At 40.6% G+C, this 138811-nt stretch overlaps 1 protein-coding gene across 1 annotated transcript; it reads right to left on the bottom strand.

Moving 5' to 3' along the window:
- Window positions 1-7906: 7906 nt before the first annotated feature.
- Window positions 7907-74830, bottom strand: LOC124277049 (thyrotropin-releasing hormone receptor-like). The gene is given in 3 exon segments (XM_046712704.1): window positions 7907-9961; window positions 9963-10359; window positions 74743-74830. Coding segments are annotated over 3 exon segments (1260 nt in total). The 5' UTR covers window positions 74772-74830; the 3' UTR covers window positions 7907-9127.
- Window positions 74831-138811: the final 63981 nt, after the last annotated feature.

Genomic DNA, 138811 nt, shown 5'->3' on the forward strand with positions numbered 1-138811 from the left:
GTTGTTTGATGATGGTGCACATTTTGTAAGATGTTCATTGTAATATGACAGTGTTATCCATTGTCTAATATCACAGTTTATGACTGTAACAAAATTATCACGACTATACGGTTAGCGCTCTGAAATAAAAGAGATACAGGTTAGTCCTCGCTCATTTCAATAGTTTTGTCATTTTCAATAATCATGTGTTACATTTAAAACAGGTTTCCATTCATAATGTTCTAAAAAGTAGAGGGGAGGTAATCAGACTCAGCTAGAGATTACCGGCCATGTGACACCAGAGATGCTCACGGTGATGGTGATCCTCAGATGCTCACGGTGCCCCTGCCTTCTCTCTGCCTTCATTGTGCGGTCGTCGAGCATCACGTTCTTTGAGCATTCACTCTGCCTTCGTTCAGCGACTAGCACATCCCTTTGAACAACCACGGCGTTCGCTCTGCCTTTACTCTGCCTCCCCTCTGCCTTTCCAGATTACATATAAATAGGTCTTAAACTGCCTATTTCCACGGTTTTGAGAACTGCCGAACTTGCGATCAGACGTCTCACCAAGCCTCAGAGAAGGTATGCCACTAGACGAAAGGCCAAAACCCCAAAGAGTGCCTAAATTAATTACCGAAAACATTGGTCAACAGGAAAATGTTACTGCTGACAAAGTTGTTTAAGATATGAACAAAATTGAAGACAAACAATATGCACACATTGATACTTTATTTTGAAATCCAGATCTCCATAATGAACTCATGAGACTAACGTAGAGTAATGATAGCAATATGAACATCATCACAAACAATTCCATCCGCATAGCAATTCAGTTCCATACAATACACTTCAAATCATACGGTCGTGCCATGGAACTGATCAAGCTGTATTTTTTAAGTACAACTTCAGATACTCTCGCAATTGTTTTCCTGCTCGTATGTCTCGGTTGGGTCCAACGACTTGTGCAATACCATGCATATTTGCTTGTTGTCTCCATTCTCCAGGTATGAGGTCGTGGTTATCGTCTTCAGTGTCAAGTGCAGCATTCTGTAGCGTTGGATATCGGTCTCGCATTGTATTGTGAAGTCAAATGCATGCTTCAGTCACATCCGGGACTGAATAAAGCATCAGCTGCATCGTTGAAAGTAGAACTTGAAATCGCTGAGCCAAAATGCCAAACGCAACTTCAACTAGTCTTCTGCCACGAGAGATACGATAGTTGAAGATCCGTTGCTTCATCATGTGGGTTCTGAGGGCAAACTCATCATCCCCGAGTAGGAAGAATGGTATGTCATGGTCATCATTTGACAATGACTCAGGAGTTGGAAAGTTTATTGTGCTATCTTCGAGGCAGGTCTTCAGTTCAGATTCATTGAAAATCTGGCTGTCTGACATCGTTCCAACACCACCAACATCGCACCATAAAAATCTATATTTTGCATCCACTAAAGCAAGGACAAGAGAGAAAAATCCCTTATAGTTGTGGTAGAGACTACCTGTGTTTGGTGGACGACGCACGGCTATATGTTTGCCATCAATGGCTCCACATGCATGGGGTAAGTTCCAACGTCTCCGAAAGTCATCTGCAACAGCTTTCCACTCTTGGGAGTTCCTTGGGCATTTGACAACTTCATTCTTATATTCATCTCTGATCGCTCTGCAAACTTCAGGCACAAAAATGGAGATCGTGCTGCGTTACACACGATACTGGTACTGGCGGCTTGGGTATTTGTCCCCAGTTGCAAGGAACCTGAGGGTTACGGCAAGTTTAAAACTAGGCTCTAAACTCGCTCGCCAATTCGTGTTCTGTTTGGCGATTCTTGGGCCAACCCGTTGGAGGAGTTCGTCAAAAAGGGCTGGCTCCATTCTCAGATACTTGTAGAATGACCCTTCATCTTCAAGACGCAGTTCTTCCATAAGTTGGTTGTAGTCCCGGAATTGCAACCGTCTGTGTTGCATCAACCATGGGCGGACCAACGGGGTTCTCAATCTTCTTCTTCTACGTCTATTCATCCTTCTATTTAAGATGGCAATGGCTATCTGGTTGAAAAACAATGCTTGTTGACCTTGCAAAAAAAGCTATTTTGCAAACGCAGTTCATTGTTCATGCTTAATGAAGTCATTATTCGATGATTTCACTTAGCCTGCTTGTGTGAAACTAATGATAAAATGTCGTAGCCAGGTACCTATATACCTACAGCATGCAGGTTGCCCAACAGTCGCCACAGAACGCAGAGAGAACGCAGAATGAACGCCAATGAATGCACAAGGAAGGCTCAACGGTCGGCGAGAACGCAGAAGCAATGATGAACGGACGCCGATATTTGCATATGATGGTACGGATAAGGTAGATGGAAGGCAGAGAGGACGCCTAGGACGCTCAAAGAACGCCACTGAAATGTCAAACATTAGCAGCTTAGGTCGTACAAGAAAGGCACAAGGGACGCCGGAGCAGTTACACTGAAACACAGGCTTGGCGACCGTTGTGCGTCCTGGCAATTTTTAGAACGCAGAGAGAAGGCAGAGCGTTTTCCGTCCTGTGTAAAGGGGGCCTAATAAAAAAATGTCAAGTAATGTAGCTATAAAGCCAAATATTTCTCCAAATGTATTGTTCAGATTGTTTACCTTCAGATTCAACCTGTTATTTAAGAAGGTCCAGAAACTGGGGGTTTAATGATTGGTTATTGTCTGGAAAGTTCAACAAAAGATGAAGTGTTCCTGAAATGTGGTCGTGTTAGTATTCATGTTGATACCTCCACTACATATATGAAATACCTATTTGAACCCCTTGGTATGTCCCAAGACATGTATCCCAGACGATACATGCAGTGATGCAGTGATGAATATGTATTGGCGTTTAATATTTAATTGAATTAAATGAATTTCTATATGTGAACCAAATACACAACACGGCAGCATATGTCTTGGCAACCATCCGGTTATCAAGTACTCTGGAACTGTAAGGGCGTCCATGAAAACATTGCGTCAACTTCAGAGGATGATGCCCCTTCATCGGCTTCTGTGCAAGGTCAGCTAGTTGAGTTCTGGAGAAGAGGGCCTTAGACATGCTAACACTGAGGTAAACATACATGATACAGTCGATCACTGTAAGGATCAGGACTTTTTTCAATCATTCTCGCATGGAATACAAACAATCAAGGTGTCATCGTAACGCAGCCTTGAAAAACACGTTATGCAAGCATTCAACGAATTTACGTATTGAATTAAATTACGGAAAACATACGCGTATTCTGACGAAATGTTCTGACAAGTTGTCCTGACAAAATATTTCAATGGGGGATGTTTTACATTACCATAATGGAACCGAACTGACTCCTTGAGTTACATTTCTATTATTACTGGCGGTGGGGTAGCCTAGTGGTTTAAGCGTTCTCTCGTCACGCCGTAGAGCCGGGTTCGATTCCCCACATTGGTACAATATGTGAAGCCCATTTCTGGTGTCCCCCGTCGTGATATTGCTGGAATATTGCTAAAAGCGGCGTAAAACTAAATTCACTCACTCACTCCTATTACAAAGGCAGGGCTTCAACTTCAAGACACCACCTATTATCTTTGGGTAACCACCCGTGAAGGTCCGGTTTAGAATATTGATCTTCAGTAACCCATGCTTGTCGCAAGGGGCGACTAACGGGATCGGGTGGTCAGGCTCGCTGACTTGGTTGACACATGTCATCGGTTCCCAATTGCGCAGATCGGTGCTCATGCTGTTGATCACTGGATTGTCTAGTCGAGATTCGATTATTTACAGACCGCCGCCATATAGCTTGAACATTGCTGAGTGCGGCGTAAAACTAAACTCACTCTTTATGTAACCATCGTCCACACCTTGGACGGAACATTGGTCCCTTTTGGACATTAATGTCATTATAGTACATCGAATACATGTATCAAACATGCACAGGCGACACAGATACAGCATGATCTGATATCGTTTAATAACCATCAAATAACCAATTCCCTTCCACAAATTTACCCATCGGAGCTTGAAATTAAGGAGACAAGTGAGACCACCTCAACTGCTTCATATTTAGATCTATACATAGTTATTCAGAGTAACAAAAAAACTCTCCACAGGGTTGTATGACGAAAGAGGTCATTTCAACTTTTTGATACATCAGTGACAAAACTGATGTCGGATACAATTTCCTATTTTTGACTTGTACCATACGTTCCCGAATGTTTTAGGTTTTCAGATTTGACAAGGATTTGCGTGTGTTTACGACGGGTGCCACGTGATGCAGGATGCGCTCACCTTTTCGCGAACACCTGGGAGTTTGACTATTTCATGATGATTCATAAACACATGCTCAGTCATCATATCTAATAGTATCAATCACTGGATTGTCTGGTACAGCCTCGATTATTTGGAGACGCGTCGTACGGCTGTAATACTGCTGAAAGCGTCACCATTGTACAATCGGCTCTGCTTTTAGCCGAGATTTCATGCGAAAGTGGGAAAGGTTTTGTCGTTTCTATTTACACAAGAAAGTGACTGAGTTGGTTTGAGCAACCGCCCTGCTGCATATTACAGTTACCTCACGACATGTCAGCTTAAAACACGAAGTGAGGCAGGTCACAGACGGGTACTACTGGTTGAAACCCACAAGACTGGTTATGTTGCTGACAAACCTGAACCCACAATCATGGGTTTCTCCCGTGCCACAGGATTTGCTGCACTGCAGCGCCTTAAATGACAGTCCCGACAGTGAGGAATGTCCTGGCGTTTCAGTAGCTAGTGTTGCTTGCCGATGATGCAGATTGTGCAAGACGTTGGCTGTTGTTTATCACATATTGCCTCAAACTCTGAATACACTCGAGATAAGTATTTTGTCCAACTCTATATAATATTATTATTTTTACGCTTACTGACTGACAGAAAGCATCCACACAAGTCGGAATGATCCGGAGAATGACTTCAACTTTTCAACAGTGAAATTTCGGTTCGTGTCAAGCAATATATCTTGACGCATGTGATACCGCTTGGTTCGAGACAACAGAAACCGACAAGACAATTCCCTTATTTGGTCTGTACCATGTATTCCTGTGTTTATCCAACTGGACATTGGACGTAATCAGGAGCGTTTACAGGGACACATCAGATGATTACTAGTATGTCCAGATAATTATTTCCGGCAACGCTCCAGCATATCGACTGCTGGGTGCTCCTCGATACCTCCTCTTCAACATGTCGATGTTCAAATGATCACTTTCGGAGAGAAATCAGGCGAAGCATGTGTCTTTTCATCGAACTAGACCACAAATTGGAAACACTACCACTAACAATTACATATGTCACAACAGGATATCATGGTTCTCGGCACCTTTGGCAAACCTTTGATTTCAGTCCGTCATTTGGTATTTAAGGAACCTGGCGGGACAAATGATCTCTGGGGCCTGTGATGTCTGTGGTCATATGATCGCTCATCAAGACCGACCTGTCTGCCTTGCGATAACGTACATACATGACAGTCGGTTAACAGCGAGGATTATAGTGGGGAGCGGAAATCATTACCCAGAAGGCAGAGACTGATATGGCTGGGCGACTGATATTGTTTAACGTCGCCTTTGACAATAAGTGTATTAGCTTCATCTTGGATAATGCCCCAATGTGACTGTAGGATTGGTTTAGAATCATATGATTTGTCAGTCCGTTCTTCTTGATAAGACCAGATAGGCAGCCAAGAGTTTTATCTAGAGGTGGACGACATCAAATTATATCATACCAGGTACTGATCCGTTTAAAAAGTTGGAAAGTTAAAGATGATAGATGAACAACTTCATTAATTAAAATGGTATCGGCGTAGGTTTTAACATAGCAATGACCCTGACGTACATTTAATTCCACTTACAATCGTTTCGTTTTCGCAATTCGTTTGAAATGTATATCATTTGAACTGTATTTGCAGTATTTTTATATATTTTATTTTTTCTTACATGTGAACAGGAACTTTTATCTTAATGTAAAATACTTTAATTTCATTTGTCAATGACGCTTAACCATATTTAACCTTTTTTATTGCAGTTTTAAGCTTGTCAGTATATATTTCACTGATTTAAAAATGCAGTTGAGAGGCAGAAGCCATTTCCCTACATGTCATATAGTCGGTAACGAGCTTATCGATCTCCAAAATGAAATAAAATAAAATGATATTTTGTACATTCAACATGGCGGTAAGATAAATACGTTCTAAACTTCTCCCTCGGGTAATGCGGTCTGATGTCGCTTTTCGTAGCAGTGTCATCCCTTGCCTACCGGCTCCGGTGACACTCTACAAAAAGGCGTACGTCAGACCGTATTATATTCGAGAGAAGCATACAACTTATAGTATGTAACTGGATTACAGAAATTTTTTTCACTGAAATGTCATAAGAGGAGAAATATTATCAATGCCGTTCTGTGTACCATCGATGCCAGTTGTCTTGTAGCATTCATTGGTTGATGTAATGACTGAAACGTCTTTGCCCCAACACATACAGCGTATTAACAAAGTACGTATAATACAGTTACCACATCTTAGCAAGTACTCAGGTCGTCAACATTGTTAACAGTTCCAATGAAATCCATCACCACTGTCGGAAAAGAAGGAAGTTGTTGTTCGTCGTTGCAGGTATGGCCTTTTGAAGGACACACCGTAATCAACACAGACAAGAACCAGCTTCCACCATTGCGACTAGGAGCCAGAATGCCAGATCACAGGTTTACATGTCATAGCACAAGGGACCATCAATCGTTTCAATTTGAACAGTCTCCTAGGTCTCTCAAAGGATGGTATATAGCTGGGATATTGCTGAGTGCGGCGTAAAACTTAACTCACTCACTCACTCAAAGGATGGTTCTCTTCAAAAGACAGCAATATCTCAACACGTTTGCGAATGTTACCACAGTGACCAATTCAGAAACGTCATTGTCCGAATCACAAAATCATGTTTTAGTAAATTCACGTTAAACTTAACAATAAATAAATATCAATCTAGTTTGAAAAGACAAAAGATCGATGCACGAAGCAAAGTGTATTGAAGAGACCACAATTCAAAATCGTAACGATATTAGCATTTAACACGACAGTCATACAGAAAACGATATTTGTGTGACGGTTGTCCGAATTGCAAAAATAAACTGCATGTATACTTGAACATCGGCATTTGCCTTTATACGTCCATACACGCAACGGCGGGTTAGCCTAGTGGTTAAAGCGTTCGCTCGTCACGCTGAAGACCCGTGTTCGATCATTCCCAATGGGTACAAAGTTTGAGGCCCATGTCTGGTGTCCCTCGCCGTGATAGTGCTGGATCATTGCTGAAAGCGCCGTAAAACTAAATTCACTCACTCGTACACGCAACGCACATTGAAACCAAATTCAAAACTTGGAAATATATTCAGTCTTTGTGGCATGATTTTCGTAATGAATTTTTTATGCTGACAACAACTGAAACCTTAACAGTGAGACATTTTAATCAAAGGTTCATCTTATGTTAATTGTTTTTATAAAAAAGAAATCTTAAAGAAAGTCTCATATCAAATGTTAAATTTTAATCACAATTTGACCTAATTTTCTTCTTTTATTTCCGTTGGCTAATGTACACATCTATCATGAGAGAAACATCACCGTGTGAGTGACACACCTGTTATAAAATGGTACTATAATTATGACATATTCGTGGCCGCATATATCATTTGTCGGCAGAGAAATAGATACAGTGTTTGTGGACACATCTGTCACGAGCTGGAGTTAGTTATATGAGATGTTCTTGGTAGCACATATCATTTGTTAACAGAGAAATATGTAAGGAGTTAATTGACACCTCTGTCAACAGATCGTTATAAATATGCCAGATGTTGGAGGAGACATATATCACTTAAAGATAGCGATATGATTTGAATGTAAATGAGACATCCACGAACAAAGAAGCAAGAATGTTTTATTGCAATGAGTAGAACAAACACAGTTTTAACAAGTAACAAATAACGTTTCTAATTTGATAGGAGTGTAATACATAGTGCTTGATAGAGGTTACCTGTTTCTTGTTAGTTATGATAAAATATTTTTCGAATCGGGACATATTTGTACACATGATACATCGAAATTCGAAAAAGAACGGTTTATAATCACTACATCGTCGTAACGTAGCAACGCAGGGGTATGTTTGTAGATGCTCGGGCAGGAGAAAGGCTTTATGAAGGTCCACAAAGTCACGTGATCCGTGTAGGGGTCAATTAAAGCTTCCGGTCACGTGAGCTTTCTGGGCCTCCTCGTCAAATCCTTCTCTAAAACTGAATGTGACACAGTGATGAATCTCCAAGTTTATTCCATGCATGCTAATGTGAGGACGTTGTTTGGGCATCAAAGGCATACACAGGGAAGTGACAACGAACTGGGAGAACATTGGGCAGGTAATACACACTGAGCAAATATGACATGGACGTAGTATATAGGTACACGGGTACAAACCTACCTGTTACAGGTGATCGAAGTAATTAAATTCAATGGACTTTGGACATACGTAATCCCTCTACATTCCCACCATTCTCATACTGAAATGGCTCGAGGTCCTAATCGCATGTTGATGAACGATGTAAGAAACAGTTAACACCGGTATTTTGTTATATTTTCCAGATATACAAACATATGAAATATGTATGTTGGTTCCGATAATAGTGTTTATATTAAACAAAATCAAAACAAACAAACGTTCTGTCGGTTTACAAATGTACTCGTACAACAGTGAGCATTCCCGTTCTTAATGTCTCGAAGTGCAATATTATACATTTTAGAAATGTCTTTATATATTAAGGGGTATCATGTATAGATATATAATATATAAATATGAGATTCTGAACCATATATTAGGAACACAGCCCTATAAAAGTATTTTGTATATTTAGAAAAGGAATACAAAATCACATCACATAGGCCATGTATAGTATATAATTTACGAAAAGTATTTAATACCTAATGATGTCATGTTCAGTAGGTTTTCAAACATTCAAATACATGCACAACAATCAATAATTTGCCTACATCTGGTAGGTCGTCCAAGAAAATAATCCAATGTCACTAAATGCACCCTAGAATTCAGCTGATTAGCAATGGACGCCATCTTATGTCCAGTTTTAGATGCACCCTAGTCACGTGATTAATGACGTCTCCTCTTCTTTCATTGGCTCGGCTGCCTCCAATCGAATGTTCGTGAAGGAGGTATGCGACACCTCACTCTTCCTTCTCATGTATTTGGAACGAAGCACACAAGACACATACTTGTCCAGAAATACCTTCCTGAAATTGTCCCCGCAAGCTAAGTATACTCCCAGGTTGACAGCAAAACTGAGATAGTAAAGGATTTGAAAAATAACTTGAAGCATCTGATCAATGTTGGGTTTCTGTGGTTCCCCCTCATAAGTCAAGATCAAAACCCGGAGTCTCACGGCATGGCTGGGAAGATTCAAAACTAGGAATATAAAAGAAACTGCGAACAACATCTTGGTCACTTTAGCTTGAGGAGATGAGCCCCCGGCCTTCTTGCCATTTGACCGCTGGCTTTTGACTCTTTCGCTGTTTTGTTTTAGTCGTTTTTGTCGTTTTAATGACGTGATTAAGCTGTAGGTGATGCCGACCATCAGCAGAATAATAGCAATAGACGGAATCACCAGAGTCAAGATCATGTCCCCGAAGGTAAACACTCTAGTGATGGTGATGTATTTCTGTAGATAGTTACAGTACCTCTTTCCGCCAGGAAATTCCAACACGGCACTGAGCCATAGAGGGAAGTGATACAAGATTACACCAATGATACACAGACCTGATATGAAACATTTTGCTTTCTGGACAGTGCAGAACCTTGCCACAGTAAAAGGATGACATATACGAATGTAGTTCTCCACTGTAATAAGGACAACCAACCACACAGATAGAAATCCACAGAAATAGGTTAGAAAAAAGAACGATTTGACACATTCCATCTCGATGATACAGCTGGAAGGTCGTGGCATCTCCGATCCAGGTTGCGAGGAGAGACAGAAGGAAGCCTGTGTCAGACAGCGATCTTGCAGCGAGGTAAAGGCTGCAAGAAGTACGGCGGAGAGGTTTACTGATAAAGGTGAAGAACGCCAGAAGGTTGGCTATGGTACCAACGATCGCAGTAGCTGGAATAGCAACCAGGTGTATACGGTATAGTATCTGGATAGCTATACTTGGGCTGTGCGTGCTGTTCATGCCGACAGCAGTGGACGCGTTGCCGGAGTCGTTCCCGTTGCTCCAGAAGGACGTTGTTTGCCATGGTGGGCTCCCGAGGGTTGTGTTAACGGTGTCGTTCCCTATGATGTAATACTTGTCGGTTGCGTTCTCCATCATAAGGCTGTCCCTGAAAGTATACGAAAGAAAATTACAAAATAGTTTGACATAAGGCCAGCAAATCGTTAATCACTTGCATTCACAGCTTTTCAGTTATAAAAAATGATCAGTTGGTTGCTTAACTCGGCAATATTCCAGCTGTATGACAGCGGTTTGTAAATAATCGAGTCTTGACCAGACAATCCTGTAATCCACATCACGAGAATCGATCTAACCAATTGGGATACGATGCCACGTGTCAACCAAGCCTGTCCCCCTGAAGGTCCCGGTTAGAATGAACCTTCAGTAACCCATGCTTGTCGTAAGAGGCGACTAACGGGATCGGGTGGTCAGGCTCGCTGGCTGGGTTGACACACGTCATCGGTTCCCAATTGCACAGATCGATGCTCATGCGGTTGATCACTGGATTGTCTGGTCGAGACTCGATTATTTACAGACCGCCGCCATATAGTTGGAATATTGCTGAGTGCGGCGTAAAACTAAACTCACTCACTCACTCACTCACTCACTCAACCAAGCCTGACCACCCGATCCCAATTCTAACCTGGATCTTCACGGGTTGTTCATCTGAACACATATATAAGAAATATTAGTTTAGACTCACTCACAACACTCACTATATATATATAGATATAGATATACAGATAGATAGATAGCTAAGGTTACTTCGAAGATTGATTTCTCCACTAACTTGGTGGAACCAACTGCAAACTTTATGCAGCTGAATTGCACGAAGATCATGCATCAAATTGCTGAAAAGAATGTGCAAATATCGTGCATGTGAACAGCTGGGTGGTGGTGTAAAGTTTAGTTAAGCATTCGCCAATTTTCACTGATTTTCATCATCTACTGAACTCATGACAATTATCATTTCAACGTTACAAATTTATTTAACAATACATCAGTTCATGTGTAAACAATACCTTTAAACAGTATGCCGTATATTCCAAAATATAGTTTAGACCAGTTGCCTGAACTAAGAGGCTATATTTACACTAGTGAGTCTAAACTTTTGATGACAAGTATATATACATCTATACGCGAATGTTAATACTGAACAGATATTTGATATAGTCGATGAAAAGTGAACTGAAATTGGGTTCACTGTGCGTGTGCGTGGTTCTCATATTTACTCACATGTCACCAGGTCACCAGGAACTGTGTCAATTGCAATCATGACCGTTTGCTGATGGTCTGTCGAATGACGTTCGTAAGGTAGCTTATCATTTGCCTGTTTTCATTTGATAGTTCGAAAGAGGACCAAAGTACTAATCGGGGAATAATGTTGAAGGTCAGCTCTCTATAATCCACGGTTTAAGGACAACCTGAAAGGGACCCACATTCACGAGTACTCTCTCAGCCTGGTAGATTTACTATATTGGAATCCAATAAGACTGGTAATTGGTCGTGAAGCGTTAACTGTAATGGGCATCAGCCAATGCATTAATGTCTGGGTCAGCAGGATAAGTACACTCTGGCTACAAACCATTCAACACAGTACTCTAAGGGCTAATGGTCAAATTGGTGAAATTAATGAAATTATGGCAAATATTGCAGGATGACTAGATTGAGGAAGATAGACTGTCTTAGCATTTAATTATGATGCGAATAGCGCGGATTTAGTTTCAGTGTCCCATTTGTGACACTTATTATAATTACTATGTCCAGAAATAGGAAATGAGAACAACGTTATGCCACTGATAGATCTGTTAAAGTGTATTGGTAAAATGGACTTTTATATTGTAAAAACAAACTGGATTGAAATGATGGTTGAAGTTCTATAATTACCCATGTCGGGGCCGAGGGAATATGGTGAACATCATAAACCATAAAAAACGCAAGATCTATGGATGTCAACTTCTTTACCTTATCATTAAAAGTCTGTGGACATCATAGTTTCACACTAAAACATGGTTTATGATAAAATCTTTGAAGGGCATTTAGAAGTGGAATGCATAAGAAAAGCAAAATTTATAGATGTCAACTTCTTTATTATGCATAACACGACGTTTCGGAGTGTATGCTTACTCCTTCATCAGGTGAATCATTCACCTGATGAAGGAGTAAGCAATGATTCACCTGATGCAAGGGCTAGTCAATAATAGCCATATGTACTAATGCGTTTCTTGTTGTATGACTTTATTTCACATGACAAATAATAAGGATTTCTTATTTAAGGTGTGGGTTTGTCGACATTATTCCTGTGGGAAAACAATGTAAAGACTGATTATAAAAGAGAGTGGAGGACTCCAGTACAGTTACATTTACAGTGAATGACATATGTTCACAGATTGCGTAAATCATAACAGTTTCAAATTTAACGTCGATAGCTGTCATCATTTTGTCATCTAGGTAATGAAAACAAGAGCGACAGAAAATACTTCATAATCATAAGATATTTTCACTATGATATTTTCAACTATAGAACATCAAAGTTTTGTTTGTTGCTTAAAGCCACACTCAGCAAAATTCCAGCCATATGGCGGAGGTCACAGCAAAATTCCAGCTATATGGGCGGTCTGTGAAACATCGAATCTGGACCAGACAAACCAGTTATCAACATCATGAGCACCGATCTACGCAATTGGGATACGGGGTCATGTGTCAACCAAGTCAGCGAACGTGACCACTTGATCTCGTTAGTCGATCTTGCGACAAACATACGTTGGTGAATGTCAAATATAACCCGGAGTTCAACGTCAAAGAATGAAAGAAGTTTCCATCCAAACGGAACCCATTTGGCATAAAACATGGAGGTGAAAGTCAGAACTCACACCAGGTGCTCGCGACAATGGTTAGGAATGAGTGAGTGAATTTAGTTTCACGCCGCTTTTAGCACTGTTCAAGCAATATCACGGCGGGAGACACCAGAAATGGGTTTCACACATTGTAGTGAATCGAACCCGGGTATTCGGTGTCACGAGCGATCGCTCTAACCACTAGGCTACCCCACCGCCCCTGATGGTAAGGATAAAATAATATCGCACCGGTAGCACACCCCCCCCCCCCTCCTCATTCTATTTGCCTCATATCATATTACTCCTTACAGTTGTCTTTAAACAGACAAATAAACAATTAAGTGATGGACTAGCTCATTTGACACTTTACTGTAAAAAACAAAACCGACAGCAAAGCATAAATACTGCGATTGTTTTAATTAGTATGTGTAAGTATTTGTCTTCACGAAGGGATTGGCTTCATGTCCGATTGGCATTATTTCGGAAACATACAAGTTATAACAGCTACAAGCATGTCATATTAATGTAACTATTTAACTCTTTAAGCCACCAGCAACCAAGCTGGGCTACTTGCTGTGGATCATGGGGATTCTTGACTCATCAGCTTCCTGTATGATAATCCTGGATTATATTAACGTTATCGCCTTCAGCTACAGATGGGGCTGCGTAAGATTAAAAATGGATTGGAACCCACTGGTGCCGATAGTCATATTGACTATTATAGAATCTGTACATACATACAGGACAGGAAAGGTCATATATTCGGTTCTTTCGCGTCCTTAGTAGATACTTCAATGTGCTCCGTTGTTGAAACCATCACAATGAATTAAAATAAATTAGTGTAAAAGATAAACAAAACAACTTAATAAACAGCCACAAATTTCTTTCAAGTAATAGATGTCAGCAAACACGGGAAACTGATGCCATAGATTTACTGTTATATAATCTGAATCCTACGCAATTTTAAAGTCCACACAGTCAAGTGTTAATATATAACTGATTTTACAAACAGGTAAGTAATGTTGCTTATATCAAAGTAGAAGGACGAATATTTGTTCGAATTATTTCAGGATACGTCATGAAATAAAGGAACGAACGAATATTTATGTTTTGCACAATCATTGTTTGCAAACGTCTAGGCAAGAAATGTCCGCTGACAATGTCCAAAGCAGGCACAGACCACGTTTACGACATCAGCCTTGACCTTCTGGACAGAACTAATGTCTTTCGCTCCTCTATAATCTTCGCTGTTAACACACAGTCACGTTAATGCAATCTCCCGTGCCGCAGACTAACCTTTAGTCTGGATGAGGGATCCTGTGACGGAAATATGACCACAGACATCACAGGCCCCAAAGATCATTGTCCCGGCAGGTTCCATAAACATCAAATGATGTACTTTAATCAAAGGTTTCCCAAAGGTGCCCAGAACAATGGTATCCTGTTATGATATTAGTAATTGGCTGTAACAAAGACGGCTTCCAGGCAGTCCCTCTGATAAAGAACAGCATCACATGATTGGGATGACGCTTTGAACACAAACCGATCATTTCAGAAATTGGATGCACGAGTTATTGAGGAGACAGTGATTGATGCTTTAAGCTTACAGCAGTTGATATGATGGGGTTGTCGGACATAATTGTTTGCACTTACCAATGTGTAGACGTACATGGCAGTAGGTCTTTGAGCAATGTTGATTAGACGCTACGGTCTCACGTATTGGGCATAGGCTAATCTTAAGGTTCAACCGTTCGCTCCACTCTTAAACCATTGATATAATGTATGAAACCATTTCTTAATGTTCACCGCAGTCATATTGCTGTTTGATGGCGAAACTGGGTTTCTCGGAAGCGTTCGTTATACTCCCAAATAACTAACCGATATTGCAGATGTTAGTTTTGTGAGTGAATCTGATTATACGCCGCTTATAGCACTATTCCACAATGTCATTACTGAACACACAAGGAATGGCCTCCCACATATTATCCATCAGGGGAATCAAACCCAGTCGGCGGCGGGACAAACAAACGCTTTATCCACTTAGCTACTGCATCGCCCAAGACGTAATGTTATAGGCAGCGAATAACCTCACAAATATCCGCGCAAGACAACTTGGGATGCAAATAACCCAAGTGATGGTGGGTTAATGCTGGGATCTCCAAACAAATGGAGCTCGGGGAAATAGAATTATTTGGGGTTTCAAATGTTTCAGCGAAGAGACTTAATCCTTAGAATTTTGACTAACAAATTCATCTACAGTAAAGATCATAGTGACAATCGGCTTCATGAAATATTAGAAAAATATATTTTGTAAAACATTTTTTGCAATATTTTTAATTATGCTCCCGGATAAGTCAACAGTTTTCTTTAAGCGTCAGTTTCTACGTTCAAACAATAAGTTAACCATGAATCTCCACGTAAAACAACTGGGTGAGCATTAGTATTGGGAATTGGTTAAAATCTCATAATTGTTGATTGGTCCATTACAACCGATCAATCATCGAAAATAATTGGTTAGCGTCATTTATCAAATGTTCCTGTTGTCTTTGTAAAAAATAAAGAAAAAACATGTAGTAATTTGGGTTTTTTCGCAAATTAAACAAAATCCATTTGCAAATTAAATTTGCATATTTAAAGGATTATTAGTATGTTAGGAACACAGATTTCCTGGATTCTTTAAGATAAATTCAATCATGACTTGGAACGAGCTTGTTGTGCTTATGAAATGTAAGTTTAATGACACAGACAAAAGCAACCTTGTGAAAAATATTGTTGATGCAAACAAGTGTTCCAAGATTGGTTGCGTTCGATTATGAGAAAACATGTTCGATTGTTTGATCGTTTAGTCACTGCGACCAATCTTCGATTATTTCAATTAATCGGACCACCACTAGTGAGCATACAAAAAACTCCTATAAAGTAATTACAATGGCAGTACACAATAAAACAGCAGTTGTGAAAGTAATAATAAAAGTGATCATAATATTCACCTGGCAGCAACAGTGTTCATTCACCAGTATAGCAACATCATCAACAACGACAAGGTGGACCCGTGGCAAGCTGGGCAGGTATTTTAGCACCAGGAGCGACAACCATGATGATGGTACCTGCCACATGATTGGCTCCACGATCTCATCGTCCTCATTACCAGCCTACAAGAACGCTAGGTATCCCCCACTTGACCTGGAATGTTGCTGATGGGGACTGCGTCTACATCCAGCCAATCAGGGAGGTACTGTACGAGATAATTCTCATAGATGTACATAGATGAAGAATGACAGCAATACTTTTGCTGAATCCGAATGGTAATTTACATGCAAGTGTTCACTATTGTTTAGTCGTTGTGTTGATGCGTGTGGACCTTTTTCACAAGAAGCATTCCATTGAGCAAATTGAAAAAGATAAAGGGGCGGTTGGTAGGGCTGTGCAATATTACCGGTAAACCGGTATATACCGGTACAGTGTCTCGCGATACGATTATCGCGATATGGTTCAGATTCTGCAATATATTGGGTCATCCAGAGTTAGCTCCCTTTGCATTATCTGCCCTTGATTTCCAAAGCAAATAATGTGCTCTAAAAGTGCCAAATATACTTTTATTTCTGTTGGTTTCATGTAACATTTTACAAGTGGGAGTATCTTTATAAGTGGTTCCACAAGTGCCAAATATTCTACCAATATCATAAGGGCAGTGTATAAAATAGTTTTGAAATATGGCCTGTCCAAGGACTTCCTGTCCAAAAAAGTGACAAGACCTTAACAAACACAGCCAGTCCCAAAAACTAAAACAATGAAAAAATAATAGATAAGACGAAGTTCAAACCAAGTTAAGTTTATTCTTTTAAATATGTCCCCGGACCAAAGGGTGGCCTTACTTATTTAATAGACCGTCATTCACAAAAATAGACCGTCAAGGACGGTGGGACGGGCTATGTTTTATACACTGATAAAGGTTTACGTCTTTCTAAAGGTTTAAGTTTTGCTAATTGTATAATGACATCCTAGTCAAGGATCTTAGTTATTGGAGGTTACATGAGATATTTAAGCTCAAGTAGTTCACCTAAACCTTGTTTTTGTTTCATTTTGCAATAGTATATGTTAACACATATTTATATTGGAGTTGAATCTGAATAAATCACTGCTGACATACAGCAACAATTATTGCAAGCAGCATTGAAGTGCATTCTGTTGAAACACTGACCATGAAACTTATGTTATACTATTACTATACTTTATCATTATGTTCTCAAACCTTTGTTGCAATACCTCAATTAAACATTCCACATTAAGGTTCTATATTATTATATTTATCTGCAAATCACTGATATACAGCCATGCACAATGAGGACTGGGAGCCTGAAAGTATGGTGTAACAGCAACTAAGAAGATAATGTCGCACACACACAGAGCTATTATGAATTTATGACGTATGCACTCGGGCAGAAACCTTCCATTCAATATAACACAATATATATTGCAATATCTCTTAAATTATTGCAATATATCGCAATATGAGAATCAGGGCAATATCCAGCCCTATCAGTGGGGTAGCCTAGTGGTTAGTGCGTTTGCTCATCATGCCGAAGACCCGGGTTCGATTCCCCACATGGGTACAATGTGTAGAGCCCGTTTCTCGTGTCCGCCGCCGTTATATTGCTGGAACATTGCTAAAAGCGGCGTAATACCCAACCCACTCATTGGAAACATCATATATTGTGCAAACACATTTAAAAGGGTGCGAAAGTTTGCGATTTTAAGTTGCTGGTGATATTATTTTCGAAAAACAACCCCTGAATACGTGCTTGTTTTCAATTTGGGGTGATATTTTTTGCAATAGAGATATCGAAGAGTCTGCCCTGCACGTCAAAGTATTGATTGCCCCTGTGTGTGACATGCTGTTCCTACCATAATCAAAGAAGCAATCATCGACCTGTGTTTTAATACTCGGGGCTAAGCTTGTTTATATTGGCTCGTATTGTGTACAACAATCGGCAGCTTAACTGATGACTTACATCCTGCTGGGTATCCTGCAGGAACATGCAAAATCCCTAAGTACCACCATCCTCCACGATTTGGCCTAGCTTTGGTTGCAGGTGCTTACGAGGAAAGCCGTGAATTTAGCAGTTGAGAATACTATTGTTTTGCTAAAGCGTATAATTGTTGAATATATTTCTCTAAAATATCACTTTTATGTACTAATGGGACACTCTTGCACATATTTCCACTTCTTCAGCTTTTGGCTGAAAGTATGCTGATGCGATGCTTATATTTCAAATCACCCAATCACCTTTTTATAAAATGTTTGTCATTGTCCATTGTTGGAAGAAAAACATGAAAAAGGCGACTTACAGTGTGAGTGAGAGAGTGATTTCAGTTTTACGCCGCTTTTAACAATATTCCAGCTATATCACGGCGGGGGACACCAGAAATGGGCTTCACACATTGTACCAATGTGGGGAATCGAACCCGGGTCTTCGGCGTGACGAGCGAACGCTTTAACCACTAGGCTAGCCCACCGCCCCTCTTACAGTGTGAAGATTAAACCAGTGCCTGATACTCAGGAGCATTTGAGCCTCAAACACCGCGGGTCCTGTTGAAAAACTATATGCCCAAACATTTTTGCTGGAGAGAAATACACTTGCAATATAAATTTCCAAATAAATTCATCACGGAATGGCCAGGCGAAACCTGGGGACGATCAGACAAGGCGGAAATAATATTTACCGGAAATAATATTTACGAGCTCTGTTGCACAAATTGTATCAACAGCAAGTAAAGCGATACCTACTGCAGTGTAAAGAGTGCATATAAATTGATCTCATAACACTTCCGCTTTGCGTCTGCAAGTTCCCGTTTTGTAGGACTCATTAACCAGCAAGGCACTGATTAACGACTTGAGTGCTTTGAAGCTGGACCCTGTTCCACCCACATAATCACAGCGTTATTATTTATTACCATGTTTACAGCTTTAAGTAAACTTTGAAGTTTAAACCCATCAGCCAATAACGAATCTGTCTGCTACGGGCCTATTTCTAAAACTGGGAATTATTGTCCTCCTGAGATGGCACGTAAGTCCCAAAACTTTCAAAGTAAATTTAAACTGACCAGATTTTTTAAACGTAGTATTTTTTATTATAATAAATTATGGCTTAATTTTCATGCAATCGCCAGTGGCTGAAGGGATGGTCTAAATCCAGCTAGGGTCCATGCAGATAGCAAAGGCACTGTAAGTCCCCGTGGACCCTAGTATGATCATCTACCTTCAGTTGTTGGCGACCTATAGCCTGTTTTTATATTGTATTGTCTTCGTAACTAAACAGTTTTAGACTTACATGCTAGTTTTAAACACCACCTGTGATACTTTAGTCATTTTCCATGGTTTTTCACTGGATATTTAACAACTTGAATTGATTGTTTATGCAAAACTTTTAATCTTTCTCGTGACGATATGGCCGAAATATTGCCGAGGGGACGTTAAATTGTAAATCAGTCACTCACTCTAACACTTAGGTTAACATTTACAAATATAACGAGAGGCGCGAACCAATAACATCGACAACACGTCCAGACATGTTAAACACAATAACAGTCAACGTGAAGAACTAATTAATTAATGTAACCACAAATCCCTCCTTAATGTGACTGAAAACCTTAATTGGGACCAAAATTAGCCATGTCGACAAACCCGCTTGTTCTTGTACGGTCTCATTACTGAACTATCGTTGACTACGCAGCTGACGGCAACAGAAACGTATCGGGGAAGCCATCTGGCGGGTTGTACCCAGTTTACTCGGTTTAAGGAGATTATTGGAAACGGATAGCGCGCCTAAGGCTATTTAACCACACTTGTGGGTGATCGTACACGATTCTGTAAGGGCTCTGGCATTTCCATGAAATGGGTAATATTAACATTGGCACCAGCGAGTGGCGCTGAAAGGCTTCTTGCAGGGACCTGTAAAGCAATTACTCGTATTTTTCATGATGGTCTTAAAGGTGATGTTTACCTACCGAGGGCTGTTGACCAATGCTGATCGTTGTTGCCAAATATGAAAGACACTGTGGTATGTGTTGACACAGCGTTAAATAACTCACTCAATTTACATGTTTATATAATTATGTTACTTGGTTTAGTTAGCTCAAAATTTGACAAACGTGAAATAAGAGTGAAAAGTGGGCCTCTTCAAATAGAGCCTGTTCCAAATGTAGTTGATGTACAACCTTCACCTGTTGAATATTTACACTGGAAAACCAACAGGCAGGTTATCGAGGCAAAGATTTTAAGGCAAACTAGCAACATGTAGCCAGTACAAGTTGGGCGTATTGGTTTAGGCTACCCCTTGTGTTTCAGTTTGAATCTGTTAGTGTCGAACAGATGTATACACGAGGAAGAAAGTATCGCAACACCTATGCTCATTAACCCCCAAGTAGCCTTTTATGAAATATGAATGTGCATTTGATCACTTAACATAAAACGTGGCCACATAAATGATGACAAGGAGCAGGATTATATAAGGTGACTGTGAGTCACAATCATTATGTATTATTAGCTTCTAGGAATCCAATCCAATCCAAAAATAGAACAAATCAATTTCTTTCGAGAAATCGTGAAACATGCCCCGTGAGGATACAGGTTGAAACTGGACTTCACCAGCCCATGCTTGTGGTAAGACGAGTTTTATGGATGGAGTGGTCAGGCTCGTATACCTGGTTGAGCCATGGCATCGTATTCCATTGCCTTGATCGATGCTCATGATGTCAATCACCCGATCAAACTTGCTTAGCTACTCCCGTCCTAAACTGGAATAATGCCGAGCGTAGCGAAAGGCAACACGCAAACAACAATGTTGAATCACGGACCAAACTTGGGAGTTCATTAAGAGTAAACTTATTACACTTTAGCCAAGAAACTAAACGGCTAGTGAGGTAGCCCAGTGGTCAAGGCGTTCGCTCGCCACGCAAGTGACTGGATTCGAATCCCGTAATGGGGACTATGTGTGGAACTAGGTGTCGTAAACCAACCTAACTCTGTACACGGCTATGAATACAAATTAACATTCAATACCTACAATTTTAAAACAACTGTTCATCATTCAAGTATAAAAACGTTTTCCTATTTTCATAACGTAACCCTTAACACGGAAAGGCGTACCGTTGGAAGAAGTGAGTGGGTATTACAAAAATAAATACTGTTACTTTTTTCCGAGTACAAAATATGGAATAGGCTCTTCACTGCTTATGGATAACAGTGTCGAGCCAATACAAATCGAGCGTGCTGACTCGAAAATACACCCCATTGTGTCTTAGGCATCTGGAGCTTCTTTTTCCAGTATGGTCTTGGTATTGTGGTAACAGGCACGTTGTCTTTCGAACACAACTTTCGGTCCCCCATCACTGTGGGTCATATCTTCTTAATATGCATGCAGTTCTGGGATTAAATAAACTAAAACTGGCAAAATCATATTGGGATCATATAGGGAAGTTTATGCTCAGTAATGACACTTTAAAAAAACTTTCTAAAATACAAAAATGTACTTTCTACCTAATAAGCAAGAAGTACCATAGAGGTTTCACAAAAACGAAAGCCATACATCTAGAAGTTGCATTTAAATAACCATAAACAAGATGATGAAGCGATCCTATTTGTTATGGGCAAAAACATGGTCATTCTTCTTTCCTAAAATGACACACAGCATCAAAAACTATCTAAAAAATGTTAACAAAAACGAACATGTGGAAACGTTCTTATCCATCAGTGGACCAATAAATGTCACTTTCGGAAGTTAAGAGGCGTATATATGTCAGCGCCGTTGAAGCCACCTGCGACGTTTTTGTCGGAATTCCACAAATGGCCGGAGGACCATGCCAGATAGCTATGCAACGTGGAATTTTCTTTTTTATTCCTGCATTTCGTGTGTCATTCCTTGCGAAAAGCAACTTGACATTCCAAACTAATAATGTTAGTAGTGAGAGGGTTCTGCGACGGTTTAAGCAAATACTTCAGTCTAATTCCTGGAACACGATTTACGTACTGAATGAGTGCCTGTAGCAATATTCCAGCAAAACACGGCGGGGAATATCGGACATGAGCTTCATGCATTGTGCCAGTGTGGGCAATGAACCCGGGCATTCAGCGTAACGAGAACCACTAACCTAACCTACCGCCTTTTATAAATTGAAACTGTGGGGAATCGAACCCCGGTTTCCGGCGAGACGTGCCAACCACTACGCTACCCATCCGCCTCCGTGGTATTATCTTATATAGGAACTGACTTGCTGCTGGATGAATAACTCGTTTACCTTCGTTGACGGATTGCACACTTGTTCTTACTGGACTGACTGACTGAGGTTTGGCTTTACGCCGCTTTTAGCAATATTCCAGCAACATCATATCACGGCGGGGGACACCAGAAATGGGCTTCACACGTTGTACCCATGTGGGGATTCGAACCCGGGTCTTCGGCGTGACGAGCCAACGCTTTAACCACGAGACAACCCCACCGCCCCCATTCTTACTGGAACATGAGTTGAGTATGAAATTGTTTGGAATTTGAGGGTTGTAGACTGAAACACAAATAGCATGTTGGTGAAAACCCGAATATCTGTTAGCATGTTCCAGTAATATCATAGAAGGAAACACCAGAAATGGGTTTCACACATAGTAACTATACGACGAATCGAACCCGATCCATCAGCGTGACATCTTTAACCATAAGCTAACCGCCCTGTAAAATGTTTGGAATGATCTATACAAGATGGTACTTTCGGTAACAAACCTTACCATTTTGACTTAATAGAGCATTTGCCGTGTACGTTAAAGATACACATGTGAACAGCAGCAACATACACTTTCTAATCTCACTGTGACGTATGTTTATCAGTTTGAAAATAGCTATAATAGATATTCTAGGACTGTCTTCCGTATTCAGTTTTATCTTATATATATTTCAGAATGACTTTACTTTCATTCTCACTTATTTTCTTTTTTAAGTGAATATTCCATTGTCATCACAGGGGTGTTTTAATAATCGATTCTGGTCCAGACAGTCCAGTGATTCCTACTCGGACTACCGTCAAGTCACCAAGTCTGACCGCCTGACCCATATGGTCGACTCTTGAAACTCGTGTACTATACTTGCACAAGTCTCTAAGGTAAACATAAATGGTTTAAATGATAATTTCTAAAAAAATAATGAATAAGAGACCGGGGTCCTTACTGTCCTCTTATCTAGACTTGCCTCTTCGAAGGATAGAATTACTATAGATCCTCGGGCTCAGCATTCAGTACAGTCTTGGGGCAAGGCTACACGTGTACCTAAGTTGTACTATATTCAAACCCGGGTCAACGAAGGGTACCGCGAGTGACTCCTTTCATAGGGGCCTGCATAAGTTGAGGCCTCGAGCAGTTTAAGGCAGCTTTGGTTGCAACTTACGCCTGTTACCTTCACACCAGGATTAATGACATAACAGACTGATGGTCTGAAGACGATTTCACACACCGTCAGTTTCATTCACGGTTACATGTTGCTGTAGTTGATGCTACGGTCGCAAACGGCGAGATCGATACAGTTCAACGTCGTCTTCACCGCCCACAGCTTACACATTGAACTCTTGGCGACACCGCGGCTAGCGGTCTACCAACGGTGGCAAGCAGCAGAGCATGTTCGTCTCTTATGAATAGTTGAAACAGCGTTGCTGCATTTGTGTTGACAATGATCTGACCCTTCTGATTGAAAGGCGACCGCTGCATCACTGAATGGAAAGAATCCTGATACTGGAATTATTTCGTCTCGGGTTTAACAAGGATTTGTAAGGAGTCTCAAAACTCATCACATATCGTCCTGGATTAGACTGTTTGCCACACCAGCACTTTGAAGGATTGAAACACAGAAGCAATCATATGATCCTTGTTTTCCACAGGGAACAATGTTCTTTGTTCCGTCGTCCGTTTCCAAAATATTTGCGACATAACTTTATATTTTTATTTTTATACTTAGTGATGTGCAACCGCGTATGGCGCCGGATGAAAATTGAATAGTCTCAGAAATTATAAGGGGTTGTTAATGTTATTGGTGATATTAATATTTTGGAGTTTTATGTGAATTTTTTGTCATCAAACCACTGTCAGTCATTTTCCAGTCAGATTAGTTCCAACTGGAATTTGGATTTTAGACAATTGCATACGTCAGTGATTCTCTTCACGCAATCCGTCAGTCTGTCTGCTGGATGGATTGCGCTTTATCAAGGGGACGCTACTCTTCGTTCGTTCGGCGTGTGTTCTGCCTGTCACAACGTTTCACAGCGGAAGGACGAAAGGGAGTCAGACACAGCCTCCAACTGAACTGAGGTCATACTTTGGAAACATTTCGTCCACAGTAAACTGATATAATTTATTCCTGAAATGATCGCGAGCCGCAGATGTATATAACCAATGGCGCAGGAAGTGATATTCCGCGCTCGCTACATGTGTTTCCAGTTCATATCTCCAATGCTGCCGACACATATCAAATGCCTCGGTTACGAAACTTGTTTGCTAGTTTGGATGCTTGTTCTTAAACGCCACACTCATCAGTTTTACAGTTATATAATCTCTCTTTGTAAATAGTCATCTCTGGACCAGACAATCCAGTGACTGACATCCATACAATTCGGAATCGATGTCATGTATCACCCACGTCAGCGAGTCTGGCCATCTGATACGACAAGAATAGGTTTGAGAAGGTCAATTCTAACCCGGGCATACACCTGTTCTAGTCGAATAGTCATTTGTCCTGGTTCCCGATCTTCAGTTTTGACGCCACCCGTGAAGATCCGGGTTAGAATTGGACTCCAGCAACCCGGGCTTGTCGAAAGAGGCGACTGACGGGATCGGGTAATCAGGCTCACTGACTTGGTTGACTCATGTCATCGTCTCCCAATGGCCCAGATCGATGCTCATGGTGTTGATGCCTTCTTTGTGCTGACAAATATTTTCTCCCCAAGAACAGTTATCAAAACAAAACGGTTAAGGAGATTAGAAAATCGTGTTTGTATTGTGTATTAAGATTATCGATCAGTCGACATCTGCGTGACAGTGGGCAATAATAGTATTCGATTATTCCAGATCAATTGTGCCCGTAAATTGCATGTATTTTCCTAGCAATATCATGGAGCAATATGCCGGTTTCTTTAACTCGATGGGATGCGGTTACGACAAGGTCACCCCTATGCTCTTGGGATAAAAGGTTTAATGTTGGCCTCTGTGTCATTCGTTAAAACCAGTATTAAAAAACGTCACAACAAATGTGAGATTTGTAAATAATTTCAGATGCATGACTTACGACATTATGTCTTATATTATAAACCTCCCGCCTGTATACACTTTGAAGCCAGATTTCCTTAATATTTAGCTGAATAGAGAACTTATATTGCCGAGATGTCGATAGCTTTCCCTGTATCTCCCGTGCCTCTGATTCAAGTGAATTACAGGCACCCAGTACATCCCGACGAACTCCAAGTAAGGGAGAGCAACACACAATCGTTTTACCGAATTCATTCATGACTTGACTACGCTTGTTTATTTCATTATGTTGGGGCATTGTAATCTGATTGTATGTAGACTCCTGATCAAATAGAATCACATTATTTCATTGTAAACCGACCTACGATCACCGGGATTAATTCGGTTGAAGAGATAGTAATTGATTAAATCAATTAATTGAATAGCCAGCGGATGTTGAATCTGTTCTATCAATCAGGTGCTCAGTGCAACTTGATCTTTCATTAACAGGCGATGTAAGAAGGTGCGGGTCATGTAAAATGCATGATGAGCATTAGTTAGCTCTGAGTGAGTGAGTTCGTGAGTGCGTGCGTGAGTGAGTGAGCGGTTTGAGTGAATGAGGGACGTTTTCCGCCGCTTTTAGTAACATTCCAGCAATATCACGACAAGAAGAGAAACCAGAAATAGGCTTCACACATTGTACCCATGTGAGGAATCGACCTGGGCCCTCGGCGGGACAATCAAACGCTTGTCCCACTAGGCTACCATACCATCCCCCACCTGAAGAAACCGACATCACTCATCGTGAAGAAATATTCCAATGTTTTCAGTTGAGATTCCGATTATCCTAATTTTCGTGAATAGAAACATCAGAATGAGTGAGTGAGTGAGTTATTATTTAACGTCACATCGGCAATATTTCAGCCATATCGTGACGATCAGAATGAGTGAGTATGGTTTTACGAGGACTTTGATAATGTTCACGGTTCGAGACACCAAAAATGAGTCATACACATTGCACCATGTGCGGAATCGAACCAGGGACTCTCAGGTGTGACGACTGTAGGCTTCCCCTTCCCCCCTAAAACACCGGCGTCAAAGAAAGACGAATATCTAGAATCATACATGTAAGAAAAGAACCGAATCAGTTTCATAGTCAGTTATTTCAGTTAGCTGACGAGCGGTCTTAAGTGCCAGACAGGCAGCTTCTTCGATCGTAACCCCCTGTGACCAACCAGGCTAATATGAGGACGAGGGAACGATGTTTAGTCGTTGTACCCCGAGCGTAGAATACATTCAGCCCATACACTTATAAGAAACCACTCATCCGATGGCAGATTCTTTGTGGATTATCACACATTATATTTTCAATATTGCCCTTGTTGATTCCCATTATGTCATGCATCCAGTCACTATCTGTGTAATTTCTTCTTCTTTTTTTCCATTTTTGTTCCAACTCTACAACGTATATAATACATAGATGTATATGTTTTGCCTTTCAATTGGAAAGTATGGATTACAGATAGGTATTCTAAGTTCCGCCAATCGTGCACATAGACAATGCAGTCATATGTATAAAGGTGTACATATTTTTACTTTCAATTGTAAGGTACAGTTTTCATCTAGTCGTGTTCATAGATAATACAGTCATGTGTATAAAAATGTATATATTTTTCCTTTCAGTTGGAAAGTATAGTTTACAGATAGGTATTCTAAGTTCATCCAGTCGTACACATAGATAATACAGTCATATGTATAAATGTGTCCATATTTTTCTTTCAGTTGGAAGATATAGTTTACAGATAGGTATTCAAGTTCATCTAATCGTGCACATAGATAATACAGTCATACGTATAAAGATGTACATGTTTTTTTCCTTTCCTATATGTGTAATTGTATCACCGTTAGGGAGCGGCTTTGATATAAGCATGTTTATGCTTGTTTGCCAATCCCGTCATGATCACATGAATATATACGTTTACACCTGATAACCAGATGGTGGAAACACTTATATACGCACTCCCGAAAAATAAACGCCAAAACTACTGGTGTTAATCAGGGCAAGAAACCTGGTTCAAATGTGCCTCCGTTCACCCAGCCGTGAATGGATACAAAATATAAAAGTTATATATGTTGAAAGAAATTCAGCCAAATGTTTACGTTTATTCCCTGGAACATTTCCAGCTCTCAAACTGTTCGAATTCTTTCATATCCGAAATCTTCAAATAACAGGTTTTAGCAAAAGAAGGAGCCACGATTTTGACACGTTATTCCTTTCTGATCGGCCTCACGAAACAGCCCTGCAAACGGATTCGCAAAAGTTTTAAGGAAAGATCTTCCGGCTTTTTAACATACCTCAGGGTATAATTACCAGTCTGTCAGTTGTGCCAAGTGATCATAGGTTCATCGCAGAAGTATCCACGATAGCACGTATCTTCCCTTTCACGTCATTTGGCGTAAAACCAGCATAAACTGTTCACCTTTTCATCAAAGAGACGTCATTTGGGGTTCAGGTAATTTGTGTACTTAGCATAATGACACAATACAAAAGTATGATAATACTTTGATCGATGAGATAATTACTTTCCGTGACACACTCGTCAACTAATGTTCTGAACCTGCCGATATTTATATAGACTAAATCGATAAAACTTTCCTTCGGGGTTATTAACTCAAAAACATTTCCATTTGAAAATGGCAGATTTGAGAATGGAACATGTGCCTTGGGCATCTTTGAATAAATACCCTTTTACCGTTATACATTGTAACGGAATATGGACGACGGCCCTGCGTAAATGAACATAGGGGTCCGAAACTTTGACGGCGTTCAAAGGGTTACATCTACGTCGGCCGAGTTTTTAAGACGCCGCAACTGAGTTTACTCCCCCTTTGATGCACCAGGAACATTTGATCGTTAGTTGGGATTTTGGTTCGACCAGATTCGGTTTCAAAGTGTATCAACATAATGCGCATGGTAAACATCTGACCCCTGTCTAACTTCCAGCTTTTCCTTCATCAAACTGACTGGCATATTACTGGAATACGTTTCAGCGTTAAACCTAGCTCACTTACACACTCATCACTCACTCACTACAAAACCAGGTCGAAAATCAATAACCTACTCTTACACAAGAGAGAGATTTGTTTACGCACTATTAATAAGTAGACGACAACAACTTATTGCAGAGTATTACGTTGTACCACACACAAAGCAGAAGGTTCTGTGAAATATTGATGTCAGGTACATACGTCTGCATTATTCCTTAATTCCCCGATGCCCCTTTATTACTTACATACTGAAGAAGGCTTGCCCAAATTAAACCTAACATACAAAACAAGGCCCACCACTTTAATCCTAACATACGCAAGAAGACCAGACACTTTAATCCTGACATTTACAAGAAGGCAAGTTGGCGTCGCGGTAGGATCCACGGCTGCTGCTCACGATGAGGCTGTTCAATATGAGGGAGGTACGTCTTTACGTTCCAGTTCTTCGCAGAGATCTAATTAGAAACAGTGCATTGAGATTGCACTATAAACGCTGAACATAAAGCATCTCTGTGTCACTGTCGGATATTGGGAAACCATTTATGTGTCGACTTTATGATCGACCTTTCTTGATTATATACATCGAGATATTATGTGCAGCTTTGTAACGCAAGATAACGCCATCTTGCTCGCGTTTTCGATTACATTGTGTGATACGATAACTACATATGATACGTATTGCGATGACTATGGTATTTAGTACGATGGAGTAACATCACCAGACATATGGGGGTGGGGGGTGGGGTGTACACACAGTTCAGTAATGACAATTACTGGAATGACGTTTTGACGAAATAACTGCGTCAGTCATTCAGAGGAGATAATTCGGGAATTAAACTATTTAAATACTTTAGGTAATGTATCTTTTTGAAAATCCATGCTCGCCCAAGGTTTCTGAACTTTAGCTTAAATTCTCGTGGAGTGCGTTATAAGCATCATAGAAAGTTATAGACCAGAGCTATATCTTTATTATTTCGTGAAAGCGACCATCTCATCGTGGTTGTTCAGTTTCCCTCAGCGACATGTTTCGTACGAGTGACTGGCAGGGGATTTATGCCACCTTTAACAATATTGCATTCATATGGCGTCACGGAGACACCGGAAATGGGTTTCTTAAAGCTTAACTGTGTAGAGATTCAAACCCGGGCCTAAGGTGCCATTGGTCTCTGTTGATTCTAATGACGTAACTATAAATCGCCTCCACAAAAGGCTGGCTCAATACAGGTTTTGCGCAGCGTAACTATTATGAGTCCGATGTATACAGATTGATTTATGAAGAGAGAGAGAGAGAGAGAGAATTGTGTGCGTGTGAGAGAGAGAGAGAGAGAGAGATAGAGAGAATTTGGGTGTGTGCTCGAATAACATCGCCGCTGATGAGGCGTTAAGCAATATTCACTCACTCACTCACTCGAACAACATGTTTTCCCAATTCAGAAGATTCGTATTTTCGTGATACCTCAACCCTAATACCAATGAAGTATTATCAACAGCACTGTAAGCTCTATATTCAGGTAATACATAGCTATCACGTTACCGTTAATCTGCAGGTCCATCACGGGAAACACCTGCCCTTCACTGTAACCCATCTCACGGCCAGGATTAATTACCGGAAACTTAAACCTGTTTATAAAATAACACTGCCATTTACTCGGTACTCACCGAATTACTAACGCTAACCCCCTACCCCGACTTTAAGTTTAAACTCGTCATATTCCGTGACTAGTTAAGCCCGGCAATATACGTGATACAGATAGATCATGCATCACACCTTGTACCAAGACAGCAACACAACCTCACGACTTGTATGACTAATACACAAGGCTTTATTGATGACAATGACGGGCTTGAGACGGAGACAACTGATTGTCAGTTTGATGTTTTCAAGCTAATTATATATCATTTGCAGTGTTGTGTCCGGAAAGTTGGGACACAAAAAACACTGCGAGAACAAAAACATGTTGATGTGACTCATTATTACACTAACAAATACCAAGCAAAATTTTGGTGACAAAATATAGGACATTTCTTTGTTGTTTGGTAAACCATTAGTCTGAAACCATTATCTGGGGTGACGAATGAAAAAGCAATGGCCGTGTGACATAAAATGCAAATATAGTTGTGGACATCCGCAATCTTTGTAGTTAATCTGTCACGATTTAAAAGATCGACAAACATACTTTGAAAGATTGAAATAGTCCTTAACCGATTTTCAGTGAGTGAGTTTAGTTTTACGCCGCTTTTAGTAATATTCCAGCATTATCAATGCGGAGGACATCAGAAATGGGCTTCACACATTGTACTCACTCCTTTTACAATTTACTAGTGTATATACGTTCACTGACACTTGAGTCGTAGTAGGTTCGACTAGGCAACAACGCGTTCGGTTTATCGCGTCTAACTGTCAGTACTGTAATAGACTGTTTATATTGCTATACCAGTAGTTGAAGAGGAATACCATTTAATAGTCAATGTTTAAAAGATGCATAAGATAGAATGTTTTCCACCATACCTATATCTTGGTAACCCGTGTAAGGATAGTTTTGTTAGACTTGTGTCATCTAAGGATGATGTTTTGATAAGTATTGCTACTTTTTCTTTAGAAGGGTATATTATGCCTGTACATTGTGAAAAAATGGTTCCATAGATTTCAAAGGCAATAATGTATGATTATTACTGGTTTTACCAGCATCAAACAAAATGTAAAATTATTCTGTAATGTGGGCCATGGCCTTATATACTGAAATAAAACTGTCTGTCTGTCTGTCTGTCGTCTAACTGTCGAACCGCGAGATGTTATGACGTTAAATGTCTCTGACAAACGGCTGACGTCATCACGTGTCGTATACCAAGCCCTTTTGCGGTGTCTTTATTTCTGCCACTGATTTTATGTCTGTCGACGGACAAAAAGAGAGGGTGTCATAAAAGAAACAGCGAGCAGTGTGCGTGGTGTTATTCATCGCTATATTCATAGCGGAAAATTGGAAATCGGACACGAACTTGTTGACGGAGATTTCTGGTCAAATTTAACAGACTATCATCGCTTGCAGAAATTTCATGAAATTTGTTCAGCGTGAATTATATCGGTAGGGAAACGCATCAGAATTCGAGAGGTCAACAGAAAAAAAGGAAATCGTCAATAATTGGATTCTTGGACAAAGTGGTGAATCTAAGACAGGCAATGGAACTGACAACCTCAGAAGAATGAGTAAGTGAGTGAGTCTAGTTTTACGCCGCATTCAGCAATATTTCAAATATATGGCGGCGGTCTGTAAATAATCAAGTCTGGACCAAACAATCCAGGGATCAACAGCATGAGCATCGATCAACGCAATTGGGAACCGATAACATATGTCAACCAAGTCAGCGAGTCTGACCACCCCATCCCGTTAGTCGCCTTTTACGACAAGCATGGGTTACTGAAGATCAATTCTTCACGGGTCTGCAAAGCGTCGAACCAGGTTGTTGGTCGCATATATTCCAAAGTAGAATTAAATGGGGCTGAACATTAGATCGTCAAGGTAGTACACGTATGTTACCATTCCAATCCAATGTTCTCATGATCCCAAGTGAGTCGACCGTCCAGATGCGTGAGTCGTTGTCCATCAGCGTTAAGTGATGCCACCATCATATCGACCGTGCACTGCTAGGGCGGTCTTCTCCCATTTGTGAGAACTCCCAGTTGTGTGACTCCCAGTTGTGAGACAGTGGAGTAGGTAAGTAGCGAAGAAAACACACCTAACTCCCCTATCTGATAAAATGGATTAACCCCAGCTAATTAGGGATTAGCTATTTAACTGAATCTTGTGGAGGTAGCTTAAAAGATAAAGTAATTAACCTACTCAGGTAAATGGCTTTAAAAAATAAACACTTTGTGTAGGTAACGTCGTGATCAATATGAAAAGTGTCAAAATCTCCAAATATAGACCCATGTAAAAATAATAACGCAAATCATCAAAATGTGTGAATCAAAAATCATAATGAAATATTTAATGAACTATTTCTTCTGTGTAAATATAATGGTAATCTTTTTCAGTATTTCAGTATTTAACTTGTTCTTTATTGAAAACAATAAATGCTCTTTAATGCTCATTAATGAACTATGCCTCCTGCGGGTACTCTTCAGCAACAGGGATGTTCCCACTTTCATCGGAGGGATGGGGAAGCTCCACCTGTGTGCACTGAACCATTAATTAATGTGTCTCACAACTGGGAGTTCTCACAAATGGGAGGACACCGCTAGGGCTTACTGATGATAGCGCCAATAAGCATCTCTCTCCACAACTCCGGTTATCAAGAAAGCCATGAAGGAAACTCGACTCGTTACTGAACATGGTGTGACATTAGCAACACAGTTGATATTACCCCGCACCTTCTAAACGTTTGTGACTGGGACGTATCGATTCCTGGAAGATGACTTGTAATCCTAAAGCTTTCCACCAACGGCACATCTCGACCATATAATCTCCATCGGCTGATTGTAAAATCACCGGCTTGGTTATGCATAGTCAATTACCTTGAAATCACAATTATTTGATGTGTTGAAATCACTACCATCAGTGAGGCAGCTCCCGGCCAAATGCTGCTTATTATTAGTGCGTCTGCCATGTTTTATCACGTTGGAGTCACTTCTGTCACTTTGTTGTTATCCTTTCCGCAAGCAATATCCGTGAATGGGTTGCGTTCTGGACAATCATATGGGAATATCTTCTTTCACCATCACGTGAGCTATAATCATTCTTCCTGCAGTTCTTAATCTTCATGTGACCACTCAACAGTACATTTTTTTTTTTATATGAACATCAGAGACAACCAGTGTTGAAACACGGTATTAAACACGTGCTTGGCTTGATAGGGGATATGGGTGGGAGGTTATTGAGGACATTAGAATCACTCTGTCTGTGAATTTGACCAAGCAATGATATGACTGCATGCAGATCTATTCAAATCTTTACTTCCCCCCTAGATATAGGTACATAATTTCTATTGAGTTTATATGTCGATTTCTTGGATCAATAACAAAGTCCTGACTTGATATGTATTCGAAGAGGCCGTGGTGTAGCTCAATGGTTAAAGCGTTCGCTCGTCACGCTCAAGATCTGGGTTAGATTCACCACATGGGTCGTGTGCCTATTTCTGGTGTCCCCCGCCATTATATTGCTGGTAATCTGACAACCATTATTAATTGTTTGGAGTGTCGAGTTCTGAATGTTTGCGACCCATCTCGTCAAACAGCAAAAACACCGGAAATGCGGGAGCAGACGACAATTTGAGCTTATCACGTGATAGATGCAAATTTAATATGGCAGATGTTTATGTCGCGTGGACTGACTGACTGAGTTTGGTTTTACGCCACTTTTTAGCAATATTCCAGCAACATCACGACGGGGGACACCAGAAATGGGCTTCACACATTGTACCCATGTGGGGATTCGAACGCGGGTCTTCGGCGTGACGAGCCAACGCTTTAACCATTAAACTACCCCACTGCCCCTTATGTCGCGTGGAAAGCACAGAGGGATGACAACGCTAAATTTACTTAATTTTCAAAGACGGCGATGCAGAATGCAAATTGACGAATACTTTTGGCACGAGTCAGAATATCGCTAAACGCAGCGTACTCACTGGTATCAGGAAAGTATGCCACCGCATCCCCAGGGGTACCCGTGAAGGTCCGGGTTAGAATGAACCTTCAGTAACCAATGCTTGTCGTAAGAGGAGACTAACGGGACCGGGTGGTCAGGCTCGATGACTGGGTTGACACATGTCATCGCATCCCAATTGAGTTGATCGATGTTCATGCTGTTGATCCCTGCATTGTCTGGTCCAGATCTGATTATTTACAGACCGCCGCCATATAGCTGGAATATTGCTGAGTGAGGCGTAAAAATCAACTCACTCACTCACTCACTCCCCAGGGGTACTGCTACGCCCAATCATTCACCGAGTATTGGTCCGTTTGTTACGGTAGGAAGAGGCCAAAACCCCAGTCATTCCCAGCCTGCTGCCAGACAATGTATACCGAACCCATTGTACTTACAAAGAATAAACACCCATGTTTAATGATGGCTAAAATGAAGCAAGCAATCGTTATAAGTGAGTGAGTGAGTTTAGCTGTACCACGCTTTTAGCAATATTCCATCAATATCAGGGCGGGGAAAAGCAGAAATGGGTTTCACACATTGTACCCATGTGGGGAATCGAACCCGGGTCATCGGCGTGACGAGCGAACGCTTAACCACTAGGGTACCCCACCGCCCCCAATCGTTATTAATGCTGGTAAGATTGATGATATAAGTGGGGTCGCCCATTTTGTTCTTGGGAGTTAGGGGGCTCATCAATTTGGTACACATGCACCATAAACATCATTATCACAATACCGCCACCCAGCCACCCATCCCCAGCCATAAATTATGAACGGACCGTTAGTTTGCGAAGTTTAGGCTATAGGTTTTGACCTATTAACGATTGCAATGAGTTGACCAAATTTTCATTTCAAGCGTTACTTTCTTTAGCCCGGAACCTTAAATGACAACGCGTAGTTTTACGAAAGCCGATGCGTCACAGTACAATAAGCACTCTCTCGCGTGAAAGATTTTGAATGAACTACAAAAGAGGAATGTTATTTATAACATCATAAAAGTGTGGACAACAATTTTTCTCAAATCATCCGTGAACCGACAAAATGACTTGGTTGTTTGGACTGGTTCGTAACCGTAGTTTCGTCATACTATCGATCACTGGTTTGTGGGTTCTAAACACGGTTTGTTGCATGTAACAGTTGGATAGATGGAATAGCTGGCAACAAATCATTTTGTGCATTAATATCCACATGTACATGCTTCAGGCAGCTTTCGTCGCGTCATACTTTGTATATTGTTTTGACAAAAAGTCGATATTGCAAATGGGCACAGCAGACTGTACATTTGCTTGATTTCATTTACGTCATGTTTGATATTGCGGTGACTTGAAACAAATATCATAACGTTCGATCGCATGCAGCTCAGAGACGATGTAAGTATCTGGCAAGGCTGTGTAGGAGGTTAGCTTGACGTTTTAAGCGCATTACCTGACTAGTAACGAAGTAAAACCATCGGGCAACACCAAACTAATAGCGTTACGGATCACCAGCGAAGCGGAAGACAACGTAATAGCGCATCAACGTCAGGCGGATTCGGCCAATCCACCACTGAAACCATATTATTTACAGCTGAAATCCCTGAAATCATACCTGATTACAAAGACGTTGAAGTGACGTGACCGTCGACGACTTCTCCGTGTGGCAAAGTGACCAGCATGAAGTTCATTCCACGACTCCAGCGACCCACGTTAGCTGAGTGTTACGTCGACTTGTTCTACAGCAATGGTGCAGACAAAATATTCTTTTCGTAGCAGCTATTATCTCAATCCCATGTCTGTCGACTGTTGGAAACGGTACGTTTGGAATGATAGCGTGTTTAGATTGTTCGGATACCATGAAGACCACCCGTTGCTTGAGCGACAAGGACGTATCAACTGAATAGCGAATGGCCGACCCATAACACACTGGGTATGTGTGGAATCCAGCCCTGCAGAACGTTGCCAAGTCTCGGAAAGATTCCATTTGTCATCTTGTGGCCACCTGGATCTAATAAAAATGATGCCGGCGTGATGCTGTGGTGGTTATACTGACCTTGGTAGCTTTCGACACACTTTATAATTATATCAATATATTAATATGAAGACGTCACACCATCACAGAGAAGCGTACGTGAAAATTGCTTCCTCGGTTTAACAAAATCAGCGCGACACAAACATTGATGTAACAACCTCTATTCTAAACAGGTCATGGACAAAACTAAAAGATTCTTTATTTGGCTTCCGAATGGAGTTTCGAGATACTCGAGACTGTTTCATAACCGTGGCATGTTTTGTAAATCCTCGAAAATATTAAATATTCTAGAAACAAATTAAACCAGACGTCCCTGTATTATGCATGCGTGCATGCATCCAGTACCCTCCAGAATTGGTGATATGTTATTATATGCCACTGAGTTCCACTGAAATTGTAACCCGGTAACCTGCAGATTTATCACTTTCACATATCGATCTTCTGGTCTATCTTAGTATTTAAATCTCATTGCTTTGTACTCTGCTGTTTGAAGAATGTCCACAACTGGACAGTAGTTTGTTAATTATTACTGAGTGAGTGAGTGAGTGAGTGAGTGAGTGAGTGAGAGTGAGTGAGTGAGTGAGTGAGTGAGTGAGTGAGTGAGTGAGTGAGTGAGTGAGTGAGTGAGTGAGTGAGTGAGTGAGTGAGTGAGTGAGTCTGTACGCCGCTAAACTATATAACACAACGAAGGACAAAAGACACACTTTGTTCTCATGTAGGAAATCGAACCCCGACTTTGGCGTTAGACGTGAATGTTATGACCACAAGACTACCCCCTCCTCGTATTTCAAGTAATGCACACTTGCAACTAATTGAGCGTTAATTATTAACTATTAAAAAGTTTGAAGGCTTAGAAAATAATTCGTAAATAATATAATGTTGTGCTAACTCTTACCTATAACGATATGTGTCATAACGAGAGACGGAGAAAAGCTAAAATGTTCTCAGAGCGCACGAGCGATTGATCAATTATTCGTTTAGAGCCACACGAAGAGACTTTCACTGAGCCTTGTGAAAGACGACAAGGCCATTTGTCCGCATCACCAAATTGCATCCTGCACATACAAGCAAGTTCGATTCGAACAGTATACTTGCTTTCTGAGAATACGTCTTGAACAACTTCCGCAAACGTTTGTTCTGATTATGATCAAAAGTAACCTATTTAAGTTTTTGAAATTTGGTATTGTAAATTTCGAGGATATATACTTTCATCTGTCGGAGCATGGTAACTTTAAGGGAGGTGCATTTGGTTTGGTTTGTCGCTTTCAGCAATATTCCAGCTATATGGCGGCGGTCTGAAAATAATCGAGTCTGGATCAGACAATCCAGTGATCAACATCATGAGCATCGATCTACGGAACTGGGATACGATGACAAGCGTCCTCCAACTCAGCGAGCCTGACCACCCGATCCCGTTAGTCTCTTCTTACGACATGCACTGGTTGCTGTAGATCAATTCTAACCCGGATCTTCACGGGTCAGGTGCATTTGGAGTTTGAGTGGACATTAGATATTTTTTCAGCAACAGCAGAGAAAAAAACAGATATTTGTTTCATCATATCTCTGTCTAAATAATGATAAAATACTCCCTCACCAAGGTATTTGCCTATTTACTCATCTTTTCGCGCAAACATACGTTTAAAGCATATTCAGTCCCAACGAAGGCTACCCGAGGTTATGAAGTGTAGGATAAAACACGACTCCGAGGCGCTAACGCGCTAACGCGCCCTCGGGATTTCATGACACTGAGGTTTTACAATCTCAACCAAAACGTCGGAGTCGTGTTTTATCTAACTTATAAACCGTCTAAGACAACACTTAATTTCAATTTGTGCATGTACTGAGTAGAACAACATTGATGGAACAGCCCGCAAATGTTGGAACAGCCGGTGTCAACTGGGATGCGACTGGCAGCCAACACCTTGCCCCGCACGCGCAATGCTCGTGCTCTGCACGCGCTATCCGTGTCCTGCACGTGCGCTGCCCGCAGTACCTGTCGTGTGAGAAACACATGGTTCATACTGACAAACAATCTCATTCCTCACGGCGATCCTTCGTATCGTAGTGGATAAAAGCGCCAAGCTAGAGAGAGATGGGGTGCGGGTTCGAAATCAGTTATCGCCAAAGAATATTGGAAGTTTTCAATAATTAGATATTTTACGATCAGTCATCAGGGTATGAGGTTTTACAACGACCATTGTAAAACTTCGTACCTCGTATGAGGTATTACAACGGTCATTGTAAAACCTCCTGCGAGGTATTACAATCATCATTGGTAAAACCTCTACCGAGGTTATTCCATAATGCGATGCAACTGCAAGAACAATAGACAACATTGGCCATAGGTTTATAATCTTGTCAATAGGTCAGCTTTCATTCTCAACTCAGTGAGGAGGGGCGGTTTACGGCCCCATCCCCGTCGCAAACCCTGTGCCCACACACAGCGGTTGAGTCACTATATGGCTGAACTTTTAACTCACTCATTGCTGGAAAATTCGCCAGAATCTGATTTCGAACAACGTCACAGGACTAGTGGCACACCACATCTAGCAACCCCGTGAAGATCCGGGTTAGAATAGGCCTTCAACCACCCATACTTGTTGTAGGAGGCAAATAAGGGGATCGTGTGGTCAGGCTCGCTGACTTTATTGTCTGGTCCAGGCTCGAGTATTTATTATAATAATAATATTGTCTGTTTGTATTGCGCGTCAACTCCATCCACTGCATGCTCAAAGCCCCAACAGGGTTTTGAGTTTACGTTTGAAGAGCTCGCATAAAAAAATGGTTCTGATGTCTGTGGGAAGGGAGTTCCAAAGATGTGCTGCTGCAAAGTGAATTGATCTGTAGCCAAAATATTTCAGTTTATATGAGGGCACATGACGTTGAAGCTGGGTGCTGGGCCACAACGATCTTTACAAACGACCGCCATGTAGCTGGAATATTGCGGCGTTATACCACAAACAAACAAATATACTATCAAATAAAACATTTAGGATGTTATAATGTAGGGCAAAGCTGAAGTAGTAACTTCTCCCATTTAATCAAATTGATCACCTTTTCATTTTGTTATGACTTCTACTTAAATGATATTTTATATATATATATATGTATATATATATATATATATCTGGCCCAACATCAACAAAACAACTACATGTTTCTACAATACATGTGAAGAGACAAATAAGATGATAAATAAAACAAAACAGACCTGATAAACAAGATGTAAGTGCTCATCACAGCGGCGTTTACCGGACACAATTGTAGGCAATCTACAATGAGGACCTACATTATAAAGTCTGCAATTACGTCTTCAGACTGTTGACGTTGACGCTGCCCTTTCGTGAACGTCTGGCGCTAATGGGTGATAATAACTTGGCCCTGCACGGCAATGTACAACTGTGTAATACCAACCGTCATATGCCAGATTCATGTCTCACTCGATGTACATACGCCGACAACCTGAACACTTTGGCCTCAGGCAGCTTGTTCTTTATACTCCCCGGGGAGCTGAGAATGAAAATAGCTTGCACACTGATCCATTGACCATGGTTAACAATGATATAACGCCACGAGCAAGGGAAGTATCATGTGAAGCATAAGATAAAGAAGTACCAGATCTAGGCTCCAAGAACAATGGGGCAGTAGGGCTACTTGGTAATTCTGATGCAAATATTCTGTTTATTATTACTATTGTTAGGGGCGGGTTGTTTTTTTATATTCATTTAAGTTTTTATTTTTTAATATATATTTTTGTATGTATGTATGTATGTGTGTGTGTGTGTGTGTGTGTGTGTGTGTGTGTGTGTGTGTGTGTGTGTGTGTGTGTGTGTGTGTGTGTGTGTGTGTGTGTGTGTGTGTGTGTGTGTGTGTGTGTGTGTGTGTGTGTGTGTGTGTGTGTGTGTGTGTCTTTCTTTTTTTATGGGGGGTTGTTTTCTGTTTTATTATTGCACGAGGAAAAACATACATTCTAATAACGCTAGAAGAGAGATTTGTAACATCTTTATGATGCAAACTACCAAAGGATCTTGATGGTAGAAAAGCCGGTAAATTCCAATAAGGAATATGGGTCCCTAGCAACTTGTGCTGGTCTAAGAGGCGAGTAGATGGATCGGCTGTCAAGCCCGATAAAATGATTAAAACTAAATTAAACCCCATTTCGATATTCAGATCACTTCTTTGAGAGACATTTTTAGAAGTTGTATAGATGAAAGAAAACCAAATTCTATGGATAGTCAACTTCTTTATTGCAATGAGTGCGACGTTTCGGTGTAGGTATTAACATCGTGATCAAGCAAGTGATACAAAGAGTTGTAACATGGAGAATATATACATAGCTGCACAGTGAGTACATACAATTGACAAGGTTGAAAAGCCTCCAAATCCGCCATAGCCGACCACACCCAAGCCAACCCTGACCATGCCATCCTTTGGGACAACATCCACATCCTGGAAACCAACCGATCAGACTACAAGATGAGGAAACTTCTTGAAGCCAAAAAATTTCAACGCTTCAACCCCACCATGAACCGGGATCAAGGTTATTTTATCTCCTCAGCCTATCACCACCTAATTACAGATCACCAGTAAACCATACCTCTTCCACTTGGCTTCTATGCTCCCTTTGAGTATTGTAATCACAACCAACCAATGTGTACATCAGCCTACTCTCTTTGGCTCATGATTACCATCTCAGTGTACATCAACTCCTCTATTGTATAAATTCATTCTACATATTGTTTTAATCACTATCACTCTGTACATCAACCTACTCTGCTCAAATCACTAATTAGCAATACAATGTATATCAACCTTGTCAATTGTATACACACACTATGCAGCTATGTATATATTCTCCATGCTACAACTCTTTGTATCACTTGCTTGATAACGGTGTTAGTACCTACACCGAAACGTCGCACTCATTGCAATAAAGAAGTTGACTATCCATAGAACTTGGTTTTCCTTCGATATTCAGATCGATTTATGTTCGGGTGACAAAACTTCATGAATGCTGATTACTAAAGACCATAACAATATTTTGATTTAAGATTAACAGCAATCGATTTCGATCGAGTCAACAAGCGGAGAATAACTGTCACTGACTCGTTTCATGGAATTCTATCCCTGCTCGACTCTGCTATGTCGAACCTCAGTGTATAACATTAGGTTAATGAATGTCGCGTTTAAAATTAGTGTAAACGAGGTTACCAGGTGAGATTATAAATGAGTGAGTGAGTTAGGGTCGACGTGCTTTGAACAATATTTGATTTAAATAGCGGCGTGTCAGGTTAGTATCCGGTAAATGTGATACAGGCTTCAGACGTTTACAACTTTTGTGAATGGAACGAGCATGACTATCGTACTTACAAATCTAGAAACCTAATCGGGGTGAACCCAAATCAAAGGTTCATGGCGTGCTCAAGGGAACGGGCATGCACATCAAATTGCAGCGCCTTTGACGAATGGGCCACCTATGCCCCCGGGAGATTCAGAAGGTGCCAAAAGGAAACATCTGTGCAGTATTATCGTTCGCTGAAGTGGTATGCGTAATTCTGGACGTGCATCCGTGAGTTAAACCATGATAAACCCTTGTTGCTAAATAAATCTTATCAACGATAAAGGTTTAATGACTTCGTTCGGACAGATCTATAAATTACTGAATTCAAAGCCCACGATAGTGTAAGAGAGAAAATGCAGCTGTATGTGTGAATTGCGATTTGCGGCGTGTTATTAAAGGGATCGGGTCCGATTGCACATACATTGAAGTTTTCAGTTGCAAGAACCAACTTTGGCAGTTCGAGAGAAAAGGGTTAATTTGTACTTATTGGGTTTGGGGGGACCCTAAAATGAGTTCAACACAGCCGGGAACTCGACACATCTAGTTCGACTGAGTGAGTGAGTATGGTTTTACGCCACTTTTAGCAATATTCCAGCAATATCACGGCGGTGGACACCAGAAATGGGCTTCACACATTGTTCTAGTTCGAGATACCAGGGTAAAAATAATGATAAATATAAGGAAATCGGCAGGGACCGAGAGAAGAGTTCGACACAACCGAGAATCCGCCTCAACCGAGTTCGAGACATTGGGGTTCGACTGTATTTGTACGGTAAGCGAAGCTGTGATGCTGAGAGTGAGAGAGAGTCCCGGACACGCAAGAGATCGACAAGATGAGCGTCGACAACGTCAGTGGGATAAGACAACATCCATACACAGAGTCTCCGAGGCTGACAAACCGATCCACCTGAAGTCTTCAAACGGCATTTAGTAGTGATACACATAAAATGTGAATACTTATGGATGTCAACATCTTAATTATGAGGAACACGACGTTTCGGAATATATTCTTTCTCCTTCAACACGACGTTTCGGAGTATATTCTTACTACTTCATCTCGATGTTTTGGAGTATATTCTTACTACTTCAGCACGACGTTTAGGAGTATATTCTTTCTCCTTCAACACGACGTTTGGGAGTATATTCTTTCTCCTTCAACACGACGTTTCGGCGTATATTCTTAATACTTCATCTCGATGTTTTAGACTATATTCTTACTACATCAACACAACGTTTGGGAGTATATTCTTTCTCCTTCAACACGACGTTTCGGAGTATATTCTTACTACTTCATCTCGATGTTTTAGACTATATTCTTACTACTTCAACACGACGTTTGGGAGTATATTCTTTCTCCTTCAACACGACGTTTCGGAGTATATTCTTTCTCCTTCAACACGACGTTTCGGAGTATATTCTTTCTCCTTCAACACGACGTTTCGGAGTTTATTATTACTACTTCAACACGACGTTTGGGAGTATATTCTTACTACTTCATCACAACGTTTCGGGGTATATTCTTTCTCCTTCAACACGACGTTTCGGAGTATATTCTTACTACTTCATTACAACGTTTGGGAGTATATTCTTACTACTTCAACACGACGTTTCGGACTATATTCTTACTACTGCATCACAACGTTTGGGAGTATATTCTTACTCCTTCAACACGACGTTTCGCAGTATATTCTTTCTCCTTCAACACGACGTTTGGGATTATATTCTTACTACTTCATCACAACGTTTGGGAGTATATTCTTACTCCTTCAACACGACGTTTCGGAGTATATTCTTACTACTTCATCACAACGTTTCGGAGTATATTCTTACTACTTCATCACGACGTTTCGGAGTATATTCTTTCTCCTTCAACACGACGTTTCGGAGTATATTCTTACTACTTCATCACAACGTTTGGGAGTATATTCTTACTCCTTCAACACGACGTTTCGGAGAATATTCTTTCTCCTTCAACACGACGTTTCGGAGTATTTTCTTACTCCTTCATCACAACGTTTGGGAGTATATTCTTACTACTTCAACACGACGCTTCGGAGTATATTCTTACAACTTCATGACCACGTTTGGGAGTATATTCTTACTCCTTCAACACGACGTTTCGGAGTATATTCTTACAACTTCATGACAACGTTTCGGAGTATATTCTTACTCCTTCAACACGACGTTTCGGAGTATATTCTTTCTCCTTCAACACGATGTTTGGGAGTATATTCTTTCTCCTTCATCATAACGTTTCGGAGTATATTCTTTCTCCTTCATCACGACGTTTCGGAGTATATTCTTACTACTTCATCACAACGTTGGGAGTTTATTCTTACTACTTCATCTCGATGTTTTGGAGTATATTCTTTCTCCTTCAACACGACGTTTCGGAGTATATTCTTTCTCCTTCAACACGACGTTTCGGAGTATATTCTTACTACTTCATCACAACGTTTGGGAGTATATTCTGACTACTTCAACACGACGTTTGGGAGTATATACTTTCTCCTTCAACACGACGTTTCGGAGTATATTCTTACTACTTCATCACAACGTTTTGGAGTATATTCTTTCTCCTTCAACACGACGTTTGGGAGTATATTCTTTCTCCTTCAACACGACGTTTGGGAGTATATTCTTTCTCCTTCATCACGACGTTTCGGAGTATATTCTTACTACTTCATCACAACGTTGGGAGTTTATTCTTACTACTTCATCTCGATGTTTTGGAGTATATTCTTTCTCCTTCAATACGACGTTTCGGAGTATATTCTTTCTCCTTCAACACGACGTTTCGGAGTATATTCTTACTACTTCATCACAACGTTTGGGAGTATATTCTGACTACTTCAACACGACGTTTGGGAGTATATTCTTTCTCCTTCAACACGACGTTTGGGAGTATATTCTTACTACTTCATCACAACGTTTGGGAGTATATTCTGACTACTTCAACACGACGTTTGGGAGTATATTCTTTCTCCTTCAAAACGACGTTTCGGAGTATATTCTTACTACTTCATCACAACGTTTGGGAGTATATTCTTACTCCTTCAACACGACGTTTCGGAGTATATTCTTTCTCCTTCATCACAACGTTTGGGAGTATATTCTTTCTCCTTCATCACGACGTTTCGGAGTATATTCTTTCTCCTTCAACACGACGTTTCGGAGTATATTCTTTCTCCTTCATCATAACGTTTCGGAGTATATTCTTACTCCTTCATCACGACGTTTCGGAGTATATTCTTACTACTTCATCACAACGTTGGGAGTTTATTCTTACTACTTCATCTCGATGTTTTGAAGTATATTCTTTCTCCTTCAACACGACGTTTCGGAGTATATTCTTTCTCCTTCAACACGGCGTTTGGAGTATATTCTTACTACTTCATCACAGCGTTTGGGGAGTATATTCTGACTACTTCAACCACGACGTTTGGGAGTATATACTTTCTCCTTCAACACGACGTTTGGAGTATATTCTTACTACTTCATCACAACGTTTTGGAGTATATTCTTTCTCCTTCAACACGACGTTTGGGAGTATATTCTTTCTCCTTCAACACGACGTTTGGGAGTATATTCTTTCTCCTTCATCGGCGACGTTTGGAGTATATTCTTACTACTTCATCACAACGTTGGGAGTTTATTCTTACTACTTCATCTCGATGTTTTGGAGTATATTCTTTCTCCTTCAACACGGCGTTTGAAGTATATTCTTTCTCCTTCAACACGGCGTTTGAAGTATATTCTTACTACTTCATCACAACGTTTGGAGTATATTCTGACTACTTCAACCACGGCGTTTGGGAGTATATTCTTTCTCCTTCAACACGACGTTTGGGAGTATATTCTTACTACTTCATCACAACGTTTGGGAGTATATTCTGACTACTTCAACACGACGTTTGGGAGTATATTCTTTCTCCTTCAACACGACGTTTCGGAGTATATTCTTACTACTTCATCACAACGTTTGGGAGTATATTCTTACTCCTTCAACACGACGTTTCGGAGTATATTCTTTCTCCTTCATCACAACGTTTGGGAGTATATTCTTTCTCCTTCATCACGACGTTTCGGAGTATATTCTTACTACTTCATCACAACGTTTCGGAGTATATTCTTACTACTTCATCACAACGTTTTGGAGTATATTCTTTCTCCTTCAACACGACGTTTCGGAGTATATTCTTTCTCCTTCATCACGACGTTTCGGAGTATATTCTTACTCCTTCATCTCCATGTTTTGGAGTATATTCTTACTACTTCAACACGACATTTCGGAGTATATTCTTTCTCCTTCAACACGACGTTTGGGAGTATATTGTTACTACTTCAACACGACGTTTTGGAGTATATTCTTTCTCCTTCAAGACGACATTTCTGAGTATATTCTTTCTCCTTCATCACGACGTTTCGGAGTATATTCTTACTCCTTCATCTCGATGTTTTGGAGTATATTCTTACTACTTCAACACGACATTTCGGAGTATATTCTTTCTCCTTCATCTCGACGTTTGGGAGTATATTCTTACTACTTTAACACGACGTTTCGAAGTATATTCTTTCTCCTTCAACACGACGTTTCGGAGTATATTCTTACTACTTCAACACGACGTTTCGGAGTATATTCTTTCTCCTTCATCGCGACGTTTCGGAGTATATTTTTACTACTTCAACACGACGTTTCGGAGTATATTCTTACTACTTCAACACGACGTTTTGGAGTTTATTCTTACTACTTCAACACAACGTTTCGGAATATATTCTTTCTCCTTCAACACGACGTTTCGGAGTATATTCTTACTCCTTCATCTCGATGTTTTGGAGTATATTCTTACTACTTCAACACGACGTTTCGGAGTATATTCTGACTACTTCATCTCGATGTTTTGGACTATATTCTTTCTCCTTCATCTCGACGTTTGGGAGTATATTCTTACTACTTCAACACAACGTTTCGAAGTATATTCTTTCTCCTTCATCACGACGTTTCGGAGTATATTCTTACTACTTCAACACGACGTTTCGGAGTATATTCTTTCTCCTTCATCGCGACGTTTCGGAGTATATTTTTACTACTTCAACACGACGTTTCGGAGTATATTCTTACTACTTCAACACGATGTTTCGGGGTATATTCTTACTACTTCAACACGACGTTTCGGAATATATTCTTTCTCCTTCAACACGACGTTTGGGAGTATATTCTTACTACTTCATCACAACGTTTGGGAGTATATTCTTACTACTTCAACACGACGTTTGGGAGTATATTCTTTCTCCTTCAACACGACGTTTGGGAGTACTTTCTTACTACTTCATTTCGATGTTTTAGACTATATTCTTACTACTTCATCACAACGTTTCGGAGTATATACTTTCTCCTTCAACACAACGTTTCGGAGTATATTCTTACTACTTCATCACAACCTTTCGGAGTATATTCTGACTACTTCAACACGACGTTTGGGAGTATATTCTTTCTCCTTCAACACGACGTTTGGGAGTATATTCTGACTACTTCATCACAACGTTTGGGAGTATATTCTGACTACTTCAACACGACGTTTGGGAGTATATTCTTTCATCTTCAACACGACGTTTGGGAGTATATTCTTACTACTTCATCACAACGTTTGGGAGTATATTCTTACTACTTCAACCAGACGTTTCGGAGTATATTCTTTCTCCTTCATCACGGCGTTTGGGAGTATATTGTTACTACTTCAACACGACGTTTCAGAGTATATTCTTACTCCTTCATCACGACGTTTCCGGATACATTCTATCTCCTTTATCGGGTGAGGGGTTCGTTATCCTAGTGGTAATCGCGTTTGCTCGTCACCTTGAAGACCCCGGTTCGATTCTCCACATGGGTACAACTTTTGAAGTCCAATTTTGGTTTCCCTCGCCTTGATATAGCTGGAACATCGCTTCAAATCGGCGTAGAAGTAGAATCACTCACTCACACACTCACTCATCGGTCGATGATGAAGGAGTAAGAATATACTCCGAAACGTCGTGTTCCTCATGATGAAGAAGTTGGCATCTACAAAGTTTCACCTTTTACGATCCATTTCAGTTGCTCTTAATGAGGTTGTTTCCCCGAGTGGTTAACACTTCAGACGGGAAATTACTTGAGTTTTTTCCTCCCACGTGAAACTGGCACGCTTTGATATAACTGGAACGGTGTTCAAAGGTGTGTTAAAACCAACTCACTCACTCTCCGAATGAGACAAGACTGATTTAGTACTCTCAAACCATAAGAACGTTGACGTGAAACTCGGCATCACATCATTTCCGTCTAATGACTGGAGAGCTGATTACGCAAGAAAGGTTATTAGTTAACTAACATGCATGCTGGGTAATCCTCGAGTGTCGACGTGTCTCTTTCGTCTCCCGAAATGGGAATCTCAATTGAACAATATAGAGCCAAAATAGGTTCTATTCATCAACGGCATAAAGCATCAAGACACCTAGTAGGTATAAAAACCAGTAGAAAGTGTGTAAAGTTGACTTTGACGTTGATTTGGTTCCTATCTGTGTTACTAGTTGTGAACGGGTCGGTGGAGTCTAACCCGGCAAGTAAGTACGACATTATTGGTCTTTGTGAGACCTTTGTTAAACATGCACGAGACTTTGATTCCTTTCTGTCCGGTTTCCGATCATTCAATTCCGTTCGACCTAAGTTAAAAACACATGGGCGTCATAGCGGTGGGGTAACAGTATTCATCAGACATTGGCTTACTGAAAACGATCTAATACATCGCTTGTACGATCATTTCTCGGATTGTGTAGTACTATACTTCAAGACAACTCAGCTTGGTTTACCCAAAGATGTCATACTTATGTTTGTTTATCTTTCACCAGAACAATCTCCTGTATACAATTCAACCAATACGGATAGCATGTCAGTGTTTGAAACGCAACTTGAACAAATTATGCTTGATTTCCCTGATACTTTATTCTTGGCTGCTTGGGACTTCAATGCGAGAATGAAAGGATTTCTCGATTATATTCCAGAAGATTCACTTGAGTACATTATGCCTGAGTCGGAAGGGTATCAGTCTGACTATTTTGATATGCCAAGGTCCACGATGGATTCAGAAGTTTATAACAATTACGGAAAGAAGCTTGCAGATATTTGTTGTATTTATGGTATTCATGCATTGAACGGTAGACTATTCAATGACAGCAAGGGGGATTTTACATGTGTCACACATAATGGGGCTAGCGTCGTTGATTATATGCTTGCTAGGTAGTGAGCTTTTCCCCTATTTTTGTGATTTTGGAATACATCACAGAGATGAGTCTGTTCACTTCCCCTTGTACTGTAGTGTTGATATACAGGTCGGTGATGACACACCCCACACTGAGGAGCAGTCCGTAAAATATACCAAGTACTTATGGGATGATTCCAAACTAACACAGTTTCTGATTCGTTTTCAAGAAGGGTTTTTGAATAATTACGAAGAAATCATCAGAACATTTTCAAATGATATACAATATTCCTTTGAACTATTTGTGAATCTATACCATTTAGCTGCGGATTGTCACAAGTGTGTGTTACGAGGAAAAGTGAAAGCATTGGTATATCGACTCAGGCACCATGGTGGGACTCGGATCTCGAGAAGATTAAGAAAGACGAATACAGAGCTCTTAGACAACATAGGCTCTCTATTTAAAAAGTCATTTAATGAAAAGAAACATCAGTATTTCAAATATAAACAACGTCAACTCATAGAATGTAGAACCAGCCCGAAACTCTTCTGGAAAACTATAAAAGGATCGAGGAAAACATCTTCTAACAGTAACCATATTTCAGCAAACCAATGGATCGTTCATCTCAGTGCTCTTTTAAACTTTGACTACTCGCCTGATTATGAAAGTATATCTATCGCTACTGTCAACGAGTCTGTAAGCACCGATGATCCCCCTTTATTAGAAAATGTAAACAAACCATTTTCAGAACAAGAAGCTTTTGATAGTTTAAGTAAGCTGAAGAGAAACAAATCTCCTGGCGAAGATGGGATAGTCTGTGAATTTCTATAATCAACTATACATTATGTAACCCCTCTATTAACAATATTGTTTAATAAACTCTTTGATACAGGAATATTCCCTTCTCAGTTGGGAAAAAGCATTATATGTCCGCTTCATAAGCACGTGAAAGACACAACCCGGGAAATTACCGAGGCATCTCACTTATCAACTCCGTGTGTAAGGTGTTCACCTCCATACTGAACTCACGACCCCAGATCTGGTGTGACGACAGTAAAGCGATCCACGAAACTCAGGCTGGTTTTCGACCAAGATATTCCACAGTGGACCAGATGTTTGTTTTACAGTCAATCACTCAAAAGTATATATCAAAAAGGAATGGAATGTTTTATTGTTTATTTGTCGATTTTTCGAAGGCCTTTGATTGCGTTCATCACGACGTCTTACTAAATCAACTGAAATCTATGGGTATAGACGGTAAGATCCTCAAGATACTTTGTGACATGTATGGTAAATTATCAGCTTCTGTGAAAACTGGAACAGGTCTCTCAGAATATTTCACATGTAACATGGGAACTCATCAAGGATGTATACCAAGTCCAAAATTGTTTACTATGTTTATCAATCAACTAGTCACCATGCTGGAAGGACATGGTGGTCATGGTACTTTCATATCAACTGAAATTCCAAATGTATATGCACTACTTTTCACCGACGACGTATCAATGATAGCAGATACTACTCTGCAACTACAAAGGAAATTCAATGTTCTTGAAGAATTATGTGATAAAACCGGAATAAAACTTAACTTAGACAAAACAAAAATAGTAGTGTTTCGAAACGGCGGCCCACTGAGGAACTATGTAAAGTGGCATTTTAAAGGGAAAGAAATAATAGTTGTGAACCATTACAGATATCTGGGAATTGTATTCATGCCTAAACTTTCGTGGACTAAAGCACTAAATTGTTCTGCATCTCAAGCGAGGAAATCAATCATCAGTCTCTATCGATGCCAGTATAATTTTGGTAAGTTCAACTACTGTGACCTTTTTAAATTGTATGAAAGCATAGTAGTTCCTATACTATGCTATGGAGCTGATATATGGGGGACATGACATCGGAAAATCATAGAGACTGTTCACATTCAATTCTGCAAAAGATTTCTTGGACTGAGCAAAGCTACACCGAACAATATGGCTCTTGGAGAATGTGGCAAAACTTACCTACAGCTAACTTATATGACAAAAGCTATTAAATTCTGGTGCAGACTTATCCATCTGAAACCTTCAAGACTCCCCTACCAGGCCTACTACATGATTAAATCCATCTCTGATACAGGTCGTTATACTTGGGCTTCTGAGATTAGAAATATACCCTTTAAACTGGGATTTGGACAAGTGTGGATACAACAAGACATGGGAAACATTGATCTGTTCTTATTGGAATTTAAGCAGCGACTGAAATATATTCTATTTCAAGACTGGCATTCATCCCTACATGACAACTCTAAATGTTGCAACTACAAGCTGTTTAAATCTCCTTGATGTTGAAAAGTAGCTTACATGTGATATCCAACCTTATCTTGTCAAGTATATCATCTTTCAATCAACAATGTCATTAGAAAATCAAATCATATCACTCAGCAAAGGAAGCTTCTACCATATCTTCAATATTAGCAAGATCCGACCCTCTTAGACTTCAACACCGCCCAGCTTCTAACGACCAGCCTTGTTCTCTCTAAACTTGATTACTGCAACTCCCTCTATTACAACATTCCTCAACAGCTCCTTTCACAACTCCAACGGATTCAGAATTCAGCCGCCCGTGTTGTTGCCCGTACACCACGCTACCAAACTGTGACACCTATCCTCCAAACTCTTCAATGGCTTCCTTTATCAAGCAGAATTCAATACAAACTTCTTCTTCTTCTTACACACAGCTGCATCTATGAAAACATGTTTTCTCAATATCTTAAAAGCCTCATTCATCTCCGTGTTCCAAGCCGATTGCTCCGCTCGTCAACCTCCCTACTGCATACACACACAGCCTCACGTCAAAACAGCCATGGGATCAAGAACGTTCTCTGCTGCAGCCCCCTATCTCTGGAACATTCTACCACTCGCCCTAAAAGAAATAGAATCTGCTGACGCTTTCAAAACTGCCCTCAAAACTCATCTTTTCAAACTCTCTTTTCCATAGACATTGTCTACAATCATTTCTCTTTATAGCGCCATTTAGCAATATCTTTTGGAAACAGGCGCTCTATAAATCAATTATTATTATTATATAAATATTCGGTTGCAACAACTTCAACTTATTAATAGAATCTGGTCGTCATAAAAATATACCTCGCAGTCAAAGATTATGTGAAATGTGCACAACTAATAATGCAAAGTTCACCGAAGATGAATACCATGTTCTCCTGTGTTGTTCCAAGTATCACCATCTACGGAAAACATATATCAACCAATATTTCTTTGAAAATCCAACTTTGCATAAATTCGCTCAGCTCATGCAATCCACTGATATAAAAATAATCCAAGCTCCAGCTATGTTCCTGTACAAAGTGTTCAACGCACGTCGTGTAACCTCATGAACTTTAAAACTAAATTTATGCTTGCAATGTACATTATCAATCGATTGCAACACTGTATTTTGGGCCCGAGGCCTTATACTGTAATAAATCTGCCTGTCTGTCTGTCTGTCTAATGGCGATAGATAACTGGCATATCTCGGGAACATACAAAAATATAAGTTAACTCACACTGGTGAAAGTTGTGTTAAAATGGTTGTGATCATAGACCTACGCCTAGTTTGTCTCACAGTATCTCAACCGCTATATTTTCACTACCGCCTAGCCCTCCCAGTACTGCTAAAGCTCTAAATGAAGCAAGTCTAGATTCCCTCAGGTTCTGAATCTCCCATCTCACTGGGGCTCCTTTTCAATTTATATAGGCTTATTTGTTACCATCAAAATTTTCAGAGGCTAAGTGTTAGTCAAACCTACACTGTATTGTAACTGAAGTTACAAGTAGTATGCAGTATTTCAAGTGTGTAATTTAGACGTGCAGATATGACGAGAGGCATTTGAAAACTGCGGTCTATCCAACTATATAGTATACATATTATATATATTATGGGAATGTCATTTCTCAATCTTCTTTTCTGATATTATTGAGGAAGTATTTGAACAGAATCCTTTATTTTATCATTTCGGTTGTGCATATAAGCTCGTATTACGTATTAAATATTGATGTAACATTTCAATTTCGTTTAGCGTCGTTACTTTTAAAGATGTTTAAAAGCTCTACCCGTGAAGATCCGGGTTAGAATTGGTTTTCAGTAATCCGTGCGTGTCGTAAGAGGCGACTAGCGGGGTCGGGTGGTCAGATATGGCTGACACATGTCATCGTATCCCAATTGCGTAGATTGATGCCCATGCTGTAGATCACAGGATTGTATCTTCCAGACTCGATTATTTACAGACCGCCGCCATATAGCTGGAATATTGCTGAATACGGCGTAAAACAATCAAACCAATTTATTGCTGTTTCTATTTACTGCATTCTAGCCGTGTACAAGTGTACTATAATACACGACTTTATACTGTACATTAGAATGTATTACAAAGGCAGTGATTATAAAAAACAATGTACTGCCACTACTTAACCAGTATTGTATAACAGTTGAGAGGGAGATTTGGTAGCATTGTGGTTAAAGTGTTCGCTTGTTAACTCGAAGACTCAGGTTCTATTCCTCGCATAGGTGCCAAGTGTGAAGCCTATTTCTGGTGTCCCCCGCAAGAATATTGCTGGAACATTTTACGCTATATACAACCCTGTGCACTCATTCTCTGTGTAAAAAACTAAGTATAAGTAATTACGTTTGTGAGATTGTCTATGAGAGGATGCTCAATTGCATACTGTATACACGATCCAACATCAGGTATATCAAGATGCTGGTAACAAAATAACACTTATGAAAAACACGTGTACGAGTAAACAAAATTATGAGACATGTGTTCACAGGAAACAAGAAACATCGGAAAAAACATTAATTCACCATAACTGCCGACAGGGAAGAACTGTCGGTCGCCATATAATCAACATTCTTGCTCAGATTTCAGAGAAGCTTTTTCATGCCTTTCAGATCAATTAGCTTCGCTTGTCAGAAAGCTGCAACGATTGAAGACTTTTTCAGAGGTGAGGAGATGTTTTGGAGTACTTCACAACGGAAAGTGTTCTCATACAGTAGGAACTCTCGGCATACATGTTCAACAGATCCATTTAGTGTTTCAAGTAATCAGTGAATCCATTTAAACTCTGCAGTCGGATGATTGAGCGTCTTGACTGATGTAAAAGCGGCTCGACATGTACATCCATAACTTTATCAAGAGCATATTTGCTGTACAATAAAACTATGGACAAATGTATAGTGTATTTCAAACTACGAGCTTTTAATGTCCCTTCAGAAGTTACTGCACGGCATGGATTTAGATATATATTTCCAAAGGAAATATGAAATGGTGTCAATTAAGCTACGAAGTCCTTGATGTCCATTTAGAAGTTACTGTACGGTATGGAGAGGGGGAGATTTATATTTTCCAACGAAATATGAAAAATGGTGTGGTTTACTTGTATTTTGTAATTTATTGGCAGACACACACACATACGTACAGACAGACAGACAGTTATATTGTATTTTCTGTGTCACAAGTCAGTTACATAGGACATATTCGGAAAGACTTCCGCCCGTATTACCCCTAAATTTTAACGATGGGGAAGAAATCCCTTGAGTGGCATTTTAGAAGTCTTTCAGTATGTTCAGACACAATTAAAGGAACTCATCCTTATCAGATGAGTAATATAATTTCAGGTGATATGATTTTACTGGAATGAACTTTAGGGGGGGATACGGGCGGAAGTCTTTCCAAATATTCATAGCGGTACATAATAAACATTCACGGATAAAGAAAAAGTGCCATCTAGAGATGAATTGGCTTACGAGCCAACTGGATTTATCGTAGGAAAATTCTTAAATAGATAATTATTGCTGTTGTGAAATATATGTGAGTGAGTGATATATATGTATATAAAACAAAGATGTAAAATTGTATGAAATTATATTTAAATATAATCGTAAAATAAACTACGTTAGATATATATATACATATGCTAGAATATAATTTAATAGGATCTGCAGATGGTACATTTAAAACATATTAAATTAAAATGAAAAATAATAATTTTTTTGAGCTTCATGTGACCATCATATTCTCTTTGGATGGAGATACGCCATCTTATGTCTTGAAACAGTGATTGACTGGGGATATATTTCAAAGTAAATATAAACTTTACTTGGCACTGTGTCAAATATTTAGCAACTATTTTTCGCGTGACATCTGAGTGTTATGTTCACGAACTCAAACTTCACTCGGCGAACTTTATCTTTTGTGAGACAGAGCATGGGGATACGTGAAAAAGCGAATTGGTTTTGAGGTCAACGCGGCTTCGAACAGTATTTCAGATATATCGCAGCTTGTCCGCTTTCTGTGAGGCAAAACGTGATGTGATGCAGGTTTTGGGAGTTCATTAATTCAGTGAAACCTGCGAGCATGTGTGTGCTACTGATAAACTGAGAAACTGGCGCGAACATGTATCCGGACCGATCACAGATTACTGGCATAACCAAGGGCGACAACACAGCGAATTTCGGCGCTGTAAAAGACTGTGTTCCAATTGTACAATTACTTTTTGGGTAATATGGCTAATGTATTTGAAATTCAAAGCCTACACACCACTAGTCATCGACGAGCCCCGTTTTACTTATTAGTTTCGAAGAACTACGCTAAACTCAAGCTGTAGCAGTTTGATAAAGGTATAGATTCAGGAACTGAACAAAATGTCTCACTCACTCATCCAAGATATAATCAACAGCAAATACTGTAGTGCTAACGAAGATACAGAGAGAGGTGGCGTTGATTTAGTTCAGTATTTCATGAGTAGACGGAGCCGATACTAGATTCTAAAAGTGTATAGAGCCGTTCAAGTTTTTCGTGTAAGCCCAATTGGTTTAGATTGGATATGACGTCACAGCAGAGTACAAAAAGGCGCCAAACTCAATGTTGTCCCAAAACATTATACATTTGATTTATCGGTCGATTTCTATTGTATTTGTTTTCTTCCATACAAAAACCATTAGTTACACTGTGTTTTTAAACGGTGTACGGGACTGTGACACCCTTGTAATTTCCGTATTCCCTTCGGTCTTTACAAGGGTCTTACAGTCCCGTACACACTTCAAAACACTGTGTGACGAATTTATTACCCTTAAGATCCTTTAATTAGGGGATAACTGTACTGTGTTTGACGAATTGGGGACGCATACCGGTGGTATATAGCCGCAAATTTAGTTATATCGGCGACGCGTATAATGGCCCAGTGATTCCTCAACTACGAGCCACTATCTGGTCTGTTGTCAAATGACGTCAAAGCAGGTGACGTCACGTTCCATAATGACATCATAAATCTTGTTTCATGACCTAACAGCGAGTACTGTTTTGTCTTTTTTAACACAAATTCCATCATTTTAGTGGGATTGGGGAGTTAAACTGACCTAGGGCTTCTGCAAATGGCAATGCCCCGAAAAACAGCGTTACCCAAATAGTGTAGGGATACATTCAAAGGTTTTGGTGAATAGGCTTTAAAATTGCGACTGTATTATGCTCATTATACGGTCGGAAATGTATAGCATTGACCAATCAGAACTCGTGTTACATACTAAGTTGAATTAGAATTTAGCTTATCTTTAAACAACAACATTCAACTTTCGGCAGAATAAAACGCAAAACGTTTCGCCGTGATTTTTCTTGAACGGTCACTAATTGAGATAATTCGAGATGGCTTAGTTTATGATAAAAATGATCGAATTTGAGGTTTTGTTAAACGACAAGTAAAGTACAGAAAACTTATATTTTTTTTGATCTATTGTTGGATATATTTATTGACACAAACAAATAAGAAATTATGGCAACACTTTTATTGTTCTGTTTATGCTCACAGTTGTACACATCACGCTAAAATTTCGAAACGATCGGCCGTTTGGCAGCCACATTCCATCTAAGGTCAAGGTCATTCGTACAGCCCGTGTAGTTTGCCACGTGACAGATTTGACGGGGTGTACGCGTACGGTTCGTACACCGTGGCAAATTCGCCTACATCGTTTCGTATGCTTTGGCTACTGACCAATATATCTTAAGGGTAATAAAATAATGAAACATTTGATTTCGGCGAAACGCTTTCATTTAAAAAAATTTTTTGTATGCATAGTGATATTATTATCTAAATATGCCTATCGAAAGCGACGAAACATTAATTTCCTTTAAATATTAGCTCCCGAAGTGAAGTAAATGTTTCAGCTGTTGGAGGTCACTATCTGAAACCTCTGTTTGACCAAACATAATCGAGTATTTTCCTAAATCATGGTAGATTCAATCCCTAAACAGATCCACACACATGTCCTATACCGTACACAAAATAGGGATCGTGAATATTTAGGGATATTTAGGGACATATTTATGAGTGAGTATACTTTTACGCCACTTTTAGCAATATTCCAGCAATATCACGGCGGGGGACACCAGAAATGAGCTTCACACATTGTGCCCATGTGGGGATTCGAACCCGGGTCTTTGGCGTGACGAGCAGACGCTTCAACCACAAGGCTACCCCACCGCCCCACATTTTTATGAACTGCCAACAAGCAGCGGCCATATTAGACATTCTTGGGGGAGGTCACATAACCTGGCCCCTTATTTCATATGTTGCTGCTTTTATGCCAGAATGTTCACGAATATAACAAAATAGCCATCTGGCAAGTTGCTGTTTTTAAAAGAACATATATATAACATTACTGAAGAGCTCCATGGAAATATATTTGGTCTGGAGTATCTGAGACAGTTTGGCAGCCTGCCCACAAAACCTGATTTGGGACTGTCTCAGTTCCCCACATTTATCATTGAACTGACACGTTTCAGACACATGGTTCTTTTCAGTCTGTTTGTACACTGCTTTTGTTTCTCTTCATCAAACTGTAAAAAGACATACAGGACGTTTGGGTAAACACACGCTCCATTTTGTCACCCAGTATTCAAATAGTTTACATTCATATATATACAGACGAACCTCGCATATCCGGACAATAAAATGTTTGTTCTCACACATTGTAAGCATAAAAGAAATTCCAGAGGATCAAATCCCTTGTCAGGTACCTCCCCTATAGTGAAAAACAACAGAACTATCAGATACATGCATCGAGTATCATACGCCGCGAAGAACTTCCATCACCAAATTCAGGTAAACTGACTGACTGCATTTGGTTTTACGCCGCTTTAAGCAATATTCCAGCAACATCACGGCGGGGGACACCAGAAATGGGCTTCTCACGTTGTACCCATGTGGGGATTCGAACCCGGGTCTTCGGCGTGACGAGCCAACGCTTTAACCACGAGACTACCCCACCGCCCCCGTTCTTACTGGAACATGAGTTGGGTATGAAATTGTTTGGAATTTGAGGGTTGTAGACTGAAACACGAAATAGCATGTTGGTGAAAACCCGGATATCTGTTAGCATGTTCCAGTAATATCATAGAAGGAAACACCAGAAATGGGTTTCACACATAGTAACTATACGACGAATCGAACCCGATCCATCAGCGTGACATCTTTAACCATAAGCTAACCCCCCTGTTGTACCCATGTGGGGATTCGAACCCGGGTCTTCGGCGTGACGAGCCAACGCTTTAACCACTAGGCTACCCCACCGCCCCTCAGGTAAACGAATAGGTGATTACAAACTATAAATAAACTGTAAAATTTGCTTTAGAACATCACATGTCATTATGATTTACAAGTTAAACTGTATTTTCTGTTCTGCTGCTCTACTGGAAATACCCATTACGAACCATTATGAACAGCGGGTATTTATGACGCCTTTGCTCGTCTGTGTCCTAATCTGATTATTACTCTTATAAGTGGGCTGAGATATAACGTGACGTGATATATTCAAAGCGACGTGAACACTCAGCCCACTTTCTCACTCCTATACGTCATAAAACCCCGTCAGATTTTTCACATTCGCGTGGCTACCGTGAGCGGACGTCACATAGATATAACACGTCATGTGTCAATATGACGTCATCTATTATTCTACCATATCGAAACCATGATGCTCTTAGAACATTAAGAGGCAGGAGAAAATCAGGACTGCTGTCATCGCTGCCGGGAGAAGGATAAAATTATCAACGCCTGTAGCATCGGAGATTAGTTGAAGAGTGTATCACTACGCGACAGGAAGGACGACGGTCCCGTGTTGTCCCTGAAGACACTCGGAAATGTCAGACGACTGTCACAGAACAATTATGCCTCCGCGTTCTACGTTTGAAGTCGAAAGAAACCACCACGCACACATCATATTTTTCAGTACTGTGAGAAATTCCCTGTTCTGTGAATTCTTGCCTTGTCATTTTAAGGTAAGAAAATTGCTGAAAAAGGTGTTTCAAAATTACGATCATTGTAACTCTCACGCCCTTTTTGATACATTACGAAACCAATATTCAACTGATCTTCAGTTTCCAATGGTAAAACCGATACCTTCATCCTGACAATTACATACAAAAATACCTCTTCCCCGTCATTTGCCTTATAGCTTTGACCCGGGATGAGGACAGAGTTACGAACAACCGCTACACTTTGAGCAAATCTGTGAAAATATCTGTTTTGGTTTGGAAACATTCTTTTTGGTGTTTGCTCCACATGTCAAGCAGATGTGTGCCGTGTCCATGTAATTGATTATTTATTCCATGGAAAAATAGTCATTTTATGTAGTGTCGAAAAGTGTCAAATTCGGTACAAATTAAGCCGTTTCGCTATTGCTTTCATTTAGGTAGTTTTCATCATTTCCATGTGTGGGATGACAAACGCTCACAGTTTCAATACAGTTACCGTTACAGTTACAATTCTGTGGGAATGGTTTAATTCCACGCGAACAAAGCACCACAAATTTTTATTGCTCTCATCCGCAATTTCTCACCAACTGACCTGAGTGACAATGAACTAGGGCTAAGCGTAGCGGAGTTATGCAACCCCTTCTGTGGGAGTGTCTATGTCGTCTTTACAAGTTATTTGACCCGTGAAGATCCGGATTAGAACTGGTCTTCAGTAACCCATGCTTGTCGTAAGAGGCGACTAACGAGATCGGGTGGTCAGGCTCGCTGACTTGGTTGACACATGTTATCGTATCCCAATTGCGTAGATCGATGCTCATGCTGTTGATCACTGGATTGTCTGGTCCAGACAGTGTATGAAATAAGCCCAAAACCCAGCCAGACATCTGGGCTGGTAACTTCAAAAACTTACCAGCCCAGAAGAGATTTAACCAGTCCTTGTTAAATGCTATAAATAGACAGTACCAGTGGACACGTTATCTGAATATTTTTTCGACCCGTCCATCGGGCTGTCTAGCTGTAAAATTATACCGTCCGGCAGAAATCTAGCCCGTCTCGGGCTGTCGGACGGGCCTTATTTCATACACTGGGTCCAGACTCGATTATGTACAGACCGCCATCATATAGCTGGAATATTGCTGAGTGCGGCGTTAAAAACATACAAAAAACTGCAAACATTTTTTTTCCACATTTATCCTTAACAAGAGATACGGTCACATTAATGAACATGCCATAGCGGTCAATATTGCTCACATCACTGAACATGCCCGTGGTGATGGCGATTTCTCGATGTGTCGGTTGTTATGTAACGGAACATGCGTGCAAATCGATTTACACAACACAACTAATGGCCGGTATGCTGTAGCGTGCCGGGAAAATGCAGTCACAGAAGGTCATGTACAACAACTGTAATTGGCTTTAGACAAGAATTGAACTGTGTGTTGGTAAATTTGTATGTTTGTAGTTTAACGGGGCTTTATGGATAACAACTTCTTGGTTATTGCGACATTTCGGTGCAGATTCTTACACCGTTATCCTTTATAAAGTCATATGGTTTATTATTGACTCTTCAGCTTCTAGTGCCCGTGAAGGTCCGGGTTAGAATATTGATCTTCAGTAACCCATGCTTGTCGTAGGAGACAACTAACGGGATCGGGTGGTCAGGCTCGCTGACTTTGTTCACACGTCATCGGTTCCCAATTGCGCAGATCGATGCTCATGCTGTTGATCACAGGATTGTCATTTACAGACCGCCGCCATATAGCTTGAATATTGCTGAGTGCGGCGTAAAACTAAACTCACTCACTCACCCCAGACGGAAAGGCATGCGTTCATGTCACTATATATCCCATTTGCGTTGAACGATGCTCATACTATTGATCACCGGATTGTCCAGACTCGATTATTTACAGACCGCCGCCATATAGCTGGAATATTGCTGAGTTAAATCCCTTATTCGTAGCAGGATGCGTCAGCAATAAGCCCATGCTGGTGGGTCTTACCATAGAGGTGAAAGTGTACGGAATGTTTATCCGTTGCGCAGTATGATTCGTTGACAAATGAAACCGACAATTTGATGCAGCTCAAAGTTAATTTCCCTCCTACAGATTACAAGGAACCCGTGAAGATCCGTGTTAGAATTGGTCTTCAGTAAACCATGCTTGTCGTAGCGGGATCGTGTGGTCAGGCAAGCTGACTTGGTTGACATGGTATCGCATCGGCGAAGATTGATGCTCATGCTATTGATCACTGGATTGTCTGGTCCAGACTCGATTAATTACAGACTGCCTGAAGATCTCAAAACAGCCCCAAGCCTGCACTCCTTCAAAACTCTCCTCAAAACGCTTTTGTTTAAGAAGTACTTTGTCTAGACTCTCTCCCAAATAACTTTACTTGTAGCGCCATGAGCATACCAGCTGGCGTGGAGACTGGCGCGTTACAAATTCACTCGTTATTATTATTATTATATATGACATACTTATAAGCGATCAGCGTCTGTTTCCACACGCATTGCCAATATCAATGCATCCTTATCGATCGCGTCTGTCAACAGCTGCCTTTCTCAAAACAATAATTGAAAAAAATGCTATGGTAATGAAGTATTGTTGAATGTGAAAAACTTAGTCGACCAATTCATGCAAACATCGATATCTAATAAACTCACTGGGATTCACTGAGCTAAACATATTAAACTATTGCATAATGTACTCAGTACAAAGCCAGGCTCATACTCACACTCAAGACATTGTACACGCGTTGTGCCTGGCTTGATCCGTTACGTAAGTTTTGAATTGTTAAATTTTGTGAATACATACTTACACTGTATTCTTAAAAGTGTTCATATTGCGCTGACAGTTTAACAACTGAACCATCATTTAATTGCAGACAATGGCACCAAGGCCGTTCGACAACGCGATCGTAGATATTGGACTCACCGAAATCTGTGATAAAAGTAATATAAAACGTAGATCGCCTCAGTAACGTTGTATTAGGGTTTCGGTCTTGGGTAAACTGACACTTTCAAATCAATATGTTTTCTTACCTCCAATTCCACTAAAACAGACATGCTTACATCCCCTGTCCACCTTAACCCCGTCTTCCACCCACCTTCTCCCCACCCCACCTCCTACTCACACGTCCCCCAAGGACAGACGCGTGGTCCCCAGCCTATGCTGGTGGTATCAGTAGGTTTATACATATGTTTACAACAGTAAGGCTCGACAACTTCATTGATTGCATGCCATCGTAGCTGTTGCTCATAACGTCAATCATTGGATTATCCGGTCCAGACTCGAGTATTGACCGGCTGCTAATACTAAGTGCAACATGAAAACACACAAAGGAAACTAAAAATGGAAATATATAATAATAGCATAAAACCTACATTCATTCAGGACAAACGAAAATACTTCTCAACAGACCACCTGTCTTAAGGCGAAACTCCCTCGTCGAACAAACCTGTGCACGACAATTACAAATAAACCTGACGCAAATACTAGAGAACAAGAAAAAAAGTTTTTAAACGGTGTATACATACAAGAATACAAGCCCATAAATGCAATTTCTTAAAGCTCACAGACCCTTACATACCACTCCACAGTTCCAGCCAGGTTCCTCTACCTTAGATTAGAAGGATGCCAATACCGCATGTGTAGCCTGCCTGTTAGGAGGAAACTTCCGTCCAGACATTACCACAAAGACACCCGCTTCTATTTCTGGTTTGTGGAACACATGGTCGATAATGCCGTTTTATACCATTAAGTCCAATGCCTCCACTTACACGAATGTTTAAACTGTATCGGTACTTTACTTCCGGTTCAGAAAAGAACATGTCCAATAAGTGAAATCTTAAAATCTGAAAGGTACCAGACTGGGAACTTCCGGTTCATCTTGACCCTCAATTTCAACCAATCACAGTGATTCAAAGAACCAGCAAAATCTTAGCACTTCGCTGCACCGCAATTAGGATGAAATGCACCACTCCACATGTACATCCCAATACAGTGAATAACCTAGGTAACAACGAATAATGCATTCTCTGACATTCATATACGAGAGAGTTAAGTGGTTTAACTTGCATGGCTTGTTTGTCCAGGGTGGGAGGAACACCTAAATATGGCACTTGTCACCATGCATGGCGCTTGGCTGAGGAGAATAAAACAAGGCCAGGCCAGTGGCCATAGCCTGAGAGGGGTTTGTTAAACTGCGGCACCTATCGTAGGCATGTCCCTTTTAACAGGGAGTATAGACATGTTTGTATATTCCATGAGTTAAATTAATGTTGTGTGTCCAAATCTTCACAGTGCTAAATTACCGTTCTATATCACGAACTAACTGTGTTTGCAAAACCATAAAGCGCATGGTCAACAATCGATTGATCTAGTACTTGCAGACCAATAACCTCCTTAGTTACCTCCAATGTGGTTTCCGAAACAACCGAAGTACCATTGACCATTTAGTCAGTTCATATCTCCGTTTTTAAACAACAGGCAATTTCATGTACGGGTGGGCTCCACATTGTCTGATTATTTACACCAAGAGCATGGCGTCCTTCAAGGCACTCTCCTGTCTGTAACACCTTTTTGCATCAATTTTTACTGCCTCACTTACGTCTTGAACAGTTTTGTTGATGGGTTTCCTTTCGTGGATGATTTCAATATTTCATGCCGTGGTAAGAAAGGCAGCTACAGCTCTGCCTTAACAAAAAAAATTAAAAATGGGCCAATGAAAATGGCTTTATGTTTTCAAAATCCAAAACAAATTGCATTTATTTTTGCCGTAAATACAAACAACACAAGGATCCAGACCTACTTTTTTTATGGTACTCCCATTAAGGTAGTAGAAGAGGCCAAATTTTGCAGGTGGATTTTACCCACACCAAACTCAAATTCCGAAACAAACCCTTTGGCGGAATAGGAATACAACCAGTTATGTCCCAAGTATACCACCCATAGATCCATTTTTACAGACGGGTCCAAGAATGATGGCCAAGTTGCCAGTGCCACAGTCATTGGATCCAAGACTGTTTCCGTAAGAATTCCTGACAACAGTTGCTGAGGTTAAGGCTATCTTCACGGCTTTGACCTATATTAAACATCAGAACCACTCTACAAACTTCATCGTTTCCACGGATTTATTATCTTGCCGTCAAGCACTTCAAAATGTTACTCCAGGTCACCCCATCATCCTCGGACAGCGGCTGGACAGGCTGGCTGACGATCGCCTCTGTGATGCTGCATGGCCGTTGCTGCATTATCATGTAATTGCATAATTAGACGTCGAATAGAGTGTTGTGGACCCACTGATGGCATATCCCAACCTTAACCTACCCAGTATACATTATATCTCTGTGGAAAAGTATTACGAAAACTGTAATACTCGTACTGGTATAAACAGTCATATACGTTTGTGACGTAATATTGATCGCAACGTTAAACCCCATGTCACCAAACACAACGTGTCACACTGCACATTAGTTGCATAAACCCCGAGTTGATTTAAATGAAACAACGAAGTCACAGCTGCTGTATATTGTTTGTTTATTTGTTGTTTAAAGCCGCATTCATATTCCAGCTATTTCGCGTCGGTCTGTAAATAATCGAATCTGGACCAGACAATCCAGTGATCAACTGCATGAGCACCGATCTACGTAATTTAGGTGAGGTGAAATTGGGTTTAACGTCGTGCTTGAGAATATTTCGCTCATATGACGATCTACGTAATTGGGATACGATGACATGAGTGAACCAGGTCAGAGAGCCAGACCATCCAATCCCCTTAGTCACCTCTTACGACAAACATGGGTTGCTGAAGACCAATTCGAGACCATCTTCACGGCTCGCTGCTCGTTGTAAGCACCAAAGTGACCTCCAACTTTTGTAAGATCGTTATATCCATACACTTCACGAATTGCGAAACTTACTGTCACCTTAAACTTATACAGAGGTCTCTTTCGGCCTCGCCAAAAATAATTTATTTTGACTTACTCCATACGATTTTCACATCTAGTTCGCCCTGAACTTACACCAAAATACACTATTTCTGAGGATAGTCAAAAGTGGATATTCTTTTGCATTGATGTTTTTTTTTATATACTATAAACATTTCGGTAACATTTCAGTCAAAGTATGACCTTCACGATGACCTTTCACCCTTAACCTGACACCACCTTAAAATACATCAGTGATTTTGAAGCGTTCTCCAGGGTGATATTGGGTTTATATATGATTCAATATAAATGAAAAGTCAAAAAGTACAAAGTGCGGTGGGGGCGGTCTCGTATGACCTTCTGAAATGGAAAACACGATCCGGCGCTTATTGATTGTACCCCGGAGTATCGGTTCCGGATTGTGTCGACTCTTACGAGAAGCTATGTGTTATGGATGCGAACAAGAGAAACGTCTCATTGACAAAACGTCTCATGTACGGGGAAACGGAAGGAAGCAGCGAGAACATTTGACAACAAACACAGTGTATTGGTGCTCTGTAACACAGGTTATATTTGGGATTACACTTTCTCAGATTCTAGTACTTTTGTTGGGTTGAGTCCCATCTGAACCCGCACTCTCACTATCAGGGTGGGACTCATCCCAACAAATGTACTTGAATCTGTACTTCACTGAGAAAATGTAACAACAAATATAACATATGCTTCATTTCACCACTTTCTTAATGGGACCGCCTCCGTGGTGTAGTGGTTAGAGCGTCCGCCCGGAGAGCGGAAGGTAGCGGGTTCGATCCCCAACTGCGTCATACCAAAAGACGTTAAAATATGGTACTTGTTGGTCCCTGCCTGGCGCTCGGCATAAATGGGTACAACAAGGACTGGTCGGCTCGGTGTCAGTATAATGTGTCTGAGTGGGGTATTCATGCTTAACTGTGGCATGGTATCTCAGTGGGCTAGCACTATAAAACCAGCTTCAGTCCGGGCTAGTACAAGCAGCCGCACATACACATACACACGCATGCACGTCGTCATATGAGCGAAATATTCTCAAGCACGACGTTAAACCCAATTTCACCTCACCTCACTTTCTAAATGGTACTGTGTATTCATGCTGATGGTCTGTTGTAGCGTAGAACTTCCCATTAGGTATGTGTGCAAAGTGCAAAGTCGAGATCAAACTACCACTCACTCACCCGCAAACCATCCAACCGATCAGTCAACTAACCTGTCAGCCAGCCAAGTAACCATCCATTGATCCATCCATCCATGCATCCATCCATCCAGGGAACCAGATAACCAGCTAACCTATTGACCATGAAGGGTCGTATGGTCTCCTATTAATTAATAATATAACAGTACAGTAACACAGGAGGAACGGTTTCTTATCTATGCTGCGATCCGGGACGAACTCGTGATACTCAAACATGTTTTGCATGTCAGTAAACAGTTACCGAACGCGTCATTAAATCGAATTTGGAAAGCAACCCTTTCCCATCAACATCCTTCCAAGGTCTCATTTATCTTGCTCACATAATAATCCATGCCTTAATGGGGTAATAATCAAGTGAATCTCCCCATTAATTATGACTGTGTCCTTGACTACACGCTGAACCTTCAGCAAAAACAAAAATCTGAAGATTGTGGATCAACAAGTACGTGTACGTAGGTACAGTAAACGCTGCGCAGGGGAAGTAACTGTATTGTACTTACGTTCGGTAATATTTACCTGAAGACATAACATACGGCTCGCAGTACATAAACACATTGAAACCATTTACGCATCTATGATGGAATCGGTGACATTTCCAACGATATCATCAACTTGAGTTGAAACCGTATGATAACATTATCGCAAACGAACATTCTCCACTGTTTTGTTGACATTTATTTACAAACTTTAGCAGGAATGGGCAAGTAATAGAGAGAAACCACATAAATACTGAATATAGCTCTCCTCCTTCACAGAGCTGCTACAATGTGAATAAATGTTTCAGCAGAACGGACCAGCAGAATAAATTCCTCTTTGGCATTCTAAAAAGCCTCTCTGAATTTGTCAAGTCTGTGGACATAATGGCCGGGTGACAGTGACAATGGCCGCTACAGCAAGCTTCGTGGTGACGAAAGTTTGAAACTGGTTCACAGATACCAACCATTCAGCCTAGAGAAGTTTTGGTAAAGTTTGTAATTGCTGCACGAATTCGACGTTTATGCTTACTCTCGCACGACAAGATAATAGTAGTTTAACTTGTTGCTCTTGCGCCATTTAGGTAAACAGCCCCCAGTCCTCATCCACCCATAACGCCCAGACACCACACCCACTATCTCACAGACACTTTTGTGCCCCAACCCTACACTCATTGGCTCACTCACCAACTCATTCACTTACCCACCGACCCAGTGGTTTCAGCCCCGGGTTGTTAGTACAACATACCCAACACCAGGACTGAGTGTGAAGCCGGTCTTAAAGGGGCGGTGTGGTAGTCTAGTGGTTAAAGCATTGGCTCGTCACGAGGTTCGAATCCCCACATGGGTAAAACGTATGAAGCCCATTTCTGGTGTCCCCTGCCGTGATGTTGCTGGAATATTGCTAAAAGCGGCGTAAAACTAAACTCAGTCAGTCAGTGAAGCCGGTCTTAACATGTAGCTCATTATTAGACTATGCCCGCCAGTATCAGTCTTTTATATAACCGAGTTTCCTGACACAAGAATGAATTTTTCATTGTAATTTTGAACTGTTTGAGAGGCATTCTAGAAGTTGTGAGCACTAGGAATGACACGTCTCTATGGATGATCAACTTCTTTAATGTACACGTTTCGGTATAGATGCTTATACCGTTTTCAAGCATGAAGCGGTGAATGAGTACAGCATGGTATATACAGGGTACATGAGGGCTAACAAAGGCAATGGACAATAAAACAAGATGATTAACAATGAAAACAGGCATACATATACACGAGATAAGCCGAGGCCTCGTGTATATTTATATCTCATGTATATATAAGCTTCTTTTATTGTAAATCATCTTGTTTCTTCATCCATTATATATCGTGCTGTACTTATTCACCACATTCACGTCGCTATTGTACATTAAAGAAGCGATCCGTGAAGATCCGGGGTAGAATAGGTCTTCAGCAACCCATGGACCCGTGAAGATCCGGGGTAGAATAGGTCTTCAGCAACCCATGCTTGCCACAAAAGGCGACTATGCTTGTCGTAAGAGGCGACTAACGGGATCGGGTGGTCAGGCTCGCTGACTTGGTTGACATATGTCATCGGTTCCCAATGGCGCAGTTCAATGATCATGCCATTGATCACTGGATTGTCTGGTCCAGACTCGATTATTTACAGACCGACGCCATATAGCTGGAATATTGCTGAGTGCGGCATAAAACTAAACTCACTCACTCACTCATTAAAGAAGTTGATCATCCATAAAGACTTGACATTCCCACTAGTAATTTTAACGAACATGTTCTTGCATCAGAGGAATGACGTGGCAGTCATGGCAAGCTTGATTCCAATCAATCGGCCACAATTCAAGTAGTTAACTTAATAAAACCCTGGTATTACTTCATCCACCAGGCTTATGATTACTTAGTTTCAGTCCGATACCGATTGTATTTCACATACGACAGAACTAAAATATCCAGACCCAAGTTGCAAATGATGTCAAACAAACCTGTGCCATACTTAGAAGGTTATAACTGAATATGGAAGCTTAACGCCAGATATCAATTGTATATCACCCGAGGAAACAGTTTCTACTGTTCGTGAAACAACTAACCTTGAGTATTACTGACAATCTGAAATCAGTGATGACACAAGTTATGATTACACAATGCCGGACCGCCTCCGTGGTGTAGTGGTTAGAGCGTCCGTCCGGAGAGCGGAAGGTTGCGGGTTCGATCCCCGGCCGCGTCATACCAAAAGACGTTAAAATATGGTACTTGTTAATGGGTACATCAAGGACTGGTCGGCTCGGTGTCAGTATAATGTGTCTGAGTGGGGTATTCATGCTTCACTGCGGCATGGTATCTCAGTTGGCTAGCACTATAAAACCAGTTTGGGCTAGTACAAGCAGCCACACACACACATACACACGCATGCACGTCGTCATATGAGCGAAATATTCTCAAGCACGACGTTAAACCCAATTTCACCTCACCTCGACTCACCTCACCTCACCTCACACAATGCCATTTAGAAAGTGGTCAAATGTAACACGTTATATTTGGGATTACACTTTCTTAGTAAAGTACAGATTCTAGTACTTTTTGTTGGGTTGAGTCTCCCCCCCACCCCCCAAAAAAAAAGAAGAAGAAAAAAAAAGACTAGAATCTGTACTTTACTAAGAAAGTGTAATCCCAAATATAGCATGTGTCACATGACACAAGTTGTTCACGAAACAAGCCCTGCCCTATGGGAAGCGTTTACTGCCTTAGACTATTTGATAATGATTTACATCATGCGTATTATATAGTCAGAATCTGTTAACCGACACTACTTTTAGCAGAGATATCGTATGGATGTGGAAAGGATTTTGTCGCATTTATTCACAAAACATTTATTGCCAGACACCCCACTTTAGTTCTCTTGCTTTGCGATTGCTTCATACGTTTTTAATGCAATTTATTAACGCTATATGTATATTGTCACGAGGCCAGCTCTGTTATTCATGTCAGTTGGCTGTGTTTACGAGCAATCCCGTCCAATGGGTCAGCCATGCGTTTTCAGGAGAATAGATGTACAAAATATAATTTCATTTAAAGAATAACTAATGATGTCACAGGGTGTTACTGAAAGGATGAGCGTATCCGGCCCCACCAGGGGCACCTGTCACACATATTCCATGACAAATGACTTGTAAACCTAAAAGAACACGGAACATATGGCAAATCTCTAAAGAGGGAATGCCATCGGGCATCATTCATGTCACTGAGACGGAGTGCGTAAACTCTGATGCTTTACACCAGACACATTCGTCGTCCGTTGACGTTGATGAGTGTGTGGCTTTATCGGATAATGGGCAGTGTTATCGAAGCTATAAACCAATCCAATAAACTTGGTATAACGATCCTATTCAAATGCAAATAAGAAAACCAAACAGGAATGTTTGGGAGCTCTTACATTGATGTAATACCTACTTTCTCAACATTGCATTGCTAAGCCTTGGTAAAAAACGTTTCTTGAGTGAAAGTTTCTAGTGAAAAGAATCAAGTCAGCAGAACGTTTGGTACTTTAGTGATTGAAATAGACTATAAGCTTCGATTATTTTAAGAATCCCACTACACAGTATATCCCTAGAAAACTTTCGTAAGCATCATCATTAATCATTGCTAAAAACAAGCGCTTAAAATCACGCCAATGCGACACTAATTACAGCGGAAACCGCCACAGGGTCTATTTGTCAAGCCTAATTGGCTCACAGATTTGTGTATTTTTGGCCTTTCAAAATAGCTTTAATTGAGGAGTATTGTTTATTACACAAGGTGGCAGAGCAGTAAGCTCTATATCAGCTCCATTCCGAAATAAACAGTTCGTGCCTATTGATAATCAAAGCCCTGACTTGTCTCTGACACACTTTGTGAGGACTAGACATCGTAAAATAGAATAAGAAAAGAACGAATGTAGCTGTTAAACCGCTACCGAGGTTATTACACGCTAAACTAATTTCCTGTTACCGCAGGAATATGTCAGTCTTCAGTTTGAAGCTTGCAGACTTTGTGGGACATGGCCAAGACAGTTATTAATCGTTCAATAGGTTTCTTGGGTTGTTCCGTGGCATTTAGCCTGGGCATAGTGAAATGTATCCATATACTATTAATATACACACTTGCAAGCTGGATATATTGTCTCATATCACATGCCAGAATAAAGGGTCGGAATCATTACTGGTATATATAGTCTGATATCACATGCCAGAATAAAGGGTCTGAATCATTACTGGTATATATAGTCTGATATCACATGGCAGAGTAAAGGTTCTGAATCATTACTGACGTGTACAGCCTCATATCACATGATAGAGTTAAAGGTTCTGAAACATTACTGACGCATACAGCTTCATGTCACATGATAGAGTAAAAGGGATGAATCATTACTGACGTATACAGCTTCATGTCACATGATAGAGTAAAAGGGAGGAATCATTATTGACGCATACAGCCTTAAATCACACGATAGAGTAAAAGGGATGAATCATTACTGACGTGTACAGCATTAAATCACATAATAGAGTAAAAGGGAAAAATCATTATTGACGCATACAGCCTTAAATCACATGATAGAGTAAAGGGAGGAATCATTACTGACGTGTACAGCCTTAAATCACATGATAGAGTAAAAGGGATGAATCATTACCGACGTATACAGCTTCAAATCACATGATAGAGTCAAAGAGAGGAATCGTTATTGACGTATACAGCTTCATGTCACATGATAGAGTAAAAGGGAGACATCATTACGGACGCATACAGCTTCATATCAATTGACAGAGTAAAAGGGAGAAATCATTACTGACGTGTACAGCTTCATATGACGATAGAGTAAGAGGGAGGAATCATTACCGACGTATACAGCTTCACATCACATGATAGAGTAAAAGGGAGGAATCGTTATTGACGTATACAGCTTCACATCACATGATAGAGTAAAAGGTTCTGAAACATTACTGACGCATACAGCCTCGTATCACGATAGAGTAAAGGGAGGAATCATTACTGACGTGTACAGCATTAAATCACATGATAGAGTAAAAGGGATGAATCATTACCGACGTATACAGCTTCACATCACATGATAGAGTCAAAGAGAGGAATCGTTACTGACGTGTACAGCTTCATATCATATGACAGCGTTAAAGGTTCTGAAGCATTACTGACGTGTGCAGCTTCATACCACATGATAGAGTAAAAGGGACGAATCATTACCGACGTATACAGCTTCACATCACATGATAGAATAAAAAAGGGAGAAATTATTACGGACGCATACAGCTTCATATCAATTGACAGAGTAAAAGGGAGAAATCATTACTGACGTATACAGCTTCATATCACGATAGAGTAAGAGGGAGGAATCATTACCGACGTATACAGATTCTTATCAAATTAGTAAAGGTCTGAATCACTACTGGCGTATGCAACCTCATATCACATGGCGGAGTAAAGGGTCTAAATTATTACTAATGTATACAGTTTTATATTACATGATAGAGTAACGGATTAGAGTCTCTACTGGTGTATACTGCCTCATAGTGAAGGGTATGACTCATCACTGACAGATACAGCATCATATAACACGAAAGAGTGAACGGGAAGGAACACAGCACTTATGTCAAATGACAGAGTAATGTGTCTGAATCATTATTGGTGTATACAGCTTCATATGAGTTAGTACAATGAATAATTACTGACGTATATGCAGGATCATATCAGATGACCGAGTAAAGTGTCTGAATCATTCTGAGTGAATCATTTTCATCACAACAGATGCCCGAGTTAGAGTGAGAGTGATTTTCGCCACTTGTAACAATATTCGAGCAGCTGAAGGCGGCGGAAACAAGACATAGGCAAATTAAAAAGAGAAGCACTAACTGAAAATTATAGTGAGTGCGTTTAGTTTCACGCCGCACTCAGCAATATTCCAGCTGTATATATGGCGGCGGTCTGTAAATAATCGAGTCTGGGCCAAACAATCCAGTGATCAACAGCATGTGCATCGATCTGCGCAATTGGGAACCGATGACATGTGTCAACTAAGTCAGCGAACCTGACCACCCGATCCCGTTAGTCGCCTCCTACGACAAGCATAGTCGCCTTTTGTAGACCTATTCTACCCCGGATATTCACGGGTCCTGAATCATTTCTGACGTATACTGCATCATATAATATAATGGTGTAAAGGGTCTGAAGTATTACTGGTGAGTGAGAAAACGCGTACGGTTCTATTCGGTACGGGTGTATACAGCTTTATACCACATAAAGGAGCATATGTTCTGAATCATTATTGGTGTGTACGTCTTTAGATTACATGAACCAGGGGCTTAATCGTTACTGCCCCATATTATATATTGGCGGAAATGTTCGAATTATTACTGCCGTATGCATCCTAATACCACATGAAAGAGTAAACGGTCTAAATCATTACTGATTTACACAGCTTCATATCACATGATAGAGTACCGGGTCTGAATCATTACTGGTGTATAAGGTCGCCGTAAGGGTGTGTATGATTGCTGGAGTATATAGTCTCGTATCACATCACAGCGTAAAGGGTGTGGATCATTATTTGTGCGTACAGCCTCTAATGGCTCAGTAGAGGGAAGGCTCTGGATAAGTACTTACGTATACAACCTTATATCACATGGCAGAAAGAAGGGTACGAACCAATAGTTCACATAACCTTATATCACATGAACGAATGAAGGGCCTCAGTATGTCTACAGCCTCATATCACATAATGAAGTACGTCATGACGTATAGTCGATAACCTCATTCCGGCTCAATTACACAGCTAGCCGAGTTGACACCCAGTTGGCTGTTAGGTGTATTGTAGATCGAATCTTAATGATTGAACCTCATGACAATGTGTAAAATAGTTTGAGACGTGTTTAAGTATTGAATCAAATTAACCGCCGACTGTTTAGTGCCCTAGCGTCCTGTGCACAAGTAATACGATTCTTTGAAGACAAGCATGAAAAGATTTCAAATTTGATTTTAGACATTAGTTTTGCCTAAACAATTGCGAGAACAAATTGCACAGACTTCTTCCTGATCATGAATTCTGTTTCTTGAATTATTTATACCATAAAATATAAATATTATACCATGAATACATGCAGTTGAATCACAGCCCCTGCTTCAACCTTCCATTGTCATTAATGAGTGAGTGAGTTCAGTTTTACGCCGCACTCAGCAATATTCCAGCTATATGGCGGCGGTCTGTAAACAATCGAGTCTGGACCAGACAATCCAGTGATCAACAACATAAGTATCGATCTGCGCAATTGGGAACCGATGACATGTTTCAACCAAGTCAACCCGATCCCGTTAGTCGCCTCTTACGACAAGCATGGGTTACTGAAGGGACATTCTAACCCGGACCTTCTCGGGTTCCATTGTCATGATACACAATCGGTACCTGGTACAGTCCAAGGCCACTTAAATACCTTGACAGTTGTTAGAGGAATTTGATAATTTTCATTTTGGTACAACGTAAACGTGATAGTAATTATTTCGGAAATAGCATTCATCACAATATAAATGAATCCGTTCAGAATTGATCATTTACATTCAGGGTGTCATCTTCATGAATATTTGATATTACATTATTCCTTTCGATTCGTTCTTCACGTGACAAGAGGCGATGGGTTAGACGAATGGTGTGAAAGTTAGAGAGTCCGACCGTAACGTAGATTGCACTTAATGACCCCATTATAGTCGTACACACAACTCAAGAACCTTCGGCAGACCATTATCAGTAGCAACAGGTTCCTAAAACGCCTAACTCCCATACACATATTTAAATGTGTGTGTTCGATCAAGTTGTTGAATTGTGAACTGCTAGCTTTGTGGATAAAGAATTGCAAAGTCACACCTAACATATGGGTTTGAACACCAACATATCCATGTGTGAAACCAGTTCTTGGCGTCACCTGTTGACATCTCTTGAATATTGCCGAAAGCGGCACCAACTGTCACATAATGCTCATTAACCATCTCCAACCAAGTTAACACATACTTAAACCGTAATATTTAGAAATATGAAATTCACCTGCAAGAATTATTAATCAAATAAGTAAATGAATGTATGCCTTTTACGTGACTGAACAATTTCAACTTAAACAAGAGACTGACTTAAAGTGTACGATGAACAACAGAGTACAGTGTAGGTCCTACCTGTATAGAGCCGTGTAATCACCTAGCATCCAAGTAACATAGCTGCCACAGCAACTGGCACCAACCCTCTGACGATGCTGCCAGCTGCTCTCGCTCTAACTCGCTATTGATCGGCCACCTTCTGTAATATTATTCGCGCGTACCAAGCTGTGCTCAGATTGGCCGACGACGCTTGGTTGTCGTCCATTTAGGCGGACTGTTGTCGTAGTCTATTTGAATGAAGAACGACTAATTTAGTCTCCGTTTGTGTTTGTGCTCCGTTGTATCCCGTAGGTCGAAGGAGGAAGTAAGGTCGAAAAAACAGAGTAATGTTTCGGAAAAAAAACCCCGAGTAGTGTTTTGTTGTTTGTTGATATGATAACTCATGAAAGAAGATTTCAGAAATACGTTTCTAAAATATGTTCTTTACACAAAATGTGCAGAATTGGATCGTCTTAAAGCACTAATACTTTCAAAAGAAATGGCTTAAGGGGTAAAATACATGTAACATTGAACTGGGTAGGTTCAGGTTAGTTCGTATCGATTCGTGTCACAAAGTCTAAAGCAATATGAAAGTTATATCATTAAGCGGGACACCAGACACTGGCTATATATTCTTAACGTTCTTTCATTGGGAATCTGGTCCCTGGAGTGCGGAGTCGGCGCGTTCATATCCACAAGGCCACCACACCTGGGATATCTCTCAATGTGATCAAAAGAGTTCGAAAATAATCAATGAATATATATATATATATATATATATATATATATATATATATATATATATATATATATATATATATATATATATTTTAAGACATGAATATATGTTTTTGGGTCAAAGAAAAGTCATATAAATAACCTCCTGTTTTTTCATTACGGTAAAAATAGCAAACTTGTATGGTTATTGGGAAAAACAGCTGTCAGTATTGATTCACGACACTGTACAGAATGTTCACCACTCAGTCCGTTCTGTAGACACGACCTACCGCAGTCCGTTCTGTAGACAAGACCTACCGTAGTCCGTTCTGTAGACACGACCTGCCGTAGTCCGTTCTGTAGACACGAACTACCCTAGACCGTTCTGTAGACACGATCTTCCGTAGTCCGTTCTGTAGACACGATCTATCGTAGTCCGTTCTGTAGACACGACCTGCCGTAGTCCGTTCTGTAGACACGACCTAACGTAGTCCGTTCTGTAGACACGACCTACCGTATTCCGTTCTGTAGAAGCGACCAACCGTAGTGACCTGCCGTAGTCCGTTCTGTAGACAAGACCTACCGTAGTCCGTTCTGTAGACAAGACCTACCGTAGTCCGTTCTGTAGACACGAACTACCCTAGACCGTTCTGTAGACACGATCTTTCGTAGTCCGTTCTGTAGACACGATCTATCGTAGTCCGTTCTGTAGACACGACCTGCCGTAGTCCGTTCTGTAGACACGATCTTCCGTAGTCCGTTCTGTAGACACGACCTACCGTAGTCTGTTCTGTAGAAGCGACCAACCGTAGTGACCTGCCGTAGTCCGTTCTGCAGACACGACCTAACGTAGTCCGTTCTGTAGACACAACTTACCGTAGACCGTTCTATAGATACGACGTAACGTAGTCCGTTCTGTAGACACGACCTACCGTAGTCCGTTCTGTAGACACGATCTATCGTAGTCCGTTCTGTAGACACGACCTGCCGTAGTCCTTTCTGTAGACACGACCTGCCGTAGTCCGTTCTGTAGACACGATCTATCGTAGACCGTTCTGTAGACACGAACAACCGTAGTGACCTACCGTAGACCGTTCTGTAGACACGACCTAACGTAGTCCGTTCTGTAGACACGATCTACCGTAGTCCGTTCTGTAGACACGTCCTAACGTAGTCCGTTTTGTAGATACGACCCACCATCGACCGTTCTGTAGACACGACCTACTGTAGACCTTTCTGTAGACGCGACCTGCCGCAGTCCGTTCTGTAGACACGATCTATCGTAGTCCGTTCTGTAGATACGACCTACCGTAGTCCGTTCTGTAGACACGACCTGCCGTAGTCCGTTCTGTAGACACGATCTACCGTAGTCCGTTCTGTAGATACGACATACAGTAGTCTGTTCTGTAGACACGATCTACCGTAGTCCGTTCTGTAGACACGACCTGCCGTAGTCCGTTCTGTAGATACGACCTACCGTAGACCGTTCTGTAGACACGATCCACCGTAGATCGTTCTGTAGACACGATCTGCCGTAGTCCTTTCTGTAGACACGATCTACCGTAGTCCTGTTGACAGGCGAGTGTAAGAACGGGGTTCCATCTCCAGCCGCATCATACAGAACGACGTTAAAGGGTGGTACTTTTTGTCACCCTGGTGTTCTTCATTAACGTGATGAATAAGTACTAGTTCGTAGTCTGTATTCTGTACCTCAGTTCGGTATTCGTGTTACACTACAGCGTCGTTTCCCTGTGAGTAAGCACTGTAAAACCGGATAAGTACGGACTGCACGTATAGACACAGACACAGGCATTCACACATAAAATAAAATAGTTACATATATATACGTACACTCACATGTTCATACACAAACACAAACATAACAATACACACACCACACACATACACACGTATATGAACATGGCAGCTTTGGGTTTGTTGTTTAACGCCACACTCAGAAATATTCCATCCATAGGACGGGAGTCTGTCAATTAGTCTGGACCAGACACTCCAGTGATCAACAGCATAAACATCGATCGACGCAACTGGGATACGATGGCATGTGTCAACAAAGTCAGGGAGTCTGACCGCCCTTTCCCTCTTCGCACCTCTTAAGATACATGAGGTAAGTTGAACGTAACAAGAATGCCAACATGGGAAGCACTGGAACAGCGAGTTCTCAAGTAACACTTAAACTAGTAGTGACTCTCTGCAGTGACAGATTGACACGAGGCCTGTTGAGAGTAGACATTGACGCTGCTACTTGAGTAAGTGGAATGAAATTGGGTTGAACATCGCGATCGTGAGTGTTGGTGTGGGTGTTGGTGTGGGTGTGGGTGTGGGTGTGGGTGTGGGTGTGGGTGTGGGTGTGGGTGTGGGTGTGGGTGTGGGTGTGGGTGTGGGTGTGGGTGTGGGTGTGGGTGTGGGCGTGGGTGTGGGCGTGGGCATGTGCCTGTCTATGCTTATACCTAGTTATATTAGCAAACTCAGATACATATGGCAGCGTACCATGGACACTCAACTGAGATACATCAGCTGTCCAGTCGTTGTCCTATCCTCTTAATGCATGACTCCACACAGGGAACAACTGCAATTTTTTAATGTTTGTTTGAATCAAACAGAGATCAGTCCTTCTTTATCCACAACACCACGTAGAGGAAGCAACTACCAAGAATTGTACAACTCACTTTGTAAAGCCATCTGTATATTTTACGTGTTTATCACCTCCAACAAAACTTAGCGAGATCAAACGAAATAGAAAGAAAAATTAGATTATTATTGTTTCCCTCATAGAGTACATTGCTAAAATATTGATCACTCGGCAATAGTTTTTACATCAATATATACTGTAGATCGAGGCTCTTTGCTTCGGAAATTTATTTTATTAAATGTAGATAAAAAAAGATCAAGTTTTATGAATTTGCAACGGAGAAACACCTCAGGGATTAAATGTCTACACGGTTGAAAAAATCGAGACAAGAAAATTATTTTTGACGTCGGAATCAAAATATCGAGCGGGCCATAGATAGGAAACACAATGTAAAGAGAAAGCATATGGAGTATACACACGTTATCTTGCAGCTTTTATAGGTGGCAACATACAGCGAAGTACTCATTGCAGGACACACTGTACAGCATACAGCAGCATATGTTATATTTCGGATTTTCTCGATATTGTGTTTTCATACAATCAGAGCGTTAGGATCTACTCGTCAATGGGGTTTTAAGTTTCGCAGGGCCTACAATCCCAAATATTGCATCTAATATAAAAAAATAATATTGTATTCGATATGTTAGTGAGTGAGTTTAGTTTTACGCCGCACTCAGCAATATTCAAGTTATATGATGGCGGTCTGTAAATAATCGAGTCTGGACCAGATAATCCAGTGATCAAGAGCATGAACATCGTTCTACGCAATTGGTACTCGGTGACGCGTCAACCAAGTCAGCGAGCCTGACCACCCGATCCCGTTACGCCTCCTAGCATGGGTCACTGAAGATCAGTCGATATGTATTACCTTAGAATATCTCTCTTTATATACATGTTGTTAACTATGCCATTTGGTTATCATACCATGTGATGTCATGCGTTGTGATGACGTCATTTCAGTGTGAGATGACGTCATTCCTGACCTCCGGGCAAGACCTACACAGTGCATGTTTTCAGACTAAGATGGATTGTGGATGAGTGAGAGGTTCTCCGTTCTTTCAATCGACACAAAAAATCCGGACAAGCAAATACCCCCGCATCACTGTGTACGGCACAGCACAGGCTCTTGGTCACGAATGATTATCGAACATGGTGAAAGTCATTTCAGAACATACGCAATTAAACATAACTTACACCAACCATTTCGTCTGGGCCACGACTGCCACAGTTCTATCATGTTGAGGTATCGACTGATCTGCCCTTATGCTGGACCAAGCCCTTCACCTTCTCACTGTATATTCCACTGTTCTATCATCATCGGCTTCGTCTTACACTGTAATGCCGGTAATCTCATTGGCTTCATCCTTACATTGTTGTCTCTGTACATAATGATATCTAATTGGCTTCGTAATTACATTGTTATCGTTGTACATTCTCCCATCTTGCGTTGTGTAAACATGTTTTAGCTCGATATATTCACTCTGTGCACTGACTCAGCATTCACTAGATGAAGGAGAAATAATTAGCTCTGAAACGTCGTATAAAGAATAAAAAGACGTTTTGTGTGTATTTCAGCATTCCAAGAGAGCACCGTTTTATAGCTAAAGCGCTCCGTTACAAATTGAAATATAAGGTATCTAGTCAACAGTGGGATTACAGTAAATTGCAAAACACATAACAGTCTTTTTTATCGATTTTCGTTACGGCAAGGGTGCCGTAAAAACGGTACTCTCTTAGTACTCTCTCGCGTTAAATAGCTTTGGTCGTAATTAAATAAGATGTATCTTCTCTTGAGTGGACTTGATCAAATTTAAAAAAAACTGTAGGTTTATCTGCTAGTTCTCTCATGGGTTTAGTGAGATCAAAGGCGCCCCTTTTTTTTTTACCAAACCGAAGATGGTGTCTCAAGTTGTCACGTGAACAACCCCCGCTCTGGGTTAGAGTATACACTGCAGCAAAGGATGATAATTATGTTAACGGTACATAGCTGTTACTGTTCTTTATCCTATCGTTAATTTGACATAAGGATCATTATGAATTATCTAAGATAAGCAATTCTTTACAAGGCCAGTGTTTTTCGCCGCAATCAGTCACAGGAAGGCAGTTTGTAAAGATTCGAGTCTTGGTCAGACAATCCAGTGAGCGATATCGTGAGCATCGATCTACGTATTTGGGACAAGATGACACGCAAAGACCGAATGGGCGAGCCGGACCAGCTGTCAACTTCTACGTCAAGCCTGAGGTGCTCAAGTCCAAGTCTAACCCTGATCTTCACGGGTCGCAGTGCTTCTGTCCTGTCGATTTGCTGCCTCGCCGTTAACGTCTCTGCTTCATCTAGTACCATTAAATCAATATTTCTGGTAATTTCTTTCGGTTGCTTCAGTCATTTGTTTGGGGCTAAATGTGTTACAATATTTTGTTTGTGGAGGTCAGAATAAATTCAACTTTAACCTCAATAATATTTGAAGTAAGCAAAATACGGTATCACAATAATTATGCTTCTGAATTCGATATGAATTCGTATCGCAATATCAACTTGCATCGTATTTAATAAACGAGATGGAGAGTAAGTTCAGAATCCAGACCACTCCTTTGTAATTTATTACATGATCAGTAAACCATACCAAAACATTATCAAAGTGATATATTATACACCTGAGTCCCGATCCACAACGCGGTCGTAGCGCTACGATATTCGTAGGCCTATAATAAACCATAGAATTACGACAGCTCGTACGAGTGAGTGAGTGAGTTTAGTTTTACGCCGCACTCAGCAATATTCCAGCTGCATGGCTTCGGTCTATACATAATCGAGTCTGGACCAGACAATCCAGAGATCAACAGCATGAGCATAGATCTGCGCAATTGGGAACCGATGACATGTGTCAACCAAGTCAGCGAGCCTGACCACACGATCCCGTTAGTCGCCTCTTACGACAAGCCTTGGGTTACTGAAGACCAATTATAACCCAGATCCTCACTGGTCATCCGGCCATGCGGAGTAAACAGGGCTTATATTTTCGAACACGCCTCGTCACACTTTCTGTTGATTTGCAAAGGTCCAGTGTCAAAATGTGAAAATGCGACTTGTGCTAAAACAACGTCATGGCAGGACCCAGAAGCGAAGCTGCCAACTAGTGTCAGAATATTTTTTAGAAATTAGAAAATACAATGTACAGCACGTAATACGTGCATGGTAACGTGCATGGTTATACTTTCGAAATATACTTCCTCATGTCACCCTGCCGTGAATGGATACCCGGAAGGATTAATTCATAATGTGTCACTAAACTTTCTACCGCCTGACACGGCAGTTTGGATTGTATGTTCCCCAGGGTGTTCGAAATATAATTCGAGTGCACACGTTTCGGCTAACTGTTGCAACAAATGTACTACGACGAGCATTCAGTACTTATGAATACACAATTATGAAGAAACGTATCCACATTTAACTATTATCAGCAATATTTTGCATTTCAAAATTTTAAGAATATTTTGTGACCAAGCTGTGCATTTTCCCATAAATAATGTGTTTTCGTGAGAATAATTCATTTTGCTTTAGAAAAAAGACAACATAATTGAATTCCCACGCTTCGATGTACAGTGTTAGAGATACTATTTCGTGCCATGCTTCTCGAGGGAGGTATGATGTATGACTTGGCACAGCCACTACATCACTGCCACCCTGTCCGTTGTATGAAGGGGGTTATGCAAGCTGATACTGAGCGAAGCCGTATTGCCCAGTGAAGCCCCATTAATCCGGACGGATATTTTTCCAGAGTTTCCGGATTGACAGATAGCTGTATTAGCTTGAATCATGATTCTAACATGGCTACGTGAAATGCTCGAATTTGATTGGTCAATCAATAAAATCAGACGGTATCAATTTGGATTGAAAATGCGTCTGATTTCACGGCGCTTCACACTGTCGCACTACCTCAGCTTGGCCACCAACATGACTAATATCAACACAACAGACGTGATGGAAATGCTGATGAAACATTTATTAAAACTCGAAAAATACAATTATACGATTTCTGCTCCACAATTATTAGGGAACCACACTGTTATAATTATTACCTTCTATTATAATAATATATAAACTCAATTACAATACACAGCCCCAAACATAAACAAACAATATCTAACATATAAATCAGAAAACCTTGAAAAAAATACATCCCTATCTATCCCTGTTCGTAAACATTTACCTATTATACCTGGTGATTGGTATATTTGTTTCCGTTTAGAATGGGAAATTCGCAAGATAACGGTCAGGCGAAACACAAAATCTAGGCCACTCATACTCCATCATGTCCCGTTGTATCGTTCAAAATGTCAAAAATTGAACCACGAGAATTCCGCTCTCTGCCACCTTCCCCGCAAGGCTGTCACTGCTATGTTCGTACACCTAGAAAAGCTTGGCCACAATCCAGTCCAAATGATGAGAACAATGTTCCAAGGAATCCCGAGTTACTCGCATGTACACAAAGCAGCACTGTCACTCTTTCGTGGCATGCCGGGATTGAGGCACGTACGTGAAATCATGATCGACACTCGCCGGTCATAAAAATTAACAGTCTTTGATGAGTTGCAGGTCATAGGTCGATCAGAAAAGGATGTATTCTTCGATTCTGCAGGGTTCAGGTTCGACAGTCAGTCAAGTATTTTCGCAAAATGTAAACACTGGCTCGTCCGCCATTTCAAACAGTTGCGTCTACTTCCAAGAAAATAAGAAGTTCAGCCGATTCTATTATAGTGTGGCCAGGGGGGTACAGTAACACGGCACACAAAACAATAGACTGGTTTCGATCGTGTGAGATTATAAAAACCAAGCTCTTAGGTGTTACATTATTGCATCGAATAAACAGTAGTTTGTTTTCTTTGGACAGAATATTTTTTATGTTGCACTGTTAAAAAAAGTACGAACGGCGGCACCTACCACTCCCTTCACAGACGAGTTCAATTCGCCTCTCGTCCAATGCCGGATTACGAAGTGTCTTCCGCAGTACGAGGAAGTTTGATGATAAATCGGTTATGGTAGAATGGAGATAAACATACTGTGTTTGGAAATGAGATGAATGTTAGACCGAATTGATAGTCTCTAAATTTCATTTGAAGCCGAACGTGTAGCGTGTTGTATTCCCTTGAAGATCCGGGTTAGAATTGGTCTTCAGCAACCCCTGCTTGTCTCCTCTCGTGAAAATCTGGAATGGAGTTGGTCTTCAGCAATCCATGCTTGTCTCCCCTCCTGACTATCCGGGTTCCAATTGGTCTTCAGCAATCCATGCTTGTCTCCCCTCCTGACGATCCGGGTCCCAATTGGTCTGCAGCAATCCATGCTTGTCTCCCCTCCTGACGATCCGGGTTAGAAATCCATGAAGGTCCAGGTTATAATGAACCTTCAGTAACCAATGCTTGTCGTAAGAGGCGACTAACGGGATCGGGTGGTCAGGCTGGCTGGCTTGGATGACACATGTCATCGGTTCCCATTTGCGCAGTTCGATGCTCATGCTGTTGATCACTGGATTGTCAGGTCCAGACTCGATTATGTATAGACCGATCTGGGTTAACATTGGTCTTCAACAACCCATGCTTGTCTCCCCTTGTGAACATCTGGGTTTGGATTGGTCTTCAACAGCACATGCTTGTCCCCTTGTGAACATCTGGGTTAGCATTGGCCTTCAACAACCCATGCTTGTCTCTCTTGTGACGATCTGGGTTAGAAATGGTCTTCAACAACCCATGCTTGTCTCCCCTTGTGACGATCTGGGTTAGCATTGGTCTTCAACAACCCATGGTTGTCTCCCCTTGTGACGATCTGGGTTAGCATTGGTCTTCAACAACCCATTCTTGTGTCCCCTTGTGAAGGTCTGGGTTAGAATTGCTCTTCAACAACCCATTCTTGTCTCCCCTCGTGAAGATACGGCGTATGAGTTTGAACGTTAAATCCAATAACGTATCACACTGTTAGCACATGAAGTTGTTACAACATGTTTTGGAGATTAACGCTGTAGTGTTGTGTTTAACATAACGTTGCCACGACGTTGTAGCCACATGGAATTGGTAGCTGAAATGGCACCTGCTACACAGAGAGGTGTCTACCCATGTCAAGTGATCTCCACGGTGTTGATCTAGTAGGGGATTACGCCCTTCCTTAACTGGAACACCGGCTGGACGTAAAGGAAAAGGGAAGCGTGTAGCATGTCTCCCTGGCGTCATCCTATGACAAAGGAATGACCATCTGGTTGTTCACAATTCCTAATCGGTAAGGGGAAAACAACTACATGTATGAGTTTCTTTGGACTGAATTAACCTTTTTGACATCTCGACCCAGATGCAAATGATGGATGTCCTCATCTGGTCTCAATGACCTCAATGATTTGGGGTGTGCTGCCTCAGGTTTATTTAAAATGTAAATTGACATCTATTCCACAAAAGTATCCGTGCCGTTCTGCTGGAATATTGTTTGCAGTGGCGTAAAACAGTACTCGATCCAAAACACAATACCTCCCGGGCTCTATAAACAACAAGCAGTAGTTCAATTATTTTTATATGATTACAACCTTATGTGTATTAGGTGCACCAACATTCTAATTACTGTTTTTGCCAGTTTGATCACGGAGTGATCATTGATTCATTCATGCATTCGTCCTTTATTCATTCATTTTACATTCATCCATCCTTATTTATTTATGTATTAAATGCCCTGAATAATACACATTAAGTTCAGTCCGATGATTGTAACGTGAAATTACATTATGATAATGCATTTCTATAATGTTTATCGCTAGTTTGCTCTTTAAGCCCAAATGGATAACCGAGAGTGAATATTCTCCAGCGTTGACTCTACATATTTGCATAAATCAAATCCCATAAGATCGGACATAGACGTATAGTCTTATGCTACAAGGGCATCTCGTTCACCAGAAAGGCAAAATGCTCTACAACGTCGACCTCTTTGTAGCATGTCTCCTTTAAAATGACATGAATGCACACATCAATATCCTCCGGACACTGTCCTGCTCATTTTAATTAATAAGCTCCAAAACAACGTAACCCTATGTCTCCATATACGACACAGTTTCTCCCTAAACGCTCCGTGAGTCGAACAACATCCTACAACCACGTGTTACTGTTTCCGTTTAACACGCAATGGAGACGGTTCAAACATCCCAGATATATGTTACATTTAACCACCTTCTACTTGGCATTGTGTATTCATAACTGTCGCCTGTGGGAGCCGTGCCAATTTACACTTATTGGAAGGGGGTGCAAAATAAGTGATCTAGAGTACCTGTTGTCTGGCTTCAGTTTTTGTTGAATCCGAATCTGATGATTAGGTGCCTGACTCTAATATTGTTTGTTTTCGAATCCCTTGAGGGACTCAATATAACAAAGGTATTAGACTCTGTTCTTTAATGAGAACGTGTAATTCGACATATAACATATGTTAGATTTAAACATCTCTTATGTTGTCACACTGAAATTAAGGATTGTTAGACTTTGAAAATGTATGTGAGTCTGTGAGTATATATGACATGCATAAAGCCTTGGAAAGCTTTCAAAAGGTTTCGTTGTTTTACAATATTCCAAATTTGAAGCATGAGTGAAAACATCTGATATCCGATGGAATGTCCTTATTTTACTTTTGCCTTACATTTCCGTGTGTCTGGGACGTATACTATGTAAAAAGTAACTGTGCATAGCATAAAATTGCATAAAATAAAAGCTTTTTGAAGAATAACCCTAAATAAACATATAGCAACACACTTTGCATGAGATTTGATGTCACAAATGCGCGAGGCACGTATATTGTGTGCACAGTGAACTTACTCACTTTTTGCATGTTTTTTGACACCTGGAGTTCACACACCTGATATTGAAAATTGAAGAACGTTTGATTATACTCCAGTCTCTGAATGTTGTGGAAAACACATGCTTTCAACATAGTGGGAACACGAGAGATTTGCCTCGGACCGACCGTCCACTCGTGACGTCACGTCAGCAAGGCAACCACATTCGGCTGCCCTATCTGAGGAATCGATTCCAGACAGCCACGTATGCTCGGACCATTCCCTTGCTTACGTCCAGGCAGTTCCATGACTGCACGGAACCGATTGAGGGAGCACAACATCCGGTCCCGACGGCCTGCCATACGTCCAATTTTGCTCAGCGTCACCGATATGCACGTCTTGCCTGGTGCAGATAGCCTCTACGGTACAGGAGACACGTTTGGGATGGTGTTTTGTTCACTGACGAGTCGAGATTTCATATGAACAGCTCAGATGGTAGGGCAAGGGGTGTACAAGCGGCGAGGTGAACGGTATGCTGACGCATGCGTTGTTCATGTCGACAGTTTGGTGCCGGCGTTATGGTATGGGGAGCCATCACATCGCATGGTCTGACAAAACTTGTCATTGTCAATGGCTATCATGCAGGTCTACGATACAGGGATGAGATCATTGGGCCTTATATGCAGCCGTTCATTCGAGGACAGAGACGTAACTTCACGTTTCAGCAAGATGCTGCGGTCGACATGACGTTCGTGTTGTGACTGTATTTGACTTATGATACTACATCTCTTCAAGGGCATGCCACGATGCCTAGTGTCAAACCGTACAGATTTCGATATTATTCCGTTAACAGCTAAACAGAGATTAGGGGAAACACCCCAAATCATGTTATTATCTTTTTGCATCACAAAATGTCATAGCATCAAATAATGCACAGTTACTTTATTCCAGTAGTATAAATCACAGGTGGGGCGGAATACGCTCATCGTTTCGTGCACACCTGTTATCGTCGCTGTTTGAAAGTTTTTCACACACTCACGCTTATGGTACATGTGTTTGTAGTTGCACAATGGACTCTTACAAACCAGATATCTCACTGACATGGTGGCACAGGGCACTGAAACCTCCCCATTTATAACCCTGGAGCAGGGATGAATGTTAATTGTTGGTGTGGTTTCTTTTTAATTTTCAGCAAAAGAAAAGTAAATTTATGCTCCGACTGTGTGAACACTGATGAAGATATTAGATACCACGCAGACCAAGGCGTAAATAGAATGTGGGATTCGAACTCACGACGATTGCTTGCGAACACATGTATGTGACCTACAGACTCCTTTGTGACTAGAGGCGGTGGGGGTAGCCTAGTGGTTAAAGGATTGGCTTGTCACGCCGAAGAATCGGGTTCGATTGCCCACATGGGTACAATGTGTGAAGCGAATTTATGGTGTCCCTCGCCGTGATATTTCTGGAATATTGTGAAAAGCGGCGTAAAACCATACCTACTCACTCACTCTCTCATTGTGAACATTTTTTGGGGTGGATAGTATCGAGTTATTATAGGGGGAAATAATTATCTTCAGAAATTTTTTTGGAAAATATAAACATTGTTCGGTGGAAAATTGCATATCCAAAACAAATGTACATGTATTCTTATAACTTGAAATGTTCTGCTTCTCATTTCACAGAAGAATATCTCTGTTTGAAGCAAGCACCCAATTTCTCAATGTCGCACAATGATTAACCTACCAAAATAGTTGCAGATAAACGACTGCAGCTACATCAACCATATAGTGCAAGTTTGATGAGCATTGTTATGGTGTTCAGATTTCTCTTATCTCATAGTAAGCTTGGTAGATTAGCGCAGTTTTATCACCTTGTGTTGATTATTATATCCATGCACTTATTGAGCTCACAAGTTTGTTCATAACTCCTAATGTTTACTGACATTGTTTTCCAGTTATAACACGACGTGTCTGCTTAATGTGGGAGGGGAGCCCGAAGTAATGCGGGCTTCACACACTTTGGTGCTGATCATGACAAACCTAGAAACAGTCGGGGTGAAATGGGATTCGAACCAACAACTATACAATTCTGGGGTCCCCTGCTAAGGCACCACAAATATATAAATGCTTCAAATATATCGCCCATGTTTAAAAAGATCAAACAGCAGAGGTACGATGGCAAATGTGTGTTATAGATGCATATGCCCCGTAAATCCAGTCGGGAAATGTCGAGGATAACGTCAGAACTGGGGAAGAAATTGTTCTTGTTTTCAGACCGCAGACACCATGCAAAAAACATCTTTAAATGACACAAGAGTATGAATACAAGTCGACTGATAGCGTGATCAGCACATGCCTCCACTATCGCAATTACTAACCGTCAATAAGCTGAGGGCAGTTGTCGATCGGCGAACATGGAATATGTTGCAGTTCAAACTGACCAGCCTGGTTGACGGTTGATGGGACAGCGCCGTCTGTGTCTGACAAGTCGATCCCTGATGTCCCACAGGTGCTCAGTTCTCATGAGCGTGCTGGACACGGCACGACGACGTTGTTGGTAGGAGCGTCCTGAACGACTCTATCCCCTCCGAGTCTGGCGTTGTGTGTTGGTGAACCATGGGTTCCTGCTGCTTACAGGAACGATTGGGCGACAGGGGGAAAGACTGCACATACTACCTTGGGCAGTTATTTTTACATCAGCGTGGGACTGTGATACTTCCCTCTATTTTATCTGACCTCCCTAGCCAGCAAGGTGGTCTGCCGTACAGACACTGAAATAAATGTACCCAATGTAGTCCCCATGCAATTCTAGAATGTTTGGTAAGTCTAGATTTCCACAGTTTCAGATGATGAAAGTCTCTGGGCTCCTTTTTTATTGTATTTCATTTTAGTTTAAGAACTTTTTCTCTGTAAAACATGTGTATTTCATAGACTAGCTGTTAGTTTACTGGCAAGGCGATGTCTGTTCTTTTCTGCGAGCGGAACCACGTTATCAATTTTGTAAACAAGTCGAACACGCTTTCATTATACAATTAATAACATTTATCCCATCATACATCCTACATGTCCCAACGCCGCCAGTCACCGACGTCAAAATTCAGGGGTCAACATTCGTCTGTATGCAATACAAGCACTCCATTATTCCGACTGCCTGTGTACGGGCGACATTGATCCGGAAGTGCTGCTCCTATCAAACGTGCTGAGGTAGAACTGGAATGGCGTCAACTGGAAGCGATGACGAGGAAGTAGCTCACATAGGTACGGGTCTTCTTGGGGCATGGTTGACCTTAGTATTGCAGTTCTTGGCCTTTACGTTGGCGATGGGGGTAGCCTAGTCATAACAACCTTCGCCCCTCACGCCCAAAGAAACCCGGGTTCGATTCCCCACGTGGATACAATGGATGAAGCCCCTCGCCAGTTGGCAGTTAGTTATTAGCGAGTTAACACAATGACTCTAAGAGTTATCTCTCTTAAACATAAACTCGCTTTCCCAGTTTTATGTTCGGTTCTTCGGTCTGTCTGTGTGTCGCCTTGGCTTCGACAATAAAGTGTTTGGATTTGATTGCACGTGTCCTGGCTGTTTATCGTGGAGGCGGAACCTTCTCCATTGGCGCCTGTCGTGTATCCACCACCATGATATTGCTGGAATATTGCTTGACTGACTGCAATATATCCCTGTATTTTGCATCAGGTTGCACGTCTGTTTTTGTGAAAGTGCGTTGCTGCCGTCTGTACTACACTATGTCTTGCTTCGCGTTTACTCGGTGCCACCCGTGTCGTCCATCCGGTGTTTCACATATTTACTTTTTTGTTTACCCGTTCGCACCTTTGACATGACCATTATATCCTAACTTTTTATGACCTTGTTTTATTATTTTTGTAATAAGTGAATAACTGTATTCAGCATTTATTTGGCTATTTAAAAATATATATTGATATAATTCTGATGCAAGGAGGTCACAAATCCCATATTATGTCATTAATCTAGTTTGGTTCGTTATGACAGTGACCCAGTTTCTAATGTCAATATGGTTATGATCTGTTTCGGTGTCCTTGCGATGCTATTTCTGAAATATTACAAAAAATATAACCATACACTCTTACTCCGGTCATATATAATTTTCAGACCCGTGAAAGTCCGGGTTAGAATGAACCTTCAGTAACCCATGCTTGTCGTAAGAGGCGACTAACGGGACCGGGTGGTCAGGCTCGCTGACTTGGTTGACGCATGTCATCGGTTCCCAATTGAGCAGATCGATGCTCATGCTGTTGATCACTGGATTGTCTGGTCCAGACTCGATTATTTACAGACCGCCGCCATATAGTTAGAATATTGCTGAGTGCGGAGTAAAACTAAACGCACTCACTATAATTTTCAGTTAGTGCTTCTCTTTTTAATTTGCCTATGTCTTGTTTCCGCCGCCTTCAGCTGCTCGAATATTGTTACAAGTGGCGAAAATCACTCTCACTCGGGCATCTGTTGTGAAGCCTACATATTCCAGTGGAAACTAATAGTGTCATGCGTCCCGTGAATTGTATGACGTTATTTGATATCTGAATTTGATACAATATTAATGAGTTTATCCTTTGTTCATTACACCTATTAATATTTCTTTAGATATTCATTAAGCAGTCATTGTCACAATACCATTTAACACCATCTGTTGGAGGCGTGGCAAAATATGCATCCATATACAAATAGCGAATATGTTTACTGCACAGAGAGTGCCTGGATGTCTGTATGTCACATTGTGCATACGCTAGGTATATTCATAGGTCATGGGATTTTATTATTCCTGATATTGGCAGTATCAGTTTTCAAAGAGTGATCACGTGGACAGTTACATCGGATGAGCAGCTGTGTGGCACAGTAACAGGTATTTTTTGTGTTTCAATTCTGGTTTCATCGTAAACATTATCTCTGGCAGGATAAGCATGACTCATAATTAACAGACCAGATTAGATGGTCATCTAGCTGGATGTAATATGTTACCATGGAAACGATATATTCACAAGAGTTCCACCGTTCGTTTTTGTTTCTTATTATATATTGAATACATGTAATAAGTTATTTGGGAATCAAGTTGTACGATTGTTTATGGATTTAGGAAATGTTTTGAGCATTTCGCTCAAACACGCCAGGTTTTTGCATGGGTTTTTTTGTATGTGAATGTAAACATAATCGTGGTCAAATATCGCACTGACAGTGAAACATGTCATTGTGCACATTTCATTGATTAAAACCAGACTGAAAGTTTATCTGATATTGTAACACATTAACATTTACATGTTACATTTGTGATTACACTTTCTCAGTACTTTTTGGAGGGGGGTTGAGTCACAACCGGGATTCGAACCAACTTCCTCAGTGTCAGGTACCTAATCGACAGACACGAAGTCGGCGGTCTAACCCACTCAGCCAGCACGGCTTTAACTTGATGTGATATTTTTCTTGATGAACGTTTTGAAATGCTGCGTCTGTCACGTCACCAACGATTGCCTGCAAGATGGACAAAGAGTTGTGGCACGAGCCCTAAAAGTTTCACAGTCAGTAATTAGTAGATTACAAACAAGACATTGTGACGCCAGACAAATAACTTTGTGACAAACGTCGATCTGTCGACCAAGAACGACAACCGTTTTATCGGAACGACTGTGTTACGGAACCATGGTCAAAGTGCCTCTCAACTTGAAGATGGACTTCACACAGCTACAGGTGTAAGCATCAGTGGACACACGATTCGTAACAGGTTACACCGATGGAGCATGCAAGCCCGACGTCCACACGTTATCGCACGACTGACAGATCATCGCATTACTGCAAGATGTCTACAAGAGTGTAGCGTAGACATCATTTAGCCGTTAACGTCAAATAGAACAATCTTTTCGGGATGACTCAGTTATGATGTAAAGCACTCACTGTGACTGGCAGAACACCTTTACATGTCATTCACGGTCGACGTGCCAGTACCACCGTGACAACATCCTGGAGGCTCACGTGGTGCTAGTTGTGCGTCAGTATGGTATGACAAAGATAACGTAAGAGCAAACAGAGCTCGTACTGTGAGTGATTATCTCAAACTGGGCAACATGATCACATTACCATGGCAAGCTCTCAACCCAGGCTCGTCATCCATCGAACATGTACTTCACCTTCAACAACCTTCACCTTCGACCACTCTCAACGAACTTGGTTGGCCCTTTCTCCTGGATATTCACTCCGAGCCGACTCCGAGTGGACCAGTCTGTGTGTAGCCCCTTAATGCCAAGAGCCATGTAAGATAAATAAGTTCCATCCTTTAAATTCTTTTGATACGAAGCGGTCGGAGATCGAACCGCCGACTTGACGCACTATCCTCTCCATAGTTGATGTTTCATTTGTAACTGTTTTTTGTCAGGGGCGATGGGGTAGCCTAGTGGTTAAATCGTTCGCTCGTCATGCTGAAGACCCGGGTTCGATTCCCCACATGGGTACAATGTGTGAAGCTCATTTCTGGTGTCCGCCGCCGTGATATTGGTGGAATATTGCTAAAAACGGCGTAAACCTCAAAACATCCAGTTGTTAAATGTGAATTACGACTGGTGTGAGAAGACACGAACATCATCCACGAGGATGATGTAATGATAGCTTGTTCATCCGTCTTAGTTGTTAAAACCTATACCAGTCACCTAATCTGTCAGCTCGGACCACAGCGTGCCCTACTGTTAGTACCATTCTTCCTACGTCCACTGGCCGACATATAATAAATGGATTACCTGTCAATGGAACACAGCATTCAGCGTTCCAGGATATTCTCGTGACAGTGTCTTGAGACCACTGATGAGAAATGAACTTCCGTCTCCAAGACCCAGTGCTGTAACAGTTGTCCTTTGTCAGCTGTGGATCACCCGGCAATACCCATTTGGTTTGGAACCAGCGTCATAAGACGATGTACAGGTTACAATTATTCATTCCTTGGGGCATTGAGTGAACGATGCAAAAATACCAACTTGAATTATAATTCTTTTAGAAAAACTTTTAACATTTTCATTAAATACCAAATTAGTACGAACACGAAATTGCCTAATTTTCTCTTTTTTTTAGTCGGAGGGTCAGGTTAAAGTTGGACAGCAGTTTTTTAGAAGGTTCGAATTCCGGTTGTCGATATGCATGTTTCTATGTTTGTATCATACCCGTGGTAAAGTAAATATATATATATATATCACATTGGTCGTTGACCCCACAAAGATGACACCCCGTGATATCACTGAAATGCTGTTTAGATCAGCTGTCACGGAAATAAATTGAAACATCAGTACTTAGTTCTGATTGAAGAGCAACTGGAAATCTGATTGGTTGAAAAGAAGTTGTTAAATGGGAGTCGAAACTCGGACATTTGATCGTAATCGCATACATAGAAATGTTGTCAGGCGTCTAGTCTATGTATAAATATATAAATATCTATCGGAAGATATTAATTTATAATGTAAGCATCCGGCGCCGTTTAATGATGACGTCATTGCATTCTTCGATAATGTCAAGCTTGTCTTGGCGTTAAAGGGGAAGTGTACATGATAACATCACATTTATTCTTATGTGAAACAAAATGAAATATCTTAATTATTGAATATCAATGTTTGAAATTATACACTCATGTTGCTTACAATGAAAGTATAACCCTCAAAATAAGTGCTGAAATGTTATGCCATCATGCGGTCCTTGTTTGCCGAGCTAATCAGGCCAGAGTTACCGCCCTTTGATTATGACGTAATTGGTGCCACTGGATTTTAGACTGGTCCCTGGCTAGTCCTAAATCAAAAGATAATAATACTATGAGAAATTAATCACGTGAGAAAAGTTTGTGAAAATACGAAAGAAGCATACAAGAACTGAAAATGTAAGAAGCAGGACAGATTGATCGTGTGTATTTTCATTCATAACCTCACGTCAATGACAATACCAAATACATGTATGTGTAACAATGTTGACGTACGTATGACACCTCTATCGGAAGTGACATTTTCAAAATGGCGTGTTCAGTGACACGAGTACGTCGGATATTTCGACGGGAAATTTCGTTGTTTCAAGCAACGTATATACATAAATGTGACATTTTAGAAGTCCGAAACATTCTGACAATCTGCTGGTTCTGATTTTCTTTTTGTTTTCATTGTGACCAAGGGAAATAGTCAGAAATGAGAACTTCCATCGTCGGTGTGCGTGACGTTTTCATCAGTCATGGCGTCACGCTTTCAGAAACTGTAATATGTTGTGATGAATCTCGGAAATCATTGGAATACACCTATTTTATTTAACAATCACTTGCTACAATACCTTTCCCATGCATGGTCTATTACTAATGAGCAAGTGTATGCAACAAAAGTAGGCGAACAGATACACTGAGTGAAATCTGACTTCGACTTTGTTTACATTTCAAACAAGTGGTCCTTTCCCAGCGCGGCATCTGCTATATTTCGTTAGATTTCACTGAAACACTTGGTATTGGTGACAAAAACCATTTGTCATTTTATTTTGAACAGTATGAGGAATTCAGGGATTCGTGTAAGAGTACGTGTGACGTGATTTTAAAAACACTCTGCAATATGACTTCTTTGAGTGGCATTTTAGAAGTTGGGAAGTACAATATAGAACAAACTTTATGGGTAACAACTTCTTTTTATTCGTGAGTGCGACGTTTCGATACAGATTCTTGTACCGTTGTCAAGCATAATGGAACATGAAGAAGGGGGAAGTATATATACTGGATGTAACAATGTAACAAAGAAAACAACATAATTAACATAATAGGCTAGGCAGAAAGCTGATGAAGCCAGAGAGTAGACAAAGGACAGGCGTGGAAGCCAATGATGTACAAATAATAATGAGATGTTTATACAGCAGAGTTTATACAGTAGATTGGGCTAGGTGGATGAGTGCATCATAAGCGGATGGAATGAAGTATCCTTGGTCTTGGTTGATGGTGGGCTTTTGGCGTTTGATGTGGATGGCTTAGGTGAGCTTGCGTTTAGTGAAGTCTGTTTGTTTGTTAGAGAGAATGGTGATGTCAGACCACTCTATTTGATGATTGGGGCTTGCTTTGATGTGGTCGGAAATGGCTGATTTGCTGTCGGAATTGGTAACAGAGGTCTGATGTTCTTTCACTCGGGTGTTGATAGGTCGGGACATTTCGCCTATGTAGCTCTGCCCACAATCACAGTTTATTTTGTAGATGACACATTTTGGGTTGTTCTTTACGGTGTCCAGGCAACAGCTGGATTAAAACAGTAGCCTGCGCATCGAGACGCTAGAACTACACCTATACCTGCACCACGTGAAATGTGTCTAAAAACGTCATTCGTTTATCGGTCGGGCACCAATGACGTCATTTCCAAGGGACATAATCCATGGTGTGTTTATTATGGACATAGAACTCTCAGTAAATGTTAAAAAATATGAATTGATATAACGCAAAAAATAAATTAGTTACTTCTGATATATGTACGGGTTTGGATATAAAACTACTTGATAAACACTTTTTATGATGAAAAAGTGCAAGACAAAAAGGTTAACTATGCATTTACGGCATATATTTAATCATTTTAAATAAATTTGACCAAATTAGAATGAATGACCAAATTTGCTGGGGTATTTTGTAGCTGGGACAGTTCGACTGGTACCCATGAGACATATATTATCAAAATCAGTGAGAGATTTCACATAAGCTTGAAAATGTTTCGCTTTAACGTTCAGTTTTGAGCCCAAAATGCTGCAGTCTACCCGAAACATTGCCGAATGCGATGGCAATTCATGAAGTACGTGTTGCTTTCATTGTTGTCAATTTTGTCCAATTACGCACGTCGGCATCAGACTCGCTATTTGTCAGTAGTGTGTGCCGTGAAAGTTGTTCTGTATTCTCATTGGCTGACAAAATGTCATTCTAAGGCTATGACCGAGTACCATAACTATTTCCATAACCAAAAACTAGGGAAACATACATTGTCCTGACTAGTATTTTATAATTCACCAGTTTCGGGGAATAACTTATCTGCGTCGCGTATAATATCTCTGCTCGACCAGGCTGGGATATTAGATGGAGACTTGATACGTTATAAATGAGAACTAGGATCCTAATTTTTTCAAAAAAATAATTCCAGTGTAATTTTTGAGGCAGATAATTTCTGTTTCCCCCCGTCTGAAGCATAATTATTATTTTTTTTAAATCCCAGACACACTACAGTCACCCATTTGACACAAAAGGAACTGCAATCACATTTTGCTGGTTGGAACTGTATCACATTTTGCTGACAAATAGTAATCTTGTTAAATGATATGGTCTATTTTTAAATTTAAAGATCGTATTGAAACGGTCTAACATCCTTTTCAGAAATGACATCAGGAACATCTTTTACTGCTTCAGAATCCATGGACACTGTTAAGTTGTAAGGTAGAATCTAAGAGGAAGCCATCAGCAACAGGCACATATGACGTCATGTCACGTGATACCCCCCTCTGCTCATTAACTGTCGGGTGTTTCCGTAATAGGCGGAAATACGAGTACGTTTTTTGTGTTTTTATTGCTATTTTACAAACTTTTTGTTCAATTTAATCACGGAAGGTGACTTTTAGAATATCCTTTACAATATATCAAAAGTTTTGTTTTCGTTCGTATTCTCCTTTAAGGTGCACGTAGGAAGAGAGTGATTTGCAAAGTAACGAGTATCATTATGTATATACAAATTAAATACCGTCGTAAGAGCTATCTGATCACACTGACTGACTGACTGACTGACTGAGTTTAGTTTTACGCCGCTTTTAGCAATATTCCAGCAATATCACGGCGGGGGGACACCAGAAATGGGCTTAACACATTGTGCCCATATCTGATCACAAAGCTTATCATTGAACAACTTCGGCAACAAAGGAACGCATTTGTATTATAATGCTATTCTACGTTCTTTCTTCATCGGCATAAAACATTGTGGTTACGTGGTCTTCTTCAACTCTGACAATAATGCTGAGTGCGGCGTTGGGCATCAAACAAGACAAAAAACAACAACAACAACAAATAGTCAAAATGACAGTTCCTATTTCTGCAGGCTTATAAGTTATTTTGTTTCGACACGAGTAGCTTTGTATTTTTCCTCCAGAAAACAGATACGTGATTCTTCCTGCTTTGTAAAGATTCAGTTCCTAAGATTGCATTCAGGCCTACAGTGAGTTTCTTGTGTCAATACAAGAAAAGACTTTGTTTTTATATCATCGGTTGACTTTTGTTTTGCCATTTGAATGATACATGTCAAACCTTTTTCATATTATACACACACAAATTATTTTATGAAATGATATTTATTTCCCAAGGCCGTTCTTATCATACATGTTTCTATGAATGACGTATGTGGCGGTTTATTTCAGAAAAGTAATATAGGCCATAGGCCCAGGTTACACTTTGAGAATTACAGAGTGAGAAAATATGTTATAATGAAGACTGTCTCAGTAACATAGCTTGATATATATATGTTGATAAATGTTTTAAGATGCTTGCATTTGATGATTGTTGGATATTCATAAAAGTGTAAAGGGATATACAGTCGCCGCAATGCTTGATATTTATTACAAATAAGAAAGAAGTGATATTCATCTTCTTTATATGGCAATTTACAGATATTACATAATCTGTCATTTCTATCCTCACCAATATACCTGCCAGTTTTTATTCGTAGTTTATGAAACCCCGATCTGAACTGAGCAAGAGCAGGTCTATTCTTAAAATAGCTAACTATGAAGATATAAGATTCAACACCGAACATAGGTTTAAACAACGTGTATCCAAATGTTTTTTGTGCCTTTTATTAGTGCAGAATGCCAGTCCTGTTGAAACGAAACTTTGAGTCTACCAAGAAATTCATTCAGAAATAGCGTTTCACTTCGAACCATCTGTTCTTGCCAAACAAATCCAAATCCATAGACTTATAATGTATGCTTTATCCTAGATGCCCAGCTCCTGCAACCATTACTTTCCATTTGTACAAGCATGTTATAACATTTCTTTACAAATCGCTCATTTGACATTTTCAATATTTTACACCGATATTTAATAGATCTTTTGATGGTATAAACATACAATGGATATCTTCCCCATTCGCCTCGCACACCATGCACTGAAACAGAGGATATAATTCCTAGAAATCGTTTACAAGCTGCTACATGTATAACTTCTATTTCGTTAACAACATTCAGTCCCCATATTTCTGCACCGTATAATAAAGTTGGACAAACTTTGGTGTCGAAAATCTTAAAGAACAAGTGAAAAGGTAATGGTTTAAACATTGACAGTAATCTAAAAATACCAAATATAACCTGCTTAACCTGAAGACATACATTTTCTATGTGTTTGGTCCATACTAGTGACCTACTGAATACAATACCTAGATATTTGTACTAGGAAACACATTCTATTTGTACACCATTATAGAACCATTTTTCATACTTCGACAGTCTTCCACCTTTTTCAAAAACTATTACCTTTGTTTTTTTCCATATTTACCGTAAAAACAATTCTCAGAACAAAATATCTTTAGGACATCAAGTCTTTTCTGTAAACCAAACACTGTATCAGAGATAAACACAACATCATCAGCAAATAAAAGAAGAAATAACTGTACAAGTTTAGGATGAAGCTGAATTCCTGGTACACAACATGCTTCGATTTCATAAGCTAGTTCATAGATAAGAATGGAAAATAGAAGAGGGCTTAGGAAACACTCTTGTCGTAGACCCAATGGACAATCACAACATGTTGATAAATTATTATTAAATTTGACACACGCTTTAACACTTGCATAGATGGCTTGGATTGATTTTAGCATTTTGCTGCTTACTCCTCTTAGCCTTAAAATATTCCACAGTTTTGCCCTATTTACGAAGTCGAAGGCTTTGGAAACGTCTATGAAACATGCATACGCGTTACCTCTCTTTTTGTGAGAGATAGCGTTCAAATAACGGACTGTAGGATAAAAATGTTATCAATAGTACTGTAACCTTTGCGAAAACCCGCTTGCGATTCAACACATTTTCCATAGCAAGAGCACCAAAATGTTAGTCTGTTATTCAGAATGTGTATGTACAGCTTGTTAAGGATACTTGTAATTGATATACCTCTGTAATTGTTAACTGCACTAGTGTCCCCTTTTTATGTATAGGTACAATAAGACCAATACACCACGATTCTGGAAAATACGCTCGATTAAACAGAACATTGAATCGCAACGGAATATAGGGAACTAAAATATCCTGTTAGGACTTAAAAAATTCTGCTATGATATGATCAGGCCCAGCACTCTTGGATGATTTTAGTTCTGTAATCGCTGCACAGATCTCATCCCTTGTAATAGGAGCGTCAAGTATACAAGGGCTGTCTTGATCTATCTTCTCTTCAATATCATGATCGATAGAACGTAATTCGACATTAAATGTATACGCATGTTGAAATATGCTTTTGAAATGTGTATACCACGAGTCCATTGTTATGTTGGGAATAGAATTCTTAGATGAAGAAAGCCTGCACATGGTGTTCCAGAACAATTTTGAGTTATTCCGATTTGTAAGTAATTTATCTTTTCAGATCTTAAAGTACAATTGTACTTGTTTCTTTCATGTACATACTTTCGTAGCGATGCTCCATCGTTAAAATGCCTAAAACACCCAAGAAGTCTGTCTTTCTCATGTCTTAGAAATGTGCACTCTTTGTCAAACCAAGGTTGTGAATTTCGTCTATTTATGCCATGTTTGCGTTTCATACACTGTGCAGCTTGACATATTGCATTTGTAAGAAATGTTACTGCGTTGTTAATATCTGAAAGAACGTTATCACAAAAGCTTTCAAGCAATCTAGATATATCAGGAGAAATAAAGTTTCCTCCCTGAATTGGCCGACCATGTCCACATCCCACTTAAATCTAAACTTCGCAACCTCGCCATGTGCATCCTGTGTTATGTTACCATCCTCGCGTAGAGTGGCGTGTATGCCACGTGACTGAAATGTACATCGTACAGGTAACGACATCGAATTCGTGACACAATGTGAATAAAGAACTTGAATGACACTTGTACCCACTGCTGATACAAAAGTATATTCACCAACACCTGCATCTGAACCACATCTTCCATTCATGATAATGGGATTGAAGTAAATACAGAGCTGTAGCAATGAACGCCCGTATTTGTTTATCGCCATGTCACGCGAATGACGTGATATATTACGGGTATCGTGTATATATGAGCAATGGTCTAAACCAACATGACTCGAAATATCATTTAAAATGTAATCCAACTCTATACCTGTTCTTGCATTAAAATCCCCACCTAGTAGTACATCTACATTGTCCAGCTGTTGAATTATGTCAAGTAATGATTCTTGTAAAATACGTATACCACACTTAGTGGGCTTGTTGTTATACCATGAAGAACTTTCTGAGTGTATGTACACACAAGCCATAAGTATATCCTTATTTGTAGAGAGCATAGCTTTGTCAAACACAATAAAAATTGCATTCTCAGTACATTTGTGTAACTTAATGAACTTCTGTATACTCCTTCTAACTAACACTAGAATGCCGCCTGATAGTCTTCTTGTATTGGATAGTTTCACTGCTGGAACACTATAACGCACATACTCAGGGAAATCATCTTCAAGAGAAGTATGATCATGCCAGGTCTCAGTGAGTCCCACAATGTCATGGTGTGCTAGGAAGGATAAGCCATCTAGCCTTTACTGTTCGCAAGTTAAGTTGGACTTGGCATGATATAAGTCATGGCTGTAAACGAAATCAGGTTGAGTCTTCATTCACTTCAAGCTGGATGCAAACAAAGTATAACTTTATGGATTATCATTGCCCTTATCGGAATATTCGCATGAATATATTGTTATAAGTTACAAAACGGGCGTGAAAATCTCAACACAAACTGGCTAGAAATTGTATGCTTACGCCTGTGTTTGATGGTTTATATCTGAAACATGCCAACAAAGTCTCGTTCTCATTTATATGAACATAGAGTAATATACTCTTAAACAATTGCTTTGCTGGTTATGCAAATTTAGTCAAAGTGGCCATTTTCAAACCTCGTTTGTGTGAGCCTTTAAACATCAACGAAACGAAATAAACACCACTGCATTCTGAAATAAATTTTAAAAGATTTCATGGCCCCGTTTCACAAAGCTATCGTAGCACTACGACTGTCGTAACTCCTATACTGTAACATAGACTTACGACAGTCGTAGAGCTACGATAGTTTCGTGAAACGGGACCCAGGTCATTTAATTCAGTATTCGGTATTCATTTGCACTGAAGTTCTGTTAATTTAGACAAGCACTTACTTTGTGTTTCTGTTCCCATGAATCCCAAAATTAGGCCATGTCCTCTCAAAGACGGTTTGAACTTGCGCTGATGGTGGGCCATTACTGCACTAAACGCTATGAAGTATAATGTATTGCTGTTCACAGTTTCGTGTCAACGAGTACGAATACACTGAAACTAAATATGGATGTATTTATGATGATGAATTCACTACAACGGGTTTAGGACATTTTAACAGACTCATGAACGTCAAAACCGGTACGTAAAGGTTATTTGTTTTGTTGAAACGCAAACCATACTGACGTCTCTTCTCAAGTATACAAAGGATCGTTACATGTAAAGTCCTGTCATTAGGTACAAACACTTCAGTTCCCGCCGCCACACCAGAACAATATTTGACTAGAAAGGCAGAAAAGCTAGGCCAGTTGGCCAGAATCCAATGTGTGGTTACATAACGCATGCTGCGTGGGTTTTGCACCTGGTGCACCACTGTGACAGCTCACTAAAACATTTTATAGCTAAAATACATGGAATTATCATGAAACGGCCCTCCTATTATCAGAAGTTTGCGGGCCGCTGCAAATGATATTGGACCGCTCAACCTTAACGACCCACTATCAGTTCTGTTCGACAGTGGCGTTGGACTGGCAGATATTCTGGGGCAAACGAGTCAAAGCAACCCGAATTCCCGCTTCGAATAGCGGTAATATTGGCTTTCTTGCTGGTGCTAACCTTAACAACTGCACTATTAACGTTGTTGTTGGACCAAAACCGAACACTGAAACTGACGTTGTGTCTGACATAGTTAGACATGCTGCAGGCAATGGTCTTGTCAAAGGCCAAGGTCGAATATCGTCACGTTCTGTTGGGACGTCACTTGAATTGTTCGATGACGTTATTGCATTCGGCCAGTCAACCCCGTCAGAAGTTGGTTTTGAGTGAACTAACAGTCAAATTCCTTCCTCGTTTCCTTTTTCTTTTCAACACAATTTTCATGTATTTTAGCAATAATAACGGTAATGCTATTTTTGAGGGCATTGTCATTTGCAGAAGCCCTCGGTCTCTTTTTTTAATGGAAGACCTAGGGCTTCTGCAAATGATAATGCTCTCAAAAATAGCATTACTCTTATAACATGCATCATGCATCACACGCATGTGACGCACCTTTGAAAACATTACGTCCATCCTTGTTTGTATACAATTCAGTCGAATGAACATACTTGCATTGCAAGTGAAGCGGATCAATTACAACAGAATTAAAATAACCATATTTGTATCACAATACAAAACAATATATAGTTTTAAAACCGTTGATTGATATATTCACAGAGGCGTGAGTCAGTTATAACATCTGCTGTGTCCTTGGGAACACCGCACGATGGCGTTTCAAAGAATTTGAAATACCGTACTTAAGTTAGAGTAGCTGCGTCATGGCGTCTTACGGGCTTATGTAGCTATTAACAGACAATCTTTGACCGGCCGTAATTCCGTCTTTGGGATCACAATTCTACAAACTAATGCCTTTCAGCAACCAGTCCCGAATGTCTGATACTCCCATTGGTGTTTAATAAAACATAATTCTGGAAGAGACAATCTACTTGCAAGGCTTAGCGTTTGTGGTCATTTGGCGAACTAGGGATGCGTCTGGGATCAGTTTTTACTCCATACAATGTATGTTTTCGTCTGATAGAGTGAGATATATGGAGGATAAATCGTGGTCAGATTAGTCGCAAAAAACGCGGAATGTCTTCCGGGAAAAATACTGTCGGAACAGATTAACATCAAAGAAGTGTACAAGGGTTCGAATGACTTCAAGTTGCCATCACAAATGTCCCTAGGGGGTTAACGTTAGTGCTTAAATAAGAACGGATATTTCTTTGGTAATGGGAACTGACAAAATGAATGCTATATCACTGTGGGAGTGAGCTCAGTATCCTGGTTAGTTCCGTGCGTCGTCCTATTTGGCAATGATACTTCTCGGAGGGGGCATATGTATATGTGTATGTACATGTACTTCAATTCTGAATAAAGTTATCAGTGATATAATTAGTATTTATATCTATTTATTATGAGAATGCAATAATTATTTCAATATAACTTAATATGTGTGAACTCAATAGCTTTGTTAGTTTCGTGCGTCGTCCTATTTGACAATGATGCTTCCCGTTGGGGGCATATGTATATGTGCATTTATTCAGAATGCAATTTCAAGACAATTTTATGTGTGTACGGTGATATGAGTATTATGAATTATACTATTTATATGCTATTTATCCATTAGATTCTAACACTGGAATATTTTAGCTATGCATCATGACAGTGATGTTATTTAAGCATTTTCGCTACCCACAATAACAATGATACTATGGAGTCATTTTATCTATGCATAAGTCAGCACTGCCATCCAAAAAGTAATAGGTCCGGAAACCTGTGATCCGACAATAAGTGAACAAAATGAATGTTTCCTATGACAGTATACATCATCAACGACCTCTGAATGAGATGTTTTGACAGCTATGCCCACGTCACTACTCTAATACGTTTCTGAACAAACATATCAACATCGTCAATCTTTTTTCATCCTCTGATGAGGTTACACTTCGAACAATTTTGGTAAATCGGTTTATGACAAATGCAAATCTGTTAATGACAGTGTAATGTTCTTCTCCCGATCGCAGAAAACACATGGAAACCTCTTCCACTGAACATGGCAATGTCGTATCTATGAAAAAGTTTTGCTCAATATGATTTTTCAAAGGTCAAAGGGCACCCGTGAATAGCCACATCCTCGTGGTGGTGCTGGGTAACGCTAAGCGCTCTTCAACCCCCCGTTGTGGACCTGGGGGTATATTTGGTTCACCAACCCGTTTGCCGTGGGTTGCGCCCCTGTGTCGGTGGAGGAAGGGATTCTGGTGGTTGAGGGCATAGGTGCCAGGAACAGCGTTCCTATTGCCCAACACACCACTTCGGCCCTAACTTCACCTAGACGGGTGGTTGAACTGGCCCGGTTCTATCAATCGGCTGGTCACGCCATGCCCTGTGCATGGACAACATTCTTATGCAAATATTGTACATTTTTGTACAATTTTGACACTGAATATTTATATTTCAAATTATATTATATATGTGTGCCTAGAGTCCTATGCCAGACATTAGTGAAGATTATAATGACCTATTTTCACGACATGAGCTAAATACCGCCCTTGAGCAAGCTCCTGATACAGCAACAGGAGCTGATAACATACACTATCAGCTCTTGAAGCATTTACCGAAGTCATGTTTTGAAACACTTCTAAATATTTTTAATTCAATATGGACTTCAGGGAATTTCCCAACTTCGTGGCGTAATGCCATTGTAGTCCCTATTCCAAAACCTGGCCGGGATCATACTGATCCGTCTAATTATAGACCTATCTCTTGAACGAGTTGTGTTTGTAAAACCATGGAACGAATGGTAAATAATAGATTAACTTGGTATCTTGAAACCAATAACCTGATAACAAATATTCAATGTCGTTTCAGGAAAAATCGTAGTACCATTGATCATTTGGTACGTTTAGAATCCTTTGTCAAAATGCTATAGTAAATAAACAACATGCAGTATCGATATTCTTTGATCTCGAGAGAGCATACGATACCACCTGGAAGCATGGCATTTTAAAGGATTTACATGATTTGGGTTTAAGGGGTCGTTTACCTTTGTTTATATCACAGTTTTTAACAGACAGGCAATTTTAAGTCCGAGCGGGTTCAACCCTGTCTGATCATTATAATCAGAATCAGGGTGTCCCACAAGGCAGTATTTTGTCTGTCACATTGTTTAGCAGTAAGATCAACAGTTTATCCAAGGTTTTAAATGATTCAATTGATGGATCACTTTTTGTGGATGATTTTAACATTTCTTGTCGCGGTAAGAATATGCATACTATTGTTGTGTTTAAACAAAATAAATAAATGGTGTCTTGAAAACGGCTTTAAATTTTCTAAATCAAAACTAATTGCATACACTTCTGCCGTAAAAATAAACCACATGAAGACCCAGATCTGTTTTTAAATGGCACTCCTATCAAAGTTGTCAAAGAGGCCAAATTCTTGGGTCTAATTTTCGACTCTCATTTAACTTTTCTTCCGCATATCAAATCCTTAAAAACTAAATGCCTGAAAGCACTCGATTTATTGAAAGTCGTTTCTAATTCAAAGTGGGGAAGGGATCAAGCTACCCTCCTTCAACTATATAGATCAGTGGTTCGCTCCAAGCTTGACTATGGCTCTATTGTATATGGTGGAGCTTGTAACAGCAACCTCAAACTATTAGATTCTGTCCACCACTTAGAACATCTCCTGTTGACAGGCTATGTCGAGGCAGATGAACCATCTCTTGCACAACGCCGTATAAAATTATCATTACAACATATTACCAAATGATATTCTAACGAATCTAACCCTGCTTTCAACTGTGTCTTCAATCCCATCTATGAGGATTTATACAACAATAAATCTTCCCTTGTTCCGCCTCGTGGGCTCAGAATTAAACCATTTATTTCTGCTGCTGGCATTGATTTTGAAACAATATCTCCTTCTCGTCTTCTTTCTTCTCCTTGGCAGTTGGTGAGGCCAGACGTTGACCTAACACTGACAAAGTTTAAAAAATTAGAAACTAATGACTTACAATATAAACAAGAATTGAATCAGTTAAAAATAAATATAATACATACAAATCCGTATTTACAGATGGGTCCAAGGATGGTGGCGCTGTTGCTTGTGCCACTGTCATTGGATCCAAAACAATATCTTCTCGACTAGCAAATAGCGGCTCTATTTTTACAGTAGAAGCAAACGCCATACTAACAGCCTTAAAATATATTAAAAAACACCCCAAATACAAACAGTATATAATATTTTCTGACTCTCTTTCGTGCCTTCAGGATATTAAAAATCTTTCTTGCAAACATCCACTTTTAATAGAAATTATTGCATTGTATAATGAGCTTGCTACTGGCCAATGCGACATCGTCTTTTGTTGGTTACCCAGCCACGTTGGCATTTCTTGGAACACAATGGCCGATCTTCCTGCCAAGGCAGCACTCAACAAATCTGTGACACCACTTCTTATTCCATACTCTGATTACAAAGCTAGCATTAGAACTTACATCCGTGATCAAAAGAAGTGGGACACCCAAGTAGGTATTAATAAATTACATGAAATAAAACCCTATATTGGTTGTCAGTCCAGATTTGAAGAGGTCATCATGCGACGATGTCGCATTAACCATACAAGGTATACTCATGAATACCTGTTAAAAGGTGAGGATGCTCCGTTTTGTATCCCTTGTGATGAAAGAATCACAGTCAAGCATGTCTTGCTTGACTGTATTGATTTTGCCATCACGAGGATAAATATTTTAATGTCAAAACAGTGAAGGATCTTTTTAGTGTTAATTATCATTTATTCATTGAATGTTTAAAAGAAAAAGAATTGCTAGATAAATTTTGATGAATAGTTTGTAAATAGATATGTATTTTATTATTGGTAGTTTAGAGGAGTAACTTAGATTGTTAGTGGCTGTATCCTTAAAGGGGGTTAAAGTACTGTAAAATCATTGTCCTCCTGAGAGGGTACGTAAGTCCCAAAACTTTCAAAGTAAAATGTAAATTTACCACATTTTAATCGTAGTATTTTTGTTCTTTTAACTTTCGGCTAAATTTTCCAACAATCGCCAGCAGCTGAAGGGATGGTGTAAATCCAACTAGGGTCCATGCAGGAAGCAAAGGTAGCAAAGTCCCCATGGTCCCTAGTATGGTGAACTACCTTCAGTTGCTGGTGATCTATAGACTATTTCTATATTGTGTTGTCCTCTATAGTTAAAATGTTATAGATTTAATTACTAGTTTTACATTTTATCTGTGATATTGTAGTTGTTTTACTGTCCTTTGTTGACAGGATTTTATACTCTATCTTTAATTATTGTTAATATCTATGTTGTTTTAGTCACGATATGGCTGAAATATTGCCAAAGTGACTTTACAATTTAACTCACTCACTCACTCAAAGGTCAAAGCTACCATAAGTGCTACGGTCTTGTGAAACTAGTGAACGGACATATCTCTTTACGTGAAACGTTTTAAATTGATGTTATTTGTTTTTATCTCTTTGCTTCAAACATGTCAAAACCAAATGAATTATGACAGAAAATCAGCATGACACAGACGCCCTTGTAATAAAAGAATCATGTATTTCGAAATCCTATTGTGAGAAATCATTCTCTTTGGGAACATTTTCTCCACCGAAGCAAAGCATATTGCTGTGCATAATGTCGTTATTTAAAGTATTTGAAATTCAAATTCATTTTGAAAAACACCCACAGCTCAAGATGTAGTAAAAGGATTGCTTTTAGCTTTTAGCCAAGTATCAGGCATTTCACAGGGGAAAAATGCCTGGCATGATTCCATGACGGTATTTAAGTGGATCGAAAATTGACCCTTTCCTCACATATTCCCAAATTATATTTGTATGTCTTTTACAATATGTTTTGAAAACAAAGCTATCATCCTTCACAAAAATATGTTGCGCACATCCTTTACATTCAAATGAGCGCAACACTCCCTTTTCCATAATCATGATAAAAGAATGACTAAAAGCATCAGAACCATTTCCACATCCTTAAGAATCTCTGCTATTCTCTGGTCATTTTGTGTTTCATATCTGTGTATCTCTGAATGTCAATGTGTTATCACAACTTTAATCATACATGTGTGTCTAAAGGCTTAAAGCACATATGTGTTTAACAAGCTGAGAAGATTACTTGAAACATAAATCTATGATATATCTGTACAGTATCTGATTCACCTTAATTCATACCTGTACACCCACATCATCTGAGCTGTTATTGAAAGCAGCTTAAAAGGCAGTTCATTCACCATGAGAGTTACACAAAGGAGAGGAGAGGGAATTTAAACCAGCTTTCACCGTAATGGACAATGTTCACCCGCATCTAAGCCATTTACTTTCAATGGCACGTCACATTAATAGTACAGAGGATTTGGTCGCTGTCGAACACGACAATTCATGGCATCCCAGATGTGTTCTGTGAGTTGCATGTATTGGGAGTGTCAAGACAAATGCAGCAGTTTTTACGTTGTTTCCTGCACGAAAGTTGAGTTATGACTGTATGGGGTCACGATGTCATTATTGTATTAAAGGAAAAAACGTGTCAGCTGTTGTAGAAATGGTAAGGTAACTGGAAAACAAGAATGTCATCCATGTAACGCGGAGCTGTGAAATTTCAAGTTGTGTTATCTCCTGACCCCAAATTTCTCCTCACACCGTAACAACCTCTCCACCGCACGGCGCGACCTCCTGAACGCACCATGTCTGCGTTCGTTCTCCCCTTTGGCGGTCAGTACGCTGTCATCTATCAACTCTGGGCAGACAGAACCAGCTTTCATCAGTGCAGGCGATCCCTCTGTCATTCCCGTCGCTGCCAAGTACGTACAGTCCGCGCCTATCTCAATCGTTCATGTTGCGCTGGCAATTCATGTCCTCTCTAAGATCTGTAACTTCTAATTGCTTGGACTCCGAGTCGCCTGGCTACTGTCGATTGTAAGGACTCGATTCTGCAAAGGATTCTGAATCATTTCATGATGGAAGGCATCCTGTAAATATCATTCTATGCCCAGTAGATGTAGATATGTGATTGCTATAATTGATATGTAGGGAGGTCAGAACTGGGGTAAAAATTGTTTTTGTTTTGAAACCCATATGCAAAAAAACCCTTTAAATGACACTAGAGTACGAATACAAGTCACTTGATAGCGTGATCAGCCCATGCCTTCACACTTGCAGTTGCTAACTGTCACGAATCCCATATTATGTCATTAATTTAGTTTGGTTCGTTATGTCAGTAGCCCAGTTTCTGATGCCAATACCCGAATGGTTATAACGTATTGAGCACATTGTTGGTGTCCTCGCCACGATATTTCTGAAGTATTACTAAATGCAGCGTAAAACCATACACTCTTTCTCCGTTCATATATATAGTTTTCATCGAGTGAATGTCTTTCTAATTTGCCTATTTCTTGTCTCCCCGACCTTGCGCTGCTCGAATATTGCTGCAAGCGGCGAAAAACAGTACTCACTCTCACTCGGGCATCTGTTGTGAAACCTACATAGTCCAGTGGAATTAATGATACGGCCATGCGTAACGTGAATAGTATGACGTTATTTGATGTCAGAATTTGATAAAATATTAATGAGTTTATTTGTTGTTCATTACACCTATTAATATTTCTTTAGATATTCATGAAGCAGTCATTGTCACAAAACCAGATAACGCCATCTGCTGGAGGCGTGGCATAATATACATCCATATGCATAGTTTTACTGAACGGAGAGTGCCCGGATGTGTGTATGTGTATACGCTAGGTATATTCATAGGTCATGGGATTGTATTGTCCCTTCATATTGGCAGTAATACTTTTCAAAGAGTGATCACGTGACAGTGATATCATATGAGCATCTGTGGGGCATAGCAACAGATTTCTTTGTGCTTCAATTCTGGTTTCATGGTAAACATCATCTCTGCCAAGATTAATAGACCAGATTAGATGGTCATCTAGCTGGGTGTAATATGTAACCATTGAAAGAATATATTCCCAGGAGTTCCACCATTCGTTAATTTTTCCTTTTGTAGTATTGAATGCATGTCAGTTATATATTGTTAAAAAAGTAGGGGATATTCATTTTGTGGGGTATAATATTTGGGAACCAATTTGTATGATTGGCTATGGATTTAGGAAATGAATATTTGATTGAACATGGTTTGCCCATTTCGTTCAAACACGTGTGTTTCATGCAAGCAAATTTGATTGAACGTTTTGTCACATGCGGCCTTTGACACGTCAGGAACGCTTGCGTGCAAAAATGGACAAAGACTTGTGGCACGAGCTGTAAAAGTTTCACAGTCAGTAATTAGCAGATTACAAACAAGACATTGTGACGCCAGACAAATAACTTTGTGACAAACGTCTGTTGACCAAGGTCGACAACCGTTTCATCGGAGCGACTGTGTTACGGAACCGTGGTCAAAGTGACTCTCAGCTTAAAGATGGACTTCACACAGCTACAGGTGTTAGAGTCAGTGGACGGAGGTAATCGTCTACACCGATGGAACATGCATGCCCGACGTCCACGTGTTATTCCACCACTGACAGATCGTCACATTACTGCAAGATGTCTACAACACCAACAAGAGTGTAGCGTAGGCGGTTTTAGCCATTAACGTCAGATAGAACAATCGTCATGAAAAGTGTAAGCATGTCCTATCCTACAGAAGCTCCCGCCATTTACACAATCGGCCTCAACATGTCATTAATTACAACCGGTTGCCGAACGACAGCACCCCTGTGACGTGACGGCGGACAGGAAACAAACCAGACAATCAAGTGATCGATGAAACACAAAATCCAGTTGTTAAAAGTGAATTACGACTGGTATGAGAAGACACAAATATAATTCACGAGGACGAGGTAATGATAGCTTATTCATCCGTCTTAGTTGTTAAAACCTATACCAGTCACCTAATCTGTAAGCTCGGACCTCGGTACTGTTAGTACCATTCTTCCCACGTCCACTGGCCGACATATGATAAATGGATTACCTGTCAATGGAACCCAGCGTTCAGCGGGATATTCTCGTAAAGTGTCTTGAGACCGCTGTTGAAGAATGAACGTTCGTCTCATAGAACTTGGGCTCTTATTCTCGAAACGTTCGTAGCCCTAAGAATTCTTAACTTTGGACGTAGCCAATGTGTTAAGAATGGGCTTAAGAAGTTCGTAGGGCTTACGAAGTTTCGAGAATAGCTAGCTAGTGCAGTAACAGCTGTCCTTTGTCAGCTGTGGGTCACCCGGCAATATCCATTTGGTTTGGAACCAGCGTCATAACACGATATACAGGTTGCAATTATATATTCCTTGAGGCATGAAGTGAACAATGCAAAAATACCAAATTGAATTATAATTCTTTTTAGAAAAAAAACATTTCATTAAATATCAAATTAGTACGAAAACGAAGCTGACTAATTTTCTTTTCTTCCTGTTTGTGTCATGTTAAAGTGGGACAGTAGTTTTTCAGAGGGTTCGAATCCCGGTTGTCGATATGCATGTTTCTATGTTTGTTAGTATCATACCCGTGCTTAAGTAAATATATATATATATATCACATTGGTCGTTGACCCCACAAAGCTGACACCATCTGATATCTGTTCAGATCAGCTGTCATGGAAATAAGTTGAAACATCAGTACTTAGATCAGATTGCAATGTACCTGAAAATCTGATTGGTTGAAGAAAAGTTGTTAAATGGGAGTCAAACTCAGACATTTGATCGGAATCTCATACACAGAAATGTCGTCAGGCATCTAGTCTATGTATTGATATAGCAGAATCCATTGGAAGAAAGTAATCTATAATGTAAGGTCATGACGTCATTTTATGATGACGTCATTGCATTCTTCGACAATGTCAAGTTTTTCTGTGTGCAGGTGCACATAGGAAGAGAGTGATGTGTATCATAACATGTATGTATTTACAAATTAAATACTGTCGTAAGTGCTTTCTGATCACAAAGCTTATCATTAAACAACTTCGGCAACAAAGGAACGCATTTGTATTATAATGCTATTCTATGTTTTTTCGTCATGGGCGTAAAACATCTTGGTCACGTGGTCTACTTCAAGAAGTTTTTTGACAAAATGACAATAATGCTGAGTGCGGCGTTGGGCATCAAACAAAAAAAGATCAAATAGACAAAATGACATTACCTATTTCTGCAGGCTTATAAGTTATTTTGTTTCGACACACGAGATGCTTTGGTTTCTTTTCAGAAAACAGGATACGTGATTTTTCCTGTTTTGTAAAGATTCAATTCCTAAGAATGCTTTCAGGCCTACAGCGAGTTTCTTGTGTCAATACGAAAACAGACTTTGTTTTCATATCATTGGTTGACTGTTGTTTTGCAACATGAATGATACATGGGACCCATTCTCTTTAGCTTGTACATTCTACCAATTGGAGACATCATGAGGAGACATTCCCTAAACTTCCATCTATACGCTGACGATAATCAGTTGTATATATTTCCATCAAACCATCAGAAGTTTCACAAGGAGATCATAAGATCGAACGCTGCATTATGGATATCCGGGAATGGATGGCTGTCAACTATTTGAAGCTGAACGACAGCAAGACTGAATGCGTGCCATAGGCTCACGGGAACAGTTGCAGAAGATGCCACCTGGGATCCTAGGAACTGAGGATGTCAAGACCTCAAACTCAGCCAGAAATCTGGGAATCATCTTCCAGTCATGTTCCTAGATGAATATGTCAAGTCCCTCTGCAAGTCATGTTTCTTTCACATCTACAACATCGGCAAGATCCGTAATTTCCTAGACACTGAGACAACAAAGTTCCTAATGCAAACACTTGTAATCTCAAAGCTTGACTATTGCAACTCGCTCTTTTGCAACACGGCATCTTCTACACTTTCTAAATTGCAGAGAATTCAAAACGCAGCAGCTCGTGTGGTCTCTCGAACCCCTGGCCATGACCATATATCGCCAATTCTGAAATCCCTTCAACTGGCTTCCAGTAAAGTACAGGATCTACTTCAAAATTCTGCTACTGACGCATAACTGCCTCTACGATGACCAGTTCTGTGACGGGAACTAGTCAAAAGGGCCGAAGGACAAAAGGGCCGAGAAGTGCCTAGTCAAAAGGGCCGATGGAAAAAGTCAAAAGGGCCGCTGATTTCTTCTTATAGTCTTAGAGCAGTGCACACACTGGACAGCCATGGTTAGTGTTGTGTATGTTGGGAAGCAGGTTATATACCATATTGTCAATCGAAGTGAGTTCATTAGTTGACACTGAGTCGACAACAACAACAAAAACAAACATCCCATACGGATTAGTCATGACACTGAGTCTCATGTTCAAATTCCATTGAAAATAAACAAAAACAACAAACTAAACACTATTCATACTATTTTACTACGTAATTTATTAAATTATTATTTATTAAATTTTATTTTAATTTCGGCCCTTTTTTCGGCCTTTTTGACTTTTCATTTCGGCCCATTTGACTTTTAGCCTCGGCCCTTTTGACATTTTTTTTCGGCCCTTTTGTCCTTCGGCCCTTTTGACTACAACCCTTCTGTGACTACCTTCGCCAGCTTGTATATCTGCATGTACCACCCCAGAGCTCTTAGATCAATAGATACGTTAAGACTAACACAGCCAAGCACTAAAACCTCAATGGGTGAGAGCCTTTTCCGTAGCAGCACCAGCTCTATGGAACAATCTTCCAGTCACCCTCAGACAAACTGAGTCCCAGTCACTTTTCAAGAACTTGCTCAAAACTACGTCTTCAAGATGGCTTCTGAATAGAACTCTTTTCACACTTACTGTGTTTTTAACGATGTATGCAGCGCCGTTGAGCATCTGTGATGGAAACTAGGCGCTATACAAGCCAATTATTTTTTATTATTATTCCATGTCAAACCTTTATCATATTATACATACGCAAACAAAGTATAACTTTATGTATTATCATTGCCCTTATCGGAATATTCCCATGAATATATTGTCATGTGTTACAAAACGGGCGTGAAAATCTCCAACACAAACTGGCAACACATTTATGCTTACGCCTGTGTTTGATGGTCAACAAAGTCTCAATCTCATGTATATGAACATACAGTAATACACTCTTAAACAATAATTATTGCTTCGGGTACTTTTTTCGCTGGTTATGAACATTCAGTCAAAGTGGGCATTTTGAATCCTCGTTTATGTGAGCCTTTTACATCAACGAAAAGATAAAAACACTACTGCATTCTGAAATAATTTTCAAAAGATTTCATGACCCCGTTTCACAAAGCTGTCGTAGCACTACGACTGTCGTAACTCCTATACTGTAACATAGACTTACGACAGTCGTAGAGCTACGATAGCTTTGTGAACCGGGGCCTAGGTCACTTAATTCAGTATTCGGTATTCTTTTGCACAGACGTTCTGTTTATTTAGACAAGCACTTACTTTGTGTTTCTGTTCCCATGAACCCAAAAATTAGCCCACGTCCTCTCAAAGACGGTATAAAAACTGGCGCTGATGGTGGGCCATTACTGCACTAAACGCTATGAAGTATAATGTATTGCTGCTCACAGTTTCGTGTCAACGAGTACGAATACACTGAAACTAAATATGGATGTATTTATGATGATAAATTCACTACAACGGGTTTATGACATTTTAATAGACTCATGAACTTCAAAACCGGTACGTAAGTATACAAAGTATCGTTACATGTAAAGACCTGTCATTTGGGACAAACACTTCAGTTCCCGCCGACACACCAGAACAATAATTGACTAGAAAGGCAGAACAGCTAGGCCAGTTAGCCAGAATCTATTGTGTAGTTCCATAACGCATGCTGCGTGCGTTCTGCACCTGGTGCACTGATGTCACACTGACGTGGTCCCTAGTATGGTGATCAACCTTCAGTTGTTGGCCATGTATAGCCTGTTTTTATCTTGTATTGTCCTAATAGTGCTATTAGTTTTAACCTTCAACACTAGTTTTAAATCAAATTGTGATATTCTAGTTGTTTTACTGTCTTTCGATGACAGGTTTTATAATATACACATATTCCATTTCAATTTAAAATGTTCTCGTCACGATATGGCTAAAATATTGCCGATGTGACGTTAAATATTAACTCACTCACTCAAACTCACGTGGATCGCCACATGACACCACTGTGACAGCTGTTTGAAACAGTACATGCATCATGCATCACATGCATCTGATGCACCTCTGGCAAAAATTACGTCCAACTTTGTATACAACTCAGTCGAATGAACATACCTGCATTGCAAGTGAAGCGGATCAATTCCAACAGAATTATAATTACCATATTTGTATCACAATACAAAACAATAGGTTTTAAACCGTTGATATATATATTCAGAGAGGCGTGAGTCAGTTATAAATATCTGCTTCCCTGTGTCCTTGGGAACATGGCACGATGTCGTTTCGAAGACAAACCAACCTTTATTTGAAATACTGTACTTAAGTTAGAGTAGCTGCGTCACGACGTCTTATGGGCTTATGTATAGTATGACCAGAAATTATTAAGAATTTTAGGAATATGTTTAATTGGATTTCTAGTATAAACAACCTTGACCAGCTATCAAGGGCTTGGTTTCATTCAAGAGAGACAACTCCGTTAATCCTTTTTCATAAGTTTGTGAAGAGTTATCCCCCTTTGTTAACTTGCTAGCAGACGACATTTTCACTGATCCTCAGTATGGATGATTTAGAGAAGAGGAAGTTGATTTTAGAGTATTATAACAAGGACATCAGATCACCTAAAGTGATTTCAAGTAGAACAGGCATCCCTTTGTCCACTGTTTATCGTGTTTTGAAAATATTGCAAATGGATATGACATTGAGCACCAGGGAGGCGCAGGTAGGCCCAGAAAATTGACACTGTCGGTGACAGGAGGCGGCTTGGTATTCTTGTTTCTAAAAACAAACGAAGGAGTTTAGAAAACTTAAGGCTGGATATGATTGATAGAAGAACTGTGGCTGTCTGTAAGGAGACAATTAGAACTGAGCTGCATGCAATAGGTTGGCAGAAAAGTCGAGGAATTCCATCACCGATCATGAAACCTGAACAAAAGGAGCGAAGGTTGAAATGGTGCTTACAGCATAGAAATTTTAACTGGGATAATGTGATTTTCTCAGATGAAAGTTCTGTGTGGCTGTTTCCTAATACACTGAAATTCTGGACCAAACAAACTGAAAAACCTTTGTGTCAGCGCCCAAAGTACAGTCCGAAATTTAACGTGTGGGTCGGCATATCTGTGTTAGGGGCAACGCCCCTCTGTGTATTTGAAGGGAATATGAACAGTGATCGGTACACAGATAATCTCGAGGGACATTATCTTCCATCTGCTCACGTGTTCTATGGAAACTTCTGGATTTTCCAGCAGGACAACGACCCAAAACATCGTTCAAAGCATTCACAGGCCTGGTTTCGGACCCAAAATATGACATTATTAGATTGGCCAAGCAATAGCCCTAACCTAAATCCAATAGAAAAAGTTTGGGGACTTATGAAGGAAAGTGTCAGTAAGAAAAATCTGACAAATATTACTGAAATGAAAGAAGAGGTGGTGGACAGCATGGACCACGACTTTCTAACTTCTTTGATCAGTAGTATGCCCCGCCGCATTGAAGCCTGCATTGCCGCCCATGGTGACTTGACAAAATACTAACTGTTCACCTGTCTTTGAATCTGGAGTTATGTTCTGCTAATATTCACATTTTATACGTGAGTAATGAGTGAAAAAAATATAACAAATTACAATCTTAAATTCTCAATAATGTCTGGTTGTACTGTAGCTATTAACAGACAATCTTTGTGACCGGCCGTAATTCCGTCTGTGGGATCACAATTCTACAACCTAATGCTAATGTCTTTCAGCAACCAGTCCCGAATGTCTGATACTCCCATTGGTGTTTAATAAAACATAATTCTGGAAGAGACAATCTACTTGCAAGGCTTAGCGTGTGTGGTCATTTGGCGAACTAGGGATGCGTCTGGGATCAGTTTTTACTCCATACAATGTATGTTTTCGTCTAATAGAGTGAGATATATGGAGGATAAATCTTGGTCAGATTAGTCGCAAAAAACCCGATATGTCTTCCGGGAAAAATATTGTCGGAACAGATTAACATCAAAGAAGTGTACAAGGGTTCGAATGACTTCAAGTTGCCATCACAAATGTCCCTAGGGGGTTAACGTTAGTGCTTAAATAAGAACGGATATTCTTTGGTAATGGGAACTGACAAAATGAATGCTATATCACTGTGGGAGTGAGCTCAGTATCCTGGTTAGTTCCGTGCGTCGTCCTATTTGACAGTGATACTTCTCGGAAGGGGCATATGTATATGTATATGTACATGTACGTCAATTCTGAATAAAGTTATCAGTGATTTATTTAGTATTTATATCTATTTATTATGAGAATGCAATAATTATTTCAATATAACTTAATATGTGTGAACTCAATAGCTTTGTTAGTTTCGTGCGTCGTCCTATTTGACAATGATGCTTCCCGTTGGGGGCATATGTATATGTGCATTTATTCAGTAATGCTATCTATTTATTATGAGAATGCAATTTCAAGACAATTTTATGGGTGGACGGTGACATGAGTATTATGAACTATACTATTTATATGCTATTTATCCATTAGATTCTAACACTGGAATATTTTAGTTATGCATCATGACAGTGATGTCATTTAAGCATTTTCGCTACCCACAATAACAATGATGCTATGGAGTCCTTTTATCTATGCATAAGTCAGCACTGACATCCGAAAAAGTAATAGGTCCGGAAACCTGTGATCCGACGATAAGTGAACAAAATGAATAGCTTCTTTGAGTGGCATTTTAGAAGTTGGGAAGTACAATATAGAACAAACTTTATGGATAACAACTTCTTTTTATTCGTGAGTGCGACGTTTCGATACAGATTCTTGTAACGTTGTCAAGCATAATGGAACATGAAAAAAGGGGGAAGTGTATATATACTGGATGTAACAATGTAACAAAGAAAACAACATAATTAACATAATTGGCTAGGCAGAAAGCTGATGAAGCCAGAGAGTAGACAATATATACACTTCCCCCTTTTTTCATGTTCCATTAAGAATCTGTATCGAAACGTCGCACTCACGAATAAAAAGAAGTTGTTATCCATAAAGTTTGTTCTATATTGAACAAAATGAATGTTTCCTATGTCAGTATACATCATCAACGACCCCCGAATGAGATGCTTTGAGAGCCATGTCGTCGGAAATACTCTCGGAAACGTTTTTGAACAAACTTATCAACATCGTCATTTTTTTTTCATCGTCTGATGAGGTTACACGTCGAATTTTGTAAATCGGTTATGACGTATGCAAATTAATGACAAATTAATGTTAATGTAATGTTCTTCTCCCGGTAGCAGAAACCACAGGAAACCCTCCTTCACTGAACATGGCAATGTCGTATAAATGAAAAAGCTTTGCTTAATATGATTTTTCAAAGGTCAAAGCTACAATCTGGCACCATACGAATGCTACGGTTTTGTATGTAGACTTGTTTAACGGACACGTCCCTTTATGTGAAACGTTTTTTATTGATGTTATTTGTTTTTATCTCTTTGCCTCAAACATGTCAAAACCAAAAGAATTCTGATATAAAATCAGCATGACACTGACACCCTTGACATATGTTCGGGATAAAGAATGATGTATTTTCCAATCCTAATGTGAGAAATCGTTCTCTTTGGGCATATTTTCAGCACCGAGGTAAATACATCGCTGTGCGTGATGTCGTTAAAGTATTTGAAATTCAAATTCATTTTGAAAAACATCTATGAAATTGGATTACAATCCAAGATGTAGTAATAGGATTGCTTTTAGCTTTTAGTCAGATATCAGGCATTTCACGGGGGAAATCAGCTGACATGATTCCATGACGGGATTTAAGTGGAACGAAAATTGACCCTTTACTCAGATATTCCCAAATTATATTTGTATGTCTTTAACAATATGTTTTGAAAACAAAGCTATCATCCTTTCAGAAAGAAATATTGCGTGTTTGAAATAATGTCCAAAGCACATCCCGTACATTCAAATGAGAGCAACACTCCCTTTTTTATAATCATAAAAGAATAACTAAAAGCGTCAAAACCCTTTCCACATCTGTATGGAATCTCTGCAAAAAGAAATCTCTGGTCATTGTGTGTTTTATATCTCCGACTGTCAATGTATTTGATCATACATGTGTACACATGTTTAACAAGCTGCTGAGATTACTTGTAACATAAATCTGTGATACATGTATATCTCTATCTGTACAGTCTCCGATTCACCTTAGTACAGACAGATGCATCCACATCATATGACCTACTACTGAAAGCGGTTGTAACCTTTTTCATGCCAGTGTTCCCACATGGGAACATGTCATAAAATGGTTTGGAACTTTTTATGCGTGAAGATAAATTAATGCGTTGGTCCATATTGGCCTTACGATAATTGCAAATGTTCTAACATTTCAAAATGATACTTTTAATTTTTTCAAAAGGATTTACGAGGGTCCAAAAATGGCCCTAAAACGTGTTTTCAACCGTAAACGTTTTATAAAAAAACTTGTCAAATATAATTGAATTATTTTAAAACCTTTTCCACATGTCCTTATAAACAAATGATGTTGGTATAAAATGGCATAAAAATAATTATCATGGTAGCGGGAATTAAGGTCAAAATTTTGAATTGAACTTAAATGTTCCCATAGGGGACCTTTGGCAGGATCATCGTTAAAATCAATATATCTACATTAACTGCAGCAATAGATAAGAAAAACAACAAATGATTTGTTCAGTTCTTTATTTCGAAGTATATACCTTGTTCTTTTTGATAAAGCCAATTAATTTATTTATGTTATTGGATTTTTTTCTGTCCCTTTTAACAGAAATATGATTGGCAAGAATCAGGAAAAGCATGCTAACTTATGCAGACCTCGCCTTTGAAAGCACTCGCTTGCATCCCAAGTACACTGTCGTCAGGCTCCCCCTTGTTCTTGGTGCCCTTGGTTTGATACCGGGTTCTCTACCGGGAGCACAGCCCGTCTGACACTCTGGGTAATGCAGAAGGCTGCAGTGTTGGGAAGTCTACATATTCTCCAAAAATATTCTTGGTGGGTTGACTAGGCAGCAAGTCCATTCGCTGTCTGGACTGCGTGAAGAGGCGGCTAGGGACCTGTGCTGATGATGAGCCTTACAAGCCTGACTGTGCCATGATCACCCGAACCCTTTCTGATGCATACTATTTTTAATTTGTAAAACATAATGAAAATAAATATATTTCTATAGCGCCTAACTTCCATCCATACTGGTTGTCAGTGGCGCTTTGTACAGGAGATATAAGAAAATGTCATTCAGAATAGCTAGTCAGAGGCTTGCTTGAAGAGGTGTGTGTTTAAGAGTCTTAAGATGGGATTTGTCAGAGACAGGCCTTATAGGAAGAGGAAGATCGTTCCACAGTAGAGGAGCTGAGGCAGAGAAGGCTCGATCATCCATTGATGATTTCATGATTGGCACCGACAGGCGAAGATGGTAACTTTGTGATCAGAGATGAAGGAAAATGGAAGAAAAGGGAGTCACAATAATCCAGTCGTCATGCAATGAGAGTCTGCATAAGAAGTTTGTCGTCTCATGGTCAAGAAGATGTTGGTTTTAAAGATGTTGTGAATGTAGAAGAACAAAGGTTTGCTCAAGTTCTTTATATTTCCTTTCAAAGGACATGCTGGATTGAAATATGATTCCAATATTTCTTAAAGATCGAGTGGCACTGACATTGCTGTTGCCAATGTTAAGTGACAGACATGCAGGCACCTTCAAAAGCTGCTGTTTAGAACTAAGTAGTAGACATTCTGTTTTACACTAATTTAAGTTGAGAAAATTGACAGTCATCCAGGATCAAACCTCCCCACCCAGTCTTCAATTTGACTGATTCCAGTAGCGGTTTCAGATGGCTTTATAGATTTGATTGTTGTCAGCATAGAGATGAAACCGTGTTTCCTGATTATATCACCTATTGGAAGGATATATACGCTGAAAAGCAAAGGCCCCAGAACTGAACCCTGCGAAAGAGCCTTTCCTGTAACACTGAGTCTTTCCTCCAAGCGAGAAAGCAGTATCGTATGGTTAAGGATATCGAAGGCTGGTGATAAATCAGAAAGGACCAGCAGGGTGACATTCCGCTGGTCCATTGCCCTCATGACATCGTTATGGATTCGAACAAGTGCAGTCTCTGTGCTATGTTTTGATTTGTAAGCACTCTGGAAGGGCTCAAGCAGGTCGTTATTGAGTAGGTGTTCTTCAAGCCTTCATGAAACGATTTTATACAAACATTTTGAAGTGAACGACAGATTAGATTCTGCCCGAATCTAAATTGGCCTTTTTAATGAGAGAAGTGACGACTGCCTGTTTGAAAACTTTGGGAACCGTGGCATCCCTCAATTGGATAATGGACTGATGAGAGATTCAAATTGCTTTAAATTGCCATGTTGGTATGGCTTCCGGGCTAGAATTTGCTTTAGCAAACTGATTTCTTATTTCTTCCGGATAGCTTAAGGAGAGTTCAGACAAATATGTACTACTGAAACATGACTCACTGAAAACCTGATTCTGCAGATTACGTCTTATGTCAAGTTCTTATGCGTATATCCCATATCTTGGCGTGGAAAAAACGGCAAATCTGTTGGCTACAGTACAATTTGTATCCCGCTTCAAGAGATTCAACAAGGAGTTCAACAAGGAACATATGACAACAGAACAAGGATGAACGACATACAGAACTAGACTTCAGAGAAGCATGCTTATCCTATATTCGTGATAAGCAAGTAGTTGACACATCAGTCTTATCAACAACTCAACAAGTCACAAGAGAGTGACTGTAGCAGTTCAGAAGATTCAATGTCATAAGAAAACTGTCTGATGTCTATATTTCAATTCTTCCTGTAGCTAATTTTTTTTTCTCACTTGCTTAGGTTTAGTAAGACTGACAGTGTGCTGAATAAGTGAATGATCAGATATCTGTTTGTCACTAACATCAACGACATCCAGAATATTGAGTGAGTGAGTGAGTTTAGTTTTACGCCGCACTCAGCAATATTCAAGCTATATGGCGACGGTCTGTAAATAATCGAGTCTGGACCAGACAATCCAGTGACTAACAGCATGAGCATCGATCTGCGCAATTGGGAACCGATGACATGTGTCAACCAAGTCAGCGAGCCTGACCACCCGATCCCGTTAGTCGCCTTTTACGACAAGCATAGTCGCCTTTTATGACAAGAATGGGTTGCTGAAGACCTATTCTACCCCGGATCTTCACGGGTCTCCAGAATATTAACAACTATCCTTGATTATGACTAGTTCTAGTGTATGACCTGATCGATGAGTTGCATCAGACACGTAATGTAGGAGATGCAAAGATGTCACAGGAGGATTTAGCAAAGTGGTCAGACACAGAATCAACATGGATATTGAAACCCCCCCATTAGAACCAGATGACCTGGTTCAAGGGCAGTTTTGACAAGGCTGAGCTAGCGTTCAGGAACACTTGCCACATGTTTTCTGTTGCTGAAATTTTGGGAAGAAAACCCATTCCAGCTGCGTTTATGTACTCATCATCGTAATTTATGTGATCGTTTAACAACCATGTCATTACTGAGCCTTTCCCGGAACATCCCTGCATTATCGATTTATGTGTTAAAGAGAGTTTTTTTCACAATATTTCATAGCAAATAAAAGACGTGTTACAAAAATATAGTTTCATTTTCAATGTTCCCATAAGGTAATAAACCTGTATCTATGGAACCGTTTGGGATATCAGTGTGAAACTTTGGACGTTTCTAAGTTATACAATTATGAGACTATCCTGCAAATTTGAAGTGTTTCTGACAATGGGATCTACTACTGGTGTGATAAAGGTTAAAGTCATCATGACAGTTACACAAATTAAGGAGAGGGAATTTAAACCAGTTTTCACCGTAATGGACAATGTTCACACGCATCTAAAGCCGTTTCCTTTCAATGGCACGCCACATTTATAGTACAGAGGACGTGGTCACGACAATCGAACACGACAATCCATGGCATCCCAGATGTGTTCTGTGAGCTACATGTGTAGGGAGTGTCAAGACAAATGCAACAGTTTTTACGTTGTTTCCTGCACGGAAGTTAAGTTATGACTGTATGGGGTCACGATGTCATTATTGTATTAAAGGAAAAAAACGTTGTAGAAATGGTAAGGTAACTGGAAAACAAGAATGTCATCCATGTAATGGGCAGCTGTGAAATTTTAAGTTGTGTTCTCTCCTGCCCACAAAATTTCTCCTTACACCATAACAACCTCTCCACCGCACGGTGCGACCTCATGAACGCAACATGCCTGTGTCCGTTCTCCCCCTCGGCGGTCAACACGCTGTCGTCTATCAACTCTGGACAGACAGAGTCAGATTTCATCAGTGAAGGCGATCCCTCTGTCATTCCCGTCGCTGCAAAATACGTACAGTCCGAGCCCATCTCAATCTCTGATGTTGCGCTAGCAATACATGTCCTCACTAAGGTCTGTATATTCTAATTAAAAGGAAGGCATCCTTTAAATCTCATTCTCTGTTTCTACATCGCGTCAAGTATTACCGATCATTCTAAATTTCAAATATGATCTAACTGCAATGTGATCGCAAGTTTATCACAGAATATCTGCACAAGTGAATTCAAGTGTTTATTTATTTGTTAGTGTGACCGGTTTGTAAACAAACGAGTCCTGTCCAAACAATTCAGTGACTGACATTATGAGCATATTCCGTACAAATAGGATACCTAGCCACCCGATCCCCCAAACAAGATTCCAACTAAACCAGACAAATCACTGATGTATACACTGAACAAAAAACGTGTTTGCTGCGCGGACTGAGGCCACAATTACGTAGAAATATTTTCAGAAATATACATTATCACTAAATTGAGTTTCTCAGTGTATTATAATCCTGTTTCTGTTTATGCCCTGGAATGGGATATCAGAATGTTACTGTTAAACTAACGACATTTCTAGACGCGAATAGCGGCAATGTTACTGACGCCCCGAAAAAAAACATTCACTCACTGCAACGGGTCCTTTAAGTAGTCATTAAATAATGGTTTTACGCCGCTTTTAGCAGTATTCCAGCAATATCACGGGGGGAAGCACCAGAAGAGGGGCTTCACACATTGTACCCATGTGGGGAATCGAACCCGGGTCTTCAGCGTGACAGCGGACCTCCACTTGGTAGGTACAGGGACATTGAAGTATGAGTTAAATTGGCGAACACTGATACCGACACTGCGCATTAACTCAAATTGTCCTAAAACGCGTAACATGGAGAGCACACTGAACGTCCCTTCGTTGATATTGAGGGGAGAGATGAATTAGGTGCTTTCTAGCTAGGGCTAAGTTCGAACTTACCTTGAAAGTACTTCGACACTTTTTCTGTTAACAATTGTTCAACACTAAATCTGTAGTATCTGTTGCCTGTATTAATTATGCACGTCGAAGATATTCTCTTGTGATATACGCAAGCTAAACACAGTCGCCAGCTGATCTTTACGATGAATGGTAAAAGGCTCATGACAATATTGTGAGTCCCTTAACGAGTATTTCAGCAATCGTTTTGTGGATAAGAGATACCAACATGTTAGGATCATGAATAAGTGTAGGATATATATATGAGTGCGCCGTTAAACAGCAAACTAACCAGACCAAACTAACTTCCTGAAAGATTGCAATCGATTGTTTGATTCATGCAGATGTCATAAAATAAAAGTTTCCTGTAATGAAAACCTGGTACATCAATCTAACTGTGCTATTCATTGTCAAAGTCAGCTGCAAGTCTTGAATATGGAATGTCTCTGTAATCATCCTCATATAATGCTGTCCAAGTTATGTCTTCCAGTGCCATTAACTCTTCTGTCTCCAAGAAGAAGAACTGGAGGAGAGAACGCCATCAACAGGTGCGTGCATGAATCACTTACATAAATATTCTTCAGAACCGTCCCTTCGATTAATGTCTTACCGATTTCCGATTGACACCGGTTTGTCAATCGAGCCCAGGTATAATAAGATTTCAAACACATGTACTGTTTTGATTTTGCAATCACACGTAGAGGATCAAAGGAATATTTATGTACGGTGTGATAAGATAATCCGTTAATGCTTTTCATGAAATGCCACCAGAGGTATCGTATTTTGACTTATTCCCTGTGAAGATTTCAATGTTCTCAGAAGCAGCGCAATCACGGATTGGTCAGGAAACTCGGTGTTATTGTACAATAGCTCGTCAAGGGATTTACAGAACTGGCTCTACTATCATGGTCGCTCACATAGCAAAGTGAGTGGGAGGGTGGACACACTTCAGGGACATGTGTTTACGTAATTAGATACCTGGGCATTTCAATGTTCTCAAAACCAGCACAATCTCGGACTGGTCAGGAAATATGGTGTTATTGTACGATAGCTCCTCAAGTGATTTATCTTCCTGGGTGGACTTCCATGTCCTCTCACATATCAAGCTGAGTGGGAGAGTGGACACTCTTCAAAGGTATGTGTTTCCATCACCGGTAGAGGGTCTTTATTGCTGTCGACCCGTGAAGGTCCGGGTTAGAATTAATCTTCAGTAACCCATGCTTGTCGTAAGGGGCGACTAACGGGATCGTGTGGTCAGGCTCGCTGGCTTGGTTGACACATGTCATCGGTTCCCAATTGCGCAGTTCGATGCTCATGCTGTTGATCACTGGATCGTATGGCCCAGACTTGATTATTTCCAGACCGCCGCTGTATAGCTGGAATATTGCTGAGTGCGGCGTCACACTCACTCACTTACTCACTTACTCCGGGTTAGAATTGGTCTTCAACAACCCATGCTTGTCTCCCCTTGTGACGATCATGCTGTTGATCACTGGATTGTCTGGTCCAAACTCGATTATTTACAGCCCGCCGCCATATAGCGGGAATACTGCTGAGTGCGCGTTAAACTAAACTCACTCACTAACTCACTTTATTGCTGTAAACAATAATCATGTCACCTGGTAAATTCAGTTGTGAACGTAACTGGTTTAATAACATATAAATGTTACTGACAGTTCCATGTTTAGATTGGGTTTGAGGTTACTTCATCATTTTACATCAATTAATTATTTTAATCACTTTGGAACTATTACAATATTCGGGTTTTAGTTTCGTATTCCAGCAATATCACGGCTGTGGACACCATCAATTGGCTTCACACATCGAACCCGTGTGGGGAATCGAACCCGAGTCAACGGCGTGACGAGAGAACGCTTTAATCACTAGGCTACCCCACCGCCGTACAGAAAACGTCCACGCCTTAAAATATTAAGTGTCGTACGAAACGGATTCCATTGGTTGTAACATCAGAATCGTTCAAACATTACATGAATGGAATCTGTGTGCTGACACCAGGCGTTCGAAGTGAAGTGTGTTCAGGTTCTGCTTTGCAATCTAACTGCCTCTCAATTAAGAAAGTGCCAGTGAGTACGAGGTGTGAAAACTCGCATGTTTCCATACGCTTCTGACAGTGTTCAGGGCGGTGGGGTAGCCTAGTGGTTAAAGCGTTCGCTGGTCACGCCGAAGACCCGGGTTCGATTCCCCACATGTTTACAATGTGTGAAGCCCATTTCTGGTGTCCCCAGCCGTGATATAGCTGGAATATTGCTAAAAGCGACGTAAACCTGAACTCACTCACTCTGACAGTGTTTCGTATTCAAATTTTCCAAACGGGAGACCAGGAAATACTTAGTCTACCGAGTAGCAGGAACGACCTTTCTCAGAACCATAAACACAAACATAAAATTATCTACAGCCAGCAGGGCGAGTTGAGTTGTGTTGATAAAAAGAAAGAATGAATAACGAAAGCCGTGTTAGTTCTGCCAAACATATTGCTTCATCATACTGCCTGTTAGATCTTGATAAAACGTCGAGTTCTGTTATGTTTAAAAATGTGCTTCTGAAACTAAATGTTACGATAAAGTTGGGGCAAGGTAGCATTGCCGATCTGAATGGGTTTTTTGATTCCTTTCACAACAGACCAGTCACGAAGAAATATAATAACTAATGTTGTGTGTTAGCCGGTAGATTGAATAGAGTGAGTGAGTGATTCACTTGGGTTTTACGCCGGATTGAATGGAAGCTGTGGTGAGATAGCGCTGAACTTCACTTTCAGTTTATTGCTCTTATACAAGGTTAACTGGATACCTACTCTTAAACACGTAAAGAACCGGTTGATTCCATTTCAGTTGATGAGTTTCAGAAGCTGAACCTTACCAAATCAGGACATGCTACATATACTCATGGAAACGAATAAGGGAACAAATGAAAGTACAAGTGTTCCTTTATTCTTTTCCAGGTTTCGTCGCAAGGTATGTATTGCACTGTGAGTGAAATTCTGGAAATAAAATAAAGGAACACTTGTACTTTCATGTGTTCCCTTATTCGTTTCTATGAGTATATATATAGCTTTGGACATAATACATAAAAGTGTATCGTTCACTGAACACAGCTGCTATTACTTGATATATGATCTGTCGAACTAGCTGTCTGTAAAGCCGTAACCTATTCTTTTGTTTTAACATCCAAAACTGTGTTCCACAGGAGATATCGCTTGTGTGAGATCAAACGATATCTCCTAGGACAGTAGATTTTGTACAATGCCCTGACGTCATGTACTTGATGACGTCACAATGCTATGACATGGCTGCACTGCAAGTCTAATGGCAGTACCATGCTCAGAGATGTACATTTTTCATTGAAAATTAACGAAGAATGATTTTGGATGATAAATAGAATCTCACCCTCGTGTCTACTGATATCAATTATATCAACACTTGTTGATAAAGGTAAAAATATCTTCGGCAAGCCTCGGATATTTGTAACTTAATCAACTCGTGTTGATATAATTGATATCAGTAGACACTTGGGTGAGATTCTCTATGTATTCACAATATCTTGAGATAATGCTTAATGCTAGTTAATCCTTCCTTGGTTCCACAAGAAAGTAATGAAAAGCTGATACATGCATCTGAGGTACTGTTCAGAGTAGACATCAGCTGTTATTACTTGATATAGGATCTCTCTGTAACTATCTGCATGTAAAAGCTGACCAATTTTCTCTCACCCAGTGATATCATAACACTGGTTTTACATACGATGCAAGAACATAATGACATCCCTGAACATGTTTCTAACGATACAGCTCAGATTACAAATGTGCCGCCATTATTTGCAATCATCCACATTTAAAGCCGTCCAAGTATCTGCCTTCTAGTACCACCAACTCTCTACAGTCGTCGTCTCCTATGACCATCAAGGAGGAAAGAGCGCCGGCAACAGGTGCGTGCACGAATCACTAACAAAAAATAAAACAAAATGCATGAATTGATAAATGAAAAGTGTGACTGCACCAGATGTCCTTGCTCAAAGTAATCAGATCCTGCTTTGCTTCCTTTCAGCTTTATTCGCCACTCAGTTACACGGTGCAACTGAGTCAAGAGGTGTGAAACAGGAGACACTTCCAAATTCTAAAAACTGTCTGACACACAACCATAAAAACAAAATGTACAGATTTGCCTTCACACACAATGTACAGATATTCAGCAGTGGTTGTACTGTGAGTTACATAATCATCATGAAGGCGAAATGGGGTGAGTGAGGTTGGTTTTACGCCGCAGTGGGCAATATTCCGGCTATATGGCGGCGGTCTGTAAATAATTGAGTCAGGACCAGACAATCCTGTGATCAACAGCGTGAGCATCGATCTACGCAATTGGGATACAATGGCGAAAAGAAGGAATGGAGATAGGATAAGTGTGTGGAACCCTACCAGACATTATTTCAACACTTTTGTGCTGAATTATCTGCCCTCGGATTGAAGTTGCCATGCATACTGCCTAAGTCAGAAAGACCCACAGTGGATCTCATCGTATTTATAGGTGTGAGGAAATGGTCACATGTCTGTTCGAGACCAATCAAGTTACGAGATATTACGTCCCGTTGCGTCTTTTTTTGCTATTGAGGGATCTACTTTCACGACATTAAATCACTGAAATAAAGTGGAAGGACAAATAAGTTAATTAGGTATGAAAATGACTAGTTTTACCAAACGATGAATCACATCTAATTAATTCACCAACTGCCTTCCACAATATAAACAATTACGTCTCGATACGTCTTGCCAAGGAGACGTACTAACAAGCAACATTCATTGTGAGGTCAAGTGTGTTATACACAAATATACATATATATATATACTCTCCCACAAAAGAAACGCATATAGGAATTTCAACTGTATTTTTATGTATATAATGTTGAAACATCTTGTAGGCTTTGTAGGAGTCAATGAAATATAGCGAAATTGCACACTGGGACTGCAGACTTATCAGTCTTATCAACTCGAGGAAAGTCAGTTTGAGTGTCACATGGAGACGTGTGGTGGCGCTGAAGTCAATACCTCGTGTGACCATGTGACCACCTCGGCATCAAACGAATTAGTCTCAGAATCTCGTGTTGCCCAATCGCAGCCCACTCTGGCTATAGTGCCTGTGCGAGTTGCTGAAGTGTCTGGGGCTGAGGGTTACGGCGTTGCACCCGTCTGTCCAGGGCATCCCACAGATGTTCGATCGGGTTTAAGTCCGGTGATCTTGAGGGCCAGGGGAGCACATTGATGTTGTGGTTCTAGAGGAAGTCTCTAGTGTGACGTGCTGTGTGGGACCTGGCATTGTCCTGTTGAAACAACTCCCTCTGGCGATCAATGATTGGAAGGAGGTGTGGGCGTAGGATTTCGTCACAGTACCGTTGAGCTGTCAGGTTGCCCTGGATCATCACCAAATCACTTCTCCTACGGCAAGTGATCGCTCCCCACATCATAACACTTCCCCGGCCGAATCCGTCCACCTGGGGAACGCAAGCGTCGGGGAAACGTTCACGTCGACGACTGTACACCCGCATTCTTCCATTGCGTCGTTCCAATAGAAATCGTGATTCATCACTGAACCAGATTCTACGCCAATTCGGTAGGTTCCAGGCCTGAACGTTGGTGCACCATTGAACTCGATGTCGACGATGCTGTTGTCGAACCACAGGGCCAAAATAAGGTCTTCTGGCACGTAAACCAGCCTCTCTCAACCAGTTCCTGACGGTCTGTGCAGAAAGCCTCCTCAATCCGGGTATTTGTCGAGCGGTACTGGTCGCCGTAGCTGTTTGATGATACAGGTGATGTACCCGGATGTAGTGATCCTGCGCCGCAGTGGTCGCTCGAGGTCGCCCACTACGAGGGGCATCTGCTACCAAATTCTGCCGGCAATATCTCTCCCAGAGCCGTGAAATGGTGCTTTGGTGAACATTCATGCGTCGGGCAACTGCACGTTGAGACTGGCCAGCTTCAAGCAAACCAATGGCGATATGACGGTTGGCTTCACTTAGACGTGGCATTTTGCGTTCGTCAACAATGTTCCAAATACAGTGAATAATCGACAGACAGCGATCAACCTTTTATACCCATCATTGAGACTATCTGATCCCCAACTTTCACGTGCATTGCATGTGAATTGTGTATTCTGTGACACTACACGCCGAAATTGAAAAGCATGCTGTTAAATACGGGTACTTTACGGACGGTGCGTTTTGTTGTGATGTTTCAAAACATAAACACCATAGGACTCATAAACAGAGCAATACCTTTTGTAAAATGAATCACGTTTTAATTCAGTGCTATGTGAAATTGCTATTTTTATGATGCGTATCTTTTTGGGGAGAGTATACAAAACACTTATCTGAGCCAAAAGCGGTGACATCATTGCGACAAAGGCTGACTGAAACAAAGTTAAAATATCGGGCGTCACTGAAACAGGTAGCTCGGCCCTGATCACAAGTTCAGAAAGAATGGCTAATTAACATCGTGATGGGTTTGTTGAAGGAAAAACGGTAAGATTGTTTCGTATCCTATGGTTAATTTGCGTAACTTGACGCTTAAATCGATGAAAGTTAGGTCAATTAAATAAACCTTGGAAAGGTAAACAAGATCGTTTGAAAGGAATGTTGTTGACAACAAAGAACTGACATGATCTAAACCAGATAGCGTAACGTGATGGTATTGGCATATGATTTTTTTTACGAACAACAATACGTTTTAAAGCTCAAACAACATGCTACGATCCTCTGATAGACTGAATTACGTGAAAAACAGTTTGCCAATAATAAGTATACTCGTATATAATTGCAAAACTAATTACAGGATAATTATGATAATAATTTATGCTCTGTCATAAACTATCAACAATACAAATTGGGCATACTTAGGAGATGTGTCTTGATGCCTAATAATTTAAATTACAAGCTTTCATAAGTTGCAGTTAGTGTTCAGGAATAAACCTTGATTCGTCATGGTGGCCATCGCGCTATGATAAGGTCTGCATACATCCGCTACAGGCGTTGTCGCTGTGTGTGTTTTTCTGCGGTAGAGTTAGTGAGTGGGTGAGTTTGTGTTGCTACTACTTGTAGTCGTCAGGATAAACAATTGTTGGGGCAACCCAAATCCAAAAAAATATTACACTAATTAATACACTGACCAAAACAAGAAACGCAACAGGCAGAATCAAGGTATGTCTATGTTTAATTCAAAATCAGTTTACGCAATACATATTGAATGCATAAATATATGATTTCACAGGAATATAACCACATGTATCCTGAGTAATTTCAAGCTTCTTGAAAGTTAGCGTCCACTTCATCATCATCTCAAAGTCAGTATCTCGTATGTCCCCCACCAGCAGCAATCGCATCTGTGCATCTCCTGGGCATAGACTGTATCAGTGTCCTTATTCGACACTGTGGAATACTTCTCCATTCTTCATCCAATGCTTGGCGTAACTGTTGAAGTGTCTGAGGTTGACGTCGCCGTTGTCGTTCACATCTATCGAGCTGGTCCCATAAATTTTCGATAGGGTTGAGATCCGGTGATTCTGGGGGCCATGGGAGCAGGTTTACGTTATTGTTGGCAAGGGAATTCATTGTAGCACGTGCGACGTGTGGTCGTGCATTGTTCTGTCTGAACATCTCACGTCGGACGTCGATTGAAGGAAGAAGATGGTGTTGAAGAATTTCGTCACGATAATGAAGTGCAGTTAAATTTCCCTGTATGTTCACGAGATTTGTCCTCCCATTAGCGGATATGGCTCCCCACATCATGACACCTTCTTCCCCGAATATGTCACTCGCAAGACGACTGTAACGTTCATTTCGCCTACGGTAAACACATATCTTTCCATCATGCAGAAAAACAGCTCGAAACCTGACTCGTCACTGAACCAAATCCTTCTCCAGTGTACGAAGGTCCATGGTCGAACGTTTCGACTATACCGAGTCGTGCACGACGATGATGGTGTCGTAGAATAGGTCCTGTAAAGGGTCTCATCGGTCTGAGTCTCAGACGATTCTTGACGGTCTGTGCCGACACTCTACGGAGTCCAGGGATGTTGTGAGCTGTGTACGCTGCAGGGACAGTTCCATTCCGCAGATGGGGTATCCCGATGAATCGGTCCTGAGCAGGAGTTGTCACACTTTCACGTGCACCATGCTTGCAGATTTCTCTTCACACACGTCATGACATTATGTTTTCCAGTTGCTGTATTTTGGCGCAAAATACGCAACTGTTGTGATTTTGTGTTAGAAATCATTGTAGAGACAACAGGTAAACTTATCCATAACATTAACATCGATTTCATATAACCGTCGTATAAATGTTTTTGTTTTAAATATCACACTTGGGCGTTGCGTTTCTTATTTTTTGTCCAGTGTATTTAATCCCAAACTAAGTTTCTGAAAGTTAGGCAGCTATTTTAGACGCATTCGAAAGGAATGTCATGAAAACCTGGAACCAGACTATGGACAAAGAACTGTACGCCGAGTTCAAACACTCTTCTGACAATATTAATGCTGTATTTAGGATAATGTTCTAACGATGTGATATCTCCCTTTGTTCGGATTTAACACCCAAGCTGCCTGAAAGTTTCTAACCTATTTTCCGTTCTATTAATATGAATATGTCGAAATAACAGTAAATGATATCTAATTGTGACATTTTCGTACACACGTTCCCTATGAATCTAATGAAAACCTGACACTTGAATATATCTATACTACAGAATTGAGCTGCAGTTACCTGACACAGGGCAGTCCTGCAATTATCCGCATGTAAATGCCGTCTAAGTTTCTGCCTTCCAGTGCCTTCAACAAGCTGCCATCTCCGTCTCCTGTCATCAGCAAGGAGAAATGGAAGAGAAAGCGCCCTCAACAGGTGCGTGTGTGAACCACTTATATAAACCCTGATCCAGATTACTCCTCCTTGTCTCTTCGATTAATGTCCTACCGACTTCCGACTGACGCCGGTCTGTCAATCATGCACGGGTATCACACGTTCGATTTTATTTGGGTGCAATTAATTATTTTAGCTCACATATCAAGTATGAGTGAGTGAATGAGTTTAGTTTTACGCCGCACTCAGCAATATTCCCGCTATATGGCGGGGTCCTGTAAATAATCGAGTCTGGATCAGACAACCCAGTGATCAACAGCATGAGCATCGATCTGCGCAATTGGAAACCAATTACATGAGTCAACAAAGTCAGCGAGCCTGACCACCCGATCCCGTTAGTCGCCTCTTACAACAAACATGGGTTACTGAAGCCAATATTCTAATCCGGACCTTCAAGGGTTTCAAGTATGAAAGTATGTTGTCAGGTAAGTGGGACAGTGTGCACGCCAAGTGTTTCCGTCACTGGATGCGTGTACTCCTCGTGTGTGGGGTGTTGTCTTTATTGCTGTCAACAATAATAAGGCAGTATGGTGGGGGTGGGGTGTTGTCTTTATTGCTGTCAACAATAATAAGGCAGTGGGGTGGGGGTGGGGTGTTGTCTTTATTGCTGTCAACAATAATAAGGCAGTAAGGTGGGGTGGGGTGTTGTCTTTATTGCTGTCAACAATAATAAGGCAGTGGGGTGGGGGTGGGGTGTTGTCTTTATTGCTGTCAACAATAATAAGGCAGTGGGGTGGGGTGGGGTGTTGTCTTTATTGCTGTCAACAATAATAAGGCAGTGGGGTGGGGGTGGGGTGTTGTCTTTATTGCTGTCAACAATAATAAGGCAGTGGGGTGGGGTGTTGTCTTTATTGCTGTCAACAATAATAAGGCAGTGGGGTGGGGGTGGGTTATTGTCTTTATTGCTGTCAACAATAATAAGGCAGTGGGGTGGGGGTGGGGTGTTGTCTTTATTGCTGTCAACAATAATAAGGCAGTGGGGGGGGGTGGGGTGTTGTCTTTATTGCTGTCAACAATAATAAGGCAGTGGGGTGGGGTGTTGTCTTTATTGCTGTCAACAATAATAAGGCAGTGGGGTGGGGGTGGGGTGTTGTCTTTATTGCTGTCAACAATAATAAGGCAGTGGGTGGTGGTGGGGTGTTGTCTTTATTGCTGTCAACAATAATAAGGCAGTGGGGTGGGGGTGGGTGTTGTCTTTATTGCTGTCAACAATAATAAGGCAGTGGGGTGGGGGTGGGGTGTTGTCTTTATTGCTGTCAACAATAATAAGGCAGTGGGGTGGGGTGGGGTGTTGTCTTTATTGCTGTCAACAATAATAAGGCAGTGGGGTGGGGGTGGGGTGTTGTCTTTATTGCTGTCAACAATAATAAGGCAGTGGGGTGGGGGTGGGGTGTTGTCTTTATTGCTGTCAACAATAATAAGGCAGTGGGGTGGGGTGTTGTCTTTATTGCTGTCAACAATAATAAGGCAGTGGGGTGGGGTGGGGTGTTGTCTTTATTGCTGTCAACAATAATAAGTAAGGGGGTGGGGTGGGGTGTTGTCTTTATTGCTGTCAACAATAATAAGGCAGTGGGGTGGGGGTGGGGTGTTGTCTTTATTGCTGTCAACAATAATAAGGCAGTGGGGGTGGGGGTGGGGTGTTGTCTTTGTGCTGTCAACAATAATAAGGCAGTGGGGTGGGTGGGGTGTTGTCTTTATTGCTGTCAACAATAATAAGGCAGTGGGGTTAGGGGGTGGGTTGTTGTCTTTATTGCTGTCAACAATAATAAGGCAGTGGGGTGGGGGTGGGTTGTTGTCTTTATTGCTGTCAGCAATAATAAGGCAGTGGGGTGGGGGTGGGGTGTTGTCTTTATTGCTGTCAGCAATAATAAGGCAGTGGGGTGGGGGTGTTGTGTTGTCTTTATTGCTGTCAGCAATAATAAGGCAGTGGGGTGGGGGTGGGGTGTTGTCTTTATTGCTGTCAACAATAATAAGGCAGTGGGGTGGGGTGGGGTGTTGTCTTTATTGCTGTCAACAATAATAAGGCAGTGGGATTGGGGGTGGGGTGTTGTCTTTATTGCTGTCAACAATAATAAGGCAGTGGGGTGGGGGTGGGGTGTTGTCTTTATTGCTGTCCCAACAGGTAGGTTATGGTGAGGGAATAATAAGGCAGTGGGGTGGGGGGTGGGGTGAAATTGTCTTATTGCTGTCAGCAATAATAAGACGGTGGGAATTGGGTGTTGGGTGTTGTCTTTATTGTCAACAATGACGAGGCATTAGGGTGGGGGTGTGAAATTGTTTGTCTTTATTGCTGTCAGCAATATCAGGGAGTAGGTGGGGATGGGGGTGTTGTCTTTAAGGATGGGGTGGGGGTGGGTTGTTGTCTTTATTGCTGTCAACAATAGTAAGGCACTGGGGTGGGGGTGTGATGTTGTCTTTATTGCTGTCAACAATAATAAGGCAGTGGGGTGGGGGTGGGTTATTGTCTTTATTGCTGTCAGCAATAATAAGGCAGTGGGGTTAGGGTGTGTGATGTTGTCTTTATTGCTGTCAACAATAATAAGGCAGTGGGGTGGGGTGGGGTGTTGTCCTTGTGCTTCATCAACAATAATAAAGGCAGTGGGGTGGGGTGTTGTCTTTATTGCTATCAACAATAATAAGGAAGTGGGGTGGGGATGAGGGGTGTTGTCTTTATTGCTGTCAGCAATAATAAAGGCAGTGGTGTGGGGAGTGTTGTCTTTATTGCTGTCAACAATAATAAGGCAGTGGGGTGGGGATGGGGTGTTGTCTTTATTGCTGTCAACAATAATAAGGCAGTGGGAGATTGGGGGTGGGGTGTTGTCTTTATTGCTGTCAACATTAATAAAGGGGCAGTGGGGTGGGGTGTTGTCTTTATTGCTGTCAACAATAATAATAAGGCAGTGGGGTGGGGTGTTGTCTTTATTGCTGTCAACAATAATATATGGCAGGGGGTAGGGTGTTGTCTTTGTTGGTTTGTCAATAATATAGAGCAGTGGGGAATTAGAGGTGTTGACTTTGTGCTGTCAACAATAATAAAGGCAGTGGGGTTGGGGATGGGGTGTTGTCTTTATTGCTGTCAACAAAAATAAGGCAGTGGGGTGGGGTGTTGTCTTTATTGCTGTCAACAATAATAAGGCAGTGGTGTGGGGTGTTGTCTTTATTGCTGTCAGCAATAATAAGGCGGTGGGGGTGGGGTGGGGTGTTGTCTTTATTGCTGTCAACAATAATAAGGCAGTGGGGGTGGGGGGTGGGGTGTTGTCTTTTGTGCTGTCAACAATAATAAGGCAGTGGGGTGGGGTGTTGTCTTTATTGCTTTCATCAACAATAATAAGGCAGTGGGGTGGGGTGTTGTCTTTATTGCTGTCAACAATAATATGGCAGTGGGGGTGGGTGTTGTCTTTTATTGTTGTCAACAATAATGAGGCAGTGGGGTGGGGTGTTGACTTTGTGCTGTCAACAATAATAAGGCAGTGGGGTGACAGGGGTGGGGTGTTGTCTTTATTGCTGTCAGCAAAATAATAAGGCAGTGGGGTGGGAGTGTTGTCTTTATTGCTGTCAGCAATAATAAGGCAGTGGGGTGGGGGTTGGGTGTTGTCTTTATTAATGTCAACATAAATATACATAAGGCAGTGGGGTGGGGTGGGGTGTTGTCTTTATTGCTGTCAACATTAATAAGGGCAGTGGGGGTGGGGTGTTGTCTTTATTGCTGTCAACAATAATAAGGCAGTGGGGTGGGGTGTTGTCTTTATTGCTGTCAACAATAATATGGCAGTGGGGTGGTGTTGTCTTTATTGTTTGTAAATAAGCAAGGCAGAATGGGGTGGGGTGTTGACTTTATTGCTGTCCAACAATAATAAGGTAGACAGTGGGGTGGGGATGGGGGTGTTGTCTTTATTGCTGTCAACAAAAATAAGGCAGTGGGTGGGGTGTTGTCTTTTTGCTGTCAAGCAATAATAAAAGGCAGTGGGGTAAGGGGTTGGGTGTTATCTTTATTAATGTCAACATTAATAAGGCAGTGGGGTGAGGGGTGGGGTGTTGTCTTTATTGCTGTCAACAATAATAAGGGAATTGGGGTGGGGGTTAAGATTGTTGTCTTTATTGCTGTCAGCAATAATAAGGCATTCAAAGGGGTGGGGTGTTGCTCTTTATTGCTTATCAACAATAATAAGGCAATCAGAATTATGTAGTGTAATCTTTTGTTGCATGTCAACAATAATAAGGCAGTGGGGTGGGTGTGTTGTGTTGTCTTTATTGCTGTCAACAATAATAAGGCAGTGGGGTGGGGGTGGGTTGTTGTCTTTATTGCTGTCAACAATAATAAGGCAGTGGGGTGGGGGTGGGGTGTTGTCTTTATTGCTATCAGCAATAATAAAAGGCAGTGGGGTTAGAAGTGGGTTGTTGTCTTTATTGCTGTCAACAATAATAAGGCAGCAGTGGGTGGTGGGGGGGGTGTTGTCTTTATTGCTGTCAACAATAATAAGGCAGTGGGGTGGGGTGTTGTATGTTGTACTGTCCTTAATAATAATAAGGCAGTGGGGTGGGTGTTGTCTTTATTGCTGTCAACAATAATAAAGGGTGTGGGGTGGGGGTTAGGTGTTGTCTTTATTGCTGTCAACAATAATAAGGCATTAAAAGGGGTGGGGTGTTGTCTTTATTGCTGTCAGCAATAATAAAGGCAGTGGGGGTGGGTGTGTTGTGTTGTCTTTATTACTGTCCAACAATAATACAAAAGGCAGTGGGGTGGGTGTGTTGTGTTGTCTTTATTGCTGTCCAACAATAATAAGGCAGTGGGGTGGGGGTGGGTTGTTGTCTTTATTGCTGTCAACAATAATAAGGCAGTGGGGTTGGGGTGGGGTGTTGTCTTTATTGCTGTCAACAATAATAAGGCAGTGGGGGTGGGGGTGGGTTGTTGTCTTTATTGCTGTCAACAATAATAAAGGCAGTGGGAGGTGGGGGCGGGGTTGTCTTTATTGCTGTCAACAATAATAAGGCAGTGGGGTGGGGGTGGGGTGTTGTCTTTATTGCTGTCAACAATAATGGGTGGGGTGGGGGTTGGGTGTTGTCTTTATTGCTATCAGCAATAATAAGGCATTAAAGGGGGTGGGGTGTTGTCTTTATTGCTGTCAACAATAATAATAAGGCAGTGGGGGTGGGTGTGTTGTGTTGTCTTTATTGCTGTCAACAATAATAAAGGCAGTGGAGGTGGGTGTGTTGTGTTGTCTTTATTGCTGTCAACAATAATAAGGCAGTGGGGTGGGGGTTATTAGGTTGTTGTCTTTATTGCTGTCAACAATAATAAGGCAGTGGGGTGGGGGTGGGGTGTTGTCTTTATTGCTGTCAGCAATAAATGGAAAGGCAGTGGGGTGGGGGTGGGTTGTTGTCTTTATTGCTGTCAACAATAATAAGGCAGTGGGGTGGGGGCAGGGGTTGTCTTTATTGATGTCAGCAATAATAAGGCAGTGGGGTGGGGGTGGGGTGTTGTCGTTATTGCTGTTGATAATAAGGCTTGGGGTGGGGGTGTTGTCTTTATTGCTGTTAACAATAATAAGGCAGTGGGGTGGGGGGGGG

This window comes from Haliotis rubra, unplaced genomic scaffold (assembly GCF_003918875.1).
Source record: "Haliotis rubra isolate DU_JTF1 unplaced genomic scaffold, ASM391887v1 Scf217, whole genome shotgun sequence".
NCBI lineage: Eukaryota > Metazoa > Mollusca > Gastropoda > Lepetellida > Haliotidae > Haliotis > Haliotis rubra.